Here is a 139,526-nt window from a genome sequence, read left to right as displayed (position 1 = left end):
TCAAACTCGTTCTGCATCACTGCTTCGTAGGGGTACTTGACCAGGGATAGGTAGTGGAACCAGATCCAGTAGTCGTGGATGCGGTCTCTGTTGATGAAGAAGCCACTGAAGAGCAGGAAGTAGGCCAGGATCGCGACGACGACGGTGTAGCCTAACATGACGTGTGTCACCACGCCGGAGAGGAACGTCACGAACCCGCTCCCCGCCCAGAACGAGGCCAGGATGATCAGCACGAAGAAGACGAAGCCCTGCATGCCCCCCGCCAGGCCGACGGCGAAGTAGGTGGTCAAGGCGAAGGCGACGGAGAGGAGGATCAGCGGCGGGAAGCCGACGATGGCGTGCGAGAGGACGTAAGACGAGCGGCGGTAGGCGTTGTAGGCTGTCTCCCTCATGAAGATATTGCGCTCCTGGAGGAAGATGGGGAGTGCGTCGGCGCACGTATAGAACATGGTGGACATGGCTATGGCGAAGAATCCGAGCCGTTCCTGAACGCCCTTGGGCGAGTTGTCGAGGCGCCAGAAGATGGTGGCCAGGATGAATCCGGTGAGGAGCACCGCGGCGAGGCGGATAGCGAACAGCTCCGGCATCCGCTTCGTGTTGGTGAAGGATCGCTTGGTGAGCACGCCCATCTCGATCCAGAATGGATTGGCGTACTTCTGGACCGACGAGGCCGACGTCGTCCCCTCGGTCGTGCCCGACACGAGCTTGCCGCGCGAGATGCTGGCGCCGATGGCATCGTTCAGAGAGAGAGATGACCTTGCGGCAGGGACCAGGGCCGGTTGTTCGTCCTGGCGCGACTTGTTGAACTCGACGAGGGACCTTGCACCGGCCGGAGTGCCCTCGAGCTCCCGGATGAGGTCGAGCGCGAACTCGGTGGGGTTCTCGTTATCCGGGATCGGGTGGCCGAAGTCGGAGAAGAACCGGTGAAGGCCCTCCGGCGGTCCACTGTACACTGTCTGGCCGCGGGAGAGGAAGAGCAGGCGATCCAGGAGGCAGAGGATCCGGTAACTCGGCTGGTGCACCGACATGATCACGATGCTCCCGCTGTGAGCAATCCGCTGCAACACCTTGACCACCATGAACGCGCTGGTGGAGTCGAGTCCCGACGTGGGCTCGTCAAGGAAGAGGATGATCGGGTCGTGGATGATGTCGATGCCGATCGACACCCGCCGGCGCTCGCCTCCGGATACGCCGCGGTGGATCTCGTCGCCGATGATGGTCTTGGCGGCGGACCGGAGGCCGAGCTGGTCGATGAGCGCTTGCACCCGGCTCTTCTTCTTCGAAACAGAGAGCGAGCGGGGCAGCCGGAACTCGGCGGAGAACATCAAGGTCTCCTCCACGGTGAGCATGGGGTACAGGAGGTCGTCCTGCATCACGTAGGCGGAGATCACCTTCAGCAGCCGCCCATCGAGTTTCTCGCCGTTGAGGGTGATGGAGCCCTGCAGGCTGTCCCTCACGATACGGTTCGCGAGCGCGTCGATCAGGGTGGACTTGCCGGAGCCGCTCGCCCCCAGCACCGCGAAGATCTCACCTTCCCTCGCCTCGCCGGAGATGGAATTCAATAGCGTCTTGGTTCTCGAGAACGCTTCCGGCGGCGCGAGTGCGGCGACAGGATCCGTGGCGAGGCGGTTCCTCCGGAACAAGGACATCTTCCTGGGTCTCTTCACGCTGTACGAGAGATTCGTGAAGGCGAGCACGAAAGTGGGTGGACGGGAGCTCAAGTGGTCACCTCCGCCGGCTCCGGCGGAGAATTCGTCGAGTTCAAGGACATGATGGGGCGGCGGGGCCGCATCACCGTCGTCCCCCTCTCCGCTGTGGGCGTCGCCGACGTGCTTGAAGAGCTGACCGAGGGTGACCGCTTGGGCGTCGGTGGTGGCGGGTGCCAGGGGGTGGTGGTGGACGAGCAGGCCGTCGCGGGCGATGTCCTCGGCCTCCGCCATCGGTGATGATCGCCGGTCGAACAAGGATATCTTCTCCACGAATCGGGTCATCGCACCGCTCGGCTATCCCCTCTTCTTATAAGGATAGCGGGGACGGCGACTAAACGGCGAAATAGCAGCGCGCTGTTACGGTATCCACGGGGATATCGTGTGCGTGACCCCAACACCCAAGAAGAGCTGTGGAGAAGCGAGGCGTTCCACTGTTGCTTCGTAGCGGCGGACTAAGCGGTGCCTTCATTCGTGCCACTCGATCCCATCTCTTCATAACTCTATTTATAGCAGAGGAACGATAACTGAAAGCGACATGGGCTACGAATCGCTGATACAGGTCATGTGGCAGAAAAATATAGGTAAGAGTAAGTAGGTAAGGGTGTTAAGCTACATGCTATCGTATGCATGAAACGAAGCATGGAGGCGTTCAAATGGATTAAGATGGTATCATCGTCATCAGTGGTTTGGAAGTTGGGACTAAGTAATCGAAGGGATGGAGGACGGTGTGGGGGATACCGGTAGTTCAGGTTTGGATGAGCCAACACGTACCAAACGTGGATCTACTGAGAGAGTTTTCTTTGCTTCGTCCTCACTAAAAATGGAGATAATATCCGAGATCAGATGCCTTTTCCAGGAAGTGCTGCTCATCACAGGTTGCAGATTTGCAGCGTGTGTGAAGGTCGTAACACATTCCGTCCTTAATCATGCAGGCCTCATGTTCTTCCCCCATAGCTGTGTCACCGAACTCGTATCTAAACCTACCTGTGTGGTGAACTCCATGGAGACAGTTCTTCTGCTCTCAACACTACTCTGATCTTTCACCGCCGGCAACAGATCAAAGGACACAGCAGTGATGACGCCCCTGAATAAGTCGACCGCATATCTACATCTGCTAAATCCAAATTCTTTCTTTTGACGAGTCAATTAAGAAGAGGAAGAATCAAAAGTTGGGCCTAATAATCATATCGAGCAATAGAACATGATGCCACGGCATATCTTCATCATCATTTGAGGTTTAATAGTCATGCCTTTTGAGCTATAGAACAGCCACTCCTATTTCTACTCTCTCTCGCTGCAACTGAAACCCTAACCTTATCCTTCTCTGGGCTGCGTCGACAACCGTGTGCCAGCGAGAGCATGCTCTGCGAACGTACTAGCACAAGTGGCACTAATCGGACGCTGAGTTCGTGAAGTCTGTGGCAAGAAGGAAGAGCAGGCAGTGTTGATGGCAGCACCATCCTTCATGGGAGGAGGAGGTGGTTCTGCAACATTGACGGGAGTCAACGTTCACTCATAAGTTTTTATTATTACAAATCTTGATTTATTGGAGTAGAAACGTAAGTTGAATAATAGACTTTTTATTTCACTCTTTAAAATATTTATTATAATGTTCGTTTAGGGCAAATAGATTTCATAAATAATATTGGTAATAATATAATATAATATAAATATAAATATAATTATATGATAATTAACAAATATTATTTATTGAATTATATAAAATAAAATTTTATAGATAATTGGTTCTAAATATAAAATAAAGTTACTGTTAATCTAAATTTTGATATGTGATAAGTTTGAATGTGTGATAAAACATAACCAAGTTAGAAAACAAAATGAGTCACCGAACTGTAAAATTTGGAAAACTTATATAGAAACTTTACTATTAAGTATAGCTTTAGAATTAAAATAAATCAAATGCAACTATTATCTTACATTGTAATAATTTAAACATTATTACTAAAAGATCATAAGTTAAAATCTTAAAATGAAGAGTATTTAAATATTTAAGCTGAACAGATTTTTGGATTATGTAAGACATGTACTCTTACAAGAAATGGATTTTAGATTCTGTAAAACTCTAACATAACATTAAATTCTAGAAAATAACTGTTTTTAATAGAATTATTTTTTTTTCTTTGCCAGATTTTTTTCTTAAGCTAAACTGACAATAGGGAGTGAATACTGTGCAAAGTAGCATTTTTTTTATTTTTTATAAAATAAAATTGATGTGTACAGAATAAAGGAATACTGTTAAAGTTATTTCTTCTTTAATATAAATCTAAAAAATATAAACTGAAGGTATAGTTCAGATTATCAAATTTTATAGTTAAATAAATGATAAAATAATCATGCAATCACTATACCAATAATGATATCGTTTTTTATAGTTAAATAAATGATAAATGAGAATAATACTTATAAATTATTTATTTCATAATGCTAACTCAATAATTTAATTAAATTATTTAACAAATAAGCAATCACTTATACAAGGATTAATATGAATATATATATATATATATATATATATATATATATATATATATATATATATATATATATATATAAGGTTAGCATCTTGTTTAGTTTTAATTTTAAAAAATAAATATCTTAAACGTATTCTTTGACGTGTGCAAGCATCGTTGAGGAACTATCTAATATACAATTAGGATGATTCTTCTACGAACACACGATTGCAAAGAAATAAAAAATATTTTCATAAAACAATATCTTAAACGTATTCCATGACCTCGTACAAGCATCGTCAATGATCTACCCAAGACACAACTAGGATGATTCTTCTACGAAGACGTTGATTACGAAGAATTTAAAGATATTTTCATATAAAAAAAAGAATCAAGAAAAATAAGTGAAAGTAAGAAAACTTCTCATTTTTTATCAGAATTTTTAGTAGAATTTTAATATATTTTTTCATGCAAATATTGATTGAGAAGTAACTTATTTATAGTCAATCCCAATCAATAGGAAAGTACCATATGATACTGTACAAACTGCAAAAGAGTTATATATTGGAGAAGAAGAATTTAAGTTTTTTTTCCTTCTAAATTGTAACAATAATACAGTAATCTTTAATGGAGTAGGTGATATTTATCGGGTTGCATGTATAAATTCCACGTCAATCTCCACCGTCTGCTTTCAAAACTCTACACGAAGATAAGATCATCATTAATATCTGCTTTCAGATTTGTACTCATTAACATCTTTGTGTTTGAAGATCTTAAAGCACCACCGTCATCATAGACTTGTTCCTAATGGTCGGTCGAGCTTACTCTTTGACTACCAACATCAACTTGTTAGCGGTAAATTGACTCGAGGCAACCGTGGTTTTTGGGCAACAAACCATTACCGGGTCAAAGTCAACTCGGGGCACCTCCAAGTCCGCAATTCGAGGGTCGTGCTCAGCTCGGGTTCATCATCTCTGGTCCTTCGTACCAACGTGTTAAGATACTACGCGGAGCACAGTAATGGTAGCTAATCTGCTCCCCCCACGCCACCTACCATTCTATCCTCAACCCATTATCATCTATCCTGAGGGCAGCCGGCGGTGTAGTACAAACAGACGCATTCCCCATCCCCACCGCATCGCCGCGAACTCTTCCGCCGCCGTCCGCCCTCGCTGATTCCTTCTCCTCTTCGGACCTTCCTCCACCTCTCGTCGTCCTCCGCCCTTGCGCTTCTCCTCTCCTCCCCTCCCTTTCTTGAACCCCTCGTCCTTTCTATCATCTCCTTCCTTCACGATGTCGTGGCTGAGATCGGCCGTCAACAAGGCCGTAGAGGTCGGCGGCAAGAACAACCTCACGCGCACCGTCAAGAACTACGCCGACACCGTCGTCCACCACGCCGGCCAGGCCGTGGCCGGCGGCGCCAAGATCTTCCAAGATCGCATGGTATGAACGTCTCCTTCTCGACCCTGCTGCCCCCTCGATTCGGTCTACTCGTCTTTTTCTCCTGGTCCGGCAGCATCTTCTTGGACCGTAACGATTGTGATTGGGGAATAACGATGACAAGTGGGAGTCGTTGACTTAGGGTTAATCGTTCTTGTGTAGAGTGAAATCGCTGTATTTTCTTGTGTTATGCTTATAGATTATACTAAGGGTCAGCTGCTCTAAGGGCTAACTGATACTATTGCTTGGGTATGGAACAAAGTATGCTAACTATTTATGAATCCTACTTCTGCAAGGGTTACTCATATTTGGAGTCTACAAGTATGTAGCTGTCACGAGTCAATTCCGTTAAACAAGTTGAACATATCTTTTCTTCTGTTTAGAGTTTAAAGCAGTCAAATAATCCCTTCATAGCAAAAAACCTGTTGCATCAATGGAAATTAATTTTGTTTAATGTGGTTGATATGTTTTACACCTATAATCTCAGACAGCTACTGGCAATCAATAGACCTCTAATATGTTACACATGTTGCAGAATTTTCTGATTCTACACCCACTCTCTGTTCCCTCTTCCTTTTTCCTTTTCCACCCATTTTGGTTCTTCGTCTGGAACTTTAACATATTCCTGGAATAATCTTTAGCTTGAGATTATGTGAAATTCTTCTAGTTTTTTCTAATTGTCATTTTCATAGCTTAATCTTGTCTGTTTGGTATGTTCTATGGGATCTTAATGTTAATAATTTCCATTCAGTGGTAAAATTAATGAAGTTCTCAATCCATAGAAATCTTATAGCAGGAGCATAAACCAAAATACTTGCTGCCGGTTAAGTTTACATGCTAATCTTTCCAAACTGCAGGATGGGTTGACTTTTGTTATAATCACATAATTATTGCTGAGACAAGATATTTTCATAATTTCATTTCTTTGTTTCTTGTATAGGATTGTGATGAGATTACTGTTTAAAGTCACGAACTACCTTTATTTTGCAGGGTATTCAAAACTATAGAAATTTCAAACAAACTGTGAAAAGATTGGAAGAAGCTGCTGTATCCTACAGGGGAACAGAGAGAGTTCAGCTACTACGAAGATGGTTGTTTGCTTTGCAGGAAACTGAAAGGGTATATGGAAGTTCAATTGATCACAAATCTCTTAAACAAACCCCTTTATTTGATGAGAGCAACTCATCCCATGGAAATGTTTCCTCGGTCAGTACATTAGTTGCTTTAGCATCCCTATTCTTATGAACAGATCTTGCTTTAGTGAAATAGTCACCCTTTTGTTTCTCAGCCGTGTAACTGATATATACACACACACTTCACCTAAATTACATTCTAGCTAAACTGTACAAATTTATGATACAAGACTTTTTAGACACTTATAAAAACAATTAAGCATTCTAAACTTGAATCAAGTTACTAATTAACTTTTTCAACTCAATTGCTACATAAATTATGACCCTTAAACATGAATTACAACTCTAAAATAGGATTTCTACCCTGTGCCAAATGCACTGTTATTTTTTTGAAAATTATAATTTTCTTCTTGCTCCTTTACTAATTATGTCACCGTTACAATATCTTTATTTCAGTAGAAAAATTGCTAACATCAATATTGAACTACTACTTGGAGAGAATCAGGTTGATAGATTACCAACATTCAACTTGTTACACTTCATGTTGCAAAGAAAGTTTGGACTTGGTAATAAGTGACTTAAAAGCTTACTGATGTTTGAAGATTGTTTCTATTTGCTTTGTATTGTTATTTGCAGATTCTTTATGTTGATACGGAAGTGGGGGGTGAACCCATGAATTTCCGGGATGTGTTTCTTTATAGCCAAGCTCTTGAAGGGATTACATTGTCCATGGTTAGTTTAGCTATATTGCTTATAATTTACAAAATTCTCTTGTTGTTATAATAATAATAATAATAATAATAATAATTTTTTTTTTTCAAACGGAAGAAACTATCTATTAGTCAAGGAGTCTGATACATCCAATGTTCTGTTTATCAGAGCACAAAACATTGCTAAACTCTTGTTGTTATTATACAACTAAGTTTGTGCATATCTTAGCTATTCTATTGTCTATACCATATAATTAGTGTCATATGCCATTATTAGAGATCCAAATCGATTATTCATGTAAAAAAGGGTCTCTTTTTACAACTTTTTTTTTTATATGATCCACAAATTTGGGAATTGTTACCATTTATCACTCCAGTGTAATTTTGTCAAATTTCTGATTATTTTGCATGTTGGGTAGTGTTCTTTCTGATCTGGAAGTTAACCGCAGGTTAACTCTTTTCTATGACTCAGATTCTGGAGGTTCCAAATGATGAAGAAGTTTCTCTGCTCCTGGAAATATTTGGGTAGATGTGCTTCCACATTTATCATTTTGCTGTTTTCTTTGTCTTTATATCTATTTTATGATGATAGGTATGTACAAAATTGGATGTCTATGATTGTGATATGATCATTGTGTTCTTTCTGTTTTTTCTTAGTGATACTGCCTTGGATAGGTTTCTTTTTTGAGTTTTGTATTAGATCGATGTTAGCAACTCCAGTAAGATTGTTAATATTGATATTGTATAAAAAAACCCTGTGATCAAACTGCCTCGTAATATGAGGTAAGTTGTTTAAATATTTGTACTATTCATTAGATGTATGGGAAATAGTGTTCATACAATTTAAATTTCGAGTGGCTATCTTGCTATGCAGTTTAAACCTTGGTCCTTTAGGTGACAATGGAGCAACATCACTGGTAATGCCAATACTCATCCTCTTGATTTAACTAAAGGTGTTGTCCATGCAAAGTTCCATGGCAGGAAAGCATCTATGTAACCAATCCCAATTAGCTGAGACATTATGGCTTGTTTTTTGTATTAATATTAGCAGTGGTTATGGACTTTTTATGGGTCTATTTCTTCATGATCACCCTGTATCTTATATACCTCTAGAATGGGGTTTGACTTCCTTTTAGCATTTTATTTAATCTTTTAATTTGTATTTGCTAGTTTATCTTATTTAAAAGCTTTAGTTTTTCTTACCATGATATCAAAGCTATAAGGCTTGCTAGTAGGGGCAAAGCTAGTACTTTCATGCCAGAAAGGCATTATGGACATGATCAATTTATTCTTTTTGATGAAAGTGGGCTTGTCCATTTTATGAATCAATTTATGGACCATGGCCTATTCGACATAACAAATTCTTTCTCAACTAATTGAAGAAAAATAGGGAAAAGAATACAAATGACAGCTTAGTGCATGAGTTCCTACCAATGTAGGGTTTGGAGAGAATCAATGTATACAACCTTGATGTGAAATTAAGACTTGTTTACATGAGAACTTCTCAGGGGGTCACCATTTGAGTACTACTCTTGTCAAACTACTATTAAGTTTGGAGTTTTGATGAAATCCAATGCATAAGTACTGGAAATATCTTTAAAGATTTAGTTGAAGCCTTGGGAGAAAAGCCTTACATCTTAGACTCTGAAAGACAGCACTTTAGTTCAACTGTTTAAGATGGTAAAAAGATGTCAAAAGGAGACCTCTCCATATAGATGCCCCAAGTTAGATGAGGTTGATTGATTATGCTTGGTAGTGCAAGGAGAATAGAGGAAGGCATAACAAATTTATATTAGAAACAATAAGAAGAGGATTTGCAACTTAGTTGGACCCGTGATATTACCCTAATAGAGTTCAATAGTGGGAAGAGGTCCATGTCCCCAAACCCTAGTAGTTGGCACATTATGTCATACCATTGTTGTTATGCTTAATATCAAGGTTCGTCACACCGTGGCATATCGCACGATACAATCGATACATACCGGTCCGATAGAGGACCGGTATGTGTGGTATATCGGTACACCCTCATATATTATATGTTGGTACACTTGGTATGGCTCAGTACAACTCAGTATGTTTCGTATCGATAACTGGTTGATACACCGATACGGATCGGTAAGATGAACCATGCTTAATTTAATAAATGTTTAATAATTGCAAGTGCATTATTTACATAGCATAAGTCTATATTTCCTAACTTTGATACTCACATTTTATAGTGGCTTGCCAGCATGCTCACTAGCAAGGGTTTATGATCTAGAATTGTCTGAAGGGTGTAAAGCTTATGGTTTCTAATTTTCTATATTTTTTGGCATCTCAAATCCATCATCTTATTCCGAACATCAAACACTTTTTTGTTAGCCTTTTACCTGTAACTTGATCTAAGGTGATTTATGTTCCTTTGGATACTTCACAATTCGGATATGATTAGCAGACAACCACGAAAGAAGACTTACAATTATCCTAATCTGTTAATTATTATCTGTTCTTTGTTGGTTGTTCAATCTTTGTTCGCTTTGTGTGGAATAGGAAGGTAATGCCTTCTCTCATTAATATTGCAACTCCTTTTTGTTTACTTGACAACATATGTTGGTTTATTTTTTCTTTGTCAAATCTTTTCCATGTCTAAGGTGAATAACAAAGCTAACATGCAACTAGAAGTTAATAACCAAAATAGTTTGGACTAGCTTGACCCAAATAGTTATTCTTAAGGATCTTTTGTTGTTTTAGTTGAATGATATTTCACATTTTGTTTCAGTTTTGGATGTGCCCAATTTAATTAATACTTATGAACATTTCTGAGTTACATGCTATAAAGAACCTTGCTATTTTGCTGTTTTACTTTTTAACTATGATATGTTAAATCTTTTGTGTTTGGTTGATTTTATGCAGACACTGTTTGACAGGGGAAAAGGAGATTCATAATGCTATTATGAGTAGTATACAGGACCTTGCAAAAGCATTCTCAAATTATCAGGAGGAAGTGTTGGTATGTATTGTTGTTTCTTTTATTTATACCACAAGATGTGCTATGTTTTCTGTTTCACATTGCTGCTCATTTAATATGTTCCATTTAAGTAAATATGCACACACATTTTTCAAGTATGAATACAGTGATATAATTCGGTATGTGAATCTGTCTAGATATGAAAAAAAAAAAATCTTCTGGAGTTGTTGTCCAAATCATTAAGTACTCTCAAATACTATGAATACTGATTTCTATCATTTGATGTTTTATTTTGCAATACTTCAGTCAAGATGAATGACTAATGTGCAAGAATTTGAATGGTTGTGAAGTTTGTTAAATGTGATTCTCATGTTTACAAGGTGTTTGTATGGTTGTTGGGGAAAATACTATAGCACAAATTCATCATGTTTGTTTAAGCTTGATATATCATAATATATCAAGCTTAAAATTGTTGAGCTTTGCTGAAAGTTCTTTTTTAGCTTTTTGGAAGAAAGGTTGAGGCTGTACATTGTTCTGACATTTGCACTGCCTGAGGCATTTCTCAGGCAAACTGTACAACTTCAACAGGAAAATGCTCACTCTTGTTATCATTTGCTGCTACTCAAAATATTGATATATTTGGTTTTGCTGGTGATGTCCGAGTATGACAATAGTTCTAGTGTAAAAATGATACTTCACTAATATTCTCATACTCATGAACAAACAGAGATTTGAAACTCTTTATTCCATTGTAGGTTGGTAACATGTTTGTGTTACAATTTTCACATTGTTTTGGCATTTCAGATTTCTTAATTACTTATTTTAATGTTGTTAATTTTGATTACCATGAAATGGATGTTGATTGTTATGATTGAAGGATGTCCTTATTAGATATTGTAGCATGATTATTGGTTTGTGCTACTGCATAAATGATGCTGGATATTCTGAGTAATTTGCAAGACTGATTTTGATGTTGGTACTGTATTAATAACATTGCCGTTTGGACCAAAATGGGTCCAATATCAACCGGTACAAGCTGATATCAATGGAGAAGTATGGAAAGAAAGAGGAAGTGGAAAAAATCTTAATTTTTTAATCTTTCTTCTTGCTTCCAAAGTCCTCTAGAAAGTTGGTATTGTCATGGCTATCATCATAGTTAGTTGTGTGAGCACTAGACTGGCATTGAAACACTTGATTAACTTTGTTTTATAAATGGTATATTGCAGTTCGATTATAACACCTAAGATGTGGGAAGCTTTACAACCAAAGGTTTTGTAGGACTGATATATGTCACTTGTTCTGAGTCGTATACCATGAATTTAATTCCTGTTTTGCATGTGAAATCAGGCTGTTTGCTTGCATTTGAATTTCTTTTTAAAGATATCTTCTGAATCAGTACCTTGACTTGCATTGAAGTGTGATTTTACATAACCAGATACATTTATTAGGTGATGTTTCAGTGAGTTTTATCAGAAAATTTTGATGGTCTTTCAATGTGAGTTCTTATGTGAGTTTTTCTTTTCATGCTATGTCATTCGTGACGACATTATGATGATACTTCATATATGGTGAAACAATGATGTGCTATCATATTAAAATATTTCAGGTGAAGCGGGAGGAACTGCTTCAGTTTGCTCAAGGTGCAATTTCAGGACTAAAGTTAAATGCTGATATAACAAGGTCATCAATCGGACTTGCTTTTATTGTTCCTTCAGTTTCATGCCCATGCAATATGTGTTGCATTGCAAGTATCTTTTTCTGATTTACTTAAAGAGGAAAATGAGTTAATATAATAACCTTTTAAAATTTGGATTTTCAAGGAACTGACAGGAAATTCTTAATCACCATATTCTCCCATCAGTTAAGTCGCATAAGACTTTTGCAAGCTTAGAATATGGGGAAAGAAATTGAAGGCCACTGCAATGATGCCTTTACAAATTTTTCATATAAAATTATTGTACTGTTAACACTTGCAATATGGAAATAGTGGGGTTAATGAGCCAAGCTTGAACGAACAGGCCTCTGTTTGTGGTTCGGCCAACTGTTCAGTCTTGGCTTGACAGAACTCGAACAACTCGGGTTAGGACTGCGATCTAGGTTAAAACAAGCAGGTTTATATGTCTGCTTAAGGTCAGGTTATGCAGGCTGTGGTCAGATTGCTTTACTCACAAACTCAACATAGATTTAGGTTGGTTCAGACATTTGCAACCCAGGCTCATCTCGGGCTTGTAACTTCGAAATGCAAGTGTGATATTTTAGTGGCTTGGTTCATGATAACTCACCCATTCGTGCCCTGCTTAAGTGTCATTCTTGTCTTCTTTGGATTCTTCTGCATGTCATGTTCCATCATAGATGGTTTCATATTTTCAGGTTAGAATATGAAGTCTCAAAGCTTCGAGAAAAGGTTGATGGGATGGAAGCATTGCAGGTGCCTTCAGGTGAAGATCATGTTGGAACGTCTGAAAAGACAGCTTTTGCCTCAGTGGAGGTAAGTTTGTTATTCAAGACTTTTAGCCTTTGATAATATACCTTCTGTTAAAGGATAAAATGGTTTGTGATATGCATTTCTTTGTCACAGTAGAACATGTGCTGAAGATGAATGATATATGCTGGAAGTTAAAAGCCTTTAGTTTGCTTAGTCATTTCTTTTCTATTATCAGTTTTCACTACAGTTTGCCTTTAATTTATCATAGGAACTTTTGTTTAGTGTAGTGCTTACTTTTAGGATTATAACATAGTTTCTTTCATCATGTTTCTTTAAATAAATTGAAATTTATCCATCTTTACCTCTTTCCTATGTCACATATTTGAAACATGTATTTGAGACTCTGTTGTAAATTTGGCATCGTTTCCTTTAGTTTTATTTCTTGGCTTGTATCAAGTCATAGTAGAACTTAAGTTTCCATTTTTTCTGTAGGCCCTAAAAAAAGCACTGACAGAGGTTCGGATCTGCTCTAGATTCGAAGGACTGCTTTTGAAGAAGAAAAAGATAAAAAGTGGGGAGTCATTGGAGATCCATTCTCAAAAGGCATGCTTATTATTTGTTGTTTGCTTCTGAATTTTCTAGTGTATGTACATATAGCTATATGCTTCTATTTTGTGCTAATTCCTATGAGCAACATGTGATGTATTTGGCATACAGTTGGAAACTGTGTCAATTACGCTGATCTATTTTGCATTAATTAGTGAATTTTACCTTGTAGAAACTTCCTGGAATGGTCTTTTGGAGCATGATAATGATGCCCATTCTTTTGTCATCAACTTTTTTGGGAAAATATCCTCTGCCTGCTTGTTGATATAACTTTTTTTGAACTGCAGCCCAAAAAAAAATTTTTTTTTTTGAACTGCAATAATATTCTTACTGTTAGAAGATCCCACTAAATATCCTTTTCTGGATTAACAATCTTGAGAAAGATTGAGGACTGAGCAGAACAAGTGCCTTATTAGTGTTGTCTCTTCCATTGAAAATTAGACATTGTAGCATATAACTTATTCATTATATCCAAGGATTTAGCGCTCTCATATATATTCTTTGTGTTTTACTGTGCCATGGCCAGTCTTTTATTAAGCACCATTTGCCATTTTGCTGCCTTTGTTTTTGGCTGGTGATCTAAAACAGTAGTACTGTTATGCATACTCTCCTTGATACTTGAACACATTTTTTATTTCAAACTGTGGCTTTTGTTTGTCAAGAACTAAATTGGCATTGATGCTCTAAATCATAGCTGGCTGTGATGTTTCCATGCTGCACCATTTTTGTGCTGGTTCATTGCTGGACACAATTTTTACCATGATATGTCAAGCACCTATTCTATGTAGGTGATAGTTTACTGTAGTTTCTTGCTGATATCAATTAATGAATGTTTAGAAATGACTAAGTTTTGCCACAAATACGAAAAGATATATTTTAACAATGTTTATCTGGCAGGTCGATAAATTAAAGGTTCTTGCAGATTCTCTTGCCAACTCTTCCTCAAAGGCAGAAAAGCGTATTCTAGATCACAGGTCCTACATAACACTTGTATATTATTTTCATTATCTATTGCAGCTTTAATATTAAATTATGGCTTGCATTCTCTGAACTGTTTACTTGTGCTGGACATAGGCAAAGAAGATTATTAAATGACTTGTAAATAGTTTACTAGAGCCACAGAGGATAGACTCGTTAACTTGGTTATGTAGATTTGATGATCTTGTTACTATTTAGTGATTTATCCTTCCCATGACTCTTGATTATACAGAGGATAATTTTAAACATAAAAAGGAAAACGTCATACTTTGACCCTTCCTAAACCCTGTATTGGGGAGCCTGTGGGAGCCTTGTGCACTAGGTTCACCATTCGAAAGGCAAATAAATAAGATTTAAGTTATTTCTTCTTGGTTCTCTTATTGGCTTCATTATATGCTGAGGATGGAAAGAAAAAATTGATGGTTGACGTAAAAAATCAAGTGTCTAAAGGGCATGTGAGTGTTCTGATAAACGATCAGGAGATTGGGTGTTTGAAATTGTTTTGCATGTATCCCAGACTTCTAGTACTTCATGTCCCATTTCCAACTTGTTGGATATTGTTGTTAACTTATTGTTTTCTCTGAAAATGGCAGCTTTATTCACTTGTTCATGTTTGAAAAGCTCTGCTTGCCACGCCATGTAAATTACTTAATCTTCATTTTCTTCTAAAATATTTTTGATATCATCAAACCAATATACTCAACACATGCCAAGCTACAAGCATGGGTGCAGCTGAAGAACACATGCTCAACACTCAGTCTCCTCTTGCCCTCTATAAGAGGACAGTACTTTATCATAACATGCTAATGCTGTCCAACCATTCACCATTAGGGAACTGATACATGACAGCTTCCACCGGAAGCTTCTAACAAATAGCAATATGCAATAGAAAGGTGCCATACGGCTTCCCAGTTAGACCAAACAGTGCTGGTGCAGGGATCTGTAGTCATGAGGAACTTATAGGCACTTTTGAAAGAGGCCATGACAATCAGGAAGCCAAACCTTAGAGAAGAGGTACGGGGAAGACTTAAGAAAATTTTACAAGAATCAATAAAAATAAATTTAAATGCTTTTGACTTAACTAGGAATATTGCTCGACATTAAATTCAATGGTTGAACAAGATCAATGTGGCCAACCCAACCCTAAATAATTGGGACATTGTAGTTTGTGATAATGTTTGGTCTATGATATTGTTTGGTGCCTGTGAATGAAATAGATGGTGGTTCAGTCTTGATAGCTGTTTATTCATTTACAAATATTTATCTTGGATAAATCAGTTATGCTTTAAAATTATGAGATCAAGAATTTTCTAGAATGTCATAGATGTTCATTGTTTAATTAGTTATATGTAAAGGAAGGTGTAAATTGTTCTATTGCCTATTCTCAAGTCTAGCACAATTTATACTTTCCTCTACCAATTATTTTACTATTCTAAGATCATGAATTTGTGGTGAGTTTCTGGAAGAACATATTGCATGGTAGTCCACTTATGTTTTCTCCATCTCTAAAGCAGGCATCAGAAAGAAGAGGCTCTTAACTTTCGTGTAGCTAAAGCTAATGAAGTTAGTGAAGTTGAAAAGGTAAATATATGACTCATTTATGCAGATCCATATATGACAGTCATTAGGATTATTATGATGATAGTTTGTACTTTGTAGCATGGTATGCAATACCGAATTGTACCGTCCGGTATAGGCGGTACGTACCGGTCCGACGGTATACCGGTATGCAGATCGCTTGGTACCGGTACAGTGCTACAGTGTTATACTGTAACAGTGCTACAACGCTATAATATTATACTGTAGTAGTGCTACAGTGCTACATAAGGAAAAAATATATAAAATTATTCGGTACATGCCTGGTGTACCGCTCGGTACATCGGTACTGTACCATACCGAGCCAACCTCGAAACACCGGTACGGTACGGTATTGCATACCTTGCTTTGTAGTATCGTAGGCCATCCTTATATCCTTATAAATGTTTCAAAATCATAATTTTACAAGAAATATGGATGCCGTTTCTTCGTTAAATCTTTAGTAGTTTTATTGCTTCTTGAGGTATTTCTGTTTAAAGCAAAAATATTATAGGTCCTATTGTGTTAAACAAATGCCTAGCTCATGGACAAAGTAGCTTCAGTGAAAGCCCATAGTCTTATTCATCTTTTCCTATATGATCCTTATATTTTCTATTGATAATCATAGTTGCTATTAGTCTGATGGCTATGCTTGCATTTACTAAAACAAAGCTTGCAAAGATTTTCTTGGTCTGAAACAGATAAATGGGAAAATTGTGCTTGATAATGTTTCCCTTAATACATGAATGAACTTCCTGCTAATGTTCCATCAGTGTCCTGCTTTTTGTAGGGTGATCATGAATAACCTTCTTCTTAATGTATCACTCAGTAAGATTTTAAAAAAAGAAAAAAAAAGAAGGGGTTGAAGACAACTTGATGAAACTTGTGACTACATCATCTACTGGATTACCTGAAGTCCCAAATTTCATTGCACTGACTCGTTCGTAACACCTTAAGAGCATTGTATTCTTTATATTACAGCGTATGTTCCTTGGTACTTTGTCCTTCTTTGTGAACTTTCATCACCACTATTAAACCTAGTTTAATCATTTACCTAATGTATGCATAATGAATAGGAATGTTGGCCCTATGAAAGAGTATTTACAAAAACTTGTCTTATCAAGATCAATATGTTTTGGTGAATGTGTTGGGATATGATAAGAGACAATTTACAATTATGAGCCATTTGAGAAATATTTACAATCATGAGCAATTTGAGGCATTTCATATCAAGGATAAAATGAGACAGAATCATTTAAGATGCATGGATATGTGCAAAAAGAGATATATATATGTGTTGGTTTGATAAAATGAGTTAGGATCAAAAAGTGTTTAGTGTTATTGAGGTGAATATGTATAGGTGGATGTTGGTTTACTAGAAAGAATAAGAAATATTTACAATCATAAACGATTTGATGCAGTTTACATCAAGGAAAAATGAATCAAAATAAGATGAATGGACATGTCCAACGGGAGACATATAGATGTCAATTAGATGAGGTGAGTTAATTAGTAGTAGTGTGAGTTAAGGTAGAGGAATACCTATGAGTACTGCAAACAATAAAAGAAAAGATTTTTTTATTGCTCTTCTCTTGACTTGTGTTATTATCCTCATAGAACTCAATAGCAGGAAAAGCAACTAGCAATGTTGCTGCTTCTTTGGCAAAAAAGTAAGTTTTTTTTCTTAATATCAAGTTTCTTCATTTTGGTTTTTGCCAAGTTTTGTTGATATGGTATGTCTATTGTGCCAACCTTTAAAGGGCTCAAGCATGATACATGATAAAACTAGGAAAGTTCAAGAACTTGTTCCTTGCAACTCAAATTCCAGATCCTTGAGGTTCACTCGTTTCTTTTTCTGCATTTATTTTGCAGAAATCTTTAAATTATTCATGATTTTCTTTCTGTAACCCAATTTCCCATCTATCGATACATCATCTGGTTTCGTGTGTTCTGTTATTTAAATTGTAGTTATCCAATTAATGTTAAGTATTGAGTCTATTGCTTCTTGTGATTGTTCTTATTGATCTATCAAAATAGTTGACATGGTATTAGAGCATTTTTTTAAGCTTGTAGTTGTAGGTCATGAATCTTATTCATTAATTTGTATGAAAACTTCTAATGCACCCACTTGAGCTATTGTGTTTGTAGAGTTACGTCTTCCTGGACAACATTTATGAGTTTCTTTTGCCAATTCATGTCAGGAACTGCTCGCTGAGATTGCTGGACTGGAGAAACAAAGAGATGAACTTGAGGCTCAACTAAAGAAGGTAATTTTTATCTCAGGATAATTTTATTTTATATTACTTTTATCTGAAGCCTGTTGACATCACTCAGTTGCTCAATAATCGAAGTTACTAGGTGAATTACAATGCAAGGATTCTGGAAATTCTGGGCCTACATGAATAAAATGATGTTAAGTCAGATGACTAATAAGTAATAACTATAGTCACTGATTTACTATGCTATTATCAAAGGAGTACAAGTTACCAAGTATGCAGTTGTATGATGCCACCATTTGATACTGTCAAAAATCCTTGAGCTGCTTGTCATCTGGTGTTTTGTATTCTGAAGTTGTTACCGGCTGCTTGTCATCTGATTTTCTGTCTCTTAAAGTTGTTACTTGTGCTGTTGCCTAGTCACCTAAGCTATCGTCTGTGCTTTGGTAGTAGGCTACGTCTATTGCCTGAGATTTTCTACTTTACAAACAACACGGGATGTCACAATGTGATATAGCTTCTAAAATCATCTTCCAATTTATGTTATGTCATTGAAACTTATGTGATTCGCAATATTTTGTTATTTTCTTGAAGCCAGTTCTGGACTTGAATGATTCAAAGTCATTTGTTGCAATCTGGAAGCCAGTTCTGAGGCATAACATCACACAACATTGTTACTTCGTAGGTTAATATTTCTCTGGCAGCTGTTGTTGGACGACTCAATAAAACCAGGGAAGAGAGAGACCAGTTTGACGAAGCAAGCAATCAGATTGTTTTGCACCTGAAGACAAAGGTTCTCAATACCCAATCCTTGGTTTATAAAAATATATTCTTGTAAACATAGTGTGAGAATCCTAGTTCAAATTGAAGTACCGAGTTTTAGTTTAGTTTAAGTACTGAGCCTTTAAGGTTTCTATAAATTTCAGGAAAATGAGCTTGCAAAATCTGTTGCTTCGTGTAAAGCAGAAGCTGATATTGTCCATGTCTGGATTAATTTCTTAGAAGATGCATGGCAGCTCCAATCTTCATACACAGACCTGAAGGACAGACAGATTAGGTTTGCTTTCCATGCCTTTTTGATAGATTTGGATCCATGATCTGGTTCAGGATGCATGTCTACTAGTTGTTTCGTTCTTCCATGTATTATCTTCTTCTTGTAGTGATGAGTTGGAGAAATGTGGGAATTGTTTTCTGAAGTTGATCAAACATCACCTTTCTGCTTGCAAGGTATTGCTTTATCCATTAGCATATTTTGGAAATACTTCAGTTGTATATAGGTTTTGTTGTCTTGATGGACACTAATATAATATTTGTCTTGTTTGACCTTGGCCCATTTCTGTTATTTGTGTAGGATGAACTTAAACCTTCTATTGCTCGTATCAGCACATTTGTGGAGAACTTGAAAAGATTAAATGATGGGTAATATACTTATATCCTTAGCCCTTCAAGGCAGTGGAAGGCATATTTTCCCATTGATTGAATGCCTTTTGCCATTATGATTTGCAGGTCAGAAGCGATGCAAAATCCTGATGATAAGATATCTAAAGAGTCAAACCCAAGGAAATATGTTGAAGAGGAATACTTGGCAACTGAAACAAAGGTATTCTACTGCATTGCTTGAAAATAAGTTTACTTATTAAATGTTAGAAATTTATGGGTTACAAAGAAGTGGAAAATGTGATCTGTTAATATGTTGAACCTTGTGGAAGTAATGAATGAACTATCTTATGATGCTATGCAGTGAATTAAAAAAAAAAAAGAAGCATGTTGGTCCTTGTAAAAGCATTGTGAACTGACTTTAATCCAATCTTGTTTAATTTGACCACCTTCTCCTCTGTTGATCATGAAGAGTTTATGGACCTAGAAAATATTTTTTTAATCCAAAATCTCAATACTGTTAATCTTGATGAAATTGTTGTTGATTTTGCTAGAATGTGACTTTATGATAAATTATCATGTCATAAAGCAGTATTGTTTGCAAATATGACAAAAGCTACATTATTACAATTTTGTTGAATTTCTTGTCACGGAATATATACTGCACAAGCGAGTCTGTCATTTTGCTTAGTGGTTTTCCAGACCGAATTTTAAGCGGAACTTGATTATTGATTACCGGTTTCCTCGAAGGATAAGAGAGATTGCTTCTGTTTATTCTCTCTGTTTTATTAAACTTTGAAGTTATAATTTGATATTTTCCCAAGTCATAGACCAAATTATCTTCAGGAGTTTTCACATTCCGCCAAGACCAACTAATTTGTAACTGCTACAATCGGTAACCGTATTGAGAAGTTTACCATAGGTATTTCTTACGACTTCTCTTAGTTTACCGATGGGTCTAAATGGAGTTGTTGACAAGTGAATCTTTCTTCCACCGATGGTTATGTTTATCATGACAAATCATACAATCTCTTTCCAGATCGTTACTGCCTTCAGCGTGGTTGATCATATGAAAGAGTTGTTTTATGCTGATATGGAAAATGGTTCCAGGTACTGCATATTTTATGCTCTTCTGGCGTTCTTAGTGTGTGAATGTCTCCTTTTTCCATGTGAACTTCTTTTCCTTCCAAATGAATTCTGACTCATGGTCATCTTTGTCTGCAGGAGAGATGATCCTGATGTCAAGGAATTATTTGAATCAATTGAGAAAATGAGATTGGACTTTGAATCCATTGAAAGACCTTTTCTAGAGATTGAAGTTCCAGAGAAAATGATGATGGAAGATGATTCAGAAAAGGGTTCACCTGTTGTTCAGATCTCCTCTTCACCAAAATTCAAACGTGTGGACTCACCCAAGTCACCTCAACCTGTTGTTCAGATCTCCTCTTCACCAAAATCCAAAGGTGTCTACTCACCGAAGTCATCTCCCAGGACCGCAGATGAGATATTAGATCCGGAATCAGAAATCGCAAAGTTAGAAATGGAATTTGGAAAAGCAGGCAGGGATTACTCGACCGAGGAGATCGGAGGGTGGGAGTTTGATGAACTTGAGCAGGAATTGGGGCCAAATAAATAGTTGGAATTCGTGTACTCAGTTTGGGTGAAATGATGATGCTCACAGTACTCGGCGAGTTACGATCAACATCCGCTTTATCTAATTTAGGGGGACCTGACTCGAACAAAGAAGTTATTTATTGGCTGTATATTCTTTTGTATATCCTTTGTATCTACCTACTTTGATACCTCAGGTTTTAAAACTGTAACGTTTGCAATACCGATCCGTCGCTCTCTGAACTTACCTGCCTGTGACATTTACATGATGAACATGTCGTACTCCGGCACGTGTTTCGGATGCGGTGCGGTGCACTGCCTCATACCCTCCTGATACAGGCCATGTCCGGCGGCCGTGTCATTCGAGTCGCTCGAGCGCCTGCATGCTTTGGTACGTTCAAGTCGGAGACGTATGCGTATTGGTTGTATGTACTCTTTTCACGACTTGTGGCTTGTGGATCGTGATGTTTCTCCTTTGCTCATGAGCTGAATGCATTAGTGTACTACAGATATTGTTCCAAGAAGCTCAAGTTGATCAACCGGTTTTCCCAGATTGCCAATCCGTAATCTGCAAAAGCTTATCCGAAGACTTTGTTCAACGGACCAAGCTGTTCTATGGATTGTACAGAAAGCTGGAGGATCATTAGCGCTCTCGGTCTCATCAGGGGACTCCAAAAAGAGAGAAGCATGTGGAAGAAGAAGAAGTTATAGTGCCTGTCCATCTTTCTTCCCGACATTTTTGTTTGCCAGGAAAGAACACATCTTAACACTGACATTGGCTGAACTGATGGTGGTGTCTACGTTATGGTTTCTACTCTCAGATGGCGTACATCTTCTTGTACTCCTTGTTGACCCACTCGCTGTCTGACATCCCAGAGACGGACCACGACCGCGATCGACCGAGCGTTGCCCGCCGGATTTCCCTCATCTTTTTGGCTTCGATTCGATGGGCAATCACCCAGTAGAGCATGGTGCCCAGCGTCGTCGCCAGTATCACCGTCCCTATGACCGTCACCCCGATCGCCAGCCACTTCTGTGTACGCCCCACGACGATGAAGCAGAGGGCGAGGAAGGCGACGCTGATGAGCACGCAGGCTATCCACATCAACTTGTTGATGATGGCCATCATCTGCTTCTTGGCCTTGCTCTCGATGACCACCACGGACGTCTGCACCACCACGACGGCCAAGGATATGAAAAGAGCCACCGAGTCGAAGACGAAGAAGATCATGAACGGCGTTTGATGCGCCACATTGGCTTCTCCTAGCGTCAGCCCGGGAGCTAAGTTGTCGGACTCCACGTATTCCCCGGGAACCGTGAAGATGGCGGCAAATGCGACGCTCGCGATGAGGACGGCGACGACGGTGTTGGAGTTGATGGCGTTGTTGAGGCCCTCCTGGTGGAGCTTGTTGAGCCTCTTCGCGATCCCCTGCACGCGCCTCCGCGTCTGGCGTGTGTGCTCCAGCTGCGAGTGAACCTCGTGCTTGATGTCGCTCACCGTCTGCTTTAGCTCCCGCGCCGGGTTCGCAGGAGGGGGCTTCATGGTCCTTGCGCTCGGCACACCGTGCTCCAGGAGGACGCTGGCAACCTCCATGTGCCCCATCTTCTCCGCAGTGTCGAGGGCTGTCTCCCCTGACTTGTTGATAGCTTTGATCTCAAGGTCCTTGAGCTCAAGTAATCTCTTGACGATCTGCAACGACGCATTGCTCCTTCATCTCACCCTCACTGAAAGCGATATCCAAAACACAAAGATCCTGGCAAGTACAAGGATGTGCAAGCCAGGATCACAGAGCACTTCACCTGAGCGCGGCCTTTCCTTGCTGCTATATGCAGTGCTGTGTTGCCCTTCGTGTCCACCAGGTTAAGCAAAGAGGGCTCGGACTCAAGAAGCTCCACTACCAACTCCAGGCTTGTTGCCTTCACTGCCATGTGAAGTGCAGTCTGGCCTTTCTTGTCAGTTCTGGTGGCAATCGCGGATTCCTTTCTTAGAAGAGCCTTGACGACTTCCAAGTGCCCATTTCTTGCGGCGGAATGCAGCGCAGTCTTGCCGTTGCTCCTGGCGATCAGTGCGAGGCTCTTATCAGTTTCGAGCAGGAGGTTCACCACATCGATGTGGCCCTGTGTTGCCGCCGTATTTAGCGCGGTGGTGTTGGACAAGTCCACCGTCAGCGAGAGCTCCGGAAGAGCTTTGAGCAGCTCCTTCACCACATCTGGCCGATTCAGGAGTTGAATGAGATCGAGCGAAAAATGACAGGCGCAATTGCTAGAGATGATGACATTTGCTGTACCTACATCCCCTTGCTTGGCGGCGATGTGCAAAGCATCGTACCCATTCTTGGCCCTTATCTCCGCCATCGCAACGTCGTAATGCTTCATCATCTCGTGCACCACATCGACGTAGCCATACTCGGCAGCCACGAACAAAGCAGTCTCTCCTACCTGGTTCTGCTTGCACAACAGATCCTTCAGGTCTCCGTCATTCGTTCCCGAGAGAATCTCCTTCGCCACCACTAAATTCCCTGCTCTGGCCGCGGAATGCAGCGGCGTGTCGTCCCGTTTCCCGGTCAGCTGTTTCGTCATCTTCTTCCTGCGGATGCTCTGCTGCCCGCTCGGCGAGTCCATCTCGCTCTCGTAATCTCACAAACCACTGCCTCTTATTCGATCAAATTCTCGTCCATCAACAACACTTATCAGCTTAAGAGGACCCTGCAACCAAAAGAAACATGCCATTTACCACATAATCCTGCGTCTTATCCCACCCGCCCAACATTGTTCACCCACTACATAATCATTCGCACCACTTTCCGTGTACAAAAGGAACAAGCAGGAGCTGCTGCTTCCTGTTTGAAACAAGCTAAAGAACAGATGGAGAAGGAACAGAAGATGACCCTCACGCGCATAATTTGAACACTTGGGATAGCATGATTGCAAAGATCCAGAAAGAAAGAAAGAAAGAGCAGATTGGACCAGAAGGAGAGAAGGATTCTTATTGAGGGGAATCTGGAGACATGGGCAGGACGGCAGGAGATTCATATACCTCTCGAGTTGCACGTCCGAATGATCCAAGAATCAAATCCAGCCTCCTGTTATGTGGAGATGGCTCCTCTCATGCACTGATGACAAGGTGGAACGAAGAAGACGACCATTGAAATCCATGTCGAACAGGGACGAAGGCAATTTATATTCCCGTCGATTACTGTTGATCGAGCCATGAAGCATATGAAGATGGCATTGGGCAGAAGGAGAAGAATGAATGATGGTGGAATTAATAAGCGATGATTACAGGATTTGAGGAGGGTGACGGCGACCGGGTGGAGGAGAACAGGTGGGGGTTGATCGTTGACCGGTCAACAGACGGGACGCTGCGTTCGTCCTGGAAGTGGCGAAGCCTTTTAGGGGACGCGATTGGAAACCGGTGGAAGGGGCGTCTCGTCACCGATCCGACGGTTGCCATCGATCACGGAGCCGCGAGCCAAGCCTCGGCTATGCTGGTCTGCGTGGGAGCGGCCCGACACGGTATTACCATACCAGCCCGCTCGTGGCGCACGTACCGGGGAAGCAAACGGGAACGGGACCCACCCTTGCCGTGTCGCTGAATCAGGAGGCAGGGAAGGGTTGGTTCCACACGTGGGACAGGTCCTACACGTGTCCGATTCTGATTCCGAGAACCCACAAAAAACGATATTTCCTGTTCACGCACGTGCCTAACCTTTTTGCGAAGATCTTCTTGACGCAATGTCTGATCTTCTTGGCCCGATGCTCGAATTCACGATCCGAAGCCTTCTACCGATACGTCGATCCGACCCTTTCTCATGTTTTAATTAATTTATCTTTTTTTATCGATGTTAGCCATGCGTTACTCAAAACGCTTAATAGATCACAAACACATCAATTGATTTCATCATCAAAATCTGAGATTTAACACACTCTTGAAATCACACACGAAGGCATTAGTAGAATAAAAGATTCTAAGATAAATCTTTTGATGTATGATTTTAAACTTTTTCGAATGAAACCAAATGAAACTATTGGAGACATATATACTCATTTTACGGATATCATCAATAATCTAAAAGCACTTGGCAAATATTTTTCGAATCTTGAACTTGTTAATAAAGTTTTACGATCTCTTTCTAAAAATTAGGATTCGAAAGTAACGGCAATACAAGAATCAAAAGATTTGAATCATTTTCCAATTAAAGAACTTATAAGGTCTTTGATAATCTTTTTTGTGCTGTACGTATTTGAATTTTGGCACCATTAATTTTCGTGCTAGTAATTTATACTATTCATATACGATATCCAAATACAAAACCATTCCGTATATATATATATATATATATATATATATATATATATATATATATATATATGAGAAATTTTATTTTTACATTTTCATTATGTATAATAAATACGTTAATAATATTTCTATATAGCATTAGAATGATAAGCAAAATATTAAGTCGATATAGTATTAGAATTATATTACGGTCACTAACACATAGATGGTACAGAAAAGCTACTCGTCAAGCTGAGACTTGGATACCGAAGCTGAATGTGAATATGCATTTTAGTTTGACATCGGGTGTCACAGCGGCTCCTAAGAAACACAGGAACTATAAAGTCCACCAAGTTTTCAGAAGACATGCTCCTTAAACGTCACTACTAAGAACTAGTAGAACAGGTAAAGAAGAGTTACAAATATGTTGTGTTGATGCCTTGCCACAGCCTTGAGGGCAGCTGCATCAGTACAGATTGAAGCCTTGCCGGAGTAGTGAATCCGTTGCGCTATAGTAAGACAAATTCACAAATGAGCTCCTCCAATAGGTCAGCGTTCAACAACCTCTCCATCTCCATCCCAACCAAATCGACACCATATTCCACTCCAAACCATCCTGATTCCAGCAACATGTTTTCCTGATTGCAATGTAGCTCTTTCCTTTGCTTCACCACCATTTGCCACACAGCTTCGACAAGACCTTCACGATCCCATGCTGGCACACATATCTTCGGCGTCATCGATGTCATCCACAAGTGCACATCCATATATGGGGTGATCAGACCTGCTAGAGTGCAATTTATAAGATCAAACAACAGTTTCCTTTCTGATCTTGGCCATGATGCAACCCCATCGTACTTCTTCTCGAGCTTATCAAACACGCTTTGGTTGACAGGATGACCGCGCGAGTAGAATGCATCTGAGAACCTGTTGTCATCAGTGCCACGGACACCTGACTCTATAAGAACATCAAGTAGGTAGGTGAAGTCTCTGTCATCAACATCGCTGAATTCTCGGTGTACCTCCATCGAAGGCAGAAGCACATGATTGTCTCCTGCACAATCTTCATCACTCTCTGCAGATGTAGCTACTGACTCCAGCTTTAGACACTGTAGTTGCACGCGAAGCTCTGCCAGTTCAATCAAACTAAATAAGCAACAAATGTGCAATCTAGAGGAACTAGAAGATAAAACTTGATGACAAAGTTGTTCCCTTGCCTTTAAGATCTGCGCTTAATCTTTCAAAGCATCCTGAGCTATAAGTGCCATCTTCAGATGGAGTCTCTAGAACAAAGCTTGGACTTGGTTGGTCAAGTTCCTCAGAGCCTAGAGGATGTGGTTTAGCCATGTCTGATTCACACAGAAGCAGCTTCTCTTGAGGTTGATCGCTTGATTTTTCCTGGCAACATGAAATTTGCTTTTGAGAAACTGAAAGAGATTTGCAAAGATTATTTCATGTGTACAACAATAGAATATTAAATTGACCTAATTTAGGAGCACATAGAGCAAAATATGGAGCAAAGACAATGAAGATTATACATTTTTCCAAAGCAATTAAGTCTCCCTATTTAACACAGATAAAGCATGACAATATTGTGTGAGCTGCCAAAAGAAGTGATTAAGTTTCACATCTGGGCGGACAAGCTGAGGCAGGAAAGATTGATTGCAACCACTCCAAATTGATCAGTTCTCCTTTACAGTTTTAGGTTCTCAATACATAAGCACTCGAGAGAGTAATCATAATTTTGGTAAGGAGGGAACCAACAACAATGATATTTGGTGGGGATGGTAACAAGATATAGCATGTTTAGGAAAAGTCGACATATGTGGTTATGCTAATTTACGAGATGGCCATCAAGTGATTTCTATGTTAGTAGAAACAGAGATGAATCCACAATGAACCTTGTAAGATCCTTTTATCTACATTTCAATGTTTAACCAACTGCATCTAAAAGATTTTCCTATATAAACTTAATAAACCAGAAAAGCATGAGACCTCATAGACATGGTTAAAAAAAGGCAAGGGGTTAAATCATCATATAACCTTATATGCTTCCTTTTGGTAACAATGATCAAAATTTCGAAACCACTATCAATTTTTAAAAAAATTCTTTACTGTAGAATATATTGACAGATAAATACCTCAATCACTACATTCTGAATATGGTCAAATAATCCCTCATTCTCTGATGGCACTTGAAATGCAGATAATTTAGGCACCATTTGAGTGGTCAAATGCCATGGTGTGTCTATGGGAATTGATGCACCTTTTGCTAGCTGATTTCTCTCAGTGATGGCATCATCAGTAGGTGCAGGATGTAACACCGTCTTGTCTAAGAAACTATTCACATGAATTTTCTTCCACAATCCTTCTGAATTCACATGGATATCATGTTTAGTTAGCATGGTTTCCTCACCAACAGAATGAGCTAGTTTAGAATTGTGATATTGATGCTTAGGGCTTTTCATTAGTGGCACTTCTGGCTTACTAAATTTCACAACTGAACAAACAGAGGCTCCCATATCTGGTACATCTTTGATCATATTAGTACAACAACTCCCACCATCACGTTCCCTGTCACTAAGTTGTAGGTTATACGAAACTGGATGTGGCAGAGTCTTTGGCAAGAATCTGGAGCTCCCATCTCTCTGGGCATCAGCACCATGAACCCAATGACATCCCTTGCTTTTGAGTGCGTCATTGCTAGTGAGCTTTTCATATGAAAAATTCTTAGTATTTATCATGTCCACGGTAACCTTTGGTGTATCTCTATCAAATTGTACACACATTTCACCCAGTGTGCTTGAGCCTCGAGCAATAAGTCCCATTTTCTGAAACTGGTGGGTTGTTTTCCATCTTTCAGACAGACGATTGTGAGCTTCTCTGCTTGAATAGTCAGTTGAATACAAATATGATGGACTAAAGCTGTTACTCCACTCACCAAAAGGGTCAGGGTTCTGACATACTGCCTCTGAGTGGCTGAGTTTAGACTCGCCTGGAGTCATAAATGAGTCTTCAGTCCCAGGATATGGATTCATTTTTGAAGTCAAGTTCTTTTTGGTGCAGCTACTTATGGAGTGCCTCGTCTTTCTTGTATTCTCTGTAGCAATTTCTCTTGAACCCTTTACTTTGTGGTTCGATACCTGTGTGTGATGAGACAAATGTTCATCTCTTCCTTCAGACTGAAGCACCTGAATTCTAGATGCTGCAATTCCAGTGCCCCTTTTGGAACTAAACAGGAAGTCCTCATGGGAAAAAGAACTAGCCTCTGCCATCTTTTGAGCTTTCTCAAGGCTTGGTTTTAAGATAACAATGTGAGCAGGATCAACATGAGTCTCAGATCTGCCTGCATCTCGTGATGCCGATGAATGTTGTGAAAGGGAACCACTGATTTCACCAATAGAGGATTCGTTAAGGCAGAATGGATACATCTTAAAAGAGCCTGTGACTTCTTGCTGCATATGAGAGCACCAATCATGATTTCTTTCTATTTTGGATGAGTTATACCAAACTTCATTGCTCCAATGCTTAGTACCTTTAGATGGTTTTAAGATTGTGATCTTGCTTCGATGAGGTGATGATGGTGCACAGTTCACATATGGACGATGCTTTCCAATGAGAAGATCCTTGCTTGAATCAAATGCATCACTAAATTCTTTAGAGTTTTGCAGCACTTCATTGTTTGATAGACTCTTCATATCCATGACTTTCTGCCTTACAAGATCTGTGTCAGCTCCATTTCCTTGACATCTAAGCATCCCCCTGCTATCAGAGTGGCTTTGTTGCTCCCTATTCTTGGATGCTTCCATTACTTCAAAAACATCTTTGAACTCTGGACCTTCACCAGAGCTTTGCCATTGTGACCAGTCCTCAGGATGTACATGATTCCTCTCCCTAGGCATTGTTGTCCTGCAACAACTATCAACACTTCTCTGCGGTCTGACAGAAGAGGGGAGGGTATCAAGACCCATCAGTCTTGCAATTAAACTTGGCAAGGGATGCCTAATTTCCTTTTCTTTTGACAACTCTTTATCTATTAGTTCTTTTATTGGCATCCCACTGGCTTTCTTGGATGAAGTTTGTCTGATCTCAAGAGCAAACTGGGAACATCAAAGCATTTAAACAAGTCAGTACAGGGTTATTCAAGGACATCCATTAAAAAGTGGCAAACATATGCTTTAATAAACTTACAGAAAAAAACAAATAAATTAAGAAAATTTAGTAGCAACAAAGTTGAGTACGTATCAAATGCTTGCCAAAGCTGGTAAGAACAGCGAATTACTTATGAAACATACTTTGTGCATCTTGCTCATACTTATGCTTCATAATAGACCTTTGTACCAGGCAGTTAATCCCCAAAATTGATGACATTTTGATTGCTTTTCTATGACTGAAGCGAATGACATTAATTATAAAGCACATATATGCCACTAAAACCCAAAGAGGGAATGCACACTTACAGAATTTTCTTCTGCAGAAAGGCCATTGATACAAGCAGAACAAATTGCATCCCTTGGATTTGGCTGTCTTCTGAAATGAAACTGCCCTGTTATAAGAACATCATGGCTAGAGATGATTGTTCAAATTTGACCATTTTTATTCAGGAAAATAGTTTCGGCCAGTCATATCAAACACTGATAAAAATAAAGTAAATTTTCATATCTCATCAACAATAATAATTTTTTGGCACTTCATAAGATAGGAAAAAATCATAAACTTTATACAGTGTAGGAAGTGTTTATATATACTAAACAAACAAAAGTGAAGAGAGAAAATAGAATCTAATTCCAGTAACAACTGAACTGAAAACTATAGCCAAAGAAGCATATATAATACTTTTCCTTTAAAAAGACCGTAGAAGCCTATATATAGTGTTGGTGTCAACAACCTTAAGCCGTGGCCTCGGGGCCAACACGGCTGGGTTCGGGTCCGAATGATTGGGAATCTTCCTGAGCGACACTTGAGACTGCTAAGGTGGCCGATTGCGGTGGTCCGATCGCGACGGGACAGTCGTTTCCTTTGGAAGGGAACTCCTCGCCTGGGCACACGGTGGGAGGCGCTCCGTCTTCGTCCCTGCACACAGGTCGGGTCGAGAATACGATAGTGGTAATAATGATATTACCACGGCTTATCATATTCCTTCGCGGGGGGGGGGGCGGGGGAAATATGATAGTGGTAATAATGATGGGACGTGCGTTGACATCAGCTCCTCCAAGATAATGATCCACGCCTCGGTTTGACTTGACGCGCCTGATCGAGGCAGACCAGGACGACGACCGGGGCACGCCACGTCCTGCGCAAGCCCGGTTCTTTACGCAACGCCCACATCGGTGTCGGACGCTATCGAAAGTACGGGCCTACCCTCTGCAAGCGGGCACATCAGGAAACAGTAAGCTTCCCTATAAAAACCCTCGCGTTCGGCTCGAGAGGAGAGGAAAAAAACAAAGCAAAAGCCCCTAAGACTATCCACTGACTTGATCGTCGGAGGGGTCGGGTCGAGCCTCCCGACCCGACCTGTGTGCAGGGACGAAGACAGAGTGCCTCCCACTGCGTGCCCAGGCGAGGAGTTCCCTTCCAGAGGAAACGACTGTCCCGTCGCGATCGAAGCACCGCAGTCGGCCACCTCAGCAGTCTCAAGGGTTGCTCAGGAAGATCCCCAATCATTCGGACCCGAACCCAGCCGTGTTGGCCCCGAGGCCACGACTTAAGGTTGTTGACACCAACATTTTGGCGCTAGAAGGAGGGCCTGAATGTCGAGGGATCGACAGATCGACTCAGACGAACCCGCAGCTGATGGGCCACACCCGATCGGGGCTTCGGGGGAACACCCCCCGCATGGAGAACCTCGAGATGAACACCCTGCCACGACCTCAGAGCGCTATTGGCGGATATTCAATAACCCGAGCTTGTCACCACCCAACGGTGCCCCAGCCGACCCGTCGCCCGTGTCGTCCGAGGCCTTTCAGGACCTCGCTCATAAAGTCCGAGCTCTGACGGGTATGGTGCAATCCATTATCCCACTCGTTTCTCGTCCGACGCACCCACCTGCGATACAACCGCTGCGGCAACAGGAGCCGCCCGTTCGGGCTCACACGCCACCTCCGGAGCTCCCCACTTCGCCTTGGGTACGATCGACCCCACTCGGGGACCGGGTGATGGCAAACCCGAGCGGGCGCTCGGAACCCGAGGCATTATCTTCGGATTCAGCGGACTCCCTGCGAGCCCAATTACGCTTTGTTAGTCAGCGGCTCGACGAAGTGCAGAGGGAGGTTCGTAGGTCCAAGGAAGAACTTGGAGAGGACCCGCATCGGGGGTCTCCGTTCGCGCTTGAAATACAAGACCAGCCAATCCCCCCGAACTTTCGTCTCCCCTCCCTCGATGCATACGACGGCGCCACCGACCCGGTGGACCATATAGCCGCCTTCCGTGCCCAGATGGCGCTGCACGAGACCTCAGACGCCTTGATGTGCAGGGCATTTCCTACGACATTGAGGGGCCCAGCCTGCGCATGGTATAGCGGCGTGAAGGCCGGGGCAATCACCTCCTTTGATCAGCTCGCCAAAGACTTTGAGCTCAACTTCTTGGCATATGCCCGGCCAAAGCCGTCCGTCGCGCTACTCCTCGGACTTAACCAAAGAGAAGACGAGCCCTTCTCCCACTTTGTGAATCGCTTTACTACGCAGATCCGGGGTGCCGGACGCTCATCCCTCTCTATTGATGCAGACATTTATGATAGGCTTGCGGCCTTCCAGATTCTTCTGGTCCCTGGTGGAACGACTCCCCACCACGGTCCCGGAGATGCTCCAGCGGGCGAACCAGTTCATTGCGGCGGAGGTCTGGATGGCCGGGAAGCGAGAGGAGCACAAAAGGGTCAAGGCGGAGCCGTTCCGCGGGCAACAGTCTGCAGCACCGAGGCGCAGATTGGACCGCCCCGACCCGCCGGCGTTGACATCTCAACTCCCCTCCTCGAGTGCGTCCCGAACATATATATTTCTCCAGATAAGAGACAAAGGGTTGCTCAGAACCCCCAACCCGATGAGAAATCCACGGGAACTCGCGGATCCGTCGAAGTATTATCGTTTCCATCGGCAAAGCGAGCACGACATTGAGGAGTGTCGCGAATTGAAGCGACGGATTGAGGAGCTCATCCGCAAAGGGCACCTCGGTTAGTACCTCCAGCAAGGCAAGGAGCTTTCCCCTCACCCAGAGGGTCCCGTCGAGCGTCAGATCAACGTGATCACTGGCGGCCCAACGGTCGAGGGGAACAGCATGTCCGAACGGAAGGCATACGCCCGGGCCGCCGCGGCCGAGGCTACCAAACGTGGACCCGACCCCGATGTCACGTTTCTTGCCGAAGGGGTCGGGCGATCCGAACACGACGATGCACTTGTCATAACGGCCAAGATTGCCAACGCTCAAGTAAAGAGGATCATGATCGACACAGGGAGCTCGGCCGACGTACTTTATTTCGACGCCTTCCAGAAGCTCGGGTTAGCCAGAGGAGCTTTGGAGCCGAGGACCTCGGCGCTCACCGGGTTCACCGGCGATTTGATTTCACCATTAGGAGCGATCACTTTGCCCCTAACCTTGGGAGCACCACCAAGATCGAAGACAGTGATGTCCACATTCTTAGTGGTTGACCTCCCCACTGCGTACAACGCCATCCTTGGTCACCAAACCCTCAACAAAGTCAGAGCCGTTGTCTCCACTTACCACCAAACGGTGAAGTTCCCGACCCATGCCGGGGTCGGCGAAGCTTGGGTAAGCCCCCGAGAGTCTAGGCGATGCTACTTGACGGCGGTCTCACTGCACAAAAGGGCGAGGGATGAGCAACCCCTCGGGGATCCCCAGGAAACAAAGAGACCGACCCACCATCCCGAGCCAATGGAGCCCACTTGTGACGTACCACTACTGAAAGGACGCCCAGACCGGACGATCAAAATCGGGTCTAAACTCTACAAGCGAGAACGGGATCAGCTTGTCAGCTTCCTACAGGAGAACGCCGACGTTTTCGCTTGGTCGCCATCCGACATGACGGGCGTCGACCCAAAGACTGCCCAACATTACCTGAACATTTCGCCCGATGCCCGACCGGTGAAGCAGAAGCCCCGACGTTAAGCTCTCGACAGACAACTAGCTATCCGTGAAGAGGTGGAGCGGCTTTTGGCAGTAGGCTTCATAGAAGAAGTCAAATACCCGCGATGGCTGTCCAATGTAGTCCTTGTGAAGAAATCTATGGGAGCTAGAGGATGTGTGTTGACTACACCAGTCTCAATCGTACATGCCCGAAAGACTGCTACCCCCTCTCGAGGATCGACCAGTTGGTCGATGCAACCGCCGGGCATGCTCGCCTTTCGTTTATGGACGCCTTCTCCGGCTACAACCAGATCAGAATGGCGCTCGAGGACCAAGAGCACACGACCTTCCACACTGACCAGGGGGTATATTTTTACAAGGTTATGTCGTTCGGGCTGAAGAATGCAGGCGCTACGTATCAGAGAACCGTGAACAAGATGTTCGCCTTGCAGATCGGACGAAACATTGAGGTCTACGTCGACGACATGATCGTGAAGAGCCGTACGACGGCGGACCACTTGACCGACTTGGCCGAAACGTTTGCCACGTTGCGAAGATATTCCCTTTTGTGCAGTGAGACCGCCGTCAAGTAGCACCGCCTAGACTCTCGGAGGCTTCCCCAGGCTTCGCCGACCTCGGCATAGGTCGGGAACTTCACCGTTTGGTGGTAAGTAGAGACAACGGCTCTGACTTTGTTGAGGGTTGGGCGACCAAGGATGGCATTGTACGCAGTGGGGAGGTCAACCACTAAGAATGTGGACATCACCGTCTTCGATCTTGGTGGTGCTCCCAAGGTTAGGGGCAAAGTGACCGCTCCCAACAGCGAAATCGAATCGCCGGTGAACCCGGTGAGCGCCGAGGTCATCGACTCCAAAGCTCCTCTGGCTAACCCGAGCTTCTGGAAAGCGTCGAAATAAAGTACGCCGGCCGAGCTCCCTGTGTCGATCATGATCCTCCTTACTTGAGCGTTGGCAATCCTGGCCGTTATAACAAGTGCATCGTCGTGTTCGGATCGCCCGGCCCCTTCGGCAGGAAACGTGACCTCGGGGTCGGGTCCACGTCTGGTAGCCGTGGCGGCCCGGGCGTATGCCTTCCGTCCGGACATGCTGTTCCCCCCGACCGTTGGGCCGCCAGTGATCACGTTGATCTGACGCTCGTCGGGACCCTCTGGGTGGGGGGAATGCTCCTTGCCTTGCTGGAGGTACCGACCGAGGTGCCCTTTGCGGATGAGCTCCTCAATCTGTCGCTTCAATTCGCGACACTCCTCAATGTCATGCCCGCTTTGCCGATGGAAACGACAATACTTCGATCGATCCGCGAGTTCCCGCGGTTTTCTTATCAGGTTAGGAGTTCTGAGCAACCCTTTGTCTCTTATCTGGAGAAATATATCTGTTTGGGACGCACCCGAGGAGGGGAGTTGAGATGTCAACGCCGGTGGGTCGGGGCGATCCAATCTGCGCCTCGGTGCGGCAGACTGTTGCCCGCGGGACAGTTCCGCCTTGACCCTTCTGTGCTCCTCCCGCTTCCCGACCATCCAGACCTCCGCCGCAATGAACTGGTTTGCCCGCTGGAGCATCTCCGGGACCGCGGTGGGGGGTCGTTCCACCAGGGACTATAAGAATTTGGAAGGCCGCAAGCCTGTCATAAATGCCTGCATCAACAGAGAGGGATGAGCGTTCGGCAACCCCCGGATCTGCGTAGTAAAGCGATTCACAAAGTGGGAGAGGGGCTCGTCCTCTCTTTGGTTAAGTCCGAGGAGTAGCGCGATGGACGGCTTTGGCCGGGCGTATGCCAAAAAGTTGAGCTCAAAGTCTTTGGCGAGCTGATCAAAGGAGGTGATTACCCCGACCTTCAGGCCGCTATACCATGCGCGGGCTAGGCCCCTCAGTGTCGTAGGAAACGCCCTGCACATCAAGGCGTCTGAGGTCACGTACAGCGCCATCTAGGCACGGAAGGCGGCTATATGGTCCGACGGGTCGGTGGCGCCGTCGTATGCATCGAGGGAGGGGAGACGAAAGTTCAGGGGGATTGGCTGGTCTTGTATTTCAAGCGCGAACGGAGACCCCCGATGCAGGTCCTCCCCAAGTTCTTCCTTGGACCTACGAACCTCCCTCTGCACTTCATCGAGCCGCTGACTAACAAAGCGTAATTGGGCTCGCAGGGAGTCCGCTAAATCCGAAGATAATGCCTCGGGTTCCGAGCGCCCACTCGGGTTTGCCATCACCCGGTCCCCGAGGCGAAGTGGGGAGCTCCGGAGGTGTCGTGTGAGCCCGAACGGGCGGCTCCTGTTGTCGCAGCGGTTGGATCGCAAGCGGGTGCGTCGGACGAGAAACGAGTGGGATAATGAATTGCACCATACCTGTCAGAGCTCGGATTTGATGAACGAGGTCCTGAAAGGCCTCGGACGACACGGGCGACGGGTCGGCTGGGGCACCATCGGGTGGCGACAAGCCCAGGTTGTTGAATATCCGCCAATAGTGCTTTGAGGTCGTGGCAGGGTGTTCATCTCGAGGTTCTCCATACGGGGGGTGTTCCCCCGGAGCCCCGATCGGGTGTGACCCCTTAGCTGCGGGTTCGTCTGAGTCGATCTGCCGATCCCTCGACATTCAGGCCCTCCTTCTAGCGCCAAAATGTTTGTGTCAACAACCTTAAGCCGTGGCCTCGGGGCCAACACGGCTGGGTTCGGGTCCGAATGACTGGGGATCTTCCTAAGCGACCCTTGAGACTGCTGAGGTGGCCGACTGCGGTGCTCCAATCGCGACGGGACAACCGTTTCCTCTGGAAGGGAACTCCTCACCTGGGCACGCGGTGGGAGGCGCTCCGTCTTCGTCCCTGCACACAAGTCGGGTCGGGAGGCTCGACCCGACCCCTCCGACGATCAAGTCAGTGGATAGTCTTAGGGGCTTTTGCTTTGTTTTTTTCTCCCCTCTCGAGCCGAACACGAGGGTTTTTATAGGGAAGCTTACTGTTTCCTGATGTGCCCGCTTGCAAGGGGCAGGCCCGTACTTTCGATAGCGTCCGACACCGATGTGGGCGTTGCGTGAAGAACCGAGCTTGCGCAGGACGTGGCGTGCCCCGGTCGTCGTCCTGGTCTGCCTCGGTCAGGCGCGTCAAGTCAAACCGAGGCGTGGATCATTATCTTGGAGGAGCTGATGTCAACGCACGTCCCATCATTATTACCACTATCATATAGTATGTTCTCTCTTCCATGTCCAACCCTAATAAGAATGCACAATGGCATGCCATCCAACTATCATAATGTTCTTTGACACTCTTAAATGGGAAAATATATCTGAATTACAAGCAATATATGTAATGTAATCTTTATGATTCATTTCAGAACTGAATGATTAAGAAGAATTTGACTTCACAACAAGAGACATTAGGCAGGCTGGCCCAAATAGAAAAAGCTTTAGCACATGCTACAAAATGAGAGTTCTACATATATGAAAGTTCACTATAAAGTGTAATCAATCCCAAATTGTTAAGACCCTGTAGCTTCTTGCAGTAGATGTACGACTTTTTTTGGGCATAATATTGAGTTTTTGCATAGTTTGCAGAGGTTCAGTTGTCAATTACCTTCACACGCACCCATCAGGCATGGTTCATGGAATACAGGAAAAGATATTAGACATCAAAAGTAAGAATCTGTGAACTTGCAGTAAGTAGGCACCAATCTACAGAATGTTTTAACGACATTGTTATAAATGTCTTGAAAGCCATAAAGGAAAAACTATATTTATAACAAATGTTAATTGTAGATTTAAGTGCCAGCAATCACAGGGAATAATCAAGGTTATTTACATCACTGTAATCAAGGCAGAGAATTAAATTATGCTAGAATCTAGTAAGATGAGAAAGAAACAAGCATTCACCGAATCAAAAGAAGTATAAATAAAATATTTTCTACCTCTTCGAACATTTTGAAATGCTTCGAAATTACATTATTCGGTACAAAATAAAGCATACAGGTTTTCAGCAACTTATGAGATAAGAAACAACAGAACCAAAGCCATAAATCTTAAACTAACGGAAAGTTAAGAAATGAAACAGATCAATACAATCTCATCCGAGAAAAAAGAACTTGTACAAACGTAACGAGAGTGAAAACACCAGGCCGTAAAACTCAGGATAAAAAAAAGAAAGCCTGCACTAGTGATACCCAAAACTACAAATGCCATTACCAAAACGAGCTTCAAAGATGAGAATTTTAGTACACCATGAACCTTAACTTCACTTTACCAAACTATGTATGAACTGACTTCTTTTGGTAGCCAAAAGAGAGGCAGCAGAACAACCTCCGTACCACATTAAAAGCGGAACACTTTTAGCACACTGGACAATGGAACAAAAAATAACACAAGTCCGTAATGTTTTGGTGGTTCTTGACATCTGAGATCGAGAAGCAAATATTATAACCATTTGTCTTGGGCGAAGAAAAAAAAAGTAAATAAGATCTTGCGGGAACAGGAATTAGTACAGACCCACTTTAAAAATCTGATCAGAACAGTCACGTCTTTCCAGACCAAAAATGCAATCTTTTCTTCCTCTTTTCTGCTAATCGAACTCCAATAAGCGATTCTTAACACGGCCATACGGTCGCGATTTACGATTTATTATTCCGAAGACGAACAGAGAAATAGACGAAAAGAAAGCATCCCGAGACTCGGACAAAAGCGGAGGATTCCTATAGCAAAGACGAGGTAAAACTGAAGGAGAAGAGGACGGCACCTTCAGCTCGAGCTGCGCTCACCGGGACCGGGTGGCGGCCGAACTCGGCCCCAGATGGGTGGGGCTCCTCCCGGCGGCGGGGTCTGCTGCTCTGGGGCATTGCCCTCACGAGCTAAGCATTCGGCGTATTTCTCAGCTGAGGAGCGACGGGAAGCTCGCGAGGGGAAGAGGAGAGGAAGAGGAAGGATCCGGGCGAATCGGGGCGCGCAAGTGCGTCGAGATCGGGATGGTTGAAGCCCAACTGGGAAAGAAGTTAACGGCTCGAAGTGGGTGCAATAAATGGGTGACCGCGCCGCGATATAACGAAGAGCAAATGCAGAAGAAGTCTTGGAGGAGTATCCAACACGACATCCCGTATTAATTCGTTCTCGCTCTGCGCACCGTAGTTGTCGGTTTCCATTAACCAAAGTGTACATTCTTGTCTCAGGGCCACAGCGGCTACCTGCCTTGTGATTGGAGGTAGAATGGGTCCCCTCCGCCATCTCTCAACCCGAGGCAGCTATCGGAGACGGGTGCTCGGTCCAACGAAGCGTTGGCAATGAGACTTGCCCTTTCGCTTGCTTCGTGATTCGTGAGATTTGACATCTGACGGTGGACACCGGATCGAGTCTTAACGGGTGAGTCAATCTCAGTAACTTGTCGGGCTCGGGTGGGTCTGCTTTCATACACCGCTAGGAACGCATGGAGTTAGAAAAGTCAACCATGCAAACAACTAAAGTATTGTCGTGATGGATCAGATATCTTCCTGTGCTACGCAGAACAAGATATATTTTCTGCTTGAATTAATAATGCTCACCCCCAGTTTTAGGGATATAGAAGCTACTGGCATAAGAGACAAGGAACAGAGTTGGTGAGAGGTCATGCACCAATCAGAAGAGAAATGACAGGAACCAAACAAGCCCGGAAACGAGGGGACTGCCCCCCCACCTCGGAATAAGGCGAGCCTTGGACATATTACTGCAACATAGCACGCAGAAAGGAAGGCGACACACATGGATGGACTCTCTCTCGCTCTCGTTCCCGGTCACAGTGATCTCCTTCCCTTCGGTGCTATTACTGCTATCGCTATAACAATGATTCCTTCCCCTGGTGATTTGCCGCAGCATCAATGATTGCTGCTCCTTCCTCACTCACACATTATCACTGTTGTCTTTGTCATTACTGTTGCTTTCTCTCACAATAGTTGCAACTTCGTTGTGATTGCTCATGCACTACTCCTTCCTCACCCGACGATACTCCTCTGTTCGTGCACCCCTCTTCACCTGTCACTGCTCTCGACACTGTAACAACAGAAGCCTTCTCCTCACATCATAACAGACGATCTATTCAATGCTTATGTCTACAACAACAAGAGTGATGCAACTTCTCCCTTCCCTTTGCGTAATTCTCATGCGCAACCTCCCCTGTGCAAACTGATCTACAGTAGATCTGTCAGCCTCGATTTGATCTTCTGCCTTGGGTGATTGTTCTCTCCTTTTTGACAATCGTGATCTGCACCTTGCTGTTACCGACGATAATCTGTAGATTTGACCTTGATGTCACCGTCGATGATCTACCTCTCTAGCAAACTATAGATTTGACTTGCCTGTTGCTGGCGATCTGTAGATCTACCACTGCCACTGGCCACGGGCGACAACAATCAATGAATCCTCTCAGCCTCACCACTACAACTAACCTCCCGCAACAGCATCGATGGCCATTAGATCACAACCTTCTCCCTAATCTATGATACAAACTTGATATCACCTCCTAATCCACTTTTATAATATATTATAATAATATCGGTACCACATTACCATCGATTTTTATTTTATAAAAGATCAAGTTGTTAAATATTAACTATGTATTTCTTACCTCCATACTTTTAACTAACTAATTAACTTCCTCATAAAGACTTTCGCTCGTAAGATATTTCAGTTACATCAATCCAAGATTAACATTCTTGATAGAACTCGAGACATGAAAGAAGATAATGATAAAGAAAAATATAAAATGACAACTCTATATTCCTTACATGCTTTAATTCTCAATCAACCTATAATTAAAAGATCAATCACCATGATATATGTACATGATTTAAACATTTGCATTACCTCACCGAATGAAATCAAGCCTTTACAACAAATTCTTCGAGCATATGTCAATGTTTCTTCTACATCCACAAACAACTTATCATCCTGAGCAAGTTTTGCTGCATCATCAATTACACAACTTACTGACTAAAATCTTCAATCCAACATGCGAGAAACAACATCGTCCATGACCTATATGAAATCAACTAGTCATAAACAATATCATAAAAACCAGCTGAACTATGGCAGGAACCAAAACGATAAAAAAAAAGTGTGAGATTAAATGGTCCTTAAAAGAACATGGCACGTCATGATGAGAGAATTCCGACCCATCAGCAGTTATAGATCCAGTCTGTATAGTGCAATGAAATATCCATATTCGTGTTCCAAATTGTCAAGAGAATCTCATGTGTTTATGTGGATGCTTGGTATTTATGACATATAAACTTAGCAGTCATATAAGCCAAACTGAGAGTAGCTAAGCAGAGGACCACAGTGGAACTTGTTCAGTTGATGAGTGACTAACACAGGTCTCAATAGATGAAGACATGTCAGATCTTCAGGTTTCAACATCAAAAAGTATATTCCCTCTTAATCAATCAACAATTTAACTGTCACTCATATATATGCTCATATAATTAGATGACAATGTCAATGTTCAGAGTCTAATATAGATTGGACTCTTTTCTAACAATTTAAGCTTTTGGGGTTCATGGTAATTCAGTTTAATATTTATATCATATAGTACAGAGCAGTTTGAATCTTATATTATCCTATTCTATTTGGTCATACACAATTCATAATCTTTCTCAATCAAAAGACTCTGGATAAAATGTAATAGAGACTTAAACAACATAAGATGTTCCGCTCCACTTGATGCTCGTAGTACTTAGCCAGTGTTTCTGTTGATCTTCTTAAGGATGATCAAAGAGAGGTCTCCCCTGATCAGTTGATCACATGTTATTGTCCTATACGTGGCATGTGATCCTGATCAATCCCATTTTTCCAAAGAATTAAAACATTAAAGATTGATGGTCTATTCCAACTGTTTCTCAGAGGTTATTTTATCATTTATTTGATGTCAAGCTAATAAAGTAGAATAGCACTTGTAGTAAAAAAAGTAGGTAGTCCAGCAGTCTTATAATCATTCATCAGGAGGCCACCTGAATTATTATGCATACCACTTTAACTTGATCTTGTGCATCTAATCAAATGTTTTTGCTTTTTTGCTCAACCAACCACCACATGAGAAATGCATTATGTGAGTGCATAAAACAGCATGCGTTGACCCAGTGCCAATCAATTTCAGGTAAGAGTAATTACTAGATCCATCCAAATTTAAGTTCTTTGGACCAAACATTGATAAAAATAGCTTGCCCAACTTAAATGAGAATTCAATTTGATACTACAAAACCTGATTTATACCCTATCCAAATGTTTTCCAGTATGAAATTAACAAATCCATAAACATTTTGATCCACCCAAATATGCATATTTTCATGCAAAAGATATGTAACAAGGAGAAAAATGCAGGTGGTTCCAGTAACACAAGTAATGGAAGTTCAATTGCTCCCTCTTAATTAAATAAGTATTTTGAAACGTCACATTTTTAATGCACCGAGAACTTTTTATGTAGCAGTCAACAAAACCCCTGTATAAGATTAGTAAAAATAGATAATCAAGATTACCCTGCAAATTACCTATCTTCCCTTTGGATTCATCAGCTGCGAGAACACTCTGCTTGTTGCTACATCAGTTGCATCACTGGAAACACTGACATCATGTTGTGCAATGTCTACTTGTGGTATCCGTTCACGAAGGTCTGGGATACAGTTACTGCTGCTTCTGTCGCCGATTACACCTGAAAAAGTTTCTTGGAGTTGAAGTGAATATTCCAAATTCCATAGCACATCCCCTATGGATGGCCTGTCGATACCATGTTCTGCTAAGCACTTCTCAGCTGTTCCACTGAACTTCCGCAGAGAGTCTGGACTAACAGTCCTTGCAAGATGAGGATCGATTATATGCTCTAGCAGACCTCGCTTTTGCCAATTCATTGCCCACTCCACTATGTTAACCTGATCTCGAGGAAGTGCTGGATTGATTGCAGGCCTAGCGCACAACACCTCCAGGAGAACCACTCCAAAAGAGTATACATCTGATTTTTCCGTTAGTTGCTGCCTTCTGAAATACTCAGGATCAAGATAGCCAAAGCTTCCCTTCACCGCTGTGCTCACATGAGTTTGGTCTAGTGTAGGTCCCATCTTAGATAAGCCAAAATCAGCAACCTTGGCAGTAAGATTCTCGTCGAGGAGAATATTCGTTGTCTTAACATCTCGATGTATTATATTCTCGGCAGCTCCTGTGTGAAGATAATGCAGACCTTTCGCTGCTCCAATGCAGATCTCAAGCCTTTGTTTCCATGAGAGGGCTGGAAGACCTGAGCCATATAAGTGCTTGCGCAGGGGACCTCCAGCCATGAACTCATAAACAAGCACCATATTGTTGGCTTCATGGCAGTGACCTATGAGGGAAACCAGGTGGCGATGACGAAGCTTGGATAACATCTCGATCTCTGTCCTAAACTCAACCAAACCTTGCTGGGATCGGGGATTTCCCCGTTTTACTGCCACCACAAGCCCATTTTCTAACACTCCTTTGTACACCTTTCCAAAGCCACCAATACCTACAACCAAGCTCTCATCAAAGTTCTTGGTTGCTTCTTGTATCTCTGAGAAGGCTAGTAGCTGGCCTATACCAAGAGACGGGCCTGATGAAGCATAGCTACGAGTAGAGACCTTTGTGTGTGAGTTGCCCATGTGGGTGGTCGGAGCAATGGGTGAAGGGAACGATGCCAAAGTTGGCTTCTTAGCATTCCTTTGACCCCTGAGGTACAATAAGATCACTACAACAATGATGATTAGAAACATAAGTCCTAGAAAACATGATGATGCAGTAACAAGTGCTTCATTCTTTTGCTTTTTTGTCAACTCAACATCAATAGAATGCACCATATGATTCACATCAAAATTGTTGTCCGAATCACTAAGTTTGAAGATCTCAAGGCCATTGAGAATTGCATCAGGTGGGAAGTTCATCAGCTCAGGAGGACCAATTTGAACCAGTATCCTCCTATCTGAATCCATTTGGACATCGACGATGAAATCCACAAAGTAAGCAGTCAGAAACCCTTTTTTGCCCGATATGTCAAATGAGCTTAGTACAGACTGATTGTCGATATAGACATTGAACAGAAGGTTTCTTGCCGACTTGCTCAAAAAATCACAAAAATGCAGTCTCACCAGATACATAAATCCCAATTCGATGTTAAACACCCAGGAGATGTTGAACTTCTGGTTACCAACATTTGCATCTGCCATTTCTTGTGCTGTGGCATATACCAAGCTCGGTGCTATATACTGCGGTACTTCAGATGGATATCTGATTGAATCCGGATCAGTTGAGATGCTGTGCACCGAAGCTGAAATGACCAGGAATGGCCGATCATCCTCCCAAACTCTCCACAAGGTGTCGTTCCTCGAATCCAAAACTGGACCACCCACATTGATCCTATATGCAGTCTCGAAGCCTGTACGAGCCGAAATCTCGACACCAGGCCCTGGAGGAACAGGGGATGCAACAGAAGGAACCAAATTACCAGGCACTGATACAACTTCGATGGCATTGATGAATGCGATGGAGCCATTCGAAGGAGTCACCATGACAGATAGCTGTTTCAGAACCAAACCCACTTCGATTATGTATTCTTTCACTACAGAAGATCTGCAAAGATCCAACCTTGAACAAGAAAAATTGTGAAGCAGGGTGTACTCATTGGCCTTGACCGAAAAGGAAGCAGATTTCATGTCGTACAGGGAGCTCCTTATGGGTTGGAAATGTAACCTCAAGAAATGTCTACCCTTCTGTTTGATGCTGAACCTGTACGCAGCTGCTTCTCTAAAGACACGAGCACTTCCGTAGACATCGGATGAGCTGACTTGAACCACGTCGTGAGAGATGGGTGACAGAACGAAGGATGAGACTTCACCTGACGTGTCGGGCCGAAATGCTCGGCCGTCGGCCGACGTAACAGTTGCATTAGCTCCACAGTTGATCAAGAAGTTGTCTTTAGGGGAAAAGGTGGCTACAGTGGAGCAAACAGTGAGGACATGATGGAGGAGCAAGAGAAAGAGGTGGTGAGATCGAAGGGTTGCCATGGCTGGGGTTGACGAGAGTGAAGGGTTAGTGACTGGTAAGGAGTTGGGCTGGTGGAATGTCGGGATCGTGGGGTGGCAAAACCTGAGGGAGGGGAGGAGAGGGTTTCTGAGACCGGTGTTGCAGTGAGGCCGGTGGGTGATGTCGGTCGTACTGCTACTGCTAAGGTGGCTCCATTCCCCAAGAAAGAAGTAGTTTATCACTACTTTGTAAAGGAATCATCGACATTACAGCCTTAAATAGCAGGAAAGAAAAAAATTTGAATATATATATACTACTTCTTTATACATACATATATACATATATATATATATATATATATATATATATATATATATATATATGTATATTTATATGTATGTATATGTATATGTATATGTATATGTACATGTATATGTATATATGTATATGTATATATGTATATGTATATGTATATATATATGTATATATATATATATATTCAATTTTGAATAACAAGAAATATATATATATATATATATATATATATAATTTTGAAAATATTCAATTTTTTTCCTGTTATTTAAACCTGTAATGTCGATGATTCCTTTACAAAATAGTGATATATATACATACATACATATACATATATATTCGAGAAAACTCATAAATTAAATTTTTTTCATATAACGTTTCAAATTAAAAAAAATTATATAATATTTTTTATTCAAAATGATCATTTACCTTTATTGGTCATCGTTCTCCGATCAATCTTTATCGAGCCCAATTTAAATTATGAGAGCCATAGAGTTATTATTGTGAATTTTTATTGTTAATATGTCTAGTTCTAATTCATCATATGCAAAAGTTTTTCTAAATTTGAGGTAAAAAATATTATATGATCTTTCATAAATATATAAATCAAAAGATATTTACCTTGATAATTATTTATACCATATATTATTGTTAAAGTTAGAGATTAAATTTGACATGGGTTAAGATCCTTATTATAAAAGAAGTTATTTTTTCATTAATAATAAATATATGCTTTTATAGTTGAATAAATTTGATCATTCATAACAAAAATGTATTGATATTTAAATTTAGTTATAAATAGAGTTTTGATTTAATATGTGCCAAATTAATTATTAGATATTATTTATTTGATACAGTGATGAGATCTAATTATAATTAAACATAATATTAATTCTTTAGACACATGTATTATATGAATTATTTTAAATTATAAAAATATACATTGAATAGTTGGATAGATTTTCATCCTTTAACTGATTTTGAGTCAACAATCAACTAATTTTTAAACTTAACTAATTTTAAATTATTTATTATATCTTGTGTCAACAATCAATTAATTTTTAAATTTTAAATATTTTAATAGTTCATTGGATGTATATTTTATACAAATGAATTAAGTTTTGATATATTTGCTAATTGCTACTTTATTTGTAAAACCAAATTTATTCAATGAGCTTTCTTAATTTCTTTATACATTACATAGGGAAAATTATTAAAAGAAAAAACTCAACTAGTGACACGTTTTTCTGACTTCAAAGTTTTCAAGTGACCCTTCTACATCTAAATATTTTCATGTTGATTTAGACTCATCATTAGACTTTGTATTTCAACTGCAAATAATATTAAATTAATATTATTTTTCAAAGACCAAATCTTTTTTAGGTGGGGCAAAATGCATTAACCTAAGATTCTCTTACTATAAGTAAATTATAATTATTTCTTTCCTTATTTGTATAATATGATTAGGGAAATAATTAAAATGAGTTTCCTTAATCATGTGGATAAGTTAGGAATTTATTCAATCAATTAAATAATTAAATATTATAAAAATATTAATTAATTTATCTCTTAATGATGTGATTTTTAGAAAGTAATTATTTAAAATTCCATCTGAATCATAAGAAATACATGTTGTAATTCATATAATTCTATTTTTATGTGTAAAAATAAAATAAAAATAAATATTAAAATTAAATTATTATTTCTCTCAGGAAAGACGTATCTTCTCCTATATAAAGGAACTTCCTCTCCTTCAATTATCACCGAAGCTAGAAGGATTGACTTGTTGAAGAGAGGTAGGATCCAACTCCTTTCTTAATAGTTTTGATTTATGTTTTAAATATTTGATATTATAATTATTAAATTTTTATGATGCATGATAATATTTTAATTTAGTTTTTTATAATTAATTAATAATGATCATTGAATTTAATATTAGAATTATAATTTAATCTTATGTTGATAAATGCTTTAGACTTTTAAGCTTAAATAAATTTTAAGATGAATTTAATTACTGAGATTCTTAATTTTAGAATAAGACAATAATTTCGATTTATTTAATTAAATATATCTCTGAATTATATATGACTTTAATAAAAAGGGTCAAATTGGAGTTTAAACTGAGTCAAGTTAATCAGTCATACTAGCCCATGTATTTCAAATATAATCTAGCCCATATGATTAGATACGACCAAGCTAATATAACTAAATCTAATTCATACGACTAGACACGAGTTAAGTATAATCCAACTCATGTAACTAAGCATAACGTAGCATGGTGAACTCCTCTCATGATCTACGTAGGCTCAGCCCAACCCACGAGACATGCACAACTCAACTTAAGCAACAACCTCTTTTGCGTAGCCCACTACACCTTAGTCCAACTTGCTATTTGGGAGAGACATATGAAACATAAGTAGCAAGTTCAAGACTTAGGTGGATTGATCTAATCTAGATTAGTACTATGTAGTCTAGTCCAATTTCCTTCTCCTTATTAGTTTAATCTTATTAATTGATTGAATCAAACTAGTTTGATCGATTTAGAATGATTCTAAATCCATTTGATCGATTCAAGTTTATTTGACTCAATTAAATTCAATCAAATCTAAATTATATAAGTCTAAAATAATTTTAGATTGATTCAATAAGAATTAAAGATTAATTTAAGTCTAGATCAAATTAATTAAACTGTTCGATTAGGATTCAGATCAATTGATGGCTGTTAAGATACCTGCATGCTGTGTAAATGCACTACCCTTGGGTGAATAAAACCTTATATCATGCAAAATAATAATAATAATAAATAAATAAATAAAAAAAATAATAAATAATAAAAGAAAAAGTAGAGAGACGCATGTTAATGATGCTAATAGATAATGCCACCAGCTTTGTTATATTATTATGAATAGGATTCACTTTCCTTCTCTATCCACTTATTCCTTACCTTATGCTATCATAGTGTAGCTTCATATATATAATAGTTTGATCTGACTGATTCAAATAAATTATGGGGTTCAATTGTTGTCAAGTCACGAAGGTTATAGATATATGTGCGATAGAGGTAAAGACTGGGGTGCAAGCAACATGAGAGCTAAAGAGCAAGACGAGATATCGGTGGTGGTGGAGGAGAAGCTCCAACATTTGTTTCGGATTCTCAATGCCATAAAGTATTCCGAGGACAAGCGCCATCGTTTGTCTCGGATTCCTCAAGACACGAAGGATGCCGAGACGTTCTCCTACTTCAGTCAAGATCCCTGGGAGTACTTTGGCTTTCATGGCGCACGTACTGCGGAGGCAACTACGAAAGATGAAGGTGGCAAGAAGCCGAGCGAAGATGACGAGCTCCTCCTGCAGCATTCATCTCAGATTCGTAAAGACATGAAGGAGGAGGACTCCGGGGACTTCACTCAAAACCCCAATGAGCATATTGGTCAACATGGCCCGCGTGGACCACCAAAAGAAGAAGAGAGGAAACGTAGGAAGAAGAAGCCGGTGCATCAAAAATGAGAATAATTAAGACGAGAGAAAACGATGTTCTTGTGTTCGACGACACTTCTTATCAAATGAGAATAATTAAGACGAGAGAAAATGATAATAATACAAGAAGAATATTATAGAGAATCAACAACAGAAATATAAATTATAAAACAACATGCCTAAGACTTACGTAATTCGACACTTCTTATCAAATGAAAATTCTTTAATAAGTAAGAAGAAATTAAGTATTTTTTAAATTAACACACCCCATCTCGTATTTTTATGTACACCCCTTTTACGAATTTTGAAAGAATCTCTTTATCCTCGACAATACTCAAGGTGTTTATAGAACAATCAAGTTTAATTTGTATATTGTTCCTTTCCTTCGTATAAAACCATTCCTATGTTTGAATTACTTGTTCTTTAAGAACCCTAACAATAGAAATCCAAAAATACTTCTGGTCCCCAATATTACATTTCTTATCATGGTGAAGCTTCATCAGAATAAGAAGCTACTATGTTCTTCGTATAATCAACACTTTTAGCACCCAAAAGAATCAGAACACTTGGATGATGTGGTGTAGATGTCCCCCTATCTCCTGGCTTAAATGGCTAGCTAACTAAGATGCTTGCATTATGTGTGAATGCATTGACCTTCGATGAATAAAACCTTGTATCATGCAAAAAAGGAAAAAGAAGAGACACACATGTTAATGATGCCAACAGATAAAGCCACAAGTTTTGCTTTTCGAATCATGGATAGACTTCACTTCCTTCTCTTTCCACTCTTATTCCTTTCCTTATGCCATCATACTGTAGCTTCATATATAAAATAGTTTTCTTCTTTATTGACCTGATCGATTCAAATAAATTATGGAGTTCAATTACCGTGAAGTCACGAAGGTTATAAATACAAGTGCAGTAGAATTGTTGTAAGACGTACAAACTCGGGTGCAAGCAACATGAGCGGTAAAGAGCAAGAGAAGACAGCGGTCATGGTGGAGGAGAAACTCCAACATTTGTTTGGGATTCTTAAAGCCAAAAAGGTTGCCGAGGACAAGATCCATCATTGCTATCAGACTCTTAAAGAGATGAAGGATGTTGAGGAATTCTCGTACTTCATTCAAGATCCCTGGGAGTATTTTGGCTTTCATGGCGCACATACTGTGAAGGCAGCAACTACGAAAGATGAAGGTGGCGAGAAGACGAGCGAAGACGACGACCTCCTGCTGAATTCGTTTCAGATTCTTCAAGACATGAATGAGGAGGACTTCCGGTACTTCACTCAGAATCCCGATGCGTATTTTCGCTTATGTGCCTCACGTCGACCACCAAAATAAGAAGAAGAAGAAGAAGGTTCGTGTGTGAATATACTGGTGTGATGTATCTTAGATGTATGTTCCCCATCTCGTGACTTGAAGATTCGTGTGTGAATATACTGGTGATGAATACAACATCAAATCATGCCAAAAATGAAAATACAAATACCCCACTAAAATCCCAAGTCTCATCATTGATTATATTTTAGGAGCAACCGAGGGTGTACATGAGAGTGTCAAGATCATGCATCCCGGTTTTGTCCACCTAAGCTACATAATTGATGTATTTATTCTACGCAACAAAGGGTAGCACAGGATGATGACATATTGATCAAAGGCTCCCCTCCTTTATCATTGATTGCATCACATGATCATAGACAGAGGCTCTAAATCACCAAAATAATTGGATTTCTTTGTTCACGACATGTTTGGGGATCATGAAGGAGACGTGATTCTTTACACGATGTCAATGACAGCAAGAGGCCATGCCTTCAAGCTCCTCGTTTTGGCCTGAGGAAGTGGAAGGATCTATAGGAAATGCCCACTCATTTATTCGAGTTAGGTTGATGTGGATTGGCGCAAGTCACACAAGTGTTGATGAATCTATTCCCTCGTCAACTTTAGCTTTCTTTTCCTTGTGGTTCTTCTAATTCAATTCACGTCCCAATATATTTTTCTCTTTAATCATGATTTCAATCCAAGCCGTCAATTTTTCTCTACAGGGAGTAAATCATATGATGAAATTTCAAACTCTCAATATGAAATATTTTCGGTATAAGAAAATATATAATAATAATTTAAATATTTAATCTAAGGATAAATAAAATCAGATAATTAATTAATACAGCTAAATTCGATGGCAGATATTTCCCCATTTTGTAGAGGGTATTAAGGTCAATTAGGGTGTAGATCGTGAATATAATAAAACAAGCTCTACAAAGAAAAAGGGAGCCGTGCGATCTGACCCACCTTCGCCTACAAAGCGGAGAGGGTCGACCTTCGCCTCTTATTCCCGAGAGCTCTCTCTCTCTCTCTCTCTCTCTCTCTCTCTCTCTTCCGCGCTTGAAGGCGATCAGCTGTGCCATTGCCATCTCTTCCTTCTGCCTTTTGTTTCATTCGGTAAGGTATGCTGCTTTTGGATCTCTGTTTGTGATCTATAACCCCTGTTTTGTGTTTAGCATCTGCTTCTTTCTTCTGAGAAATGTGAGTTGAGAAGATGAATCGGGGAGCGATCTAATCGGGCAATGTTGTGCTGAATGCATCGGTCTAAGAATACTGTAGTCTGTAGTTTGCCATGGAATTAAGCCGTTCAGTTATCAGGGAATCATGATTTGTTCTTCGTCTTCTTCTTCGGTGTCATTTAGACACTATGGGCCACTTATTGATGTTATCGTAAAGTGACAGTAGTTGCAAGGTCAAAACCTTTGTCCTCTTTCTCCGGTTTCCTTACCGATGTGTTTGCTTCGACAATGGCTTCGACAACCTTTTCTCTTCTCTGTTCCCTGTTCGACGCGCGTCATGCTAGGTAAAAGATCCCAACTTTCTTGCTTCTCTCCTTCCAGGTCTGCATCTTTCTCGTCGGAGCGATGAGAGCAGAGCACACTCGGATGCCCAAGGTGGGATTTTTCTCCCAGAATTGAACTCCTTTCGCAGTGTAGTTTTCCTTATCTGCTATCAAAAACTTATTACGGAGATTGTTCGCAGTCTTCTTCTTGGACAAAGACCGTTGTCTGGAAATGGTTCCACTCGAAGAACGCAGAGTCCTCCTCTGACCGCAACAGTAAGCCCAGTCCTCCCACTGCCACTTCCTGTCCCTCGATCTCTTCGCTTTTGTCTTTCTTCCTCGCTTTATGATTGAAAGCTTGCTTCTTTCTCTCCCCCGCCCCCGTCCCCGTCCCGTTTTTTTCTTTTTGGATAAAAAGCAGATAAACTTGGAGAGCAACAAAGGAGGAAGAGCTGTTCGGACAAGGACAGCAGCGTGCTCGGAATAAGGGACTTGTCAGGTACTTTGCTACCGCCTCCTTCGTTCCCCTCTCTTAAACGTACTAAGCGCATTTAGTTGACGACGATGACACAACATGAAAAGCTTCGATCTTTTCCTCTGTTTCTGTGAGTAAATAGGTGGGTGGGTGGTGGAGCGCTCCGGCAATCTCGAACCTCCCCCTTCGCAAGACAAGTCACTAGCCGGCTCTTCTCTGCCCACCGAGAACCTCCGGTAGCGAGCATTAATCCATCCCATGGAGAATATTTTGGAGTTGATACCACCTCATTTTTCTTACTCAGCAGTGCACTAATCGTCCTCTATAATTGTTGCGCATATGCTGCTGATGATGGTGGGAGAAGGGTGTTCGTGGGGACATGGAACGTGGGAGGGCGACCACCCCACGGTGGGCTCAACCTAAGAGATTGGCTCATGAACACGCCGTCTTCCCCTGCAGACATCTATGTCCTCGGGTACTGCATCGAACCTATCACATAAAAGATCACTTTCTGCCAATTATCATGATGATTCCCTCTCTCCCTCTGCTCCTTTCCCTAAAAGATAAACATTTAGCAACTTAATCTACTTCTTTCGGCTGTTCTGGAATTGGAGTTTGCTGTGACTCGTTGTGAAGAACATGATGACATGAATGGAGCCAAGTCACACGCACCGAGAAGGATGATGTGAAGGAGCAAGAAGAGTCCTTTCCACTCCTTCCCTGGAAGCAGTGAGAGGACAAGAAGGTGTAGGGAATCAACGAAGTCTGGCACTCGCAGTAAAGGCGGATGGCCGCGAGAGTTGTTGACTTAGTGTACACTACCATTCCTGTGCAAGTGTCTGACCCATCAGCAGGAGACATCCTCACCATTCGACTGCTCTGCAGCAAATTACTCGGTCTAAAATGTGTCTGGCCCTGTGCCGCAGGTTTCAGGAGATCGTCCCCTTGAACGCCGGGAATGTGCTGGGCCCCGAGGACAAGGGCCCCGCGGGTAGGTGGCTCTCCCTCATTGGTCAGACGCTGGACTCCCACCACAGGGCCGCCCCTGGCGTTCCCAATCGTTGCACCAACGCCGCGGAGAAGCGGAGGGTCAGCTTCCCAGACCTCTCGTCCGTTGAGCTTGGGCTGGAGGAGGCCGAAGACGGCGGTGAGGAGTCGCTCATGCGGCGCTGCGAGGAGTACCACCTCGTGGCAAGCAAGCAGATGGTGGGGATCTTCCTCTGTGTTTGGGTGCGAACCAGGCTGGTGCAGTGCATCACCAGCCTCGAGGTCTCCTGCGTCGGCAGGGGCATCATGGGCTGCATGGGAAACAAGGTTCGTAGGATCAGCTCAGTTACTGTTCTTGGAAACATGGATGATGTGATCGGCCGCAGGGATCGACCTCCGTCAGCATGACACTTCACCGGACCACGTTCTGCTTCGTTTGCACGCATCTGGCTTCCGGGGAGAGAGATGAAGATGAGGGCCGAAGGAACTCCGATGTGCTGGAGATCATGAAGAGGACGAGGTTCCCACAAGCACGCAGGAGGATTCCAGGAGCAGCATCACCTCGTTGTCCACGGACAATACTGGAGCATGAGTAAGCCTTAATAAAAGGAAGCTTTGGTCTATGCGTATATGATAGTATCTAATCCTTCATCGATGGTTTTTATCTTTGCAGTAAGATCATATGGCTTGGAGATCTTAATTATCGACTAGCTTCCACCGGCAACGACACAAACGAACTGTTAAAGAAGCAAGACTGGCAAGGCTTATTAGAGAAGGACCAGGTGAGTCGAAGACACGCAGCACGATCCAGTTTAAGGCTACCATCACTGATCGATTAGGTTATTTGTATGAATGGCTGCAGCTTCGTATACAACACAAAGCAGGGGGAGTGTTTGCTGGGTGGGAGGAAGGGAGGATATGTTTCCCTCCGACTTACAAATACATTTCTAATTCCGACATTTATGATATGAATTGGGCAAATTCAAGAGACAAAAGACGCACCCCAGCTTGGTAAATGCCTCCTCTAATTCTCTCCTTTCATCTTGTTTTAAGCTTCCTACTATATCGATAGATAGATGTCAGAGTTGTGTCATGTGACTGACTGACTCTCCAATTGGACAGGCGGCTGAGGTTGTTTGACTTTGACCTGCCCAATTTGCATGGCATGTTGGGATTAAGAATCAAAGTCTGTCATAGCTTTAATCTATGGCTACTACTGCCGCACATTGGCCGACCTCCTTTATTCTAGTCCAAGCACCCACGTTCGTGCGACCTACGCCTTGCTTAGGCTCTTTGACATTTTTGCCCCTTCTTCCCTTGTGTTATAGCAGATCTGCCGACACCATGGAGTTAACCATGGTCTATGTTTTGATCGCTGACATTGGTTGATCAACGACTAAGATTTGCATGTTCAAATCTTATTCTATGCTACGTTTTATTATCATATGTATGCATATATCTGATGCTGTGCATGGGATGTGCTGCAACAGGTGCGACCGTATACTATGGCGAGGGAAGGGGATGAAGCAAATGTGGTACGTGAGAGGAGAGTCGCGGTTCTCCGACCACCGGCCGGTAAGCTCCCTCTTCGCTGTACAGTTGGACGACGGACACCACGGTGTGGCAGCCGACCAGCACAGAACAGCGGGAGCAGATTCAAGAGGCAGCAGCTCGCCGTGCTCATCATCATGGGGGAAGGTGCAGGCCGAGGAGATGTTCCTCGTAGGAAGAACACACAGCTGCTTGGAAGCCAGCAGATTCTGAAACCTTTTGAGGGAACCCATTGTTTAATCCCGGAGCTCAGATCCTAATTTGCCATCCAAAGAATAGGCAGAAACACGAGGGAGAAGAAGAGGCCAACTGTGTTCACAAAAGGTCTCATTGATTCAATTCACCGAACACCTGGTAGGCGCGTGCAGAGAGGAGAGGCCAAAGGCGGCCTTCGCACGTCTAACCACGTGCTCGAGACCGGAGAGAAGGCAACCTTGTCAACTGACGGAATCTAATAATTGTGGCCGCCGCATCTAGGAGAAACGGTGCCATGCTTTTGACATTAAGATAGAGAATAAAAAGTGCGATGATTTAGAAGCCAACAGGAATTTGCATACCGCGGCAAACCAAACGGATGGCAGCTTTTGAGCTCCCTCTTTCTGTCATCATCATCCTCTGCTCTCCTTCTCCTACCAGTTTTGGGCGCTGTGCAATAGCGTGCAAGAAAAGTAGGGAACAAAGAGGAACGCCGACTCAGTTCGATGTTGTCGACGAAAAGAAAATACTGTACATACGTCAATTGATCGAACATGTGAAGCTCACATGGTCTTCACGGTATGAATGTGGTGGTGGACTGTCACCACCATGTTATACACTGGAAATACTACAAGTGAAAAATCACCGCTTGCTGCCATTTGCAATTGACAACAGAGGCACCAAAACAATTAATGATGAACAGGTTCATGAGCTTAAACACCTTGCCTGAAACATGTCACAGAGTTCAGGAAACAACTCATTCCATCTTATTCCTTTAGAATCGGAAACAGAAGAGTTTTAATGAGGATGACTGATCGGATCAGGCTGCATTGCTTTCTGTACAAGCTCAGTCTGCTCCTGGACGTGAACCGAGTAGAAACCGGTAGCTGTTGCAGCAGAAGGTGCCCTTCCAACATATTTGATATCTTCAAAAGTCCCCCGACCTAGCATCCTCATCGTGGTATATAGGCGAGGAGTGATGTAACCGTATGCACCCATGTTCATCGGCTCTTCCTGACACCAGACGATCTCTGCATCTGTGGAAACACATATGACGAGATTGAAGTTAGTCACAAAATAGTGTACCAGCAAAGTTGTAAGTAAACACACAACATGTGCAGGGTAGGAAGCAGAAAGCAACATGAATAGATGCAGCAGCTCTACATACCCATAAGGGACAAGTTGTAATTTAAAAGACACCATGGGATGACAAGAAGTTTGGCCTTTAATCCTAAAATTTTGTTATTCATGCTGCTGCAAAGCTTTTTAGTTGAACTTTTACTGAACTTTGTGGGTAAACTTGTCAAGTCAGAGCTGAAACTGATGCTGAACAACATGACTTGCAACAAGCATGAAAGGGCAGCTAAGAACACAAGATTCAGCCAAGATTCATCCCTAGCTAATCTGATTGCCAGCAGCCCAAATTCATCCTGATACAATTGAATAGGATGAATCCCCAGCAATGGCAGGGAAGCCCAATGCGATATGCTATAAAATGAGTCAAAATCCAGTAACATTCCTGGCCCAGCTGACAGTTATGTATATGACAATAAACAAATTTAACAAAACACTTGAAAGGAAGTTCCACTGAAGATGGGAACTAAAAGCAGTTAGCATAAAGAAAATGCATCTGTGGTGATCAAACAGAGGAGCCCATACTTGGATATCGCTTAAGCTCTCTTTGAATTAGGTCATAAGGGAATGGGCAGAGCTGTTCGACTCTACAAATTGCAACATCCTTACGGTCCAACTTCTTACGTTCTTCGTGAAGTTCATAGTAGACCTGCAAAGACCATATTTCAACAGAAATGAACTAGTTGGATCATTTAAAATGGTGAAAAAAAAAAAACAAGCAAGCTCAAATGTTCTAGAGAAGAAAGATGTGAAATCATATAACTTGCCTTTCCAGAGCACAAGATGAGACGATTAATACCCTCCTCAACTTCTTTGTGATTATTCTGGTCCTTTACAAGGCGCTTGAAGCGTGTTCCTTGCATATCAAATCCTGGATGGCCCTCCAGATCATCAAACTCGGATAGATTTGATTTGCAGTCCTTATGACGAAGCAGGTTCTTGGGAGACATTACAATCAGAGGTTTCCGGAACTCCCTATGGATCTAGATGGCAAATTAAACAATGACTTCAGCTTAATTCCACGACAAAAATATAAAGTATATTTCAGAACACTACCTGACGTCGCAGAACATGGAAATAATTAGCAGGAGTTGTCACATTGACAATTTGCCAATTACATTCCTGGATTTGTTTCCGTAGAGTTGGTTCCATCTCAGGAATTACATACGGGTTATCGTCGCTCATCTGTTTAACACAGTAAAACATCAATTTTCAGATAAACACTATAACTATAATACTTCAAGTAGCTTAAAAAAGTGTAAGAAATTATAACATTAATTGGTAATAATATTCTTATATAGCTCAAATGAAATTGATGCAATGAAACTACATCATTGAAACCATTAATCACCTTCTCAAGCCATAGAAAATAATGGCCAAAGAAAATGTAGAGCTCTACAAGTCAAGATAGACATGCAATTGCAACCAAATACACAACAGTATCTCTTATGATGTACCTGAACTTTACTTACAATATCAGTGAGAAAAGCAATGAACTAGTGGATGAACAATGACCTTGGGAAAGGGGGAAAGAAAAATAAACATCTACACATAACAAAGCCAGCGCTACCTGATCTAGAAGTAGATACAAGCATGGAAATCAAATGCAAATATAGAAGCCGATCTGCTTAACGATAAAAATGACAGATGACTTAAATGTGATAAACAACACATGATAGTTATAATAAATTACCTGGAGGAAACGCTCCAGTCGTGCACTTGAATGTTCTGGGCCTTGACCATCATAACCATGGGGAAGTAGAAGAACAAGCCCAGTTTGGCGAAGCCACTTGGATTCTCCACTGCTCAAAAACTGATCAAACATTACCTGAGCACCATTCGAGAAGTCACCAAACTGAGCTTCCCAAAGTACCAATGAATTAGGATTTTCCATTGAGTATCCTGATTCAAATCCAAGGACAGCAAACTCTGAAAGCGAACTGCAATTTGAATGGAGTGTAAAAAGATCATACTCATTACAACATAACACAAATGGTGGAGGCTAATTCATGTATACAGTAACTCAAGTGCATACCATGCCAGTTCTTGGACAACTACGAATTGGTCCTACTTTTAAGACAACAACCTTAAGTTATCCCAACAAAAGCATGCAAGCATACAAAGATGAAATACATATGTAAAGTTTTTCAAGACACTATCTTCAAAGAAAATTAGATGCCAAAATAGGAAAAAATTCCACTGTTATCATGTGTTTTTGATAAATAGGACAAATGAAAGGCCCATGAGAACCTACAATGCTTCGAGTACCAACAGAAGCAGTAATAGGTATTCATCCTTTTGTGATTTCGCAAGTCACCTCCATTTCCAGGAACTTGCAATTAACACACCTCAGTGAAACTATTGCTTGAAAAAAATATACATTTCCAAGATAATCCAATTCTTTGGAAACCAACGGTGACACTTTCTAGGTGTAGAAAAGCATGCAAGTAAATGGTAAGGAAAAGAAAAGGTATTCAATGATTAGGAAAATCAATGGCATCCCACAATAAAGAATGAATATAATCAATAGCATCCACGGAGATTTAATTTTAATTGGCACGAAGAACAAAGTCATACCGGATCCAACCATCAGATGGTCACTAAAGGCTTTACCAGCATTTGTGAAAAATTTATACATCTGAACCATTTAGCAAAAGAATTGGTCAATCTATACAGTATCCAATTAATTGTGTGATCAATCCACCGTTAAAAAGCAAACAAACTGGATAGAAATAGCACAGATGAAAATGATAATGTTTACATGGTATTGATATAGATATGTGTACTAAAACTCCACTGATACAACATTTATGTTAAGAAGTCCAGACAAGCAAGAGCATTATACAGAACCAAATCATAACAACTCAATTATATGGCATTTATTGATCACGAATTATTTGACTTCCAAGAACATAAATCATATAATTAGGTGAGATTTATAAGTTAAGTTATCTGTGTCCATTAGTATATGAACCTACATAATAAAAAAGCAGAAAACTCGTAGTACAGACCTGTTGCTGACAGTGAACATCTCCTCATCCTGGTTCATCAGAACATGATCCAGAGGGCAGTACTTCTCTCCCGTTTGTTGGTCATGAATAACTGAATGGCGATGACTAAATGTACCTCTTTCGACATCTTGGCCACTCAACCTAACATGGTTTCCTTCTATGATAAGAGTAGCAAAAGCTAGCGCCTCTCCCATTGCCCAGTCAATGCCTTCCCCAGTTTCAATCATCTGACCACGTTGCTCGAAGATCTTTTTGACTGCTCTATGAGGCTTGAAATTTTCAGGAAGAGATGTAATGGCTTGTCCAACGCGCTTTAAAATCTCAGGTCTAACTCTGCAGAATGATTCAGAAGTTTACATTATGCATGACAAGAAGCCAACAGATTACAGGAAATTTAAAATCAACAAACAAGCAACTGTACCCAGTGTTTCGAATACGTGATATCTGTTCTGGAGATTTAAATCCTGTCCAAAATGCTGAAAGCCAGTCCCTCCTTTTTGGAACATAGTCTTTGCTATTAATGAACTCCTCGTTCAGAATGGAAGTGACTTTGCTGCGGATCCTATCAATCTCTTCTTTAGAGATCTCTCCTGTCTCTAAAAGCTCGTTTTGGTAAATTTCAAGTGCACTTGGATGATTCCGAATGACCTGCACGGTAGAAGAAATAATTATTTGCTAATTTGGTCGAAAAATATTTTTAAAAAACCTAAAAAGAGTAGAAATAGCATGTGCATGCAAACAAATAGAACTCGGAGTCACTGTTCTTATGACTTCACAGCTTAGCTATTTATGATTCATTACCATGCAAACAAAAAAAAGTTTAGCCATGCAAATAATGAGTGCAAGATAAAGGAAACTGCAAAGTTGCGTTAATGGAAAATAAACAATGTGTCAGAGAATATTAACAAATGCAAGCCAGTGTGCCAGAAACTGTTACACTGAAGAATTATTCACCTGATACATCTTTGGTTGTGTGAAAGAGGGTTCATCTATCTCATTGTGGCCAAATCGTCTGTAACAAACAACATCAACCACCACATCAGAATGGAATGTCATTCGCCACTCTGCTGCAAGCTCACAAACATGTACAACTGCTTCCATATCATCTCCATTGACATGAAAGATTGGTGCATTCAATGCTTTAGCAACGTCTGTACAGTATTGAGAAGACCTTCCTGACCTAGGATCAGTGGTGAAAGCAACCTGGTTGTTAATCACTATGTGAATTGTTCCACCAGTAGTGTAGTTGGGAAGAGCACTGAGATGTAGAGTCTCATAAACCACACCCTGCCCCGCAAAGCTTCCATCTCCATGGATCAATACACCCATATTTTTCATCCTCTTGGTATCATTGGAGTGGTATTGTTTTGCTCTTGTCTTCCCAATCACAACAGGATCAACAGCCTCCAAATGACTTGGATTGGCAACTAAAGACAAGTGAATCCTTTTCCCACCCCTGGTCGGCCTATCATATGAAGTACCCAAATGGTATTTCACATCACCAGTTCCTGTATACAACCCAACTTCTCCATCCACAGGCTTTGTGCCACCACTAAATTCACTAAAAATCTGACGCAACGGTTTCCTGACAACATTACCTAAGACATTCAACCTTCCTCTATGAGGCATTCCAATAACAATGCTCTCCACCCCTAGGTCAGCCGCTCTATCGAACATCTCCTTCATTCCTGGAATCAGGGTTTCTCCACCTTCGAGGCCAAACCTCTTTGCAGCTGTCCACTTGGTAGCTAAGAAATTCTCAAACTCAGTGCTCCAAATGAGCCTGTCAAGAATGACTTCACGACGATCCCGACTGTATTCCCTTGGTTTCACCGTCTCAATCTTGTCCCTTATCCAATTGCACTTATCCCTATCAGGGATGTGCATGTACTCATACCCCACATTCCCACAATATGCCTGCTCCAGTCTGTTCAATATCTCGCGGAGGGTCTGCACAGGGCGGTTCTCCGACAAGAAGCCGGCCATCCTCCACACACCAAGGAAGAATTCCCTATCCAAGTCTGCGTCCGTGAATCCATAGAGGCCCAAATCCAAATCCTCCGGAATCTCCCGCTCCTCTAGACCCAAAGGATCCAACTTGGCCTTCATGTGGCCGTTGACCTGGTAGGCCCTGACAAGCAGCAGCAATCTCATGCTCTCCTGGATGGTCTGGCCGGAGATTCCTGGCGAGGTGGCAGCCTGTCCAACAAAGTTCCTAAAGAAGTTGTCCCAGGATTCATCGACGCTGTTGGGGTCGGCTTCCCAGGCCCTCTGCAGCTCCTCCAAGTAGACACTGCTGGTGCCGTCGAGGAAGCTGTCGGACAGACGGGAGAGGGGCACGGGGCGGGGGATCGGCGCGGCTGACTCGGCCTTGCGTCTGAGGGCAGTGGAGTGGAAGGTCCGGGCCGGCGGAGGGGGCAGGGCACGCACTCTGGCGGTGTGATGCGGCGCTTGAGCCAGGTTTCTCCTAATTGCCGATGTGGCCACACCTGACACGGCCCTAAGCCACGCCATGGCGATGGATCTCGACTAAGAGGAGTCCACCGTGAGTAAAAACTTCAGCTTTCTTGCAGAACACCTGCCTGTCTCAGAGAACAAAGAGATCAAGACTAAAACATACACACCTCAACCTGAAAATACAATGAGAATTCACGGAATAAACATATAGAAAAAGAAGAAACGCTACCAACCTGCAAGAGATCTTGAAAAAAATAATATTCTGACGAATCAAAGCGAGAAAAAAGAATGAACGATCGAGAATTGGATGAGAAAGGATGAGACGGTACCTGACGAAAAGGGGTAGGGGAAGGCGAGACCCCGGGGCGAAGGTTCGTCTTCGGAGGGCGGAAGGCCCGGCACCAACTTTGCGTCGTACGCTGCTCACCGAGCACGGGAGCTTCTCTTATTCCGCTGGGTCTCTAAACTACACCCCTTTTTCGATACATGTACTCTCTCCCCATCATCTCATAATGTGGCATTTGAGTGAACAAATTGGGCGTCCGAGGGAATAAAGGGGGGTGTCAGTATCAGAAGGTGGAATACGCACCTTATTAAGCGACTTGTACGCGTGAAACGGTGACGCCATCTACCAAGCGCCGGTCCTCTATACAAGTGTACAGGACCGGAGTTGTTGAGCCTTCCCTGTCTCGGGCGCCACAGGATCGAGGTTTCGGCACCATTCATTCGTTTTAGACCGTAGATAAATAGGAGCCCCACCAGACCAACGGTGGTGATTTTAATGTACGCTACCATGATTCAGATTTGTACAGAGTTGTTTTGACAAAGGATTATGGGATTTTGTATATCATCGGTATCACTTTCGAGAGTAGATAGTATTAAGGACTCAGCATAGCTTATTTTGTATTTTATACATTCAATCATATTATATTGCCGGATAGTTGTGCTTCTTAAATGTATTGCTTATTTATCGAAATATATTCACATTAACTCCATTTTCGATGTTCAAACCAATTAGAAAGCCAACGGCAGATGAAACATTAGTGCACAATAATTTGTTCCTCATGCACATCTTACTTACCATGGGAAGTTCTACGACCCCGTGCATCATCCACGCGCAAACTTTTACGCATCAGGTGGGCGGCCATGATGGGACCGCGATGCAGCCCGCTGCGTAAGTTGTCCAAGACGGACTTGGACGTAGGCGTAGCTTGCCCGGCCGCCGTTCAAAAAGCCACGTGTAGATCATCGATAGCTCGCTCATGAAGGTTCGATTCATAAGAAAAAAAATATAAATTAATATCGTCAATCAATTTATTATCTTTGTATACGAAGAGGACAAGAGATAGACTGTTATAAATTATTATTTTTCTATCATCCACACGCATAAAAGGTCAAACGGAGATGGTTAGAGATGATTGAGGACTATCTTTTCATAAAATATTTTATATTCTATCCGATTAGGTATAAAAGTTTATTTTTAGCGTAATCATAAGGAGATCACTTTTAACATTTATGATCATACACATTTATCTCGAGTTACCAACTTAGGTATCGAAGAAATCGGGTCAAGAAATCTCTTCCGATTTCAATCTTCATATAAGTAGCACCTAGGAGCTCGATATTTTTATCTTGAAGGTATCTTGAACAACCCTACGCATATGAGTCTAGATCATATCGAGTCGACCAGGACGTCAATGACATCTTCTCATAATACTTTTGACATTAGAATGAGGGCTCAATGTCGTAGGAATGCCTGCCCTTAACCTTCTCGATGAATGCTCAAACGAATAGGCTTTGCCTATGACCTATAATATTATTACTAAAGGGGGCAGTAGTCACCCTTTCTACACATCGGTACGTCCACCTCGGAACAGATACTAACACAATACTAACACTTATTCAACGATCCAAATTTCTCACCCCTAGGGATCACCTTGAGCCACTTACTCGTCCTTGCTAATGTGTTCTTAAACCCCACTCAGCAAATATAAATGCTAACGGGAATGATACAAGCTATTGTTTTGCTTTTGCCCCAGTTAGCCTAATAGGTGATACCACCGGCTTAATTGTAGTACTTAGCTCCATTACTAACGGCACCCATTCAGGTTTCCTAACTCGACGTGATGCCAACATTCCAAGAGCGCTTAGACCTATCCAACTATCAACCGATGGGGCATTTCAACCCCAAATTATGGAATTCAAAAGATCACACCACCTTAAGTATGCTCGACCTAATTCCGAGGCTCAATCAACGGATTTGATGAAGGACTCCCTATAGATCCAACCATGGTAAATGAATCAATATTTAGATAAGATACGACCAAAGCTCTAGCAATCAAAAAGGGAAACTCTACTCAATCCCACCTCGGGTCAATTATTGTTCACCCAAAAAATCTAAGATGAACCAATTCCAATGAGCTTTTGTCTCCCATCATTGGAGATATTCGATGGTAATCTCAATCCAATAAAGCACATTGCAGCTTTCCACACTCGGATGTCATTGTATGGTACTTTGGATATCATAATGTGCCGCACCCTCCCAATCATGTTAAGAGGTATAAGACGAGAATGATATGCTTGCCTGAAGATACTTTCCATCCGCTCTTTCACCCAACTATCTAGAGAATTCAAACTTTACTTTCTTAAGAATGTATACCCTCAATTTTTAACGATAACACTCCTTGAACTTAGGTAAAGAGAAGAAGAAACGCTCATAAACTTCGTCACTCAATTTACAAATGAGATCTAAGACGTAGTAGATACTCATTCATCATTCATGATACAAACTTTTATGACGAGACTCAAGCCATGTTGTCTCTTTTAGTTATTAATAAAGAAACCACCGATAACTTTACATGAGATATTTCAAATAGTTAATCAAGATATTACCCAATAGTCTCGAAGGAGAAGCGACCACAGTCAGCCTCGACCCAAAGATCAACGTGATGGAGGAGAAAGCTTAACTCAAGACACCATCTATGAATCCTCGCGTAGGAACAAGGTTCAAATCTCCTAGTGTATTAGGATGTCTCAGTTGCATATTCCACTTACACCTATCGTAATGATAAACGGCTCGTCTCGCAATGACCTTATCGCTCCATCCTCGTAAGGATAGAGAACCCATCGCTGTCTCGTCTATGCTATCAGGGGTTCTAGGGAAGTCGCCTGCAAAAGAACAAGGCAAGAAAATGCACAACCGCTACCATCCGAAGAAAGAAACAGATGACCAACTTAGGGTTTCGAAAAGATGCTACCATTCGAGGGAAGTTCTCCAGATCGACGCAGTGCAATGCAAAAACCAAAACCCTCTCTCACCTTACGGAGTCCTCCATGGATCTCGTATTTTTCCAATAGATCGCCGGCCGTGGTAGAATCTGAGATGCGAAAGACGAATCCTATCCGCCCACGCGGCAGCTACAGCAACAACAATCGAGAAGCCACAACAGTCCGCCAGATCAATACAAGGCACCGTAGCAAAAGTTGGCATTAGATAAAAAGAAGACCAATACAAGGCACTTCAAAATTTGGTGGTGTTAAATCTTAGATAAGACTTCCGTACAATGAGTTAACACGGATCATTCGTGACAAGAACAACATTTTTAACAAAATTGGAATACAGAGAGAACACATTTACAAATTAGGTTCAGAAAATGTAAATAAGAAAAGGAAAAAGACAAGTCTGATGAAGTTAATGCAGTTTGGAGAAGTATCCATCCTTGCTTTTAAGTTTGATATTATACAAGAAAACAACCTAGTTATTAAACAACTGCATGCGAGGAGATCAAAGAAAATTCGTTTCTTGCCGAGGATGCCCAGATTAAAAAAAAACTGCATAAACCCCGGTACAACATAGTCGCCAAAATTTGATGACACAAGAAATTTGACTCTCATGGGGCAAACTCATCTCCAAATGCCGGTGACACATGGTCTGCAACTATACAAATTGCAAGCTGCACCGGTTATAATGTAGTACATCCAGTTTCTGCAAAAACGAACTGCCCGATCTGAACAAGTAGATACCCCGAACATTGAAGAAGACTTGCCATTTCTTATGCGACTCAGCAAAGGAAAATAAATAAAATCAATCAATAAATAAAGCGGACTCAGGTTCTGTACATCACATGCTTCTAATTTTCTCTTACAAAATGCTAATTTACAACTTCTGATCCAAAACCTGCAAAACGAAAAAAAAAAAACCCCATTACTAATAAGAGGAAGAGAAACTACAATTTCATGCATAAAAGAGAAGCACATAGATATGTGGCAAGATGAGGCCCTCCAACTAAATGTAGAAAATGCTTGAATAGACAACAAAACCAATACCATTTAATGGCACAGATTGGACATATATACAACAATATGGCATCTAAAGCTTTGAAATGACAAAGAACAGGAGATGGCATCAAACAAGCAGTATCAGAGACAAAAGTTTCAAGCATCGCTCCTAAGCAATTTTTATCTAACACTGAGTATTTGGCAAAAGGCACTCGATATTCTTTCAATCAATCATCAATTTCCAAGTCCTAATAATTCAAAAATGTTTTACTTCTAAGCAAATTTAAATCACCTCTTACTCAAGTAGCGGAAAATTTGCTCTGGATGTTCTGCCTGTTGCATTTTCTAGCAACACTGCAAGAATATTGGGTACGAAGTCCGGTTCGACCTTCATTCTGAAACCAAAAAATCGAACTTCATGATCTTATAACAGGGATCCAAGATCATTTGATAGTTGCAGTATCCCACGCATTTGAAGGTAAGGGTTCTCCAGAAGCTTTTCATTGTTGCTCTATCAAGTAAAAACACAATAACATGTTAGTTGATGTGTTTATTCACTAAACTATAATGGAAATATGCTTGCCTTCTTTTTAGCATTGTGTTCAAGCCTGCAACTAGAGAAGGCCTACCTGTTGTGCCTTAAAAATAAGACTCTGAAGCATGCGCTGATAAGTTTCAGGTTCTTCTGTCATCATTCTCTGTAATGCAATTTTGAATTGTAAAAATTGTGAAAAAGAACCAATGGTGCAGAACTAATAAATCACAAATTTATGACATACCTTTAAGAGAAAGGAAGCAGAATAATATGCTACTCTTGAGTCCATGTCATCTAAGAGTCCCCTGTAAATGTTGTCAAGTCATATCATTGAACTTACAAAAGAATCATCCTACAGAGCAATGACTATGGGCAGGCAATAGCTTACCTAAAAAACTCTTTTCCTTCAATCTCCAAAAGTGCATCTGGATCAGCAGTACATTTCCCAATTAAAAGGAGGAGAAGGGCAGCTCTTATATCTGACGTAGCACCTGGTATATTCCCTCTTCCTTTACTGCCAACAGCAACACCTAATGCAATATCATCCGTTGCAGCACCAGCAAGTTGTATTAATGGCCAATAGAACAGGGATGCTGGAACACGAGCTACTAGCTGCATCGGAGCAATCGCATGTCCTCGAAGAAGCATTGCTGCCATTGATGCTGTTTCGCATACTGTGCTGGCTTGATCAGCACCAGAGAGATTATCGACTGACAACTCATCTCGCCGCTGATCAGAATTAGATCCTTCTAATGAAATATGAGTTACTAAGTTGCCTTCACGACTTTTAGTTGTGCGACAAGAGAGATGACTGAGGTCATTGATATCACCAAGAGGTACTTGAATGGCAGACTGAAGCCTCAAACATATTTGAGCAAATAACATATCGCACATCTGCAGATGTTCACAATCAAGTAGAAATAAGGACAGAAGACACAAGTTACCTCTTTCCAAAAAAACTCGAGAAGTTCTTGGTCAATCGTTCAGGTGAAAGAACAGTTACTTGGTCAAGAAACTTGAAAAACTCGACAAAAAAACCAAAGCATACAGACTATACTGTGGGGTGCCTAAAGTAGGTAAATTCTTGGACAACAATCAGGTCCGATTCAAACAAATCATTAGTACGTGCCCAGTCTAATAAAATGATGACTTTCACATGCACGGATAAAGTAACACTTTAATATTGACTGTGAAACCAAGGTGAAGCTGGCAAGTTCAAGTTGTATATCTTCAGAAGTTCAGTAAGCAACACTACAGCATGAATGTATCAAGTTGAAATTACTTCTCTACCACAACTTACATGCAGGTAGACAGACAGACACAACTAATCTCTAAGATATATCAAGAAACATTTTAAAATGACACATGAAAGTTACCTTTAAAATGTTGATGTGATCAGTCTCATTTATCTGAACCACCAACGATAAAGCACCACTCATTATGTCTATCACTGCATTCGCTTTGTCCAGACGATTTTCAGTATTGTTACTGATAACATTATCATTGTTCATATCTTGCAGCTCAGTTTCATCAAGCAATAATTTGCACCGTGTAAGAAGTTTCTCCAGAACAAAAAGGAAACCCCATCTAATAAAATTGTGTTTCGACTTCAAAAGCCCACACAACATACAAATGGACAGTGGTACTTCTGAAAAAGCTGAGTCTTGATTACCAGTGACAGCAATTTGCTGCTGAAGGTTTTTGACATTTGACCATATACTCTCATTTTTCCTCTCACTGATTTCCAAAATAAGTAATTCAACAAGCCATATGTACCCATGATGACGGTTGGCAAGCCTTTCCGAGTGGAGAAGAGAGTGCAATGTAACCCATGAAAGTCTAGCTTTCTCACCAATATCTGATTCGCCAAGGACATCCTTAATGCTCATTGAAGATTTGCATGTTTTTGTAATCCGAAACATATATGTGAACTCAGTATCCAACCTAGTGAATACACTTATAGTCGCATCAAGTTTTCTCATAATTTTGTCCAACAGCTACAGATAAAAGCGGACCGATCAGATTGGTGAAATAAACAATAGAAATTGTGACAAATTACAATTCATTACAATGAAAATGAAATCGGCTTCACATAGAAGCCAATTAAATAAGTCAGAATGCAGAAAGGCAACCAAGGTACTTGGTGATAACAGCTCACTAATAGACTAACTGCTGTAGTTCCAAGCAATAACACATTTTGTTTCATCACTATTGGGTTTGCTGGATAATCCAGGTAACACAAACAGTTTTGGCAGACTGGAAAATTTCTGAGCAAGAACACTTATTGGTTCATCGCTATTGGGTTTGCTGAATAATTCAGGTAACACTGGAACTGTTTTGGCTGATTGGAAAATTTCCAAGCAAGAACACATTATGGTTTATCACTATCTGGTTTGATCAATAATTCAGGTAACACTACAACTGTTTTGGCTGATTGGAAAATTTCCGAGCAAGAACACATTTTAAGCAAATCTATTTTTCTGCTTGTAAGGTACAATGATGAAACCGATGGGCCTCAAAAGATAACACAATACACCAACAGGTACAGTCGGTAGACCATGTGGCAAGTAGCACTAAAGCTGAAGGAATGGGAAAATATTGTAAAATTTTGTCAAAACATGACAGATAAATAGCTCCTATGAAGTCTTTTATGGTAGCAATTGAATATTTAGTCGCTGCACTTGATATATGGTTCGCCCTGAGTAACTATGGAAGCCTGATTTTCATTCGTTGTTGCAAGTTCAGGAAAGTTCTCTGTGGAGTGGCAAATGAAAAGTACCAGAACATGACAGAAGACAATAGGTTCTGAAACCAGATACCACAGCAAATCAGCTTAATAACAACTTTCTAGCAAGAATTTCCTTCATAATTGACCATTTATAGCAAAAGGTTGTGGTTTGTGATTAATTTATAGTTTCAGAAAAGATCTATCATAACCATGATGGTAATAAGCATATTACCATATTTTGGCGCTCATAATTTGATGATCTCAACAAGGCTACAGAGATGGATCTTTTCAAGATCTCCCCAATGCCATCCATACCATGCTTAATGGCAATGTAAAAAGCTTCAGGTGCATTAGCAAGCATAAGCATGACCACAAGAGGTTGAATGTCATCATGGGTATATACAGAAGCTCCACTAGCCAAGCAAATTTCATTTATCTGATGTACAACATAATCAAAAAGAACAAGGAAAAGGTTGTTCTTTTCTTCCCTGGAATTTGCCCGTATATACTGCACAGAAAATTGCAAACAATTCAACTATATATTAGCATAAAATAAATGACTTTCATGTTCATCCTTCAGACAACGAGCTTAGAATAATTGTTGGGTGAAAAAAAAAGAAAAACAACTATGACAAGACATTTTAATATACACTGTTTCATAGTCCAAAATTTTAGGATGACAGGAGATTCATGAACAGGTTAACGATAACAGCCTCGAGGAAGAATAGTGGGTTGAAATGCCTGTCACAACATAAATATTCCCAAGTAGAGTTGTACATGAAATCATGCATCTTTTATTTTCATCCAAGCACATAAAAAGCACATTCAGGCTGGATTTAGTTATGTCAATATGCACTATGTCAAAAAGCTGAATAGTGAAGCAGAACATACAAACCTGAACTCAAAACACTAACATCTTACCATTGGCATTTTAAATCATATTGTGTAGGTCAATGGAACATGTGGATATGGAGGTTGTTTACCATGATGTTTCAGGACAAATTTCTAAATGAGTCTCTCACATTTAAAGGTATAAATTATAAGTTGAATCTTGAGTCTTAACTAGTTTTACTAGTAGCCATTTGCATATAGAGAATGTCTAATTGCAAACAAACTAAAAATGATCGTAGCTTACTAGGAATATTCAAAATCAAATTTTGTGGCACACATAATCTGCTGAAATTGTCTTGATCCGTGAGAGCCAAGTTAGGATGAAGTGAGCAAAGGAGTTTAATTTTAAAAATCAAAGTTTTTAGGCTAAGTAGGACAACAACTAAACAAGCAAAGATATAACTGGTAAAGCAAATAGAAAACTCAAAGATCTAGTTAATAGTAGACGGACAAAAAATTTGCAATAGTAGAAAAAAGTTCAGCATTTACTATAAAACAAGCAGATGACAAAAAAGATACTGCTCATAGAGATGAAGTGACATTTTCAAGTGGAAAGATGCACCTAAAGTCCTGTGATTGTCCTGTGTCATTAAATTACAGAAGAAATGTAATTCAAAGCAAGTATTGTCATTTGTAGCATCAGTGTGCTGATAACTTCTTAGCATGACATGATCCCATGATATAATAATCGGCAAGCCCTTGTGCCAGCCAATACAGATCCAAATATGTGCAACCCATATGTTGGTACTTCTCAAATTGGGTTAACATCATGCATTACATATTTCTAGCAAAATGCAGTTCAATCCATGCCAATTAAACAAGCATCATTGGTTGCAAGTCCTGCCATATTGTATGAATCTGAATGTTATGCAATTAAAAATCAAATAACAGGAAATTAGAATCATTGAGAAGATGGCATTGAATGTATGAATAAGGTTGCTAGAAAAGATATAAGAAATGTTTACAACATTGACACATGGGGATAGTTCAAAATGAATATATAATAAAGAAAGGATTCTTTAAGATGATTAGACATGTACAAAAAAAGAACTACGAATGTGCCATTTAAGTGATGTAAAGTATATTTAGGTTCATCATGAAAGAAGTAGAGACTTTGTTAGAAGAAATACGAGGAGTTTCATAGCAGAGTTTGACTAGTGATGTTGCTCACAACAAGGCTTCAGCTAACCCCACAAATTATGTTAACCCCAAAAGAAATTATCATGCATTGTGTAGCAAAGACAAATGCACTTTGTTTATAGCACTTAAGGGTGCACCTCTATACAGATGAAGTCAATTCCCCCAAGACGATCAACCTGTTGAACCAGGAATGTTGGAATTTCTGGAACATCCTCTGCAGATTCATTCGAAGTTTGATATAACATGTTAGTCATCATGCAGATAAGCTTGCAATGAACAACTTCGGCCCATGAATATTCACTGCTGATTTCTAGAAATGTCTTAATAACCTGAAGTAAAAAACAAGGATAAAAAGGATTTAAGTTAAATGGTGATGTTCATAACCAAAGCAAAATCCACATATCTACAGCAGAAACAAGTAAATGTTTCAGATAGTTCTATCAGGTATATGATGGCATGAAAACAAATTAGAACTTAATGAATGGTTCAAAACTAGAAAGACACATTAGATGTTGTCATGGAATACCACAAGTAGAAAGATAACACTTCACAATATTGCCCTAGGCAAAGCAACAATGGCTTAATAAGACGAATTGACACAGCTCGGAGAAGTTGGGTGAAAACATAATGTCAATGACAAGGCCCATATTTGTTAATTGTAATAACAGTTTCCACTGAATTTTAGCAACCAACCATATATCTATTTATGAACAATAGCTGCCCACTCCAGAGATACCAATAGTTCACAGAGATACACATATTGACTAACATCAATATTAAAATATTTCCTCATTATAGATGTCTTGCTATATTGCAAACCAGTCTTGCTCACATGGTCCCAGCAATACTAGGGAAAACTTTTAAAACATGAGCAAAAAAGAAAATCAGTCATTGTACTCAATGGTTATTCTAGTCTCAATGCAGTACAAAGTCAGATAGTAACACAGGCAAGGTTCAAGGTCCAGATATTGGTTCTTATAAAATGTGCCAATAGGTTAAGTCAGGCCTGATGCCTGAAAGGCATGGCTACTCTGACCATTCTTGGACTAAAAGGAAACTAGTTAAGTAGAAAAGCTTGAACAGGAATATTATTCCATTATGTATGCCAAATTGAACTAAACCATGAAACTATATGACACATAAAAACCCTATGTTATCTAAACTTGTGCTACTCTTACAAGTCTCTGGAATTTATACATTCCTTCCTAACTAGTCTCCATGAGGATAAGGGTTGTTGGTCACCATATAAACATATAAAACAACAATATGCTGCACAAAATGAATTGTGAACAACATTAACTAAAAACCAAGACAATGGATAATTTGAGGCTTTAATCGGACTCTACCTAGCGTTAGCAAGTCTTGGAATGGTCTTAGGTCCCATGCCAAGTATAAGTTCACTACAATCTAGAGTAAGCCTAATGCATATATCACTCCTTAGGTCAATCAGGACTACTTTATATCAACCACATCTATATTGAACTGCATGTTAGGCATATGGAGTTGCAAACTATAAAGAGATGAAGTTGGTCCAGAGAAAGCAAAGAAAGCAAAGCAATCTTGCTTGTACTCGGATGTTAGTGTTGAAATTTGTTAAAACTCAATGAAAACCTTCTACTTTCTTTATTACTTCTTATAACACATGGGATGCAGTTTGAACTGTAATTCTTCCCAAAATTTGACAATACTATTTCTGTAATGATACATGTATAATATCTGAATAATATAAAATGAAGTATCTTTTTATACAAGAAAGCACTTTTTACAAAGTATTTGATTGCCATGCTAATTAGACTTCAAATGACCAATGATAGATGCATCCAATAACCTGAATTGGAGAATTATGTGGTTTATGCACCATAATCATGTTAAGAGACAATCTATAAGTGTCACAACCCGAACCTGATGAGTTAACTAGCCCATCAACTTCGTTTGATCTAAACCACGAGTCAAAATATTTCAATTGAAGTTAATAGTAGTACGCTCATCAGATCCTTATAAACCAATATTAGTATTACCCACTTCCGTCGTGGGCCTAATCGAGGTGTTACAATAAGATTGATGCTATGTAAGTGTGATACATATCATGTCTATGTGATTATCTGATTCATAATCGTAAATAATCTGAAGCATATATAATAGACCAGCCTAATTACAAGTAGTATGAAAGAATCAGACGTACTACAGTACAACCGGCCCTACAATAATCAATCAGCATGTATTCGGTCCAATACAAGTATTACACAACAATAATCATCAAACCACCAAGCACAACATAAAACATAAATTTGCACCACAAACATTATGCAAATCAGGTGGAAGGAAGAAAAGAACCCTGATCAAGTTGTAACTAAGCATACTAAGTCTTGCCCACCAATGCCAGCCCATACATGTCATTGCCTCAAATAGCAACATCCAATACATAACACTAAAATTCTTGTCTAAAATTTTAGCTCAAAACCCTCAAAACATTCTCCACATCCCTAAGATTGGTCTTATGCTGTTTACACTTGCCATATTTAGGAGGTACCCAGTGAAGGAAAACCACAAAAATCATATTGATATGTTGAGCACTTTGCTTTTAAAGCAAAAAAACTCAACTGTCATTTTAGTAAGTTTAATTTATTAATAACAATGACATAATCCCTTATTAATGTGCAAGGGGATTCTAATCCAGCAATTTTACCCATGAAATGTACAAAATGAAACAAGCTGCTGCTGGTTTTTTCAGGTAATGCCTGATACAATATGAAACAAGCTATCAACAAGACATAACATTCTTTCATTTCATCCAGCAGAATTACAATGCTGATAAAGAAGAATGTTTCTCACCCTTATATCAAGACCATCAAGTCTCCTCCTTAAAATGTGTCCCTTATCACAAACAAAGTAAAATAAACAACTCAGAGCAGATGCCCATACAATTTCTTCCCTTTCATCAATCTGCGACAAACAAAAGCATGCATCACATTGTTGCCCAAAAAGAGAAAAAGAATTGTGTACTTTTACATAGGGAACAGCAACAAAAAGATAATGAAGTTATACAAAAAAATCCAAGCAGAAATTTAACATGATAGATCAAAATGAATCATGAAAAGAAGAGCCCAACAGTTGCTCAAATTTTATATTTTATATTTTTATGTCATTACTCTCTAGTCTTTAATTCATATATAAACTTAACTATTGAACTTCAATTAGAAAAGCCAATCATTATTTATAATCCTATTATCAATTAACATTGATTAAAGAATACTAGAGATAAATTAGGAGAAAGAGATTAACTGACAGGATTAATTAGAAGTATGAAAAGCGAGAGATAGAAAGAGCTTAATTTAGTCTATTGGCTGAAAAGTAAACTACTAGAATTAATCAAAGACTAAAATTAATTATAGAGGAATACCGATTCAAGGCATTAATTAGAAGAAATAATTTGGGGTGGAGGCTAATTTGCCTACATATTTAATTAATCTTTCTAAATTTATACTAAAAAATCAAACACATGGATCATGCAGGCATATGACCAGTTCACAGATAAGCAGGTCCTTCAGTGTCCCAGAAGTAACTGCACTTCATGTCAATTTAATTATATGTACATTTTTTGCTAAAAATAAGCATAAATGTGAACATGACATGCCATTCCACCAAAGATCATAAAAATAAGTAGCAGCATATGCAATAAACGAATTGAGACCATAAGACAAAGCTACAATTCTCTGCTTAAAAGAGACAAGTACAAAAGGGATGCGGTAGTGTGACCTCAGTCCTATCATCCAAATATTTTAAACAATAATTTTCAGAAAATAAGCAAGCACAAAACAGAAGATCACATTCTGAACCATAAAATGAATCTGCTTTTTTTTTCCAAAAGTCTTTGAACAATTGATGAAAAAGAGCATGAAAAACAGACAATAAACCAGCAATATGTTCATCTAAATTAGTGGCAGGCTTATATTTATGAATTTTGCCCATCTAAAGGTTGTAATTCATAAGCAAATTCAACTTTAAAATTCAAAACGAATCAGTTTGATTCATTTATAAATACCAAACATATCCAAAGAGTATTTTCAAATAATCAGTGAAAACAATGTGAGCCGATTAAGTCTACACAAGGGGGCAAGAGAAGCCCAAAAAAGAAGTCTTGATTACTGGTTAAGTATAGCCTTAAAAGTACTGATGATGGCAGGATTTTATTAGAAAAGAACCTTAACAGAGTTAAAAGCTGTCAATGACGCATGTAAGTTCTCAAATAAAAAGGCAAAGGCTTCCCGTTACTGTTTTTGTCACTGCATATCCAACTCAACTAATGAACTGTAATTTTAAAACCTATGGTTGCTTGTTTTTGTTGTTTTCATTCTTTACATATTAGTAGGTGAATAGGACTCAGTGTCACACATGTACATAATGGACAAGGCATTCACAAATAATATGCCACAATATCTATAAGATGTCTAAAAATGATCCAAAGTAACTAGACGTTCTATGCATAATTACCTGAACAAGAAGACGAAGAATCTCAAATAGGATGACCAAAAGCCAAGACTCAAAATTATCAACAGCTGAAAAAATCCTTTGCTGCATGCTAGACTCATTATTCATCTTTCCTGGTGTTCCAGGCTGTTCTTCATTGTTTATATATGGTTCTTGCAAAGGTTTAACCACGTCAGATGATTGAGGGTCTTCAAGTAACATAGGCTCCAACAGTTGTGCGTGGACACCAAGGTTTAAAATAAAATCAAAAGCCCGAGCTCTAGAAGCCACTCTTTGAGAGCCAAGCATACCCTAAAATTGTTCAAAATATGAGAAATGCTAACAACAAATTCTAGTCAAGTTGCTTTAAAAGTGCAGCACCTCCAGCATATAAAGAGCGAGAGGAGTAGCAGTCCCAGGATCCAACATATACCTACAAAAGTTGATTATACTCTTAAAAATGTGACGGACTTCTCGAGTAACACAAACAGTAGATGTACATTGGAAAAAGATACAAAGTCAACATGAAGGGCATGCTTGTCAAGTGTCAACTGTCTACTACACATATATGGAAACAAGTTTATAGTCAGCTTGCAGTCTGCTGACTGTCTAAAGACAAAGTCTTACTATTAAAATCTGATTCTATAGCACATAAGAAAGATCCATGCAACTTCAGATCAAAAATTTTCATTATTAACATTTTTTATGAACAAAAAAAAGCTGGAAACAGCAAAAAGCATATATACCAAATACAGAAAATATTCAGATATGAAAATACCAATCTAGCTGTTGATTCATAGGAAGATGAAAGAGAACCAGAAAAAAGAAGACTTTGATAGTTCCTGCTCCCTAAGCAAGGATCTTAACTCCATTGGTCAATATTAAACCCAAGGAAAATATTTAAAGATATCTATAGCAAAAGAAAATGATTATACACAAGATTCAGACAAAGAAAAAAAGGGGTGGGTGGGTGTGGGTTTCCCTTGTCAAACACCTATTAGATCAAATGCAAAATTGGATAAAATATTGAAGTCGATAAAATAAGCTTTGAGGTAAAAAGATGCATCATTAAGTTACTTTAACAATGTGAGGATCAAGGTTTCAAATACTATTCAAACTGATATACACCAACTGGGTATTTACTGATAAACACACTTCACACCATCCTTCAAAAAATCAACAGGAAGCTTATAGTTATATTAGGTGGTGCCATGGTAAGATGGTAGGCTGATTGAACCTTTAATGTACCAGTTTTGGTAAAAATTTCCAACTGCAAATAGTAAAAGAACTGTGGAGAATGTACAGCACTTTGGATTACTAACATAAATGGGTAAACTAACAACTAAGGTCACTCCTTTGCGACCTGACAGAATAGGTTTGAGTCTCAGAGATAGCCTCTTTAAAATAGATATAAGACTATGTGCATTGACTATCCCTAGACGCCATGGTGAGAGACTCATACACTGAGTTCGCCCTAATAACCAAGGTTTTAAATACCAATAAGTGGACCGATGTGCATTTGGCACTAACTTGTGTCTCGATACATGGTACACTGGCATATCGATCAACACACATGAAAGAGAAAGAGGGAGAAAAAAAGAGGAGGTGGAAAAGGGAAAAGACAAGAAGAAGGATAGTAGCAAAAAGAGGAGGAAGAAGCAAAAGGCATAGTGGAGGAAGACGATACAGCCGGAGGAGAATCCGAGGAGCCAGAGGCAGAAAAGGAAGCAGTAACAAAAATGACAATGGTGACACAATGGGATGGCAGGATGCTGGAGCTGCGCGACAATGGTGATACAACGAGGAGAGAGGGTGGGTGAAAACTTAGAGAGACGCATGAAAAACGAGCAGGAAAATGAGAGAGAAAGAGAAGTGTGAGAGGAAAAGGAAACGAAAATAAAAACAATTGTCAAAAGCTATAAGAAAATCCAAAAAATGATAGGAGTACCGGACAGTAGGCTTGCCACCAGACCCCCCCCCCCGATCTAAACCATTAGAACTGGACAGTACACCTAGTTTGGTAAGGATACTAGAAGCACCTATCTTCAAACCAAACCAGGTGAAATCGCTTGGTCCGCATCCTGATCCGTGTCAGTATGGCCCAGTCCAACCAGTTTAATAATAACCAATAATAATAAAGTAGGAAAAAAGAATATAACAGCAAAAAAAGAACATTTTGTTACATTTTAAAATAGTAAACAGTTTAAATAAAGGTTCACAAAAAAGTTCAAAGGAAATAAAAGCACATAATTAGACTTTCGCATACACTCAACAGTTAGTAGTGTATACATATATATGAGTGATCTACAGCTATTAAATGAATCTCGAGTTAATTTGTTCCATCTTCATCAGATACTCACACTAACACCATCCTGCCATGTCACCTGCAACAAGAATCATTCTTGAGACTACTTAAGATAATAGGAACTGGAACACTTTGGTCATAGAATAATGGTGATGCCACATTCAGGTTAAATATATTAAGCATCACATTGATCCATCAGTATAAGAAGAGTAATGCAAACAACTCATGGAAGACATCACAATAATACAAAGCAATCAGAGACGTGAAAGCATACATGTCTATAACCAGCTTGATGAGAACACTAATAGCAACATCTGTAGCAGGTTGACTGATGTGGTTCGATTGTGACGTTGCAATTAATGTATTAGCATTTGATGTAGTGGATTCTGAGCAAACTTCAGCTATGACTTCATGAATTTCAGCAAGACTTAACTTTAAAGGTTGCTGCTCACTAGCATAAATTAAGATGATAATTAGAAGCAATAGAAAAGAATGGCAAATCACCAAGACCAAAAATAAAAAAGATTCTTCAACATTTCAAAGTAAAAACAAGACACTAATTGTTATTGTGTTGGATCTCTATCCAGCTCTATCTCCCATCTAAGTAGTGATGCGACAGAGACTATGGTCTACACATTTATAATAGTGAATAATTGCCAAAACATACCCCAAATCAAATATATATGTAACATATTATGCAAATATCATATGTTACTTCATTTTTCCTCTTTAATAAACCATTTTTATGTACCATACTTAGTACATAGGCCATAAGGTTACATTACATCTCACTCATCTGATTTCAATAGTTTGTCAGGTACTAGGTTCTTCAGTGAGTGAAAATATCATCTTATATGTCAAATTATATTTGTCATGTTTTTATTGTTTAAAATATAATACATTTCTGATTTGTTACTTAACCAGTACATTTTGAATAATAAATTAATTCTCATAGATGGCTCCATACTAACGCACATGCATATATGCTGTGCAATATCAGAAATACCTGCTTGCTGAATTTGGTTTTTGGAATATTGAGTATAGTGATTAGAACCAGACCAGCCATGGACACAATCATGTTTAATATTTTTATTAAAAATAAAATAATATTATATATCATATCAAAAATACAAAACATATGGATAACTATTAAAATAATTTTCCTAATACTATGACAGAGAATGACAAGGGCATGCCAGACATGTTCAGAGCAGGTAAGAGTAATTAATGTAATTGAGCGTTCTTGTCTTTCATCCTTATCATGAAAAAGAATTAAATGCCCTCCAAAAAATTCAAAAATTTTCGGTATTCAATAAAAAGTTAAAGAACTTTCGCTCTTTATAAAGTTTTCATGGCTCAGTGAACTGGACCAGTCAAAGGTCCTCCAATGTTTCTGACCCAACTGGCCAATTCGACCTAAGTTTTATAACTATGATATTAGCTGCCATCTCTTTTTCTTTCCTAAAAAAATATTTACGTGCTTCACAAATATACCTAATTTTCAAATTAAATATACTAGTTCATAAAATTCTTCATCTGTTTAACAAATATACTTATAGGAACTAGTATCATTCTTTGACGACAAAAAATCTATCAATTAAAAATATCATCAAAAGGAAAAAAAAATTTCTAAATCAAATATAAAATATTAACTTCTTGGAAGGTATAATTGATTGATTTGACTGGATGTAATTATATTTTTCCATATTTATGTATCTTCTTTTTCTTCTTTGTATTTATTGTCTATAAAAGGCAGATAGGGATTGTAAATGGATAAATAATAAGCGAATGGATGAATGACTTTTTCTCACATTAGGTATGAGTGGTCTAAGGCCGTATATCTTTTACGATGACATCCGCGTGTCACGTGTGCGAAGGTACATGACTTTTAATCCTACTCCTTAAGCAAGACCAAGTCCAATTATTATCAAATTTCTTCTATTATCTTTACTATCCTCTCTCTTTCCCTTCCTGTATTCTCACAAAAAAAATATTTCCTCTGTTCATCATGAACTTGTTATACATCACACGGCATGATGAACAAGGAGAGAGAGGTTGAGATGCCTTTTACTTGTTATACATTCAATATGCAAATCAGCATCCGGTTTACAATTTAAAATTTTGACAAGGTTATCCTACAAATAATCCAAGTAAATTTTAATAAAATGAAATTAGTTCATTTTAACTATCAATCACTGGTCAAGTTCAAATCAACTAATGCTACAAAAGGACATATCCAAAGTAACTTGTAGTTCCATGTTTTTGCCAAACCACAATACCAAATGCAGAAAGCTACAGCAATAGCAGAAAGTGTTTGATCATCATCCAACATAAAATTCATATGAAATACAATTCACGCCGACACTTGTAAATGATGCAGACACCACCTAAAGCTTTAATGGGCAAAGTTATGCAATTTGTTGCTTTATGGATTTAAATGTTAAACTATTGAAAAATAACATATATGTATATATATATATATATATATATATATATATATATATATATATATGTATATATGTATGTATATGTATATATATATATATATATATATATATATATATATACATATACATATATATATATATATATATATATAGTTTGTGTTGCTTAGATAAGAATATTGAGGTGGATGTACGTGACTAATAGGAAAAATAAGAAAAGAAATGTTTACATTCATAAACAACTAGGCATCGATTTGATAAAAAGTAAAATGAGAGATAATTGTTTAAGACGGTACAAGCATGTGTTCAGAGACCAACCAATATGATAGTTAAAAGAGAAAAAATAATTACTATTAATGGTACGAAGATAGGTAGGAGTAATGATATGAGGATAGGTAAAAGAAGACCATAAAGAACTTCAATAGAAATGACAAATAAAAACTTAAATACTCATATCTTAACTAAAACATATTGTTCTCTACAAATCTTAATGCGACAAAAGATCCACGTTATAATTTTTTTAATTCTTCACAATGCAAACGAATAAAATGATTGACAATGTGAAACTAGTGAAATTTCTTGTCACCTAAGAACAGAAGTTCTGGTGGATCCACATTATCACAACAATTTAAGCAACTTAGAACCATCCATATTTTGGCAACACCTTGCAACATGAACTATGATATGACACCAATTTAATATATTATGGCCACGAAAGATCCAATATCAAAACACAAATTTCAAATTTTCTTTTTTCATTAATGCAAATTCATTTAATTGTAAATATGCACTTATAAAACTTCATTGTTATTGAACATTTTTTTTCTAATGTTATTAGCTTTAACTAGTTCTCCACTTTCCTTTTATTAAGTCTTGCAAATCTACATACTTCGAAAATTTCAGATTGATCTATATTTGATGAAAAGTTATTTCAAGAGAGTACTCATAAAATAAACAATCAAGAAAATACAACATGTCTGCATCCAGATGTGTAATAATGCAAGGAATGTCATATACTATTTCCTTTTTGAAGAATAAACAATTCAGAAGATGGTAAGAGCTTTCCTTTAGTACCTGTAATGTCTATATTGAAATAGGGGCCGAACTCGTGGATGAAATGTGCTCACTGGTATATTGGCCCTGAAGAAAAGAACAATTAACTACATACACAAATTCTTACATGTTCAATTATTTATGCTTCCAATTCGTCAATCATAATGTAATCATTTAGCTTTTGATAATAACATGTTTTTCATGGAACCAAATAGATTGGCAAGACTAGCCAGCAAAACTTCCTTTTTTTTTCTTGAGTAGAATTATTTTCAATCATCTAACATGAAGATCTACTGACCAATTGCCATAAGAAAGAATAATCTTAAAACTTTTACATGCTAATGGGTATTTATAGATAACAGTGTCATACATCATCTAAGTGAATCTAATAGTGTAACTCAGGCAAATTACATGGTTGATGTCTCTTCACATAAATCTATGAACTGCTATTAGGTGGCAAATATTGCAATGCACTTGCAGAACTGCAGGAACATCTGAAAAAACATGAACTAACAAAAAAGGTACTGAAAATGGCAATGAAAGAAGACATGCCAAACTTGATGAGGGCCTGGTTTCATGCGCTTAAATGCTGTTATCGCTTTCAAGTGGCTATTAGACGATGAAAAATTGGTAGCCATTGTAGTTGTTGAAGGCCACAACAGGTCAGTATCCCGTAAGTTGTGAGTTACAGAATACATCCAGGAATGGTCCTTGATTTTGGTCTCTATGTCCCCCACTAAAAGACCTGCAGCACCAACTTCTAAAAAACTATGTGTATGAATGTCTTGAGACCGCATAACACCACAACTGCATGGCAAGGAAAATCTTGTTAGACTTGAGTTTCAATTACTATCCAAACATACATAAGAACACATACCATCTGAAATTGCATTATTTGGATGGAGAAGTGTGACTAAAAGATATTTGTGCTATACCTTTCCTTTGTTAAACAAGACATTCTGTATTCTCCCTCCCCAGGCCATCGCCATTTAAGTATATCGGAAAATATATACTTATTTCCTTCTCCATCAACTTCTTCAATATTTGATAATGCGGAAGCAGATGGACCAGAAGGTTCTTTAATCTCAAGGGCATCTTTGCTACTAACAACTTCCGGACTTAATTGAGAAGTAAATGATCTAGTCAACAAAGAAGATAGAGTCGGAAGTAATTGTTTTGCAGAAGTTGATGCTGTAGTCTGCATGACAGGTTGGAAAGACAATTTTGGTGTATGCCGTGCCACAAGAGACCGCACATAATTTAAGGATTTCATAAGTGAAGCAGACGCAAAATTGGGGCGTGGTAAGGAAGGAACACAAGCATTTGACACCGTCGATGATGATTTAGATCGTTGAGTTGATGACTTGGTCAACATTGGCACTCTTCGACTATTTACAGATTCGCACTCAGCAATTGCATTCATGCAAAATAGATCAATCTGCCGCAATGTTGAAACCTTTGGCACATATCTGCAGGAGAGAGATAATAAGACCAGAAATATAAACCTAATCAGACTTTTTTCCTACTATAGCACTGAATGAGAAATATCAGTTGCATGGCATCAAGTGCAAGAATAATACCACAGGTAACTCACCGAAGAAGATAGAACTTCAAGAATGCCACACATCTTGGAAGTACTGCTGGGCTGGTCCATAGAAAAAGGAAGAATTAGATACTGCATCATGTTTAAGCTATGATCCAAAATTCCAAATTCTAAGTACATCATCACACAGCAAAATCTGCCTGGCTTGAAATCTTCTTTTTTACACCCAACCTTAGTCAAAATCAAGATGCAACAAGATCTAAAGCATAAAGACCCATCAATTTTAAGTTTTACTAAAAATCATCATAATTCATCCTATGCCATATTGTACACTGCTCAAATTCCACTAATGTTACGAACAATTTCATAAAATCTTGCTAAATAAAATATAAAGAGTAAAGAATTTCTGGAAAGTATATAGATATGAGCTTCTATTTTAACAGAAATAATACCAGAATATACATATCATCAAACAACATAGTACCTCCGATCTCTTTCTGCCAGTGCATGTTCTACAAGCATGGTATAAGCCATGTCAGTGGTTGAAGGGTTAGCCATGAAATCCTGTCAGCATCCAATCAGTTTAATGCTAAACTCAAATAGAAACAACATGAAAGTAATAAATGAGCTAGTAGAGAGATGAAGCACGATGAGAAAATAATAGAAGGCATCTTAATCAAGAGTCATGCTACTAGGTCTTGTGTGCATGAGACTAACAGTGGCATCATGTACACAAGCGGCTGGGAGCAGTCTCTGCAATGGGCCCCTGCTGCTTGCCCAATCATGTATGCTACCGTCATTATCACTCAACTCCAATCAATAATAATATCACACTATTCCTTGCCAATGGCGAACCCAATAACAAGACCACCACATGTAAGATGCTGAGTTTGTACACTTTCAAAATGGTTGATGAATATGGGTTACGGATGTGAATGTTGACACGATGAATCACGTGTATATATTTATGAATGAGCATAAGGATAAAATGAGGGGAAAGCTGAAACATATGATTACTGACACAACACCTTGGTATTGCAGGCTCAAAACACCAAATATCATTTCATCACTTTCAGAGTTTCAGTTAGTCATAAGACTTAATACAAGGCATCTTTAGAAAATGATCCTACATAGTTTTAAATGTCTTGATGGAATAATAACATTCCAATTATTACTACCATATAGAACCATTAGATTTAAAGAAGTTCATTATGGAATTTACATAGTTGAAGATGTGACCATTTTTTGACAAAAGAGCAACATGAGTGCAGTAACTCAAAAATTCCAGTAGCAGAAGCCCCAGTGGAGCTTAAGAATATTTTGAGAAAGTTTGGTTTTACCAAATTGGTGACATGCAATAATGGTTAAAAAAACATATTAACTATCAACAGAAACTAAAACATTCCAAGAAATGACAACACCTGAGATGTTTATTTTATTTTATTAGGCAATTAAGTTTACTTAACAAAATTAATGAGAAACAACCAAGAAACATCAACTATCTCAGAATCAAATTATAAATATGAACTCTTTAAATGTTATTTAAAAGCATATATTGAGAACATGATCATTAGTAGGTAACATAATGCTACACCATACAGACAAAAAATCCAAAATATACTAGAGTATCTGCATGCTGTAATGTTTTACTGAAAGTATAAGGGATAAAAAGATGCAAGATAATTTATTCAATTTACTGATTTCAATATAACACTTCTTATAACTGCACTGAAGAGGTTTGTAAGTCAAATATTATCCGTTAAAGTTCAAGAAATTGTATAGTCAATATAGCACTATCAAATTTTTAAACATATATAACTAAAATTACACAGTTAGGAAAACCTCTCGAGTCATCAAACACGATTAAAATGGATTTGCCTTTTAAGGGATAAATTAATCTAATGCATCATGCCTTTATTGTAAAATCTTGTTTTTAAGCACAATAAGCAGAACATTGATGCTATACTTTTTGGCAAAATATAAATGTGGCTGAACAAGACATGATCAAGCTACAAGTCTGCACAGTGACAAGTACGAATTGCTGAGGTTCACAAATCTGACAGGAAACGGTTTACCATATCACGTTAGTTCCTGATAGGATATTGAACATACATAGTCTCAAAATTCGCATTTTGCTTGGCGAGCACATTATGAAAGGAAACGCCAAACTTGGTAAACCGCAGGTAAAGGTGGCATTTGAGACCTAAGACCAAATCAGACCCGACGGACCACAGGATTAGGACCAATAGGAAAGAAGCAAGAGAAGGCCAGGATTTAACAAGAAAAGAGATCCAATCACAGAAGTATACAAGGGCGTGTACGAATGAGAAAAATCAGACCTTCGCATCCAGATTTATAAGAGCAAAGTGGTTCCATGTCGGTGGGGTTCTCAAACCTTAAAGCACCAAAGACATGTAAGAAAGAGACGGAAGGAGATAACTGACCCGGAGGATCCTCGCCGCCTCAGAAGCGAGGGTCGAGGGGTTCCCATGTAGGTGGGGGGCGGCGGGCGAGAGGCAGTCCGCGACGGCCCTACGGAGCGGCTCCGGTGGCTTCTTGACCGCCGACGTCTGCAGCGCAGGCCTCCGTGGCGGCACCCCGAAGAGCCTCGTGCTCGCCGGACTCCGCGACGGGCTATAGCTCAGCAGCCTCTTCGACGATCCCGGCAGCGCCTCCTCCACCGGCATCTCCTCTCCACCTCAATCTCTCTCTTTCTCTCTCGAAACACTTCTTCTTCAAAGATCACTTCCTAATTTGCCACCACCTTGATTACTTCATTCCTCACGTCTTTTTCTTCACATTGGATGCCTCTGCAGGATGGAAGGGTAGAACAGAGAAAAGAATGAGAGAAAGATGGAGGATTTGAGAGATTTGGGGGAGGAGTTAGGGTTGAGGGAAAGAAGACGAGCTTTCGAATCCTTGTTTTAGTTAAAGACGAAAACACCCCAAATAAAATGACCCTTGCAGGGAATGACATGTACTCCACAGGCTTCTCGGCGATTCAGGTGGCTGGGTGTAGAATGGGTGTTTACCAGGTTGATACCAAGAAAGGAGGTGTTCGATAGAGGGTTATAGCTGTCAACGGGACCCGCCACTAGGGCTTCTTTTATACTAGATCATACTAACCCACTGTCCTGGAACCCGATACCGACTGCTTGCGCGTCGTCAACATCGTTATTACAAGTATAAACCAGGATACGTACGAGTAGAGCACGCGGCTCGATCGATTCGGATTGAAATCGGTGAGAGATTAACGTGATAGGTTTTGACCTATTCAATCAAATTTCCACCAAATCTTGAAACTCCATCTGGCAAACGATCGATCGATCGATCGATCAAGCCATTTGCTATTTCAATGATCACAACCGACCCCAATTGATTCATTTTGGTGTCGGAGATCAAAATGGCATAAGATAATCATTCTGACTTGATGTTTACTGCTGATAGTCCAACACCAAATTTTGGTGACTTCCTCTCGAAGTCGCTGTTCTGGTGGCTCTCGATCAGAAACCTTGGAAGCTTTTCACCCTGAAATCTTCCATCTCAGATTCATAATTGAATGTTATGGACATTACAGCGAACGAATGAACAGAACATGCATCTCGATCGACAAGCTTAAAGTTTCTAGCAGAACATGTCAAACAGCATCATAACATCATCATGCACTTGACACCAAAAAGGATGCATCTCAATCGACAAGCTTAGAAGTTTCTAACAAAACATGTCGAACAGCATCGGAACATCATCATGCACTAAACAGCAAAAAGGATGGCGCTCTGCTGGAAGAGCTGAAAACAGAACTATTATCATTCAGCAGAGATAAAGATTCAGCAATCGAGAACGAGAATAAGTACCAGCGCCCAGAAAACCAAAGAAACCCTCGATGAGCAATCCCCCCGTTCGATCCGGTTTTGCCTTTTTTCTTCGCAGCAAGCCTTTACTAAAGACGAAACCCTAACCACCATAACCGTAGGTAGTCCTTCGCTGCCTGTCAGGTCATCCGACGAGGAGGCAGCTCAGCGTAGGGGGCGGTATCGCGGATTGGATACTCGAGGAAAACCTTGAGGACGCCGCGGGTCGATGAGGCCGCGCGCTAATACACGCTTCGGGCCGCCCCTAGTCACGATGCGACGGATGGCTGGCTACCTGAGGCCCTGGATGCGGTTGAGGAGCACCTTGAGGTGGCGCTTCGACCAGCCCTAGCCCGATCCCTTGCCGTGCGCGCTTCCATCGTCTCGACATCGACTGATCTACAAGTTCTCGGCAGATATTCAGGGCGCCATGAGCTTGATTTGCGAGGAAGATGGAAGAAGGGAACAGAGGGAGTGCTTCGATTGCTTGAGATCGCGGGAGTCGGGAAACTCGAAGCGGTGCGAATGGGTTGGCGTTCGAGCGTATTTATACGTGGTGGGAAGGAGACGAGATTGTGGGAGTTGGAGGTGATACGGACCGCTGGAGATGGACGGCCAGTATTGACTGGAACTTCCGGATACGGATCACTGAGGTGGCACATAGTACGTCAGTAGATAGTATAAAACAGTAGCCTATTAGTATTTTGATCTGAAACTAAATAATAATAATAAATGCTTAGTGAGTTAAAGGTTCCACAGCTAAATCCTCATGCATTATCTTTGTGAAGCATGAAATATATAGTGCATTTATTATATGACTGATTGCAGTGCTATATATTCAGAAAATACAGACTAGTCTCATTGACTAGTCTGCAAGCAGTAAAGGCTTGAAATCTTGTTGAAAGTCGCCTGCGCACTACTGTCAAAAGTGGGCAGCTTTTAGAATCTACAGAGAGAGATACGAGAAGGAAGACGTAGCAGTGCATGCAGATGGACGTACTGAGTGACACCACATTACAGTTCCGGTATGCACACTAAGGCAGCTAAAGAGATGCAGATCGTTAATGTCTCGTTTAGTTGATCGATGTAGAAGATGAGGACTTGGACATGGCGAAGCGAGTGAGTTGGAGTCGCATGGTGGAGCAAATGAGGGAAAGCAGGAGCGTCCTGCATGCAGTACAACTGGTGATGAGGGAGTGAGTGGCCCGAGTAAAGAAGCTGGTAGTGCCTGCTAAGCCTCCTTCGAAGCTTCTGCCCGTCTCTAGCCTTGTGGTTTTGGAAGCAGTAGAACACGTTCTTGCCCTCTATCCTGCCATGGTTGGATAGACGGGCTATTATTTTCTGTGTCTGTGGAGCACTTGGGGTCCTCACCCCGCTCCTGTAGATCACCTCCAGTATCATCAGTTGTTCTGGCATTCGACACCGCCGAGTAGAAGGCGACTGAGGTATCTCTTTCTCACACTTTCTGGACCTCTCTCTCTCTCTTCTATACTTGTCTCTTTCTTAGCATCGATCTGTGGTCTGGGTTTGGAGCCCATATATAGAGAGAGCGACAAACATGTTGCAGGGAACTATAAAAGGTTAAGGGATCGGCAAAGGGAAGGAAAGTACCGTCACGATGATGCTTTGTTCCCATAACAAGCACTGTGAGAATTCAATGCTTTTGCTTCTTTCTTTTCTTACGTTCCTACTCTCTAAAACTAATTTTGTTTATAGTTGCGTCATCAGGTCATGTCTATCCACAGACAATATGTATGAGAGAGAGAGAGAGAGAGAGAGAGTCGTTGAAGAGAGGGAATGACACGCAGCTGCACAGGAGAAGGAAAATTATAAGGAGATGATGCCGCTCAACTTCCATTCCAACAGTGGCGATCCGGTTTCCTCATATTCAATGGCGATCATGTTCATATACATTTCCGTCATCGTATTCTTTCACCCTTCTCTTCCACCACCTCCTTCTTGTTACTCTTATATTGTTGCCGATCAGATCCAATGATTTGAACATATAAATCACTCACAAATTCTTGGATATGAACTCGATACGATGGCTAAAGGTTTTCTTTTTAGCTTTTCAATCGATCCTATCATTGTCAAAGATATCAAGTGTGTGTGTATGTGTGTATATATAAATAAATTTGTGGTTTATATATTTCATGGAGATAGTTCGATGATGTGCTTGTAAATTAACGTAGAAATTTGTATTGTATCTTAGGATGGAACAATTTGTGGTTTTTCTAAGATATCTTTAATTATGGGAAATCATGAAGATCCTCTAAAATTGTAGTTTCTCTGAGAGGAAGTACTAAAAGATCTTATCTAATTAGAATGAGTAGAATAGGATATGCTAGCCAAGAAATAATATATATAAATAAATATATATATATATATAATAAATGTATTACGAATAAGTTTTGGATACAAAAATTATATATTTGAAATAGGTTAAACAATTATTTAGTATTTTCAATATTGTAATTTATAAATCATATTTGCTTTTGTAGCAAGTAATTTCTTCTTCGCATAAGATGACCATTATATCAATCATCATGATCATGATAAAATAAATAATTCATTAACTTCATTGAATCTAAAAACAATAACATATTTCAATATCACGATTTTGTCGTCGACCCAATGAATGCATTAATATTGAACGGCTGAGATCGCTTCATGATGATATGTGGAGCTTCTCCTTGCGTGGCAATTTCATTTTTTGACCTCTCTAACTGTTGGGTGTGAGCTTGGACAAATTGGATCGTTTGAGTTCAAATCAAAGAAATTAAAGAAACAGAGAGAGAAAGGGCAAAATGAGGAAGAGAAAAGATTAGAACGTGCAGCGTGCAGAGCAAAGAGGAGAGAGAAAAATTAGGTTTGTGAGTTTTCAGCTTTACGATCGGTGGCCAAACATTGTCAGTTTCGACCCAAATTTTTTGTGGAGAATCCTTGCAGTAAACTCTACAATCCTAACGGTATTGATCTATAGTTTACCTTTTCTAAAGTACTTTCCTGTTATATTTATTCTGTGAAACCTAATTATTTTTTTCGAGGAGATTCATCCTTTGATATGCTTGAGTTGAGTTAAGATATATGTTCTTGATGTTATTCTGATTTTCTAGTTATTCTAGAGAAGACATATCGTAAACCTGTTATCATTATTATTAATAGTGAAAGTTTGAGGTGGATGGTCCCTTAATTTTTCTCACATTAAGTTTTTTAAGTTAAAAAGATTTGATCTGTGATTGATTATTTGCTCTATTATTTATACTGTGCTGATTGATATTTACATTTGGATATCAAGTTGGTATTTTGATAAGAAACCTATTTTGATACGTAGGAAAAAGAATATTCCGCTTTAACATTTTTTTTTCCCAACGCTAACGGTTACAGTTGAAAGAAACTATTCTCGACTTGTAGCACCTTAGTGTTAGCTTCTTGGATTCCCCGGTCCTAAGGATTCTCTCGAATTCCTATTTCGCAGGTCACGGTTACACCATCACATTCTAATTGTCCGACATTGGAGCCCGTAAGATGTACAGTTGATGAACGTATTCGAACCATACAATACTAAGAGAAAATACCGACCTACGGTATTGTCACCAGATCATTACATCCTATTTAAGGACAAATGCCCTTGCCTCCGTCGAGTATATATGAGACTTGGTTGCATGGAGTGGAAATCATCCCATCCCATAATCTCTTGTCTGTCTCTCTACAAACATTTGGTATGAAAGTTTTGTCTTGGAGATTACAGACTACCTATTCTCTCCATTTGTTGTTGAATTAATCTAGTTTAGCTTATTTGATCTTATTACTATTACGTTCCATTTTCTTTTTATATATTATTACTATTATTTGGATTAAACTCCCTTCCATATGGCAGGAGAAACAATGGCCTTTAGTCAGACCGCTAGAATTGGAGCTTGTGTGTTTTGTCTTGGGTTCATCTCCTTCTTACTAGCTATATTTGCAGAAACCTCAAAGGTCCTTTCTTACATCTCAATTTATTTGACATTATTATTCAGAACGAAATGTTCCAGTGAGCATCTATGATATTTTATTTCAGAAAATTTCTATTCTTCTTAGATCTCACACGGTTGTTTCTGTTCATGTGCTTGATCGACAGCCTCCCTTCGGAACTCCAATCCAAGCAAAGGATGCAGTGATCTGCAAGTTCCCAGATGATCCATCCATCTTACTGGGGACTCTATCTGTCGTCACACTCGTTCTAGCTGCCATTGCAGGGCACGTTGCTGTTTACTTCCCTTACAAGGGCAAGTCGGTCCCAAGAAATGCTTTGTTTCGGAGCGCTACCTTGTCTACATTCTTTGTCCTCGCCGAGTAAGCAAGCGAGCCGGCTCTCGAACCTACCCTGCGAAAACTCCTTCACATGTGCTTCTTTGTGGTTTCAGGGTACTCACGGTTCTGGCTTTGTTGATGCTGCTGTGGACTACCATCAGCGAAAGCCTCCACAGGTCTCGCAACGTGCACCGTGATCTCACCACGCAGTGCCCAACCGCGAAGACGGGGCTCTTCGGCGGTGGCGCCTTCCTCGCCCTCGATGCCGCTCTCTTTTGGCTTGTTTGCCAGATGCTAACACTGAATGCGAGGTCGGATTACTTGGACGAGGACGACACCAAGGGAGAGTACATCGACGTCTGCACCACCGAGTTTGATGTTGCTGAGACGCATCTCCCCACTGCGTAGACAGACGTGGATAAACACAAGGTTGGAGACTCGGCACTGTTAATATTGGATTGTCTGTCTCTTCGAGGGTCGGGGGCGTGTAATTCTACTACTAACACCTTTGATTAAGGCCAATACATTAATTTCATGAGTCGCCAAAGGATACCATGTTCGTTCTATTTACATGCAAAAATATGGCTGTCTAAATATTATTAATCTGCGCGTGCTTATATTGATTGTATACATCGTTAACTGTTCTTGCAAATCCACAAAATTAACATTTACTCTAAATAAATAAGAAGGAAATAATAGTGACTACAGCCAATTGAGTCTACCCTCATGTTGGGGAAGTGAAGGCCATAAAAAAGATCGAGAGAGATGGGAGTGTTTGCCACCATTCGAAATCCATAATAAGATCAACCACGCGCACGATCTAATAGAAGTGTTTAAGATATTCTCAAGCTTCGCAAAACATTGTTGTCGTATCAGTATCCAACGTGCACAGCTATCAGGATATAGTCAGCCAAACATTAGAGTAAGTGTTCCTAATCAACTTCTTAAAACTTTATTATTTATCTTACGAGGAAGGATTGTGGACTTTGGTAAAAGATGATTTTATTCATCTACAAGATCATCCTAATAATACTAAAGATCAAAGAAATCAGATGAATGAGAATATATAAAAAAATACAAGAGCCCTCTGTATGCTATAAACCCTTTTCGTTTATATATTCAGAAAATATAGATGAACCTTTGGGCTTTCCAAATTAGTTATTCATTCTCAATTAGTGGTTAGATTGTTGCCTTGTGATGCCTCATTTTTCTTGATGCATTTCTGCTAAAGCCATTAAACCGTATTCCGACGACATAATTCCTTGAAGTGCATTAGGTAGAGACTAGATTTCAAGTAGTAAAGGCTTGAAATCTTGTTGAAAGTCGCTTGAGCACTACTGTCGAACGTGGGCAGCTTTTAGAATCTACAGAGAGAGAGAGAGAGAGAGAGAGAGAGAGAGAGAGAGAGAAAAAGAAGACGAAGCAGTGCGTGCAGATGGACGTACTGAGTGACACCACATTACAGTTCCAATATGCATACTAAGGCAGCTAAAGAGATGGAGATCGTTAATGTCTCGTTTAGTTGATCGATGTAGAAGATGAGGGCTTGGATGTGGCGCACTCATCCTTGAGGCCGGTGCTCGTAGTTGGGAAGAGATCGAGAGTCCTGAGAGATCTACGGTTCGGAAGCATCATCATGGACGTCCATTCATGGCCAAAGGCTTCATAATTCGTTTCTGGTGCTTCTTCGGCGTTGCTGATCTCCATCTTCTCTAGCAGATTCAGCCCTCCGTTTGACTCCTGCAATGATCACAAAATGTGCAAGTATCAAATATGATGTTATATCTTCACGACTATAAATGATATTGCACATCAGTTTTGTAAGAAAAGAAGAAATTTGGAATGAGGAAAAAGATCAAACACAACAACAAGTTCATACAACCCTGCTCGATGACTTTTATAGCATTTCCTTATTGTAGCAGTAGAACACTAGAATTGATTGTTCAGCAATAGCATTTTGCGAGAACAGAAGTTTACTGATGAGAAGGAAGAAATAGAGCTGGATGCGAGTGGAGAACCAGATGAAGGGAGTGAGTTGGAGTCGCATGGTGGAGCGAATGAGGGAAAGCAGTAGCGTCCTGCATGCAGTACAACTGGTGATGAGGGAGTGAGTGGCCCGAGCAAAGAAGTTGGTAGTGCCTGCTAAGCCTCCTTCGAAGCTTCTGCCTCTCTCTAGCCTTGTGGTTTTGGAACCAGTAGAACACGTTCTTGCCCTCTATCCTGCCATAGTTGCAGAGATGTGCTGTTACTTGCTGTATCTGTTGAGCACTTGGGGTCCTCACCCCGCTCCTGTACATCTCCTCCAGTATCATCAGTTGCTCTGGCGTCGGACACCACCGACTAGAAGGCGACTGGGGCATCTCTCTCTCTCTTCTAGATTTGTCTCTTTCTTATCGTCGATCTGTGGTCTGGGTTTGGAGACATATATAGAGAGAGGACACAACAGGGGGGGCACAAGGAAGAGAGAGCGAGAGAGACACATGCTGTAGGGAACTGTAAATGGTTGAGGGATCGGCAAAGGGAACGAAAGTACCGTCACGCTGATGCTTTGTTCCCATACGAAGCACTGTGGGAATTCAATGCTTTTGCTTCTTTCTTTTCTTACGTTCCTACATGTCTATTCACAGACAATATGTACGTGAGAGAGAGAGAGAGGGAATGACACGCAGCTTTGCACAGGATTAGGAAAATTATAAGGGAATGATGCCACTCAACTTGCATTCCAACAATGGCGATCCGGTTTCCTCATATTATATGGCGGTCATGTTCAAATACATTGTCTTCCTCGTATTCCGTCACCTTTCTCTTCCACCATCTCCTTCTGTTACTCTTATATCGTTGAACACATGTTGTTGACTGCAATATCATGCAACATTGAAGGACCAAGGAGCGAAGCAGAAAAAATGATTATTTTTTTCATGGAAGTAATTATCTATAACAATTTTTGATGGAAGATCTTCCTAAGAACGTACAAGAAGAGTGATGAATAATCCGCATTATGATCCTAGAAGATCTTACATCAATGCCTTCTTTAAGTAGTGCGAGTTTGCATTGAGTGAGGTCTTCTTAAAGCAATCTATCTATTCCCATGCTCCTTGCATCCATGGTGTTCCTGAAGCATAAGAACTTGTATGCAAGTAGTGCAGCAGAGGAGAGAGAGAGAGAGAGAGAGAGAGTCCTTGTGTTGGCATTCAGTATTATGAACTAGCTTTGTGACTGCATGTGTAGTCACGCATCACAGACAGGTTAAATGTTTCAACGGACAAAGGACAATGCCTTAGCTTTATCTGGAGTCAGCAATTGGACTCCTACGATTCTGTCTAATCCAACTGCTTAAGCTCTCTAATGCTCCGAAGGGAATGTCTCCGACGTAGGTTTTTAGGCGACGAAGTTGGTCGCAGCAACACGTACTACTTTTTCTTCTTTTGCCAACAGATGATGTAATGCGTCTGACTTGACGAGGCAAGGAGGAGAGTTGACGACACGCTCAGTGACCCATTAACTACTCAGCAGATCGAACCTGGGAATGTAAGGAAACAGGCTATTTTGTGGCGTTCCTAGAATAAGTTAATGCAGCTCTTGTTCTTTTTTGTGTCTTTTCCATGGCCTGGGAGATGGTGCGAGATCCAGTGTCATCGGATTTTGTTCAGACAAGATCAAGTCGTAATCGTCAGTGCAATCTGTGGCTTTGGTTTTGTTGTTGAATGTTGACCATTGGTTCTCTAGTAATGGCACGTAGATCCATGCATGGTGGACCAAGTAACCTGTTCTCTGGATCTTAGTGCTTGTTTAATCTTCTTGCACAAAAGCCAACGCTTTTCTTCATTGCATCAGCTTCATAAAACTTGATCCGTATTAAAAGGAAGTGTAAGTATATATACAAGGATTCCTTGTGTATAAAGGCTTTTCTTCCACCTCTGCAATGCCACTGCTTGCTGCATTCCCAGTCTCTTGCGTTGACCGACAACATTCCAAAGCAGCCGCTCTCCACCGAATCACACGTCAGTGACGACGACAGTGGGGAAGGCATCAAGGCAACGCCTCGAAGTCCGAAACGCCTGCAGACTCTGAAGTCTATCGAGTGACAAGACGTCCGCTTCAGCGACTCTCTTTCTTTGAGAGAGAGAGAGAGAGCGCATTGATGCAGCAGCTGTCCACTGTGGCAGATGATAAGCCTACATCGATACGTTGACCAGAACGCTTCGTTTACTAATGCAGCCTAGTTAGCTGAGACGCAGTGGTATAAGTTTAAAGGAGGAAGAGGAAGAAGAATCTCTGCGAACAAAAGTCAACTCGAATACTTTGATCCCCACCTAGAGAAGGGCTACAACAGCATCAGATGAAGTCATAGCGCAGTAGGGCACGCAGTGCCCAGCCCGACGTGACATTGTCTCCCATCACCTCATTCTCCTCCCTTGCACGCCAAGTTGTCTCTCTCCCCATGCCTGACAATGGTAGGACATGAGCGACGTCATGAGTCCAGTGTTGCAGGCTCACTGGAACGAGAAGACTAAATGCTTGCTTGCACTCGCTCGCCCATGCCCGATAAATTTGCTTACGACAGAGTTGATATATATATAATAAATGTATTAGGAATAATTTTTGGATACTATATTTTAAATGTAAATGCTTACATAGAAATAACAACATATTTTAATTTGAAATAGGTTAAACAATTATTTAGTCTTTTCAATATTGTAATTTATAAATTATATTTGCTTTGTAGTAAGTGGTTTCTTCCATCCAATATCTGAATTTATATGTAACATAATAGGTGTTATAATCTTAAGATGACCTTCGTATCAATCACCCCTATTAACTTCATTGAGTCTAAATCATCGATGAAATATATGCTTAAACTCATGCTAATAGTAGCACATTGCGATATAAGTCAATTTATTTAAATCTTAATCTATTTTTATGAGACTAAATTAATGTGTTACATCAAATTCTTCGAATCATAAAAAAAAAATAAAACATGTTTCAATATCACTCTCAAACTAAAAATTAGTTCCTCACAAAGAATTTGCTATAGCTTTTTTTAATAGCAAATGAAAGTTGTGGGTAGTTTAATGGAAACAGACAACGAAGGTTGCAGAGATCAATACGGGGAATAATACCAATAAACTTATTCATTTAGCGGTTTTGGTGTCGACCCAATGAATGCACTACTAACATTGAACGGTTGAGATCGCTTCATGATGATAGGCGAATATTTGAGCCCGTAAGATCTATCTATAGTTGATGAACATATTCAAACCATACGATATTAAGAGAGGATACCGACCCACAATATTGTCACCAGATCATTACATCCTATTTAAGGACAAACACCGAACGACTCATAAATATTTATCAAAATACCCTTGCTTCCATCGAGTATATATGGGATTTGATTGCATGGAGTGGAAATCATCCCATCCCATAATCCTCTATCTGTCTCTCTACAAACATTTGGTATGAAAGTTTTGTCTTGGAGATTCCACACTACCTATTCTCTCCATTTGTTGTTGAATTAATTTAGTTTAGCTTATTTAATCTTATTACTATTATTATGTTCTATATTTTTATATTATTATTACTATTATTTGGATTAAACTCCCTTCCATATGGCAGGAGAAACAATGGCCTTTAGTCAGACCGCTAGAATTGGAGCTTGTGTGTTTTGTCTTGGGTTCATCTCCTTCTTACTCGCTATATTTGCAGAAACCTCAAAGGTCCTTTCTTACATCTCAATTTATTTGACATTATTATTCGGAACGAAATGTTACAGTGAGCATCCATGATATTTTCTTTCAGAAAATTTATATTCTTCTTAGACCTCACACGGTTGTTGCTATTCATTCATGTGCTTGATCGACAGCCTCCCTTCGGAACTCCAATCCAAGCAAAGGATGCAGTAATCTGCAAATTCCCAGATGATCCATCCATCTTACTGGGGACTCTATCTGTCGTCACACTCGTTCTAGCTGCCATTGCAGGGCACGTTGCTGTTTACTTCCCTTACAAGGGCAAGTCGGTCCCAAGAAATGCTTTGTTTCGGAGCGCTACCTTGTCTACATTCTTTGTCCTCGCCGAGTAAGCAAGCGAGCCGGCTCTCGAACCTACCCTGCGAAAACTCCTTCACATGTGCTTCTTTGTGGTTTCAGGGTACTCACAGTTCTGGCTTTGGTGATGCTGCTGTGGACTACCATCAGCGAAAGCCTCCACAGGTCTCGCAACGTGCACCGTGATCTCACCACGCAGTGCCCAACCGCGAAGACGGGGCTCTTCGGCGGTGGCGCCTTCCTCGCCCTCGATGCCGCTCTCTTTTGGCTTGTTTGCCAGATGCTAACACTGAATGCGAGGTCGGATTACTTGGACGAGGACGACACCAAGGGAGAGTACATTGACGTCTGCACCACCGAGTTTGATGTCGCCGAGAGGCATCTCCCCACCGCGTAGACAGACGTGGATAAACACAAGGTTGGGGACTCGGCATTGTTGATATTGGATCGTCCGTCTCATCGAGGGTCGCGGGCGTGTAATTCTACTACTAACTCCTGTGATTAGGCCAATACATTGATTTCATCCAATAATTAAGAAAACATGAGTACGTACGTTAGTTAATGCATGAGTCGCCAAAGGATACAAAACTTGTTCTATTTACATGCAAAAATATTTCTGCCTAAAGATTATTAATCTGCGCTTATTTTGTATACATTGTTAACTGCTCTTGCAAATCCACAAAATTAGCATACTCCAAATAAATAAAAAAGGAAATAATAGTGACTACAATCAATTGAGTCCCTATTTTTCAAGATAATTATAGATTACTCCATATAGTTCCATAATATTAGCATCTCAGTTTCTATATTTTAAAAAAGTAATATTGTGATCCATACAATTACGAAAGTGAAACATTTAACTTCAATTCTCCTCGTGTCGTCAAATTCGTCATGAATAGAAGAGATAAAAAAATAATTTCATATAAACTTTCGGCATTAACAAGAATGCATGGATGCAAACTCGTACGGTCACCTTTTTTGTATTTTTTTTATTTCTAATCACCGATTAACACTTAGATGATTCTAATCCATCATATATTTAATTTCACAAAATAAGTATAGTCTTAATTTTTATATGATATCATGGATGCTCTTTCTCTTTGTGTCTCTGCTCTTACCGCCATTATTCTAGTTTTGGCGGATGAAGAACTTCTAGGCTTGGCTGACGACCTACGTCGGTGTTCTTGTCTTCATTACCCACCACAAGATGTTCCTCTAATCCCCCTTCTTGTACTTGGCCTAGGGGATGCCACATTTATGCTCCTCTGCCTTGCCCCAGACGATCGATTACTGGTGGTGCCATACGCCACCGTCGGACTCATCGTCGCTCCCATCATCGTTTGCCTTATCCTAGTAGTCTGACATCTCCATCATCCCTCGCTCAATTATGTCTCAATCATCCACCAGGGCATAGCAGCACTCCCACGCCTCGACGAAACTCTGTCTTACCAACTGTGCCGCGATGGTAGACCATCGATCCGGCGTGACCTTTAGGTACACCACCAGGGCCCACTTAAAGATTTTGTCCTCCTCCCGCGTCCATGGCCTCAGCACCATCCCTATGAACTGCTTGGAGAACATGGATATCAAGTCACCCTCGCCCATCTGTCTTACTCTTCTTTCGCAAGGAATGAGAGGGTTGGTGGCGTAATATTTTTTACTTGTCATCACCATTGGTCTGTCGTCTATAGCACAACCAAAAGTGTGTGAGGCTAGCACGCGAGGGTGGCATTCCATAGGAGATCCGAGCGTTGGCCTCATGTGCCACCGACGTTGCCATTGGTCTGTCATCCACTGCGCAATCGGAGGCGCACGAGGGTGGCATTCCATAAGAGATCTGGGCGTCGACCTCGCATGCCACCGGTGCCGTCGGCCTTGTGCCCCACCAACGCTGTTGTCATCCACAGGGAGGAAAGTAGGGAAATTTATATGAAATTAATTTTTTACCCCTTTCATTTATGATGAAATTGATGACATGAGGAGAATTGGGGTTAAATATTACACTTTCATAAGTGTAGGGATTTTAATAATATTTTTTATAGTATAGAAACCAGGATGCTAATCCTATACAACTATAGGAGGGTAATCTATAATTACCCCATATTTTCTCGAATTATGATGGTGTCAACATCAATAAAAAATCTGAAAAAATTAAAAAGTGTGTTTGGAGGCATAGACAAGATAAAAATTTCAAAGCTTCAAAATTTTCAACGTAAATTCAAAATTCTTATGATAAAATTTTTTTGAATCTATTATTGATTTTTTTTCAAAAGTCTCTTCTATGAACTAAATGAGATCTTATAGTGAAAACCTAAGAGATCAAACCATGGTAGAAAATGTTTTACGAAGTTTATCTTTAAAATTTGATATGATTTTTACCGAAGAAGCTAAAGGTATAAATACATTGTCTATTAATGAATTAATGGGCTCCCTTTTAGTTTATGAAAAAAATTAAACAAATTTTTGGATGAAACTTCAAAACATGATCTTCGGAAGATAAATTAGAAGAAGGACCAAAAGAAACATTTTAAAACTAAATCTTAAGAAAGAGATCAAAATGGCAAAAGTTGTGACCGATCAAATGAGGGTAAGAGGAACTCTAATAAAGGTAACAAAAAAACTTGTCAATATTTTTATTTAAAAAATTAGCATATTAACAAAATTACTAGTATAAAAATAAAAATCTTCCTCTTTGCTCTCATCGTTAAAAATATGGTCATTTTGAAAAATATTATTGAAACAAAAATTAAGAAAATTATTATGAGAAAAATAATAGTGAAAAATGATAAAGAAAATATTTTGTTGATAGCGAATATTCTAGATCTATTTGGTTTTTGGATAATGGATATAGTAATCATATAACAAGGAATAAAAGTTTGTTTTAAAAACTTGATGATTCAATTAGGTCTACAGATGGGAAATGATAGTAAGGTACAAGCGGAAGGAAAATGAACAATTACTGTGAACATCAAATCTAATAAAAAATTTATTGATGATGTGATGTTTATTTCTAGTTTAAATAAAATATAATTAGTATAGGGCAATGAATCAACATTATGATATAAAAACTATTATCATTTGAATTTTTATGGGCCTATGCAAACTATCTCACATGACGATCATGCGATGAAATGCCATGATGTAGGTAGTGATAATTGAGGAAATATAGCTAATGTGACGTATACACACAAAAATGACAAGGCCATAAACTCCAATGATAATAAACTTGCAAACCAAAAAGCCACACAAACAAGAAAAGTCGACATTCTCCGAAGAGACCAAGGATAACAAGAAAGGTACAACTAATGACCCTATCTTTGTTATGTTGGGTTTTGATAAGGATTCAAGAAAAAAAGAAAGAAAACACTTATCGTGATAAAGAAGCATAAAATCATTATGCATCAATGAGTTTCTAAAGTCAACTAAAAAAGTTTTTAGATAAAAAATTATAACATAGTTATGAGTAGATAAAAGATTTTAAGCTATATTATTATGCTGACAGTGATTGGACTGGTCTTGGTCTTGCATATGATAGAAAAAATACTTTAAGATTTGTACTCAGGTCAAGTGTGATTTCATGGATAATAAAAAAACAGTGAAGTACGTTGCCACTACAAGTATAACATGTCAAATAGTTTGGCTTCCAAAAATTCTAACAGTTCTCCAAGAAAAATAAGATTTGGATCAAGTAAAATCTATTGCGACAAGTCTACTATTGCAATAACGAAGAATCCCATCCTCCACGAGTACACTAAACACATTGAAGTTTGATATCATTTCATTCGTATAAAGAAAAAAAATTAAATAAACTATTACAACACCGAAAATCAGCTTATCGATATCTATACAAAGGTTTTGATGAAAGACAAATTATGTTAATTCCGAAGACATCTTCAAGTTATAATTATTTTCAATTAAAAAAGTATGATAAGATTAATTTAAATAATAAAAATTAAATTAAATAAAAATAAAAAATTAGATTAAAATATATAAATAAGAATGAAAAAATTATTAGAATATGATACATATTTTTTTTATGATCAATATAAATAGGTGCTCTTAAAAATCCATAATAAAATCAACCATGCACACGAACTACTAGAAAGTTCTTAAGATATTCTCAAGCTTTATAAAACATTGTTGTCGAATCAGTATCCAACGTAAACAGCTATTGCTGCGTCAGGAATGTATGTTTACTAGCTTCGTATTGGTGGCGAACTTCACATCGGACATGATCCACAATGGATTACGGGGTAGTCTCCCACCAGTGTATGGTAAGGCCATCCCTTCCAAAAAGAACATACTAGACTGTCAATTTGCGGAAGATCCAAGTATATATATAGTTCATACTGGAGACCAGCATGATAGATCTGGTTCACCAACCCAGTTTCTGTCACTCGGTTAAGCCACCTGTGAATCGTGAGTCCATATGCTCATTGGCGATGCACGAGAAGCCAATGCTTGTTCTCATCTTGAAACTACTAGTAGCTGCTACATCAGCATGAGTCTCCATATATTCCTCATGTACACCACCAAGGACCACACAGCAAGGCTGGCGGATACGTAGAGTAAAGCTACACCAGAAGCAACTACCATGTCTATCCCAGTGAGGCTGCACAAACAAAGAAATGAGAATTAACAATTACGCCTTGAGGACGATACCACAGATACTCAAAAGCATGTAAAATAATAGCATGACAACTTGGAGTCTCTAGTTGCAAGGAGTATGGTCAGTGCGATCATCTGCATCGCTGTCTTCCACTTCCCCAATTTATTGACCGCCACAGCCTGCCATCACAAATTGACATCAGGAATCTCTACATCAGATTGTTAAAAGAGAATTGAACGACAGAAGCAACCTCAAGAACTTTGCTATTTTGAGATGCAGCCCACTCTCTAACTGCTGACATTGTGATCTGCAAAGAGATACCAGATGATATTATTAGCTGCCTCTACCGATGCTATCAATGCAAACACGCTCCTAAACAGGGAAACCCTTTTCGTCAACAACATTACCAAGCACATGGTAGAGTAACTTATCTCAAGGAAACAAATTCATCCGTCAAGGTCTACATCTTCAAGCACTCTCCACAGGATTTAATTTTCATTACACTTTTCTAAACAAAAGGACTGAATTGGTGCATCTTATATTCCATTGGAAACAAAGCCTAAATTACATCATCAAATGACCAATTTTACAATTATTTTCCTCCGCTGAACTCCTCAAGTTAGCAATTAGACGAATATAATAAGATGTCGCTTTCATTCCCACTGGCCATACAGTAACTTGTACTTTGTAATCATATACATGGCAAAAATTCACCATAAATAATTAAAATGATTCTCTATATCACATGATCCTAGCAATACATTTTCATGATGACAAATGTTAAACACTATATTCCTATACACAATAAATTAAATTTCAGCACGATGCTGGCCCTTGGTAAATACCAATCCATATCAATTGGTACATCCGAGTTTTGACTCCTTGTCTACACCAACATTTTTATTGAGAAGTCAGATCTCACCAAAAAACTTCACTGGAAATCCAGATGTCATGCAGGTTAAGAAACCTACATATGTTGCATGGATATAGGTGCAAGAATCAAATTTGGAAGCATATCATACAGTCCTAAGTAGTAATAAGATAAAGGAGTATAATAAAATGTAGGCAAAAGGTAATCCTACAAGCTTCAACATTATAAAGATACATTTTTTGAAAATCAGTTTACGAGATGCCTCAGAAACCCAGAATGTCTAAAAATTTATCTTGATGAGATCCCATGGATGTCTCTGACAAGTGAAAATGTTTTATAGAGCATGGATCCCATGGAGTCCAGCCCATATTACCTTGCATGTGTTGACAAGTAGACATTAAAAATTTAAAACTACATACATAAGCAAAAAATTTTTATCCATTCAATTAAAAATCAATCAAAATATTCCCCCCTAAGGGTTTGGGACGATGTATTCAGAAATATAAAAATATGCAAGGAAAAAGTAGCAATTTAGCTTAATTAAAATGGGGTTTGATGTCACAAGAAACTAACTACTGCCACATCTCCCAGTAATTTCTTGAAGGTACATAGCAAAATGTTCGTGTTAATTAGCTCATTATCCCTTTTACCAATTAAAAACTCCTCCATGAAAAACCTGAATATCTCAAATGTGAAATAATATTTTTTACCTAATGAAATATTGTTTTTCTCCACCAAGAATTAAGAAATTAAAATTAAAAAAAGTGCTATCAGTTCTCTGTACCACATTTAAAAAATTTTAGTATAGAGTTCCCTAATCAAATGGCTAAAATAAAATAAGCATAGATGAACCAGTATTCAAACTCCACATCAATTATGTTTTCTCTCTCAAAAAGAGGATTTTAATTAACCAAACTGTTAAGAAAAGAGAACAAGATGGTGCAACATTATGTTAACTCCAAAACGTTAGGAAAAAAGCAACAAAGTAAAAAGAACAGAGAGAATAAACAATATGAACCCAGGTAAAGCTGAAGTAAAAAATTTCTAAGCAAAAGAAAGTTAGATTTAGCTGGTTACCTCTCTTCCAATAATTGCAATTGAAGGTATTGTTAGAAGCCATGGTACCTCTCCAAATGTACCAACTTCCAAGGGTCTAGTACACAACAATACTAGTGTGGCAGCTACCATAAGCTATATTAAACCAGCATAAGAATTCAAATGAACACTTTAAAACTGTCAAGAGAAGTCCAATGATGCCATTAGGAACCATCTCATATTAACTAGCAGAGAAGAAACAAAACCTTGAGCATGAGGCAATGGGAATACCTTGTCAGCCACTGGATCCAAAAATGCCCCAAATGCTGTTCCCAGATGCTTCTGAAGTATACCAATATTTTGAAAAGAAAATGTTCCATCAAAGCATGCAGTCGCATCGTACTACTTTCTGAAATAGGTGTCACTTAAAGTGGCCACAAACCTTTCGAGCAATATAACCATCAAGCCAGTCTGTGATTGCTGCGGCAATAAAGATGCTTGTTGTAGCAGTTGTCGCCCACCAACCATTCATGTAATAAGCTAGTCAGGCAAAGAACATATTAGCTAAACAAAGTGAAAAAACATGGACATGTAGATCTTAAAGGCTAAAGCTGTACAAAGAATACAAAGCATGAAATTAACAGTTGAAGTATATTGAAAAATGAGCTATTAGGCATAGATGTTGATTGCCAAAACATATATGGTTTGAAAAACACTAGCACAGGCCATGCCAAACCTTCCACACTCTAAGATGTAAAAAATGTTAGATCAATAACATCCAACACCTGAAATTCATTATGGAACATTACAAACTTTTCAATAGAAAACCGCATTATTATTTAAGCTTTGCAATAACGTCAACTACCAACATTAATGATAACAGGCCTCTTTTCACAATTTTTTCGTATCAACCGTATGCTTGTTTTCCCTCCATTGTGTTCCGTTTAGGGCAATGTCATAGATAAAATCAATGGCTATCATATTCATTCTTATTGATCAAAATCAAGTTTTCTCGAGTACGGCTCTGCTTCTCTTGGTGCATTTGATCTGAACTTACATGACTCCTATTATCTAAACTAGCACCCACATGTCGATCATGTTTAAAGTTAAATTGTAATTCTTTTTATTCCCATTCCATAATTTTTTTCAGGCAAGTAAAAGGTCATGTAGAATTGTAGATATTCACTTACTTTTACAATTAACAAATGGAACTATCACCCAGAAAAGTAAATTGGGTTTGGGAGAAACTATCTAGCCAATGTTAGTTTGAATACAATCCAAGTAAAAGGCAGTAAGAATTTAAATAAAATTCTAAATTCATTCAATTTCGTAGGGAAATAGGTTGGCAATGACTTTTTCTCAGTTGAGCAAAATGTCGCTCATAAAATAGTGAAGGGGCTAATTACATGACCCCGTATTGTACTGATTAACCCAATTTAGTCATGAACTGCAAACTAAAATTGGCTGACGGTTTCAGCAAGAGGCAACTGAAACTAAAGCAAACCTAGTTGGAGACCTTTAAAGTTGCAATCGGACGCTCAGCTGTTATATAAGTAACCACAGAAGAAAATAATTGGGTGGAAAAATGTTATGAGATATTTATAAGGACAGTAAACCATTAGCTTTGGAATTCATGTTCAATGAACAACAAAATGAGGAGAAGATACGGAAACCTACTGCACACAAGAAGGGGAACTGCCGCGACTCGCCCGAGGGTGAGAACAGTTGGCAGCGTGAGCAACGTAGGAGGATCAGAACTTCTCTGTTCTTGCTGCTGCCGCGGAGGATGACTCCCATTGATCTCCATCTCTCCTGACTCCGCCGAACCCACGACCTGAACTGCGTCCCTCTCGCCGGCACCCCCGCGATCCGGCCCGCCGGCCGCCCAGCTTCTCGCGCCGAGGTAGCCTCGACCGAAGGTCGCCTGCCCAGATCCGGGCCTCATCATCCACCACGAATCGGCCCCGGCGGGTCGGGCCCAGCCGCGGAAACCCGTCCCGCTGATTAGGGCACCGACGAGACTCCTCGGGCCGACGGATGGATTTAGGGCGACGCTGGGATCGGCAGCGGCGTTGAAACGGACGATTCTATGAGCCGATTTGTGCTGCTGCTGGTTGTGCTTTCTTCCATGACGAAGGGGGGAGGGAGGGTGATGGTGGCGGGAGGGGAAGGAGACAGCAACCTTGAGGAGGGTTGAGGAAGGGAAGAAGGTCGGGGGCATGGAATTGTTTGGAAGAAGGAAGAAAGGAGAAGACAACGCTAGCGGATGGCTGGGCTTCAATATTAACTAAAAGAAATGGGAATTACCGACCTCGCCGACGAAGGATCGAGAGAGGCGATGGAGACGAAGAACGAGCGGACCGGGAAGCCGAAGACGAAGGGGACAAAGGAAACGCGCACGTGTGGCGGTGATGCTTGTTAATGCTGTGGGCAAACTATAAATGAAGATGGCTACTACCACCATGTAATGTATGATTGGGATGAAAACATTTCCTGCCTTGGTCACTTGCTATCCAATAACAACAACAATAAATGTATGATTGGCATCAAAACATTTCCTGTCTTCTTCACTTGCTATCCAATAACAACAACAACAACAACAACAACATCTTCTCCATTTTTTGTTTTCAAAATAAAAAATTATAATAATAGAAATGTTTGGTGAATAGTGTGCTCATATTATCAACTCATAAGAGAGAGACCTAAGGACTCGGGCCATTAATCTTTTCAAAAATTTGCAGCTTCGCTCTATATTGCGAGTGATAAAAGAGAAAACACCAACGCAAGTTGACTTCCGGATACATCCATAGGATTCCTGGCCAAAACTATGAATCCAATGGCAGTTCCTATTACATTGCAACACTTCCAGCAGTCTTTAACATTGCAACACTTGTAATCAACTTTGTTGAGACTAAATTATTGATCAAAATTATTGAACTCATCAATGCATGTCTTTGGGTTATGACTAATGTGGCAACTTCACATCCATGATCTATCCAAACTGGTCAATATTGATGATCTCATATGCTGAATGAGCTTGCTAAATCCATAGTGGAAGCCAGCATATTTAGTTCAACCAAGGAATAGTATGCTTGGCATACTAGACAAGTTAGCTTATTAGTTCCCAGAGTAAAGAGTCCATGATATGGCAAAAGTTTTGACAGCATGAAACTACAAATTCAAGCCATTTAGGAATGCAGTTACTTAGTATAGCTGATCGATACCTCTCCAGGGTTTACAAAGAGGCAAAAAAAGAAACATACACACATGTGATTGTTACTGGTACAATACATAAAAGTCATTTCTATCTAGTGTTCTCACATCATTTAACTGGAAACTATCCATCAATCAACTGTTCTTCATCAAGCAATTTCAAATGCCTACTTTCTAATACTTACGAAGCCCCGACAACCACAAGCATGGTGGTTATCTATCTGCATCTTGGCTGCTTTGTTCTTGCACAGATTGCCGAACAAATTGTCCACGAACACGTGGCCGCTGCTCTGCAAGTCTCTTCCTGCTTTGGTAGCGGACCTAGTAACCAAAACCAACAAAATTCCACTTTCAACTGTAATTTCTATAAGGCACACTTAAATAGAAAAATTATGGCAAAACATTGCTTGAAGATTAGATCAATGACCAATTATGATGCTGAAAAGCAAGCAGGCGCCACAGCAATCAGAAATATTTGGTACATGTTATCGAGGTTCTCCTTTATAAAGCTTATCCTACTTAAGTAAACATTTTTGCAAGTTTGTCACTCCTTAACACACACAAGAGAAAACAAATAGTAGTCACTTGAAGGAAGATGAAAAATAGAAGGTCCGGAAAACAATATGCATAATCCAATGCCAATCCTGTATACATTGTGATTAAAGTAAGAAAGCAATAATATTTTCAATGACAGTTGAGATTCAGCATGCTATCCTTAGAAAATTAGAATCACCAAAGCAACTGTTTAAATCCCATGTTCTTCTCTGAAGTACTACGTTTCCCTTTTATGTTAGTCTACCTTTTTTAAAGACTCCAGATGGTTACTTCTGTTGTTGTAAGTTGTAACCATATATTTACCAACAGAGTTCATTTGCATCAAAAGAGGCAGCATAGTTGAATTTCAGAATAGGAAGCATATAATTATATTTACCCAACTTCATAAATAACCAAAAAACACAAAGACATGACACTAGATGAGGCCCCCACATGTACTTATAACAAAGGTCTTAAATACTAGTACCATAGCCATTCTAATAATCCATTGACATGTATGCTACAAAAATACTGAATTCTTGTTCGCTAAATAAATTAATAATATAATATGTGATATACAATGTAGATCAAGCTGTATGGTCTGCTTTTGGTACTTGATCAAACCAGTAAATAAGGTAAATAGCAGTCAGTACATACCGATCCAACAAGTATTGTAAACTACACGTACAATTTTGTAAGCAACATATGTCTTGGTCAGTTCCTTTAATTAAATCCTATATTCCCCATGATCAAACTAGAAAAGAACCAGTGAGGTCCCTTGTTATGATCCTCAAAGAAAAAATTTAAACAGAATTCTGAATTTCACTTTTTTTGCTTGCTCGTCATTTTTTTATTTGCTTCACTGTTGCTTTTATGTTTATTTTATTTTCTGGTTCTGTTAGTCAAAGGCTGGCTGACAAATTTAAATATGATAACATAAACGTAAATTTAGCACACTGAACTGCTCTTTCATATTGGGATGCATACAGTTCATGTTCAAGGATCACAATATGCCCTCAAAAGAAAATTTAGTAATACCAAACAAAGCAAGTTACCTTCTTTCCGAAATTCCTTTCTTTCCGTTTCTGTCGAAACTTCTTCAAGGCAGCCTCTCGTTGAGCTAACCGATTCTCATCTATTAAACTACCACTGCCACTCCCACTTCCAGGTCCACTTTGGTTTGCAATACCATTAGCACTCTCTATATTCAATCCTCCAGTTTGGATAACCGTATGACTTCCATTGTGCCCATTGCTACTGTGATTACTGCCTGAATTGCTTCCATTTATGCTATAATTTGCAGCATCACCCTCAAGCAGCCTATTGGAAGTCCCACACTGTTGTGCAGATCCTGCCCTGTTATTGAGTGGCAAATCATTGTGAGTTTTTGGTGGCTGTGGTTTGTGCTGCTGCACATTGTGAATATGGTGGTGGTGATGATGATAGTGGTGGTGATGATGATGTTGAGCCTGAGCTTGATGCTGAATCTCCCTTGATTGACCTGTGGCTGAAGCTATTGTCACATTTTCCACATTCTGTTGTGCAGGCTCCTGACTTTCTGAGGCTTGAAACTGCACCGGATGAAAAGCTGAGGGTTTTGTGAAGACATTCTTGGTAGTGGATCCCATATCATTGTTATCACTACTGCCATTGGAACCTTGTTTCAAGGGAGCCGCATTTGAAGTAGAGATTACATTGTATGTGGACTCTGTCTTAATTGCTTCTGAGCTGTTATCAAGTGGAGAGCAGCTTTGTCCACATCCAGTAGGAGCTTGATTAGAAGCAGAAGATGTGTGATATCTTGAACAGTTAGAGCAGTTAGAATATTTTATTTATAAAAGGAATAAAAATTAAAAAATAATTAATATCTGTTTCTTGCACCTTGAGAATGCAGACATATCTGAATGTCTTAGAACATTGCGGTCAACTTGAGTGGCAGTTCTGCTCTCACCAATCGATCTCAGTCTCTTCAAACTCAGCTCAAGGGATGGTAGATCCACAGAGGTGTAATTAATCTTGTCTTGGCCTTCTGAGAACTTTGAGAAGCCACTAGGAGCCTGAATAACCGTGGTCAGCAATCGAGTATCTGAGCTATTGGCAGTCGCACCAATCGGATTAGAACTTGGCTCATCCAACACATTGTTGCAAAGAGCACCTAAACATCCCTTAATCTTGGGGTCCGTTTCAGACAAGTTACCCGCTTTTGTGTTTGTTAGCTTGATACAGTCCTGCTCAATTTGATGAGTTTCATATTGCATTTCTAGGGTCCTGTGTACTCGAATTTCCAAGTCTTTGATCATGCAATCATCTAAGGAACAGAACAGGGTTAACAAAAACACTGGAAACAGTGCAAGAATCTAGTTATCTTTGAAGAAACATTAGCCTACCAGGAAGTTCCTTTTTACCCTGGTTGTCACTATTGGCAGATGTAGGAACCTGATCTTTGCAGAAGGTTTCAGTTGTTGGGAGAATGACCTGTGCACAAGTACTGTCAGGTGGATCTGCTAACCGATACGAAGGACACATAGGTTGGGGGCTGTCAACTTCTGCAGCAAACTTTGTCCAGGAGCTCTGCATGTCAAAGTTAGAATCTTGTCAAGCATTTGTTCTGTATGGAAGCCTTTATTTCTGAAAGTAATGTTGGGAAGTTGCAAAAGAAAGGCGACGACACTTGTTCATTCAAAAAGTTCTGCCAATTAATGATGATTTTTTTTCACAAATATCCCTTCAAAACAGTCAAATGTCTTATTAATCCATCCGGACTTCAAAATAACATACTATCCCTTCAAAAGTGAAAATTTTATCTAATATGTTCATCTGATCATTGACTGCTAGCCTAATGCTTGCTTTGACTTTTATGGGGCTCAAGTATGATCCTACAACTGGTGAAATGATCATTTCTGATTTCTTAATTCCTTAATGGCCTGACTTAAATAAATGTCTCATATAGTCTGGTCCACTTTTTATGAACGGCAAGCACCTCTCGGCTTCACTCCATAAAATCATTCATCTCTGCCACTCATTTTCTCATCACAATGTGCTTGATATGAAGCTTCGATAACCTTTTGTCATTGCAATCAAGTTTAAGGAGAATTTGCATCTGCAAAAGACTTGGTCAGGATCAAGTTTGGAAGGGGTAAGAAGAAAAAAGAGGTTGCTTGCTAAGTTGAAAGTACAAGGGTTATCCCATATTTGATTCATCCCTCACCTGCATTTAGCTAATGTTCGAGCAACACTCACTAAAGGTAGCTGATGGGAGGGATGTATTTGATAAACTACAAATTTTATGGGATATGTTTGACATTTTGAAGTTTGGAGGGATTAATTTGATACTTCTGGTGTTTTGCAGGGGTATATATGAAAATTTTTAATTAATGATTAATCCAACTTTAGATGGAATGAGACACATCAAGGTCTTCAATGTGAGAAAACATACCAGGAAGTTCTATTTATTTAGAAAACAACACTTCTTTACCTTTTGAGCTAGTCTACTAGCTTGATCGCCTTTTCTTCTTGGTTTTTCTTAAGAATATCCTATAAGAGAAGCAGGAAAAACAATGGTATGGCCCACATACACTACATATTAGGTACCTATATGAGCAATGATTTCTCTAAGCTAGATAAATATCATAAACGATTTAGGAAGATTCTGATCTTTGTGATCATCACACTCCGATGATACTAGAATAAAAGGCTCTATTAAAAGGGTGGACAAACGGAAATGAATAAATTACTGATTATGCATGCTGATGGTACAGCCATGGATTAGATAAAAGGGAGATCTCTGATACTCAAAGAGACTTGTTTATGTCCCACACCCAAAAATAAATAAATAAACACACCAAAGAAAATCCTAATATTCGTTGGTAGATCCAGTCAATGATCCTCCAACAGATTGCTCTATCCGATACAGATTGCTGTATTCTTTTTGTACTTTCAGCATAATGCCACTGGACCTAACAATCTGAAAAGATAGATCTAATCTGTAGTATCAATTGTTTGAGTACTTCAGAAAGGCTTGTCACCAAGTGAAACCTGATTGTTATGCTATGTATGAGCAAGTTAAGATGTCAATGGATCATATTACGAATGCACCATTGCTCATTTCAGAAGTGAAAACAACAAGATAATGAAATCTTCCACTCATAACTTGTTTACAAGATAACAATTCTGATGCTTGCAAATTATGATTAAGGTGGGTTCTTTGCTTTGAATGAAGAAAATTAATGAACCAAATAATGTCACTGAACTTAAGGAACAGGCAGGTTGGACAAATAGAGATGAAAATACAGCAGTATAGCATTTCTAGGTTCTTGAACTTCCAGTTGTTACCCACAAAGTTAATAGTAGCACTAGAACCATGTGTATGTTCAGAACTTTGGATATCAACAAAAAAAGCCACATTCAAAAAAGAAAGTGTATTGTTCCTAATAAAATTGAAACTGCAGCATAAGACAATTTGGATGCATTAAACATTTATTAGTAATCATACAAATAAAGGTTTGACATGTCGAAGCATACCGCTCAATATGGGTGGTACGTACTGGTCTAATAGATGACTAGTATGGGCGGTACATTGGTACATCCTAGTGTACCATATGTCGGTACGCTCGATACAACTCGATACATATCATACCAACAACTGGTCGGTATTCTGGTATGGATCGGTGATGCGAACCATGATACAAATATTATATTTTATGCTTTCCTAATTAAAAAATAAGAAAATAAGTGAAAAATCTTAGGTGAAAGGTTCACCTGAGTTCCACTTCCATTATCACTGCCATCTCTTGCATTCAACCCTACACTAGCATTCTCATCATCATTGCTTCCAGTGCTATTGTTAGAGTCATCAGAACTCTTTGACTCAACTGATTTCTGGGTTTGGATGCCACTTTCACTTCCACTACCACTGGACTGCAATAAAGCAAAGTTGGTGTAACTAGATAGCAAACACAGGAGAAGGATTAGCTTATACAAGCAACAAAGGAGAGAGAACAAAAAGTCCACACGTGAGTGAACCACTACCAAAGGCCTTCTTGATCCATTATAGATTGAAGATACTAATGATGATAATATATATGATGACTCATCTTGACCTATGCCGTATTGAAATTATCGGTAAACATAGTAGCTTACACTGTGGCATCTCCTCCATACATGCTGCCAAAGATTTTTAAGCTCATTCTTCCGGATAGGTTTCAGTAAAAAGTCAACTGCACCTTCTGACAGACATTTAAAGACTGTATTCATGGAATCATTTGATGACATCACTGCACATAAAGCTCATAAAGTGAAGCAGTTAAAAGTATGAAGCATGAATAATTTATGAACACATTCAAAAGATGTTATTTTAATAACATGATACAAGAATAATACTCACTGATCACAGGAATAGTCTTGCAAGTTTTATGGCTCATGATCTTGCTCAGAAGACCAATGCCTGTTAAACCGGGCATGGTAACCTCAGTTATGACAAGGTCGATATGATTAGTTAAATCCTGTAATATTTTCCATGCTTGTAGACCATTTGCAACAGCAGTAACTGTTAAAAAAAAGAAGAAGCTTTAGGTCAAGAAATGTCCCAAGCCCATCAAACTGATCAAACCAGGAGATTTCTTATTATTAAATAGAGTGATCCCTGATAATATTGAAGCCATCATATGTTTTTTCAAACATTAATTGTAGTTGTAACTGAATGGGTGTTGAATTAAGTAAGAGCATTTGATAATCCAAATTATATGTATATCTTATGAGAATATTATAAGCAGGAATGCCAAACTGATTATAAAGATTTGATAGGAAACTTTTCAGGAGTATATTGCCATTTAATATAGTACTATTTGTCATTTCTACATGCAAACACAGAGAGCACTTAACCCTATAAATTCTATTGCAAGACCATCAAGTCAGGCACATGTACCACTACCAGCCACCCTTGCATGGAGCACATAGAATTTTGGACCTCAGTCCCTGCAGTTTATGCCAAGGTCAATTCTGAGTCCAGGTTGCTTTTGAAATCTCATGGGGACTCAGGCAAGGTCCAGGTTTCACTGGTCCACCAAAAAAGGGCAAAATTGAATTTAGGAATGTAATTTTAAGTCCATAATTGGAGTCATCATTATAACCACACAAATTTAACAAACTGATTTAAGAAGCAGATTGGAATAAATGAGAATAAACCAGCTGGATACTGCAGAAAAGAAGGGTTAGACCAGAATCTAAATACACCACCATTCCTAGTAGTGCTCTAATTATCAAGGTCTGCCATACCGAAGCGTACCGCCCATACCGGGCGGTACATACTGGTACGCGGACCATCTGGTACCGCTACAGTACTACAGTACTATAGTATAGTACTGCTACAGTATGAAAAAATTTAAAATTGTTCGATACACCAAGGTGTACCGCTCGGTACACCCTGATGTACCGCCCGGTACACCTGTACCGTATCATACCGAGCCCGGGTCAAAACATCGGTACGGTACGGTACGGTACGACGAACCTTGCTAATTATAACATCCTATATACGTAAATGGCAAAAAAGACAAGCATATGGCTTACATCAGTTATAAAAAAGAAGCTTGCTATTTGCAATCCCCTTTTTGCTATTGGAAACCCCTTAAAAAAAGAGACAGTTTTACTATTTGCAACCTCTCGATTACCAATGTTACCCTTTTGTTACCACACTGCTTAACGCCGCTGGCCGCTCGCCAGCGATGTCAGGCCGGGTAAGGAGAAGAGGAGGAGATGCTTCCTGAGGCCATTTCGGGAGTAGGGGCAGCAGCAGCAACATTGGAAGGGAGAGACAATGAGGGCGATAATGACAAAGGAGCAAAAGAAGAGGAGGAAGAAAAAGAGGAGGAGGAAGAGGAGGAAAAAGAGGGTAATTACATCTATTTGCAGGGGATATTTTAGGAATATTAAAAGTTCTTAAGATGAAGTTGTAAATAGTAAAAAGGGGTTCCGAGTAGAAATCTCCATAAGAAATATCAGTTAAATGGGATCCACATTGGATGTATGTTGACCTGGCCCACAACCAGTCCAGAAGTTTCTAGTGGGTGCCGGATAACCAATATTCCTAAAAGAGGTATAACACAACATATGAGCTCTAACATCCCCTCTCAAGTGAAAGCAAGATGAAATAATGGACTTGTGTGGAACTTAATGCAAGACAATAGTTTAAACCAAAGGTTGACAAGCATTAGATAACGATCCATATCAGGGTGAATTTATATTGTTTGGTGAAATATGCATGAGATGAACAGAAAAGAGCCAAAATCAAGATTAATGTCCAACTCTACCAAAAAGGAAGCCCACAACTCAACACTCCCACCAACGCAGGCCTTCTTTACTATTATGATAAAAAGTCCATCATAGGCTTGAACATTAAATGAATTTAATCTTTTGTCTAAGATCACTGTGATAAAAAAAATAATTTTCATTATTCTAGACTTTAATGATCAATCCCACTAGGGAAAAATGATTCATAAGCAAGCAAGGCAAAATGACATAACAAAAAGAGAAAAATAAACAACAAAACGGAAAGTAGATGCACGTTGACAAAGTATTACAAGGTGTGGTAAGGCCACAAGTATAACACACCGATTAGTCCCACACATCGGAAGTGAGCAAAACTAAGATTGACTTATAAGGGTATGATAAATGTACTATTATCAATTTCAGCTTAAGTATTTTGACCGATGGTTTAGGTCAAACGAAATTGATGGGCCAATTAGCCCATCAAACTAGGGTCGTGACATTTGTTATCAGAAGTCGATTTAGTTTTTGAGTGTGAGGAGAGGCTCGAGTAGGAAAGGGTTGACTTGTGGAGATTGTTCATCTACTTCTTTTGGTTGAAGTAGATTGTTCATCTACTGTGGTAGAAGCAAGACAATCCGTTGATGTAACACCAATTGAATATGGAATGATTACCTTCATAACTGCAGTTGCGGAGCAATGCACTGACAACTTGACGGGTGGAGTCGTCATTCTCCACAAGCAAAACCTTAAGTGTTCTGATGGGAAGAAACCTCTCCCAGCGGACGATTGGCCCCAGCGGCTGTTGCTGCTGCTTCTGGGGATCACCACACTGTTGTGAAGGCTGTGCGACATCCGCTATCTGGTTATTGTTCAGATCTCCGACCACGACATTGATCTTGTACTCATCTTCTTCCGAGAGTCCTTGACCTTCCCCAGCCGTGGCATCCCTGACTTCCTTGTGCCCGTTCTGATCCTGATGGTTACTGGTCGCCTGCCCCTTGGTTCCAACCCCATCGTGGCTCCTACGATGGGAACCTGCCATCAACCAGACTCACGATCGAGAATAGCACTAGGCTGAACCAGTCGTATCCCCTCGATTGTCCAACAATGGAATGTGCACATATGCAAACTCAGCTAAACAATACCTACATCAGAAACCACAAGAAAATATTTTGTGCGTGAGAACCAAAGAACGGAACTCGAAGCCCTACAGATCAAAGTCATCCCCAAATCAGTAAATGATAGAACAAATATTCCAAGTAAAACAGTATATTTACCTGCAAATAAATACAATTATTGAAGAAACGAATCAAGGCGTGCATTAAAAAAGAAACGGTCCAACGATTCACGGCTCCAGATAACGAATCAACAGAAATACCGACAAAAAAAACCCCAAATAACTAATCGAGAACCACAAGGAACAAAGATCCCGACGGAATAAGACCTTTCATGAGCAAAGAATCCAAATCGAGAGGAATTCACATCAGCTTCAACCAACGCCGACAAGAACAAAGAAAACGTATCAGATTTCGAGTACGTCAACCCTCGATCAGAATGGAGAATCCCACAGAAAGGCTCAGGAACCCATTCCCGAAAATCTAACCAGCACCTCCAGAAATCCCAAAACAGATACGTTTTGGGGAAGGAATGGATTTGGCTCGTCCTCTTGGGGAATCTAAATCTCAAGTCACGGTCGGGGGGGGAAGCGCCATGGCCGAGTGCTTCAGAGCGCAATTAAGTCCGAGTGGGGGAAGACGATGACATCCGAGCCGGAAGCGTCGAGGCAGAGAGAGAGAGAGAGATTTTAGGGCCTCCACGGAGATGACATGGAACAAGTGGAGGTGGGCAACAGACCATGGATTCCACGTCGGATGATGAATGAACCCGTCGTGGCGTAACACGTGGACGAGATCAAAAGCCGCGAGCTGACGCGCCCCGTGCGCATCCGTCCCGATCGTGTATCGGCCACGTGTGACGGTGCGGGAAGTTGCCGAGTCAGCTTACCGCAACGTCTTTGGCTGCCTCGTTCGGAAAAGAGAGAGCGATGGGAGGGCGGTATGGGTCTTCGGGGACTGAGGGGACCAGTAGCGGAAGAATAAAAATCATAACGTCGAAGTAACGGTGTTTACTTGTCCACGACGGCGGAAACGGATCTCCGGAAGTTTTGCAGAAACGCCCCATTATTTCATAAATTAAAGCCAGGAAGATCCAATAGCATTTATACTTTTTGTTTGCAGGCAATAAATATATATATATATATATATATATATATATATATATTCTAACTATTTTGAATATAGGCTACATATATCTTTTATCATTATTGAGCTATGTGAAAAGTCATATCCTTTGTAATTTATAGGTTTTTTAAATATATTTTATCTTCTAACTATCATGTGTATTTATCTCATTAGTATATATTCACATCATCTTAAATATTTTCTTAGTTATTTATCAAAGTTATACCTAATATTTTAAGAATGATTTTTTTTATTTTTCCTAATAACTTCATACATTAAGTGAACTTTATATTTAAGTAAAATTAATTTGAAAGTCTGAATAAAATTGGATTAGAGCGTGATAAAGTGCGATATAGAACCTATGAGAGGGGGAAAAGTTGAACGATGAATAAAAGTGTTTTTTAACTTGTGATTGTCTGCAACTGTTGGCATTACTTGGCCGTCTTCTTTCTTTGCCTACTATGAGGGATATGAACATGTCGAACATGAAGGGCTGAGGTCGACAAAGGTTGAAGACTTCAATTCAAGCCCACGTCAGTTCCATAGGAGTTGATGCTGCGTGCATATCCCCACAGCAAGCGACAAAGACTGAAATCTGCATTGCAACTGGAACGGATGAAGGAACATAAATGCGGAAGAGATGCTTTCAAGTTAAAAGCGGGACGTGGCAACAGAGATCACTGGATTCCATCGTCTTCCCTCGAGTGAGGTTCTCCTACTTTATCTATGCTTTCCTTGTTGTGGCCCAAGAGGCAGTGCTCGGATCTTTGCATCTTCTTCTTTCTCCTCATGTGGCCTGCCTTCCTTACCTTCTTCCATTCGATCTGGCATCTGATCCATCTGGTTTTTTTTGTCTCTCCTGGTTGTGGTCGGTGCCCGCGGGAGGAAAAAAAAGTTGAGATCTTTCTTCCCCAGTGCTTGCTTTTGAATGATTTTGCTTGGCCTTCTTGAAAGCAATGCAGATAATGGGGGAGGACATAGCTATCGATTGGAAAGCTGGAAGACAGTGCAGAAGGTGGTCTAGCGATCAGATTCAGCGAAGATTCCCGAGGACAATGGCCTAGGAATCTTCTTATGCTCACCATTGCATGGTATAACACCAGTATTTTAGCCCAAAGTAATGGCAACTACATCACCTTGGATTCTAAGTTGGATCGGAGACCAAACCATGATGGTGATGCATTATCTTCTTATCTTCACAGTAACTTGTTAGGATCTTGCTGTATCTGAATTCAGGGATGACGACCCTGAAGACTACTGATGTAAGGCCGAATGGAAAACCTGCAACTCCATGAAAGAAACCTTGCACAAGTGTGTTGGCAAGATTGCTAAATCTCCAAGTGATTCTTGGAGAACAAAATGTAAGGGAAATTAACAAAATCTCCAAGTGATGCTGGATGTAACACTTGTGGGCTTTGAGCCTCGGGAAGAACGAAGACGAAGCCCGAGAAGGCAGATGTCAAATTAACTTTGGCTTCTGGAAATTAACAACATACAAACATTAGACTGCCGGTAGCCGATGTCAGATTTAAGACTCAGAAGAATAATATTCATATTTGAATATTTGGCAGGAACAGACGAAGAAAGGTATAATATTCTTATTGCCGACAACGCTATGGCCATAAACAAATCTTGAAGAAGAAGCCAAAACGTAACGCCAGGACATGGATTTGAATATAATATAATATTAAAGTGACAGATTCATACAAACAAGAGAGAAGAAAAAGTACGAGCAATTGAGAACAAGCATACGTAAGCAGTGACGTGCTTCTTCGCGATCAAGAAGGATTAATTAGTTCCGCAGACTTCTTTTGGGACAGGACACGACGCAACTAAGAAATATTTCTTGACACCAAAAGACAAGGAAATATTCTTGAAACTTATAATACAGATATGTAGGAAAAAGCAGACGATTGTAAACGCCAATTCAATCGTATAAAAAGGGTTTGCTTTCCGAAAAATAAAAAGAAAAATACTCACATGTGTTTTCTTTAAAGAAAGGGAAAGAATAACTCACATGTGGGAAGAGTCTTCTGGCGGTGTTTGGACGAACGGTGGTACGTCTCTAATAATTTGCGGCTTATCCTTTTCCTGGCAATCACGTGGAAGCAAATGAGTTACCACAAGCTGGAGACTGTACCAACCTAAAAGCATCTCGTACCTTTTAATGGTTGAAAGATAGGCAGTGGCAATTGTGAGATCGGGAGCGGAGTAGTTTAATATCCAGGTACAGGTCCACTTGCACTTGTTGCTTTTTGCTGTTGTACCTACACAATAATAAGAAGCAACAAAAGAAGCAAGAACGTCGACAATAATAAGTCAAAGTTTATCGTCCAACAAACAAATAATATTAATCTGACCACCTGCAGTCTCGGGTCTACGCAACCTTAAGATCAGTTCGAGAAACCAGAGTCACCCATAGACATTGCCAAGTTGAAGAAGCTGAGTTGATGGTTTAAGAGGGAATATTTTGAAGCTAAAAGCAAACGGTGAAGGTTCCATAAAGAGGAAGAGCTGAAAACATTGCTCCTCCTCACACGTCCAAAATAAGACAAAAGGGAAAATGAACTCGCCACAAGGATTTTTAAGAAACAAGCACCGTCAAGTAATGTGTCTTTGAAACTGGGCAGAGCCTCCGCCTTACCCTGTTGATAGGTTTACAGCATGTTCACTGTTGTTTTGTCTGCAACATTGCACCGATACTGAAACAGCTTCTGGGGAGAAACGGAGACCATGGGTTGTTTAAGCTGGTCATTGCTGTTGATAAAGAGCAGCATCCTGGTGATTCTGCAGACGGAAACAGTGAGAGCTTGTGAACCAACCTACTCAGAGCTCTTCTGTCTCATCCTGTCCTGCATTTGTTGCCAGAAACTGTTAGAACAACTAGAAAAGATGTCGAACATTAAAAAAAAAAAAAAAAAAATCATGTAGTAACAAGAGATAAATAGATACAGCAGATTGCAGTTATCCCAGATTAATATAAGAGGCTCCGATGGACACTACCTAACCTTCACAGGAGCACGTAACAGGCTTATAGGTTTAAAGCCCTAACCTGAATTTAGGAGGGTGAGATGGGACCCTAGTAGTGACTTCCGCATGGACCTCTTAACACTACCTGGCTTTCTCCTAGGAAAAGCCAAAAGCCTAGAACTGTATGTAGAAAGTACAAAGGAGCTACAATGATTGTTCTACCAAAAAAAAAAAAGAAAAAAATTTTACTTGATGAGCCTTTCGGGCCATGGAACTGCAAAAGCAGGCTTTAAACCATAAGAGCTACAGGCAAGGCAATGATACTGACACCAAATATTTCTATTACCATTTAAAAGGTCACATAACCATCTCATTAGAGAGTTCAATTCATCAATGAAGTTGTACATAGAAAGATCAACGATAATGTATATTTTAGACTCCAAAACTTGAAGAAGAGAATGATCTGTGTGATGTTCATTGCAACAGATGGTTGTTAATCTTTCACGTTTCTGGGGCACACCCATACCAAGTTATGTCTAAAAAGACAACTTTATGTCATAAATGATGCATGCCAGTCATTTGAGCTTGAAAGCATTTTACCAAGTTATAAAAGCCAAAATGGGCATCAGAGTTTGAGAAGGGCACTCTATCATCGAACGCCAAATCAAACAATGGAAGAATTGAAAAAAAGCTACATTTGCACGTATAAAGCATTGGATTACATGCACATTAACAAAAAAGACTTTTGACAATCAATATACAACATTTGATTAGCTGTCTAATTATTCATGAACTCAAATGATTTAGATGTTGCTGTCCAAGCTGTACCGAACTTCAAATTTTTAAACAATTATGATACCGCATCAGCAATGAAAAAAAACCAATGAGAGCAGTGAATTAGGCATCCACAAATGGAATACGAACAAGACAACCTCGACAAAACAAAATATGGCAAAGATCAATGGGGGATGGCACCATTCACGATTGCATAGGACATTGATGCAAGTGATGGTTAGGATAATCTAAATTTCTTTTTTGGCCTTCTTTTGTGGGTGTAAAAAACATTTCTCATTCCATAAAACGATAACAAGACTTTATCATAAACCATATTCAAATCATAAGTCATGCCCAAAGAACTAAGCAACCATTCAAGTTTAATCTGTATTTTAGTTAATCCAACCACAATGGAAGTTCACTTCAATCGACCGAATTTGCAATTTAACACAGCATTTTTCGAGACAGTGCCTCAATCATGAGAAAGAAAGTGTTGGATTCAGCAGTCCAAAATGAGGGTGCTCAATCTCTACAGGTGAGATATGTGGCATAAATACCATATGACTTTTTAAAAGCATTGTTAATCAGTTGCAGAAGGAAAAAAGAGGAGAAGAAGATGAGAGGAAAAACTTTTGAACTGTATTATACAATTAAAAAAATAGAGAGCTCCTACCAGTGATTAAATATGAGAGTCTGAGTCCTTTTTCAATTCTAAAAGAAATAAAGAAGAATGTCTACATGGGAACCACACAGAAAAGTGGAATCAAGCTTAGAAAAAGTCTGACTGCGAAAAAGAGAGACCAAAATTTATGGATATGGCAAATGGGTTATACTTGCTTTGTCAGCATCAGAAGGTTCAAATTGAACACCCGTTGGATTTTGATTCCCTCTCTGATTGTGGACAGCAGGTTGCGAAATCCTTAAATTCAGATCCATATCATGGCCTGCCAGCAATTCAGAACATTGAACTCCCATCAGTTTAATTCAGGGAAAGATTTGCATAAAACAGATTAGTAAGAGGTTGCAATATGTGGATTGCACCTTCTTTATCACCCTCCAAAAGTAGTTCTTCTTCATAGGTACTTGGATCAAAATTTGTAACAGCCTCCTTTCCATTATACTTTATAGCTGCCTTGTCATAAGCCCTAATGAAAAACAAAAAAGGGGACAAACAGAAAAAATGGTGTCAGAACAAAATCCTGGTTTAAGTAAAAAAAAAAAGTAATCAGAAAATCATCATTAGTAATGAGATAATCCATGCTCAGGAGGACCTTGCAGCTTCTATTTCGCTGTCGAATAACCCAAGATATATGTACCTGCACATCCATTGATATTCTCATTGGTAAAGGGTGGGTTTTTATGTGATCTTTCTTTTCTGTCAAATGACAAGGACTCTAACATATCAAAGATCTATCAAGAATCAACTTGACAAACTAAGGAACAACATGTAAAAGGCAAGAACTCATTCTGATCTGAAATCAAAGACCACAGCAGGCTTAGTCAAGGACTTGAACACAAACTTCTTACTTCTTGCCAAGGACTTGCCCCATGCGAGCTTCCCAGCGACCACACTTGTGAAGAGTCACTCCCCTATATTTTGAACTTCCCCTCGAGAACCCAGTGCTTTGGCGACGAAGGGCATGCACAAATTCTTCCTTTGGTAGATTTTTCATCTGGAAAGGGTTAAAAGAAACGAAAAAAAGGAAAGAATTTAGCCATCTAAAGAATAATCAAGCAACTTATTCAAGAATGATATATAGTAACCTCTTTCAGATCTTCTTCATAGTCGCTGAGATTGAAGTTGATGTCAGCATCAACTCCACGAAATCTAATCGCAGCTCGATCATATGCCCTGAAAATAGAATACATCTGCCCATATATTCTTGCCTAAATAGGTAGAGACATGACAAGATGAAGATAAGGACCAGACGAGAAAACCAAATCTCACCTTGCGGCAGCATCAGCCGTGTCAAAACCACCTGTAAAACAAGAGTCAATCATAAAAAATATATATGGAAGCACATAAATCGATGATGACAACAGAAGAAATTGCTCACCCAAATAAACTTGTTTGCCGCAATCCCTGCCCAAGAAAACAAAACTCATGTCAATTTACCCGATTTAGGGGAGAAATGACTACGATTCGAAGGGCCAAGTTGCTAACCAGATGTGAGATTCCCATCTCCCTGTCCTGCGGTAGAAGGTAACGCCTCGATACTGAGAGCTCCGAGACCGTGGCCCCCTTCGACTCCTCTTCACCTGCTGTTGCGGTTGCGGTTGTGGTTGCGGTTGTTGTTGCTGCTGCTGCTGCTGCTTATGGGTAACTCTCAACTCCGTTGGTGCCTCGGCATGCGAGAACGTAAAATCCAACCAATGCGGCCTGGTCGACGACGAGGAAGAAGCAACCATGGGCAGTTGGGAAACATGCGGAACCACCGGCGGTGGTGGAAACAGCTGCCTCGTGACTAGACCAGGTTGTCGCCGATCGTCCTCGTTCTCCTCTTCGACTTCATTCCCGCCTTCACCCGACGTACAGCTCTTCAAGATACTGAATTCGAAGGCAGCGGCAGGCTGGGTGGAGCAGTAATCCTCGTCGATCACATCGACCATCACCTCGGCGTTGAGGCCGGACGAATTGGAACTCCTGGAATCATCCACCTGCCCGGCGCCAGAGCGCTCGCTGGAAGACGCCAAGTTGAGGTCCAACATCGCTCCGCCAAGAAACTCGTCCTCGATCCGGTTCGACCTCTTCCCCATCGCAAAGCACTCGTCGCAGCTTAGGGTTCGGATCCTTCCTCGCTATTTTAGGAAGAAGAACCAGAGCAAGAAGAGATAGAAGCAGGACAAGGCCGAGTCGTTCTTACGGAACATCTACTTCGGACTTCGACGATCAAATCGACGGCATGGGATCCGCCAAGGCATCCAATGGAAGAGACTCCAACCTCCGATTGCGTCGACCTTCCACCCTCGTCGTCGTTCGTTCCGCCCTCCAATCCCCAGATCTTTCTTAGCCCAATGATCAGAGCTTCGAGAATGGAGACGGAGCACCCGAGATCGGGTCCGATGGGGAGTTGAAGGACAAAGGGATCGAAAGCCTTCTGCTCTTTCGACGGATAGCAGAGGGACGAAGGAAGAGGAGGCGGAGGAGCAGAAGACATAAGCGAGAGTTACTTCGGCGATGATATATAGAGAGGCAGGCGTGGGGTGGAAGGTGAGGTGGGGTGACCGGGAGAAGCCGGTCGCCCCGGTTTTGGTTTCAAAGGTCTTGACCTCCTTTGGGGTGGATGGATTCATCCCCGCCGTCTGATGGAATCGGAGGGAAGGGGGCGGATAGAGATTAGTATGTGCCTCCTCATGGAGGACGACACGTGCTAAAATACAATAAAAAAAAAGAAACACGTGGATTAGTTTAAGATGATGATTAGTAATGTGGTAAAAAGTGATGGCAACATAATAAAAATATCATTTTATTATTTAAAAAAAAAGCAATAATAAAAATAATTATTAATACTACAAAATAATATAAATAGTAAGCTTCATAGTAATAATATTATATGTTAATTAATCAATATAATTATAAGACTCGAAAGAAAGATAGACGTTAAAACTAATTCGAACCCAATCATTAAGAATCAAATTGAATCGATTTTTTTTTTGTTTAATTTGATTAAAATAAGATAGTCCGAATCGAAACAATCTACTTAATCAAACCGATCGATTTATAATTTTAAGTAATTTAAATGTATCGATTTAATTCAATTTAATATCACATCATAATAATTATGAAATAGAGCCCACATTAGTTATATAACAATGAAATCAATTAATGAGCATTTATAAATTGAACCCACGTCATTTATGTGATAATGAAATCAATTTATATAAGTGTTTTGCTTATGATTGATTAACTAGTTTGAACTGTTTGATAATGAATTCATATCTGTTAGATTAAAATCAATTTAAATCGAATAATGAAATCAATTAATGGTACTCTCCGATTAGAATAATCTTCAAAATCGAACCAATTTTATTCAATTGAGATTCGATTTTAATTTGGCTTTATTTTTGAATTTAATTTGAACACCAATATCGAAATTAATATGTATGGAAAAAAGGATTTTATATATATATATATATATATATGTATGTATGTAACACTCTCCACACCCTTAAGCGGAAGAAAGAGAGATGAATGGCATTTATGGTATGGAATTAGGACATCCAACCACTACCAAATCAAAGTAGGTACGAGGTCTATGGGATAAGCAAAGAGAAAGGGAGATGAAGACGGATCGAGTCACATTTATATTCCTTGGTCCATTTGCCCTATCATTATTAAAGAGGAGGGAATCCTCTTTTAGTTGCCCCTCGACCTAAAAAAAAGATGAGATGCCCACAGCTATTGCATCTTAGTAGTCTCATTTCTTGTTCGGAGGTATTTGAGCAAAACTAGATTGACACCTATCTTTATTATTGAAATTGATTATCGATCTATCCGATTTTATTTGTTTTCTAAAATTAATAATATATTAAAAATTAAACTTTTGATAAGAATTTCAAGATGAATGTTCATTTAATTCGACTCTTTAAAGTCGAAGTACTAAATAAGAGGTTTGAGCAATTTGAAAAATATTTTGAATCCAAAACTAATCCTTCAAAATTCTCACTTAGTGAGTGACTAAGGAATACTCTATGAATTGAGAATATTCAAAGGAAATTATTCCTTCCTACTTTTGTTTATGTCAGAAGGACAATCATATCATCCACCCATGTGTACATATGAATTTTGTGAAAACTTAAATTCAAACTCAATTATTTGTTTAGATAATCTAATTCAAATTTAACAAGACGTAAATTTTATTTGATCTAATCAAACGTTGAGAAAGAACAAAAAATGATTTGGATCCGATTGTACTCGAGCTTACAACCAACCTCGCACCACCAAAAAACCCATCGCTTATAATTATATTATATATATAGTATAATAGTAAACAAATAATTGAGAAAATATCTTAAAATTTCTCTAATTATTGGGTAAATATATTTTTTTTAAAAAAAAACTATTATTTATATTAGCACTAATGCTTATATCCATAATCGACCTTGGAATTTGGCTTGTATCAATTTAGATTTTGTTCCCGAAGATTTGAATGTTACGAATGTCATATTAATTTTTTTAAAAAAAAATTATGGGTTGATTATTTTTGCTAAATATATCTATTCAAGATTTTTATAATTTCTTAATTTATTCTAGTTTGATTGATTTAGTTTTATACAGTTGTAGATTGGATGGGTCCTAGTGAATAATTGTTAATGGTTTTACTTTCGTTATGCCTCGATTCAATATCTTCCCAAGATTTCTTTGGATCATATCTCCTTGTTGATTAATCTTAATCTTCATAGGTCTCACATGTTCAAATATGAGGAGGTCTTTTGTAAAGGCATCACTAACATAGTTAGAAACTTTAAAGACTTTACCAATCCCATGAACACCTCCTCTGTGCTCTTTCAAACATGGGGATGAGTATGTTTTTGTAAGCATGAAGTTAGTTTGAACAATTTAAAACCAATACAAGTTAGTTTGAATAATACTATTAGGGATATCAATTCTATGAAAAATACATAAACCTTTAACCCCTTATTTTAGAACCATAGTAAGACTCTCCACTGCCTCAACAATAGACTTATTACTCTACAAAGACAGGGCTAAGACTCAATGGCTCAATGAGGCTGACAAGAACATAAATTTTTTTCATAAATTGATTAATCTGAGGAGGGAAAAAAAAAACTATTTACATAATCCATAATAATTCTCAGCTTCTAGTCTCATATGTTAATGTCATCTTGTTGGAATTTGTGGGGTGGTATCAGAAAATATAGAATGACTTATTCATTGATTTCCGTATCAATATTTCTAAAAATTAGTGTTTACGCTAATTTGGTTTTCACATTTAAAATTAATAGCCCTAAAAGAATTTTTAATTTTCATCCTAGTGCCCTTATTTATAATCTCTTAACTAAAATTCTTCCCTCGTATTGGTTCCTATTTTGAATCTGGTCATTGATCAACGTTAGTCTATCGAGCGTAACATTCATAATAATATTTAAATTGTTAATAAGTTAGTACATACTATGGTAGGTAAGTGTAAGGGTAAAAAGCCCTTAATTTTTATAAAATATAATGTAAAAAAAACTTATGACTGAATGTATAGGGATGCTCTTATAAACATCATGTGATGCATGAATTTCTCTAATATCTTTGCCTGACTCTCCAAAATTTACTTATTGCATCAATAGATTTACATATGATTTTTATGGTACTTATAAGGAAATTAGGTAGGGGATCATATTTCCCTCTATTTGTTTATCCTAGTCCAATAATTTTTTTATTATTAAATTTGAAAAGTTCTTTCTTTCAATGTGAAGAGGATCAAAATTTCTCATCAGAATTTTTAAAAAAATTCTTTGTTAGTAATATGTTTTTTTTTTCTCATTGAACAATAATTATTTCTTAAAAGATAAATTTTCCTCTAGCCTCCACCTCATCAATTATCACCTTCATCTTACTCCCTCGCCCTCGTATGCCAGAGAATTACTCCTAGCACTTATTTCATTGCTCGAATCTAGGCACCACTTTCAACCATATCAAGCAGCTACATGCACACCTTCTCACCATTGGCCTCTTTCGTAGCTCCTCTCCCTGATGTACTGCTTTCCTTAAGCTCTATGCCCTTTACCCATTCGGTGACCTCACTCATGTCCTCGTCACCTTTTGCTCCACCCCTCACCCTACCACCACCACCACCAATGATTAGAACATCATCATCCGTGATATCATCATTGGCCCCAACCCTACTAGTGCCCTCACCCTCTTCCATCATATGCTCTCTCTCTCTCCACTTTTAACCCTAATGCCCTCACCATCTCCTTCACTCTCCATGTTGCCTTTTGCTCTTTCACCCTTCCCGCATTATGGTAAATAACGAGAGTGAGAATGAAAATGAGAGAGACGATGCACCGGTAAGGACAACAACAAAGGCTAAGGACAATTGTATTTTTTTTAAGAAATAAAAAAAAGACTATACAAGAAAAAATGAAAAAGAGAGCACTAAATTAAAAAAAAAATGATCCAATATTATATTCAAATGATAACAATCACCCATCAATATTTTATGATACGACACCATATGGTACGAATTTAAAACGATCTGGATCCGAATCCACTTCCAAAGTTAGAACGATTCTTACATTCTCCATCAATTTTATTTAGATCGAAGATAGCTCCGAGTCCGGAATCCAACTGTTCTCATTATCTTAAACATACTTAATATTCCTAGTAACACTTACATTCTTCATGCTCAAGCATAGTTTATATTAGTTAATTTAAGTTATATATATAAATACATAAAATCAATTGTTGATACATGGATGTCCTCTCACATTCCACGAGTTCCCTCTTGCTATCACTAGGTAATATGTTAAACTCCACATGGTCTAAGATCCAAAAGTTGGTCATATGTATTTTACACACCAAACACTAACATATACGACAGTATGCACATTTATTAATGGGATTGATGAAATGCATGGTTGTCCTTTTTTAATTGCTACATGAACATTGATCATGATGATCTCCTCCCATATTTTGTCCACTGGATCACAGGAAAGGGCAAACAAGTGTCATAATAACAATAACATTGGTTGCTTTCCTAGGTTTTGCTATGAACAAGATGATGTGGGGCCATGTACTTCAGAATAATAGGTAGGGACTCAAGTTCCAATTCATTTCTGGCCTACCATTTGTTGATATGTGGAATTCGTTGGCAATTTCCACTACCTCTCGAACCTACCTTTAATATAAATATAAATATATAAATATATATATATAAATAAATAAATATATATATATATATATATATATATATATATATATATATATATAATACACGTTGCAAATGAATTGGCCGTCTTTTTTGATTGTCTTGCACTATGATTTGTCCTTTCTCTAACTTTATGTTCGACGATCATTATAAGAGCATACAACAATAATTGCAAGTCACAATATTTTAATTGTTTAGGTTGATTGTATATACTTTATTAAGAAAATGCAAAAAGGATAATATTTGTATTAAAGTAAAAAAGCATTTTCTCAATGTACAATTGATGTGAGGATTCGATATGTTCGGACGATTCGAATTTGAACTCGAGAATTTTAGATTAAAGAATCAATTTTGCAGGTGAAATCTTCAAAATAATAATAATAATAATAATAATAATAAATAAATAAATAAAATAAATAAATAAATAAAATAAATAAATAAAATAAATAAATAAATAAAAAAAATAAATAAGATAATAAGATCAAGAAATAGGCTGAACACGGAATCGTGACGTGCTGAAAAGCAAGTGGCGTAGGGGCCCACAAAGCTCATAAATCTTATCGATATTTAGCAAGTGGGTCGCGGTGAGAAGGTTACGTTCGACGTGGGCGATTCGTTTCCATTCATGGTAAGTCAGCGCCCACGAAAAACGTGTTGGTGTCGCCCGAAACACGCACTCCCTCATCGCCTTTCGCTGCATCACGTTGTTTCTCGGTCATTTACGTCACAGCTAAACCAGTCGACGGCATCAATAAGGAACCCCTTCTTGCATCATTTCAACTCGCCTTGAGAGACAAAGCGAAATCTACCTGTGGTTCGATTACTAAGTGCAGATCAGGCTTCTCAACTAGGTTGGCTTGGTCACACGAGCTCAAAGAAAACCATGAAAGGACTCCTCCTACAACAAGAAAATAATCTCTGAATCCACTGCTTCTGAAGATAGATAGAGAGAGAGAGAGAGAGAGAGAGAGAGAGAGAGAGAGAGAGAGAGTAAAATAACCCATGGACATCGCCATCGCCGCATTGACTCAGCATCACTCACGGAGCAGAGACTTCATGGGTTGCATTGACTCAGCTTGGCAGCAGCAATTCTTGAAGGAGTTGTATAATCCAATCCACATCTTTCTGTCTTGTATTATTGTAGGTGATGAGGAGTGAGTCTCCGACCCATCCTCACCACTCGATTCCTCCATTTGTACGTGGTACTAAGAATACCCAACGAGTCTCCCTCTTCCCAGGAATAACACACGAGGAAGCACAAAGAAAGCCAACCAAGTCGGATGCTTCTTTGGCAGATCAAATGAGGTGTGATGGGACGATGCAAGCTTTCAATTCAAAGCTCATCTTCTTCAACGCCAATTATTTTCCTTTTCCTCGTAAAACTATCGTTCATGACCGACGTAGAAAAGTACTAATACAATAGATTAAATCTTACGTCGAAGGAGAAATTTATTAGGGCTCTCGAAATCGAGTCACGTTAGAGGCATATCATAATGATACTAACTTCACTGCGATCAGCTAGCTTAACAAGCTCCCTGGTGTTGTTCATGGTGGTATGGCTTCTTGTCTCTCAGCTACAGCTGCACATACTTGTCAGCCCAGTAGACAGAGGCCGAATCCAGTGTTGCTCCATTCGTGGCGGGCCTTCTCATCAAGAACAAAACATTCGTCCGTAGTTGTTGGACATGGAAGGAACACTCGTCTTCCTTTTCTCAGCCTAATTTACTCCATAGTAGATTAGCCTTACCACCGAACAAGCAGCAACTCTAATATTAGAGCTTTTGATGCTATGAACACTAAGATAATAGACAAGAAGAAAACACATGCTTTGCAGGCACTCAATACTTAGGCGAGGCAAAGCAACCAAATAACTTCAGCAAGAAAGACCAGTTTGACTTCAACCCATCAAGAGTTTACCATAAAATAAGTTGGTAAACAAAAATGCTTTTGTTACAGATTGGCGCATCACAGCGATGCAGGTTAGAGAGAATCAAAGAATCCCTGATGGATCCAATGGAACGAATGAAAGAACACTTGCTCAGATGTGCAGAACATGATGGTCTTGTTGAGCTGCCTCTATTGATGATCCATTCAGCTGCTTCCTTTGACTTGTTCCACTGCCACACAGACTGTCATGATATCAGTGAACATGGTTCAAACTTTCTTCAGTAAATCATATATGAATCTGTAAATATATACCAACGAAGGTATTTTCTTGCTGCAGTCCCAACACTTGGCAAAAAGAACTTACATCTGCCTATACCTTCTTAGATTTCTCATTTCTGGTTAATGTTGGTTCTTTTTTTTTTTTCTTTGTTTTGAGAAAAAATCATAAATATATGATAATTACATCAAGATGAAGAACTTGCCATAGATCATCAACCGAGATGCTGCTCATAGATGAAATCATAAATATTTTGAGTTAATTACCACAAATCCCAAATATTCAAGCTGGCAGGAAAATGCCAATATATGGTATGCTAATATGCTCTAAAATGCTCTTTCACTTGCAAGCATAGACATTGCACGAGTATATACCTATTTTAATACCATGATAGATATTTTGATTGCATAATCAATAATATAAAAAGCTTAATTCGATAGGAAAGTTACCAGTGGCTGGAGGAGGGATGACGGTGGGCTTGGAGATGATGGTGGGAATGGTTGTCATTGCAGCACCTGCGGGAGGGAAGAAGTGGGCGGGCACTCCCATGCCCTGCTGATTCTGGAGGTGATACAGTGGGTACACCGGCAGCATTCCATGAGGAGCAACCATCCCACCTTGCGCTGGGTAAGAGAACTGCCCCTGGAAGTATCCTCCTCCTCCGCCGCCACCACCACCGTGGCTCAGCTTCTGCTAAACAAAACCAGGAATGAATGGGAGTCATTTCTGTGGTGCTTTTATTGTAAGAAAAGAAGATCGATGGTCCGTAGTTTGGTAGTATCAGATCAACCAGGATATCACAGACAGGAGTGGTGAGATTACCGCATTGTAACCCAAGTCTGTCACGTAATTGGGGGAGTACCTGCAGAGCATGAACAACTTGTGTGAGTCACACGACCTGATCCACTTACGTTACCCTCATCACGACATGACGGGTTCATGTTTAGTACCGGCGATCCAACTCAACCAAAGCGGGCCCGGTGACTACACCAGTGCCTTGTAACCACGTGGTCGACCAGATGGCCATGTGACCAGGAGACCACATAGCATGTGCCGATCCCTCGAGACACAGAATGTATAAATCTACGACCGTCCGTTCCACTTTCTGTTTTAATCTTAACCGTCCATCTGATCGGATCATTTTTTAGATATAATTTTCCGTGTTCAAAGATATGGACGGTCGATATTAAATAGAAAAGTGAGATGAACGGTTCCCGAGGGAAGGAGATCTATGGAATTTGCATCTGGTTCCGTGAGCGTTGTTGACCGGGCGATGACGGTCGCGCCACCGCCGCTGCTACTTGCGGCAGGAAATTATATGGAGGGTTAAAGACTTACCCGTAAGCGGCAGCGGCGTAGAAGGGGACGACGCCGTGGTAGTGTTGGAGCTGGAACGGCGACGGCGGTGGCGGCGTCCCCGAGGTGGGGGGATAGTACCACTGCGCTGCCGGCGACACGCTCCTTGATACCACCACCATCCCTGCATCGGCTCACACCCGACCACCAAGCGCAACAAAGATCACGTCATCAGCAATCTCCTCCTCTCTTTGCTAGGAGAAAGAAAATGTTTAATACTGAGTGAGAAGAGAGGCGTGAGCACGTGATATACCAGGCGGGGGGTGGTGAGCGTGGGAGGGGAGCGGCGCCGGCGTGGAGGGAGGAGATGGGCGGAGGCCGCTGCGCTTGGCGCCGAGAGAGGCGAGGTTGCAGTTGGCGCGGCGGCCGTTGATCATCGGCGTCGCGTCCTCGCACGCCTTCTTCGCTGCCTCCGCTTCCTTAAACGTCACCTGCTCACATACAAACCCAAAACATGCAGTCGAACGACGTCGACAGCCACACGAACACACATATATGAACACAGAGAGAGAGATGGAACGTACGAAGCCGTAGCCCTTGGATCGGCCGGTGATCTTGTCGGAGATGATGACGGCCTCGAGGATCTCGCCGTACCGCTGGAAGTGATCGCGGAGCGCCTCCTTCTGGGTCTCCCACGCCAGCCCGCCGACGAACACTTTGGTCAGCGTTGTGTCGCCGAACTGCTGCCCCATCGCTCTCCTCCTCGGTCAGCTCCCACTCGGAAGACTCCTTTTCGGGCGCAGCTCGATCGATCTCAGAAACCTTGCAGTTAAGAGGCAGGTAAGTTTGAGGGGCTGAGGCGGAGAGAATTAATGGAGGCTATATAAGGAAGAGTATAGAGGGAGGCCCAGGAGCTGGTGATACAGCTCTGGGGGTGTAAGGAGGAAAAGGAATGCCTGTTTTGTAGATTATATCCATAAACAAAAGGGGGTGAGGAGGGTAGAGGAAGAAGGACAGACATGGATGGCAGGAACAGCTTGGCCGACCGGCCCTATCAACGTGCTTTCCGGTTCTTTTGACTAAAATAACTTTTTATCGACTATTGGTATTATCTAAATCCACATCCATCTTGTGAACTACGAATTTAAACTTAAACGATGCATGGAGGAGTCAAAAGAAAAAGAAAATTGAAGTTCAGGTCGCTGTGAAGACGAGGAATTGCTGCCTGCTGCTGGTGGTGGTGGTGGTTTCCATGGTCGAAAACAGGGTGACGACCGAGCCACGGTTTTCGGCAAAGGTTTACAGCCATGCAAAATCATGGCAATCTCGTACTGCATTTGAATGGGCAGAAAAATTAACCAACATTAACACATATTCTAAGAACGATGCTGCGTTCCCTCTCGCACGCTCATCAGCCTTTTCCCGAGGAAAGGAGCGACAAGATGTGCAGAGGGTGTGCGCCGAAGCAATACCAGCGTCGGCTTAGGAAATTATATTATGAGTTGCATGCACGTAAATTTCTAAGAACAATGATGATGACCAACGTAGAATCCTTTTGGTTGTTTAGCACAAGAGGTGTAGCAGAGACATTAGAGAAAATTTTTCTCTTTATTTTTCTGTAAGCCTTTTTCTTAGAGATTCTTGAGATAAGAGAACTGAAATATCCTTTTTTTTATAAACGGATAAAAATCTATGTATCGCTTATTTAAATTAGCTAAACACAAACTAAAAGCAGAAGACTAATCAAGCATTATAAATGGACTCAAAATCTATTTTCACAAGTAATGCGAAACTAAATTGGGATGATGTGCAGTTATCCTCTTCGAGTAAAATAAATCAATTTAGGATGTTTTCTTTCCAAATATCAAAGAATTCAAAGTGAAAAATATAATAGACAGAAAGATATCTTCTTTGCAAGTAAATCTTGCTGGACTCACCAACCATTGTAAGGTCATACAAAAAAAAAATTATGAAATGTGACCGAAGCACATGGTCTGTGACTCGTAATTCAAGAAATATATTTAACCAATTCTATAAGGATCTACCGAAATCATCAGAAATGTTCCATAAGAAAGTTGGAGAACTTGTTGAATTGAGAGGCCGTACAAGACCTGCTCCTAATTTTCACGGTCCAATCGAATAATCCTACATCAGGTCAGTCCAAGCTCATGACTTCATAGCAGCAGTAGTACGTACCAGCTAAGAATCAATGGGCCACTTTGAACGCATCTGGAGATAATTATTACGTGGAGTGGCTCGCCATGCACGTGCAAACTGCCCGAGCGAATGACGACTGTAGCACGGGACAGTTTCTTCGGAATGAACCGTCACGGACGACAGTGTAAACTGAACGGATTCTCCCAAAGCAAACCCCACAAAATAACACATCAGGGCGACAAGAACACAGAGGCAACAAGAACCAAGTGACGCAAACATTATCCTAAGCTCCAAAACTTCCTTGTCCCGGTCATTTCTTATTCTCTTTCCACCTCTTGCTCGCCATCAGTGGTTTCGACAACTGTACAGCAAAATCTATATAGAAAGCAGGAGAGGGAGACAGGTTATTATTAGAGGCAGTGGTCGGTTTTGTAGGGTTTGACTCTCTCAGAGAGAGAGAGAGAGAGAGAGAGAGAGGGCATGCATTGCTGTAAGTTAGCTGGAATACCTGAGGAGTGAGCTGGCTGAGGGACAAGAATAATGCATTAAACAAGGAGGCAAGTGGCAAGTGGTGATGCCTTCGTGTGGCAAAAGACCAAAAGCTTGTGTTCTGCGGTAACAGTAGGTGCCGTGTCTTCGATCCCATTATGCTACCTGTGAGATCTGGGGGTGAATGGTGAAGAAAGTCCTGTGGAGTACGCTGTGGAAGTGAGCAGGTGAACAAGCCACATGGCTCTTTCATCCCTTTTAGGCAGTGGATTGCGATGGCCTTTTTTATTCTTTCCTCTCAGAATACTGATCTGCTAGGATTCTCCCGAGCAAAAGTTTCGGAAATGAAGTAGCTGATCAGCATATAAAATTCCATATGATAGCATGCATGACATGCTGGATACAGTGGGGAAGATGGAGATATCCAACTCAAAAGATTAGCTTCTAGTGAAAAGCGGACGTGAGTTCAGCTAACCGTGTGGTATGTGGTCCAGTGAATCAGGAAGACAGTACAGCTCGTGAATTAGATTTGGCTTGATCACTAAGAAACCATTTGGTTGCCTGCATGTCTCACTATAATACAAGTCGGAACCTCATTTTGATTTTTTTTTTTTTTTATCTTGTCATCTAAAACTATTACTTGCAGATATTGACTTATAGATAACCAAATGCACAACTAACTAAAGCATTGAGTTACAAGAATACGTTAATCTTAAACTAGTGACCAAGCACCAAGACATCAGCTAGTGGCGGATGCTTCTTGTGACCGAGCACATGCTCTACATGTGCGGTGAATTCTAGATTTAACCGTGATAAATATGACCAGCTTCCACTGAGCCCAGCCAGCCTGACAAAGGAGATCAGCCTAGTACATTTCGTGGGTTTTGATCTATCCCCCTCCACCCAACTCTGTCATGCTTCCATGTTGCAGCGCCAGCTCCACATCCATGAGATGACACTGAGATCCAACATCATGGGCTCCGACATTATTAGTTGTCGACCACAAACACACACAACCTCTCAACAATCTCACCACGTACTTTAAAACCCGAGGGTTGCTATTCTCCCATGCCACCTTTTAACTACGTGCTTAAGATGGATGTTGGAGAGCAAAAGTCCATTTGAGGTATCATCATCACGCCTCTATTTCTCACCGTGTCCAACTTGTAATCTATCATGATGCGCTGTTGGTCACAGCGAAAGTCCAAACTCGCTGTAGCCACAGGAATCAATTGATTCCTTCTCATGTGCATACCCAGCTTGCGAATCTGTCACCACGACTGTGCAACCGGTTTAAATAGTATGGGTGGTCAAACAACGGTTCTGGTATTAAGACTAGCTCAAGTTAACCATGCAAATCAAATTCCAATAGAGACCTCCTAAATGCGAGGAACTTGCCATGCAATTAATAACTAGAGGGTATAATTAGGATGTTTGGAGCACGATTACACCATGCTGATATCAAGGTTGTTGGATGTGTAAGGTTGCCACTAGATTGCTTTAATTTGACTATTTGACATGCGCTAAATATCAACAGGATGTGCACACAAAATTTGGATAGATGCAGTATGCAGAATACCATAAACCACAGATCAGTCATATCACACATAACAACAAGAATATGCTTATATGCACTTCAAATATATATATATATATGTTCAATGGGGGAAAATCTAACCAAATTCGAACTTACCAGCCTGTTTAGTGGCAGCATAGAGGCAGCAAATCTTCCCACTCAGGATATGAGCTCCCGTTCTCATCAATCACTACACAAGTAGGCGAGAGGGGTAAAGCACAGACGAGTAAAGTACAGTTATATATATATAAAGCATTGCTCAGATATTTTGAGCAGAAGACAACAATAAAACCATGCCTAAACCAACAATAGGTGGGTCTTGGTTTAGATGCACATGAGCTTAGAATTGTGAGACTTCATTGATCCAGATGCATACAAATATCATGCCTAATTGATTTTAGTGAATGGGAAAGTTAAATATTCATATGAAAGCAGTTGCAATGCATATACCACTGAGATTTCATACCTGTAAGCCGCCTGTTCTTGAATATCTTCCAAAAAACAAGCAGACAGAATGAAACTCAATACAATTTCCAGGCTTCAAAACATCAGGGGTAGATATTTATCCCTCACTTTTATAAACAAGATTTTCTATGATATAATCAGAAGAAGAAGCATGTAGCAGCAGAGTTGCCAGATCTGATCTTCTGATAAATAATCTATAAGTAGGGAGCTTAGGCTTTGTGGTATCAAGGTCAACTCATTTTCATAACAGGAAAAACAATGATATCTATTACAAGAAAACTTTATGGTCTCTAACCAAAAAGAATTAGTCACATGTCTCAGGAAGAGTTTATATTTGCTGGAACATAAAAGATGCAACACTAATATTATCAGGTATGCTCGAGGAACCAGGTACCATCATTATATTTGCTAATTACTATAAGTAATGGTTTACCACAATACTTATCGAGCAACATGATGGTTACAACAGCTTTAGCTGATTTAAAAAACGAACTCATACCAAAAGAAATGAACGAATCATTAACAAACATGGATAGCCAATTTCATGAGCATTAAAACAACCATACCCTTCCCAATTTTTTAAATTACCATGCATTTTGCCACAACTCTGAAGTACAACAAATAATTAAACATCTAGACCATTAGACCAGCACATTGCACAAGAAGCAAGATACTTAACAGTTTTCTACTGAGAAGCAAGACGAAAGAAATACGTTAAACATGTGTAGAGCATGTCCTAGCATATGATATTTCAAAAATAGTATGTCAATTTCATAAGCCACGTGAATTGAATAATCTGGAAAGACCTGAGAGCATTAAAATTGAATAGTGACTATGTTATTGCGATGCTCTTTATGCTATTTAATGTGTCAAAAGAGCTGAAGCTTTACCGAGGCAAGAGGCACTTGACTATCCAAAACTAGTCACTCACCAAACCACATGTGTCCTAAGCTATTTACATATATATAAGGAAGATTTCTTTAAACTCCATTTGTGCAAAGAAAATGGTTCGAAGAAAAAATTTCCACTGAAATTTATTCCATGACAACTAAATACAACTTGTGTGGATTGTAGGAAGGAAAATAATCTCTGTTCATTTTCTCATGTACAATATGCAAGAATCTAAAACTCTCTCTTAAAAGATGAGTTACCAAAATGGAAAGATAGTTGAAGAAATTTACTTGTTCTTTTCAGGAAAAAAGAATCCAGAAATTTGGAGAATTCTCTAGATTTTTCTGACTCTCCTGCCAATAAACTTAAAAAAAAAAACAGTTTACTGATGTGAAAACCCTGAAATAAAAGCACCCTTATATAAAAACGAGAAAAGCAACTGAAGATACAAAAAACAGAAGATGATGTGCTCGAAAACATAATGGTATACTGGAAATCAAGTAATATATTACTCTTCCCTTCAAGCAATTAACAAAATAGGCGAAGGATAGACACATGTACAAAAGAAAGCTAACCTAAGTAAACCAAGCCAGAAGTATTTTTAAGTATTCATTATGGAAGACTACGTAGTCTATTAGCAACTATAAGTACCGAAGACAGTCAAAGGGAGAAAAAAACACTTAAAGCTAGCAGTCCAATGCTTACATGGCTGACAACGATTGTAGCTTGTGAATACAAGATATTATGGTAAGTTGATCAACATTCAGGACAGCCAAGCTACATGTCTCAACCTAGTCTGCACTTATTGTCCCATCATCATACAGGTTGACGAGAGGCTGATAGGCAAGTCCACCAAGTATGATCAACCACTAATAGATGAATTTTCAATCAAAGGTACATAACATTAAAACTTCCAAGATCCAGGAAGCAAGATATGATTACCGAAAGATCAAGAATTACTGAGACCAAGTAGTCTAGCCCCCAATATTGATTTCTAGTGAAAAGAACAGATAAGTTCGTTCAAGTAAGCCTGGAAGCCAAGCAACTACTGACCTCAACACGATCATCATTTCATGTTCGGGCGCCCACAATAGTAGTCCATTTATCATCCATGAGCTCAAGCAAGTGCAATAGAAACATCAAAGATCATAGTATATATTGGTACGAACCAAACTTAATTGACTCCAACTAAAAGATTCTAAATTACTGATAGAAAAGAAAATTCATGTCACTGATACTTACGCGCTCATATCTTGATTTAGTGAGCTTCTAATTCAGAACTTTAACTTGGAGTTTCCGAAACTTCAAACGGTTCATGCGAAGCCAGTAAACGTCTGAGGATTCACTTCTCGTTTAAGAGAAGTTTTTGGAAAACCTAATCACGGCCATTGTCAAATAAATGTGTCGTAACAACAACAAGGCAAAATATCCAATCCATCAAACGAATAACGATTTGCAACAATCAAAACAATTAAACCTCTTAACAGCTGGAATAAGAAGGGGTACCAAAACGAAGTAGTACTCTGTATTCCTGCAGGCGAATCCATTAATCGTCTTCCTCTTCTCCTTCTAGAATCTACCGCTCGCCTTGCACCGTCGATCATTAACATCGAAGGAAACCCAAAATAATCGATATGAGCAGGATCGGGCACGGAAAGTTATCCGAACTCACTCGCTGGTAAAGAAGCCTGTTAACACGAAGATGCAGCTCTGCATCGTTTCCTTAGCCTCCTTGGCGTTGGCGGGGAATCGCCTTCTTCATGATCCGGATAATGTCGACGGCGGAGGCTGCACCGCCCAAGTGATTGAGCCACAGCCGAAACCCTAAAACTAACCCAAAGATCGCAATAGCGGGAAGAGAAGAGGAGAGAGCGATCATATTACCCTTGTTGGCTGCCCTATGTGGCGCGTGGGAGGGAGGAGCGAAACTGTTGTGGTCTGATCGTCCCTATTTATAGCGTTTCGCCTCCTTCAAGAAGTGTCCAATATACTTGAAATTGATACTTAAAAAAGGGATCCCTCATTTTCTCATTATCATAATTTTTTATTTATCCACGTTGGATGATGATGTTGGTGATGACTGGATCACTCCGATTTGATTAGAATTTATGTGCATAAAAAATTCTTTATTTTGATTGAAAATATCTCATGTGTTCAATCCAATCTCAACCACTAATGTCGATTTTATCGTATGATTTTATATAACTATTTAGATTCTTGTGAGTATAATGGTAAGTGATATGTAATATTTTTAATTATATGGAAGTCATAATAATATTGCTATTCACAAAGTTAACGATCTATAATCGAGTCATTATGATGTTTGAACCATTTCATAAGCTCCTAATAATATCGATTTAACCGCAACGTTTGTTCAATTTAATATTAGGTCTTTACCTTCTCCTTCGATATTAGATTTGGTATATTTTTGTTGTTTTAATTGCATTTGTGCAATGACAGATTGAAAGAGATCATTACTCTTTAAGTATTGTCACAAAAATAAGACCAGAGTATTGGAGTAATCTTGATTGGAATCGAGTTAGATCGTTTTGTCTCTAACCTTATGT

The 139,526-nt window shown here is 39.8% G+C and overlaps 15 protein-coding genes across 30 annotated transcripts in view; 4 read left to right on the top strand and 11 right to left on the bottom strand.

Moving 5' to 3' along the window:
• The window catches only part of LOC135618573 (ABC transporter G family member 5-like), a 2,603-nt gene extending 424 nt beyond the window's left edge, over positions 1-2,179 (bottom strand). Inside the window, exon 1 of the mRNA XM_065119553.1 lies at positions 1-2,179. This exon is cut by the window's left edge and continues 424 nt beyond it. Within this exon, the coding sequence (XP_064975625.1) occupies positions 1-1,991 (1,991 nt within the window). The 5' untranslated portion in view covers positions 1,992-2,179.
• Positions 2,180-5,255: 3,076 nt separating this feature from the next.
• On the top strand, positions 5,256-21,421 carry LOC135618572 (uncharacterized). Its single transcript, XM_065119551.1, has 18 exons — positions 5,256-5,623; positions 6,611-6,826; positions 7,390-7,485; positions 7,936-7,988; positions 10,356-10,452; positions 12,017-12,090; positions 12,781-12,898; positions 13,328-13,438; positions 14,339-14,415; positions 15,934-16,000; positions 18,196-18,261; positions 18,896-19,003; positions 19,137-19,267; positions 19,371-19,437; positions 19,562-19,629; positions 19,717-19,810; positions 20,627-20,697; positions 20,812-21,421. Exons 1-18 carry the CDS (start codon positions 5,474-5,476, stop codon positions 21,221-21,223), a joined length of 2,076 nt encoding a protein of 691 aa, XP_064975623.1. The 5' UTR covers positions 5,256-5,473; the 3' UTR covers positions 21,224-21,421.
• Positions 21,422-21,833: 412 nt separating this feature from the next.
• LOC103994057 (ankyrin repeat-containing protein At5g02620-like) lies at positions 21,834-23,820 on the bottom strand. The gene is made up of 3 exons (XM_009414325.3): positions 23,487-23,820; positions 22,999-23,408; positions 21,834-22,888 (listed from the first exon to the last, which is right to left on the bottom strand). Exons 1-3 carry the CDS (start codon positions 23,818-23,820, stop codon positions 22,016-22,018), a joined length of 1,617 nt encoding a protein of 538 aa, XP_009412600.2. The 3' UTR covers positions 21,834-22,015.
• A 1,921-nt stretch (positions 23,821-25,741) lies between these two features.
• Positions 25,742-38,588, bottom strand: LOC135618570 (uncharacterized). 2 transcript variants are annotated; one of them, XM_065119549.1, is made up of 5 exons: positions 38,285-38,588; positions 29,938-30,023; positions 27,619-29,577; positions 26,695-26,875; positions 25,742-26,606 (listed from the first exon to the last, which is right to left on the bottom strand). In XM_065119549.1, exons 1-5 carry the CDS (start codon positions 38,382-38,384, stop codon positions 25,987-25,989), a joined length of 2,946 nt encoding a protein of 981 aa, XP_064975621.1. In that variant the 5' UTR covers positions 38,385-38,588; the 3' UTR covers positions 25,742-25,986. The 2 variants fall into 2 exon arrangements, with proteins under 2 accessions (XP_064975621.1, XP_064975622.1); XM_065119550.1 differs by having other exon boundaries at positions 29,938-30,007.
• A 1,742-nt stretch (positions 38,589-40,330) lies between these two features.
• LOC103994058 (receptor-like protein kinase THESEUS 1) lies at positions 40,331-44,739 on the bottom strand. 2 transcript variants are annotated; one of them, XM_009414326.3, is made up of 2 exons: positions 42,045-44,739; positions 40,331-40,548 (listed from the first exon to the last, which is right to left on the bottom strand). In XM_009414326.3, exon 1 carries the CDS (start codon positions 44,571-44,573, stop codon positions 42,057-42,059), a length of 2,517 nt encoding a protein of 838 aa, XP_009412601.2. In that variant the 5' UTR covers positions 44,574-44,739; the 3' UTR covers positions 40,331-40,548; positions 42,045-42,056. The 2 variants fall into 2 exon arrangements, with proteins under 2 accessions (XP_009412601.2, XP_009412602.2); XM_009414327.3 differs by having other exon boundaries at positions 40,332-40,548; positions 42,057-44,739.
• Positions 44,740-50,611: 5,872 nt separating this feature from the next.
• On the top strand, positions 50,612-54,721 carry LOC103994060 (type I inositol polyphosphate 5-phosphatase 8-like). Of its 4 annotated transcripts, none has more exons than XM_065119548.1 (11): positions 50,612-50,764; positions 51,203-51,256; positions 51,345-51,420; positions 51,563-51,643; positions 51,762-51,855; positions 51,984-52,094; positions 52,546-52,933; positions 52,993-53,198; positions 53,280-53,388; positions 53,469-53,617; positions 53,729-54,078. In XM_065119548.1, the coding sequence occupies exons 2-11, from the start codon at positions 51,227-51,229 to the stop codon at positions 53,853-53,855; spliced, it is 1,371 nt and encodes a 456-aa protein (XP_064975620.1). In that variant the 5' UTR covers positions 50,612-50,764; positions 51,203-51,226; the 3' UTR covers positions 53,856-54,078. The 4 variants fall into 4 exon arrangements, with proteins under 4 accessions (XP_064975620.1, XP_018686085.2, XP_064975619.1 ...); XM_018830540.2 differs by lacking the exon at positions 53,729-54,078 and adding an exon at positions 54,097-54,721 and having other exon boundaries at positions 50,613-50,764; XM_018830539.2 differs by lacking the exon at positions 53,729-54,078 and adding an exon at positions 54,097-54,721 and having other exon boundaries at positions 50,619-50,759.
• Positions 54,722-54,840: 119 nt separating this feature from the next.
• On the bottom strand, positions 54,841-61,442 carry LOC103994059 (uncharacterized). 2 transcript variants are annotated; one of them, XM_009414328.3, is made up of 9 exons: positions 61,284-61,442; positions 59,452-61,079; positions 58,919-59,145; positions 58,498-58,830; positions 57,180-57,426; positions 56,543-56,671; positions 56,254-56,469; positions 56,012-56,135; positions 54,841-55,389 (listed from the first exon to the last, which is right to left on the bottom strand). In XM_009414328.3, the coding sequence occupies exons 2-9, from the start codon at positions 61,009-61,011 to the stop codon at positions 55,151-55,153; spliced, it is 3,075 nt and encodes a 1,024-aa protein (XP_009412603.2). In that variant the 5' UTR covers positions 61,012-61,079; positions 61,284-61,442; the 3' UTR covers positions 54,841-55,150. The 2 variants fall into 2 exon arrangements, with proteins under 2 accessions (XP_009412603.2, XP_009412604.2); XM_009414329.3 differs by having other exon boundaries at positions 59,452-61,075; positions 61,284-61,409.
• A 3,111-nt stretch (positions 61,443-64,553) lies between these two features.
• On the bottom strand, positions 64,554-85,332 carry LOC103994061 (uncharacterized). Its single transcript, XM_009414330.3, has 18 exons — positions 84,783-85,332; positions 82,823-82,902; positions 82,390-82,440; positions 81,731-82,264; positions 81,348-81,602; positions 80,817-80,882; positions 77,573-77,749; positions 75,375-75,426; positions 75,018-75,305; positions 73,359-73,469; positions 70,664-70,855; positions 68,728-69,003; positions 67,144-67,764; positions 66,156-66,661; positions 66,012-66,072; positions 65,862-65,930; positions 65,525-65,743; positions 64,554-65,131 (listed from the first exon to the last, which is right to left on the bottom strand). The coding sequence occupies exons 1-17, from the start codon at positions 85,023-85,025 to the stop codon at positions 65,657-65,659; spliced, it is 3,669 nt and encodes a 1,222-aa protein (XP_009412605.2). The 5' UTR covers positions 85,026-85,332; the 3' UTR covers positions 64,554-65,131; positions 65,525-65,656.
• Positions 85,333-90,077: 4,745 nt separating this feature from the next.
• On the top strand, positions 90,078-90,893 carry LOC135619384 (uncharacterized). Its single transcript, XM_065121340.1, has 3 exons — positions 90,078-90,170; positions 90,253-90,527; positions 90,599-90,893. Exons 1-3 carry the CDS (start codon positions 90,078-90,080, stop codon positions 90,891-90,893), a joined length of 663 nt encoding a protein of 220 aa, XP_064977412.1.
• A 1,110-nt stretch (positions 90,894-92,003) lies between these two features.
• LOC135619383 (WUSCHEL-related homeobox 3B-like) lies at positions 92,004-92,797 on the bottom strand. Its single transcript, XM_065121339.1, has 2 exons — positions 92,504-92,797; positions 92,004-92,225 (listed from the first exon to the last, which is right to left on the bottom strand). The coding sequence occupies exons 1-2, from the start codon at positions 92,795-92,797 to the stop codon at positions 92,004-92,006; spliced, it is 516 nt and encodes a 171-aa protein (XP_064977411.1).
• Positions 92,798-96,109: 3,312 nt separating this feature from the next.
• LOC135619380 (uncharacterized) lies at positions 96,110-96,929 on the top strand. Its single transcript, XM_065121331.1, has 3 exons — positions 96,110-96,202; positions 96,349-96,563; positions 96,635-96,929. The coding sequence occupies exons 1-3, from the start codon at positions 96,110-96,112 to the stop codon at positions 96,927-96,929; spliced, it is 603 nt and encodes a 200-aa protein (XP_064977403.1).
• Positions 96,930-100,628: 3,699 nt separating this feature from the next.
• LOC103994062 (CDP-diacylglycerol--glycerol-3-phosphate 3-phosphatidyltransferase 1, chloroplastic) lies at positions 100,629-105,488 on the bottom strand. The gene is made up of 7 exons (XM_009414333.3): positions 104,725-105,488; positions 103,490-103,587; positions 103,339-103,389; positions 103,090-103,203; positions 101,392-101,448; positions 101,235-101,320; positions 100,629-101,144 (listed from the first exon to the last, which is right to left on the bottom strand). Exons 1-7 carry the CDS (start codon positions 105,266-105,268, stop codon positions 101,024-101,026), a joined length of 1,071 nt encoding a protein of 356 aa, XP_009412608.2. The 5' UTR covers positions 105,269-105,488; the 3' UTR covers positions 100,629-101,023.
• Positions 105,489-106,219: 731 nt separating this feature from the next.
• Positions 106,220-115,845, bottom strand: LOC135584184 (two-component response regulator-like PRR73). 4 transcript variants are annotated; one of them, XM_065119541.1, is made up of 9 exons: positions 115,502-115,845; positions 114,730-115,202; positions 112,178-112,339; positions 111,934-112,067; positions 111,553-111,711; positions 109,182-109,365; positions 108,676-109,102; positions 107,850-108,594; positions 106,220-106,581 (listed from the first exon to the last, which is right to left on the bottom strand). In XM_065119541.1, exons 2-9 carry the CDS (start codon positions 115,097-115,099, stop codon positions 106,474-106,476), a joined length of 2,289 nt encoding a protein of 762 aa, XP_064975613.1. In that variant the 5' UTR covers positions 115,100-115,202; positions 115,502-115,845; the 3' UTR covers positions 106,220-106,473. The 4 variants fall into 4 exon arrangements, with proteins under 4 accessions (XP_064975613.1, XP_064975612.1, XP_064975611.1 ...); XM_065119540.1 differs by having other exon boundaries at positions 115,595-115,845; XM_065119539.1 differs by having other exon boundaries at positions 115,667-115,845.
• Positions 115,846-116,883: 1,038 nt separating this feature from the next.
• LOC135584152 (APETALA2-like protein 1) lies at positions 116,884-123,184 on the bottom strand. 4 transcript variants are annotated; one of them, XR_010489054.1, is made up of 12 exons: positions 122,206-123,184; positions 122,099-122,124; positions 121,990-122,020; positions 121,806-121,893; positions 121,569-121,714; positions 121,313-121,357; positions 121,083-121,186; positions 120,875-120,985; positions 118,942-119,149; positions 118,459-118,564; positions 118,315-118,388; positions 116,884-117,774 (listed from the first exon to the last, which is right to left on the bottom strand). XR_010489054.1 is itself a non-coding variant. In XM_065119543.1 (9 exons), exons 1-9 carry the CDS (start codon positions 122,796-122,798, stop codon positions 119,124-119,126), a joined length of 1,170 nt encoding a protein of 389 aa, XP_064975615.1. In that variant the 5' UTR covers positions 122,799-123,184; the 3' UTR covers positions 118,745-119,123. The 4 variants fall into 4 exon arrangements, 3 of the variants coding, with proteins under 3 accessions (XP_064975615.1, XP_064975616.1, XP_064975617.1); XM_065119543.1 differs by lacking the exons at positions 116,884-117,774; positions 118,315-118,388; positions 118,459-118,564 and having other exon boundaries at positions 118,745-119,149; XM_065119544.1 differs by lacking the exons at positions 116,884-117,774; positions 118,315-118,388; positions 118,459-118,564 and having other exon boundaries at positions 118,745-119,149; positions 120,879-120,985.
• A 6,609-nt stretch (positions 123,185-129,793) lies between these two features.
• On the bottom strand, positions 129,794-135,767 carry LOC103994065 (probable RNA-binding protein ARP1). 4 transcript variants are annotated; one of them, XM_065119536.1, is made up of 7 exons: positions 135,721-135,767; positions 131,966-132,203; positions 131,695-131,872; positions 131,424-131,565; positions 130,908-130,947; positions 130,535-130,778; positions 129,794-130,050 (listed from the first exon to the last, which is right to left on the bottom strand). In XM_065119536.1, the coding sequence occupies exons 2-7, from the start codon at positions 132,131-132,133 to the stop codon at positions 130,013-130,015; spliced, it is 810 nt and encodes a 269-aa protein (XP_064975608.1). In that variant the 5' UTR covers positions 132,134-132,203; positions 135,721-135,767; the 3' UTR covers positions 129,794-130,012. The 4 variants fall into 4 exon arrangements, with proteins under 4 accessions (XP_064975608.1, XP_064975610.1, XP_064975607.1 ...); XM_065119538.1 differs by lacking the exon at positions 135,721-135,767 and having other exon boundaries at positions 129,794-130,038; positions 131,966-132,323; XM_065119535.1 differs by lacking the exon at positions 135,721-135,767 and having other exon boundaries at positions 131,966-132,320.
• Between the last annotated feature and the right edge of the window lie 3,759 nt (positions 135,768-139,526).

The sequence above is a fragment of the Musa acuminata genome, chromosome BXJ2-8 (assembly GCF_036884655.1).
Source record: "Musa acuminata AAA Group cultivar baxijiao chromosome BXJ2-8, Cavendish_Baxijiao_AAA, whole genome shotgun sequence".
Lineage (NCBI taxonomy): Eukaryota > Viridiplantae > Streptophyta > Magnoliopsida > Zingiberales > Musaceae > Musa > Musa acuminata.
Note: the sequence above shows the minus strand (reverse complement) of the source record. Positions and strands in the feature narration are given on the sequence as shown.

Excerpts from the sequence above, each read along its gene's own strand:
- LOC103994059 (XM_009414328.3), bottom strand. The coding sequence starts at position 61,011 with ATGGCGTGGCTTAGGGCCGTGTCAGGTGTGGCCACATCGGCAATTAGG. Across the intron at positions 56,672-57,179 it reads GACTGGAGCGTTTCCTCCAG|ATGAGCGACGATAACCCGTA; the intron begins GTAATTTATTAT and ends TGTGTTAAACAG. Across the intron at positions 55,390-56,011 it reads AGAGCTTAAGCGATATCCAA|ATGCAGAGATCGTCTGGTGT; the intron begins GTATGGGCTCCT and ends GTGTTTCCACAG.
- LOC103994062 (XM_009414333.3), bottom strand. The coding sequence starts at position 105,268 with ATGCCCCCGACCTTCTTCCCTTCCTCAACCCTCCTCAAGGTTGCTGTC. Across the intron at positions 103,588-104,724 it reads AGTTCCCCTTCTTGTGTGCA|CTTATTACATGAATGGTTGG; the intron begins GTAGGTTTCCGT and ends TTGCCTGACTAG. Across the intron at positions 103,204-103,338 it reads TGGATCCAGTGGCTGACAAG|CTTATGGTAGCTGCCACACT; the intron begins GTATTCCCATTG and ends GGTTTAATATAG.
- LOC135619384 (XM_065121340.1), top strand. The coding sequence starts at position 90,078 with ATGGCCTTTAGTCAGACCGCTAGAATTGGAGCTTGTGTGTTTTGTCTT. Across the intron at positions 90,171-90,252 it reads TATTTGCAGAAACCTCAAAG|AAAATTTCTATTCTTCTTAG; the intron begins GTCCTTTCTTAC and ends ATTTTATTTCAG. Across the intron at positions 90,528-90,598 it reads ACATTCTTTGTCCTCGCCGA|GGTACTCACGGTTCTGGCTT; the intron begins GTAAGCAAGCGA and ends TTGTGGTTTCAG.
- LOC135618570 (XM_065119549.1), bottom strand. The coding sequence starts at position 38,384 with ATGCCCCAGAGCAGCAGACCCCGCCGCCGGGAGGAGCCCCACCCATCT. Across the intron at positions 29,578-29,937 it reads TTTCTGCAGAAGAAAATTCT|TTTGCTCTTGAGATCAGACA; the intron begins GTAAGTGTGCAT and ends TGATGTTCCCAG. Across the intron at positions 26,876-27,618 it reads TTCAGAATGTAGTGATTGAG|GAAAAATCAAGCGATCAACC; the intron begins GTATTTATCTGT and ends TCATGTTGCCAG.
- LOC135584152 (XM_065119543.1), bottom strand. The coding sequence starts at position 122,798 with ATGGGGAAGAGGTCGAACCGGATCGAGGACGAGTTTCTTGGCGGAGCG. Across the intron at positions 121,894-121,989 it reads ACGGCTGATGCTGCCGCAAG|GGCATATGATCGAGCTGCGA; the intron begins GTGAGATTTGGT and ends TTCTATTTTCAG. Across the intron at positions 119,150-120,874 it reads TTCTGATGCTGACAAAGCAA|GACAGGATGAGACAGAAGAG; the intron begins GTATAACCCATT and ends CAACAAATGCAG.
- LOC103994060 (XM_018830540.2), top strand. The coding sequence starts at position 51,227 with ATGAGAGCAGAGCACACTCGGATGCCCAAG. Across the intron at positions 52,934-52,992 it reads TGGGCTGCATGGGAAACAAG|GGATCGACCTCCGTCAGCAT; the intron begins GTTCGTAGGATC and ends GATCGGCCGCAG. Across the intron at positions 53,199-53,279 it reads CGGACAATACTGGAGCATGA|TAAGATCATATGGCTTGGAG; the intron begins GTAAGCCTTAAT and ends TTATCTTTGCAG.
- LOC135584184 (XM_065119541.1), bottom strand. The coding sequence starts at position 115,099 with ATGGCAGGTTCCCATCGTAGGAGCCACGATGGGGTTGGAACCAAGGGG. Across the intron at positions 109,366-111,552 it reads ATAATGGAAGTGGAACTCAG|AGCTCCTGGACAAAGTTTGC; the intron begins GTGAACCTTTCA and ends TTTGACATGCAG. Across the intron at positions 108,595-108,675 it reads GATATGTCTGCATTCTCAAG|ATATCACACATCTTCTGCTT; the intron begins GTGCAAGAAACA and ends TAACTGTTCAAG.
- LOC135618572 (XM_065119551.1), top strand. The coding sequence starts at position 5,474 with ATGTCGTGGCTGAGATCGGCCGTCAACAAGGCCGTAGAGGTCGGCGGC. Across the intron at positions 10,453-12,016 it reads ATTATCAGGAGGAAGTGTTG|GTGAAGCGGGAGGAACTGCT; the intron begins GTATGTATTGTT and ends AAAATATTTCAG. Across the intron at positions 19,438-19,561 it reads ATCACCTTTCTGCTTGCAAG|GATGAACTTAAACCTTCTAT; the intron begins GTATTGCTTTAT and ends TTATTTGTGTAG.
- LOC135619380 (XM_065121331.1), top strand. The coding sequence starts at position 96,110 with ATGGCCTTTAGTCAGACCGCTAGAATTGGAGCTTGTGTGTTTTGTCTT. Across the intron at positions 96,203-96,348 it reads TATTTGCAGAAACCTCAAAG|CCTCCCTTCGGAACTCCAAT; the intron begins GTCCTTTCTTAC and ends CTTGATCGACAG. Across the intron at positions 96,564-96,634 it reads ACATTCTTTGTCCTCGCCGA|GGTACTCACAGTTCTGGCTT; the intron begins GTAAGCAAGCGA and ends TTGTGGTTTCAG.
- LOC103994061 (XM_009414330.3), bottom strand. The coding sequence starts at position 85,025 with ATGCCGGTGGAGGAGGCGCTGCCGGGATCGTCGAAGAGGCTGCTGAGC. Across the intron at positions 80,883-81,347 it reads CCAGGCCCTCATCAAGTTTG|GGCCAATATACCAGTGAGCA; the intron begins GCATGTCTTCTT and ends TCTTTTCTTCAG. Across the intron at positions 75,427-77,572 it reads ATCAAGCTGGTTATAGACAT|GTATATGTTGGATCCTGGGA; the intron begins GTATGCTTTCAC and ends CAACTTTTGTAG.
- LOC135619383 (XM_065121339.1), bottom strand. The coding sequence starts at position 92,797 with ATGATACTGGAGGAGATGTACAGGAGCGGGGTGAGGACCCCAAGTGCT. Across the intron at positions 92,226-92,503 it reads CAACTCACTCCCTTCATCTG|GAGTCAAACGGAGGGCTGAA; the intron begins GTTCTCCACTCG and ends TGATCATTGCAG.
- LOC103994057 (XM_009414325.3), bottom strand. The coding sequence starts at position 23,820 with ATGGACTCGCCGAGCGGGCAGCAGAGCATCCGCAGGAAGAAGATGACG. Across the intron at positions 23,409-23,486 it reads CGCCAAGCAAGGGGATGTAG|ATGTGGTGAAGGAGCTGCTC; the intron begins GTACAGCAAATG and ends TGAATCGGCCAG. Across the intron at positions 22,889-22,998 it reads CAAGGAAAGGCCGCGCTCAG|ATCGTCAAGAGATTACTTGA; the intron begins GTGAAGTGCTCT and ends GCGTCGTTGCAG.
- LOC103994065 (XM_065119536.1), bottom strand. The coding sequence starts at position 132,133 with ATGGGGCAGCAGTTCGGCGACACAACGCTGACCAAAGTGTTCGTCGGC. Across the intron at positions 131,873-131,965 it reads GATCCAAGGGCTACGGCTTC|GTGACGTTTAAGGAAGCGGA; the intron begins GTACGTTCCATC and ends GTATGTGAGCAG. Across the intron at positions 130,948-131,423 it reads TACGCCGCTGCCGCTTACGG|GTACTCCCCCAATTACGTGA; the intron begins GTAAGTCTTTAA and ends CATGCTCTGCAG.
- LOC103994058 (XM_009414326.3), bottom strand. The coding sequence starts at position 44,573 with ATGGCAACCCTTCGATCTCACCACCTCTTTCTCTTGCTCCTCCATCAT.